The sequence below is a fragment of the Stegodyphus dumicola genome, chromosome 7, assembly GCF_044657685.1.
Source record: "Stegodyphus dumicola isolate Sdum_Otavi_A_Nest chromosome 7, ASM4465768v1".
NCBI lineage: Eukaryota > Metazoa > Arthropoda > Arachnida > Araneae > Eresidae > Stegodyphus > Stegodyphus dumicola.
In genome coordinates, this window is record NC_140774.1 from 85,043,474 (window position 1) to 85,187,652 (window position 144,179).

Below are 144,179 nucleotides of genomic sequence, written 5' to 3' on the forward strand. Positions count from 1 at the left end.
GTAAAGCTTATTTATTAAACAAAAGGTGAAAAGCAAAAAATGATACTATATGTTTGATATAATTAAAAAAATTAGCGATTTTTTCTTCCTGGAGCAAATTACAAAAAAAAAATCTATTTACAAAAAACCAATATTAAATGGTTGGTATGATTGTTAATACATTGTATGTCTCCCAGACGATGCAATATAGTCCGTACAACGCCTAGGCATGCTGAGAATTAAGTTATCGATCTGATCTTTCTGATCTTGGGGGATATTACACCACTCAAAAAGCAATGCTCTCCGAAGTTCTGGTATACGTGTAGGAGGAGATTGACGAGCTGCAACTCGTCGGCCAAGCATGTCACACTACTGGATTCTCTACTGAATTCAAGTCCGGGAGAATGCTGGCCAGTCCATACGAGTGATATCTTCCGATTGAAGGCATTCGCTTACGATGTTTGCACGGTGAGGACGGGCGTTGTCATCCATAAACACAAATTGTGCGTCCATGGCGCCCCGAAACAAACGTACATGTTGTTCCAGAATGACGTCCCGATAGATTTGGCTTGTCATGGTTCCAATTTGAACATGCTGGTCAGTTCTGGAACCCAGAATAATTCCACCCCAAACGAGCACTCCTGCACCACCGTAACGGTGTCGGTCAATTATGTTTTCTTGGTGGTAACGGGTACCTGGAGCTCTCCATATGAAAGTCCGGCGAGAATCAGACTGCAAGCTAAACCTGGACTCGTCGGAAAGCATTACACAAGCCCACTGTTGCGGTATCCACAATGCATGCTCTCTACTCCAGGCTAACCGCAGGCGACAGGGAGTTGCTGTAAGTGGAACGCATCTGACAGGTCTACGAGCATATAGACCAATCTGGCCTAAGCGTCTGTACACGGTCTGCCTTCAAATTGTCGTATCAGTGGCTGAAGAGAGCTGACGAGACAGGTCTGAGGCTGTGCTCCGCCTGTTTCTTTTGGCAGTAACTGAAAAATACCGGTCCTCATTCGGCGTTGTAACTCTGGGGCGAACTGTGCTGTAACGTCTACTCACATTACCATCATCTTGGAATCATTGCCAAAGCCTGGAGATGACACTCTGGGCAATTACAAGTTCGTCTGGTACTTCCAGTTGGGTACGCCCACATTCCAGACGGCCGATAATTCTACCACGTAAGAAATCATCCAAATGCGTCCTTTGTGTCATAACTATTCGGTTATTGCACTGAAATGCTTATAAAGCTCCTGCGAACAATTTTACTTCTTTGCCTGTATTCCTTATATATCACTCTCTTACACTCTCGTCATTGTGACGTACCATCGGTGTCATCTTTTTACTTCCTGAAATTTGCATATGATTTTTGAAGATGTGTGTAGTGATTTTACAGGTGATATATTTATTTTCGATTTCCGTGTGACTCCGAATTATCCTTAATTTATGGGCATGAGTGTATATGTATTTTATTATATACCTTTTAACGTATTAAATACAGGGAGAAAAAAGGATGACTAACTCCCCACCCAAAAATAAGTCTCTGAATCTGAAAGAAAATTCTTTTCTTTTAATTTAGTACAAGACTGCATTCAGTTTATTTAAATTTTTATTTAATTAGAGATCCTATCTCATTATCTATTAAAATCTTAAGGCCATTAACTATGCAAGAGAATCTTTTGAATCTGATGAAAAATTGAATCTTTTGATCTTCCATGGAACAGAATTTCTCATTATTAGCAGTTTCAGAAAAGCTAAAAAATATTCATTATGTTCAGTTGCTAACACTGAGAAATTTTTAAATCAAAAGATTTAATCCTTCATTACTAACATTTAAAATAATTAAATTTGAAAACCGCGAAAATTCGGCAGATTAAAGTAGGAATGAAAAAAGGGGGGTTATAAAACTTTTTATAACATTTCTCTAAAACACTCTATTACAACCGTAAACATGGAAATGGAAAAATTTGTTTAAAAAAATGAATTCTGAAAAATGAGGCCAAAATTAATTTCAAGTTTTGACACTTTAATTAAAGTAAAACAAAGGAGAAAGAAAGAAAACTGGCAAAGAAACTAAACAAATTCTTAGTATCCATTCAACCAATTCAACCAATCCCTTAAAAAATATTTAAAAAAAATCAGATAATAAAATTTTAAAAGCCAGATTTCTAGAATTTGACTTAAAAAAATTAATCAGTCGTGAACATCGGCTTAGATAGGGTATCATTGCTTAGCTTTATTAGCCTAGTGACATAAAACTCAGTCAATTCAGTCACAAAAGACATGATCCTGAAGCTTTTTAAAATCGAGTTTTGGTGTTTAAAATATTGGATTTTCGTTGCTCGCAAATGATAATACTAAATTTTGGGGAAACAGGACATATGTGTAAAACAATTTATATGTCGTTTCAAACTTATAATGAATTATAAAATATCTATAAAATAAAATTAATAAATAATATAACAAAAATCTGAAAGGTTCCAGATTTTAAATTACGTCCAACGGGGCGTTCTTTTAACGTTTTGTGCGTTACCTTTATTTATTAAATATCATGTTCTGTGCGCTTAAACCATAAAATTCAGTTCAATAGCAGCGCTACGGTTGTACCAGGAACGGTTTTCGAACAGGCTTATGCCGAAGTACATAATCTTCGAGATTTTGCATCGGTCTCTGTGTGAAAACGGGTCATTTGAAGCAACGTCTGACACTAGGGGTCGAAGAAGAAGTGCACGACAACCTCGCATTGAAGAATCCATCTTGAATGTGCATGAATAACCTCAGACAAGTACAAGAGCTATTGCACGTCATCTGCAGCTGAGTCATTCCACCGTTTGGAGTGTAATGCATGAAAATGGTTTGCACCCCTACCATTTGAAGAGAGTCCAAGCCTTGCAAGAGACAGATTACCCTCTTCGAGTTCATTTCTGTTATTGGTTCTTACAGCAGTGTGCGGCGCAGCCGGATTTTCCCATCGGATGTGTTATTCACGGACGAGGCAGCTTTCTCACAGAACGGCATCTTTAATAGCCACAACATGCACGTGTGGGCAACTCATAATCCACATGGCACACGTCCACATGCATTCCAAACCCGCTTTCTCCGTGAATGTGTGAGCAGGTATTGTTAACGACTACTGCACGTACAAATGGCTTACCTGCACGTACAAATGGCTTATGTTATCACATTTTTCTGCTACCGGAATTGCTGCAGGATGTTCCGGTTGTCGTTCGTGATCGCATGATGGTGCACTAGCCCATAACCACGTACGGGTCTGCAATTACTTGGATGGGACATTTCCGGGCCGATGAATTGGCCGTCGTGGACCCGTTCGATGGCCACCCCGTTCGCCAGATTTATCCAGCTTGGATTTTTTTATGGAGCCGTCTGAAGAGCATCATTTACGAGACTCCCGTTGAATCACTGGAGGACCTCTTTTCACGACTATCCATTGCGGTTGCAAGCGTGCGCGAAATGCCTGTCTTTTTTCAAAATGTTCGTCAAGTCCTTCTGCGACGTTACCAAGCATGTATTATTGCTGGTAGTCGCAATTTTTAACATTTATTGTGAACACTGTATTGCTACAAAGAACTTTGCGTTGATTTTGTACATAAACACATTTTCCTCTCGTGTCGTTTTTTTGCGTTCCTGCCTTAACCCGTCACTTTAGACCCTACATTCCTATACAAAAAATGCATGTTTTAGTACGCTCCACCACCCCTCCAAGTTTGTCCCATGATCTATGAAATACGCTGTATATTAATCAACCAGTTTCTTAATCAGGATCTGTGTGCTGAGCATTTAGATTATATCGTAAATTTAGGATATTTCGCGGTTCTCAATGGCACATTTAATTGTAAACATACTGGCTGGAATAGTAAAATAATCCTATGTAACAACAGAATAACAAAAAATTTGTTATTTACTATGTTATATCGAAACATTTTTGGTTTTTTGTCATTCCCATTCAAGAGAAATCTGTATTGTTATGGGTATGCTGCTTTAACATCACCTATGCACACTTGAAACAGTAAATTTGAGTGAGTATTTGATCTACAGTAAATTTTTCTAATCAAGTTCCGCTAATAACTCCGTTTCCCGCTACGTCAGACGTAGGAAGAGCAGTTAAAATTAAGATTATTGTGATTTCTTAAGCTATTGCTCAAGCTACCAATATAAAAAATACAGATTTTATCCTTTGTAATTGAATAATTCTTAGAATAAAAAACAGCAACAAACTTAGTCATTAGGTATATTTCAAAGCAGAAAACAAAAAATGAGCAGTGCAGTCTTCGAATTCAGGACCACACGACGCCAGCCAGATGTACTTCCAATAGCATCACGAAGGCACACAGAAAGCAAAGAAAAACTCCCTTGCATTCTTCCTCATTTAAAGGGAGCTCAAGAAGAGGGGGGACGGGTCACCACATTCTGGGGGAACAGAATTATCACCACAATTTACTTCGGGCGCCATTTGTTTTAATGACCAGGTTTCATAACCTTGCATAACTTGTTCTTGCGGAGCAGGAATTCCAATTTGAATTCCAATTGAGGAACTCTTACACTATCCGATGTGCCGGATGCGCTTCCAAGGCACACGGGAAGAAAGGAGAAAATTTCTTCCAAAATTTGGCAGTGTAACTGACAGAAGACGGTCTAATTAGGCTAGTAACAAGGATTGTCTCTCTGTTGAGACTGTCATAGCAATAAAGGCGAATCAATAGTAATATCTCTCGCTGACTTCAATAAGTTTAGGAGACTTACTGAACACCTAAAGAAAAATGCTAATAAATTCGACTCAATCAGAGAGGTTTCTCAAGCCTCCCACTCTCCAAAGGACACAGACTTTTTCTAAATATTTTGAAAGGCAATTCGGTGATGAACACTATCATTGTCTGAAGCCTAAAGATAGAGTTCAGACAATAAAGATTTAGAATGTAGAAGATGAGTTATGGTTCATAATTAATCGGCCTTGAAAACAAACAAAAAAGTGTGCAACATAGACAAGTGGAGTTAAATTAATTAAGTCTCTTTCCAAGGTTCAGTAGTGATTACACCTAAACACAGGAAAGACTATCTTTGATACAGAAAACTGTCATTCCATCAGGTTGTTATTCAGTTTGGGCAGATACTATAGATAATCATGTTATTCAAAAATTTCATCTTTTCTAAGCTGCCTCCCAGACGAGTCATTTGGTTTTAAGAAAAGGCTTTCGGCTACTGAAAGAAATCAAGATAGTAGAATTCTTTAATACTGCATTTCATAATCACCGGTAACTAAATTAAATGTAGTCAAATTACTACTACTGGACACTTCATGGTATTTCGCTAAAGTTCGTACCCTTGGTGGGAAATTACCAGAAACTATCTCCATCGCGGATTGTAGATACTCATCGGTCAATAGAGTTTATTTATTATTCATTTTCAATTTTGAAAAGGAGCTGTTCGCATATAAATGTATTCCCATACAAAGTGATTAATCTTAGTGCAAAAATTCGTACTTATTTTTTTGTCAAATACGAATAAAATTTAATAAAATACATAACTTCAAAGTACTTCAATTTCAATTGGTAGCATTCATGTTTTCTTGCTGATAAGTTGGAACACACATTACCTTTGAACTTCAAAGTACTTCAATAATATATATATTATTTTGTTAATTAATTAGCGCCATTTGTAGATTTCCTAGTGCATTATTCATGTTCATTTTAATGGTAATGAAAATAATGTAAATTTGGACTTCATATAACCAAAATCTCGAAAGCTTTGCTACAAATACATAATAGAAATCTGTTTGAGGGCCATATGAAACTGCTTCGGGACCTCTACTTTGAGATCACTGGTATAAAGCATAAATAAGCAGCTTTGATTTTCCTTATCCTAAAGCTTTAATTAATTTTTTCCCCTTTCAATACTGGATATAAATCTTTATTAACATGGCATTTCTTTAGGATCGGTTAAAGGCCTTTGCTGACCGAAAACATTTGCATTCTAAAAATAAACCGGACTTTCATACTAGTCATTTATCTAAATTTAGAAGTTAACACCGGACTCTCTATCATAGATCATCATCTTTTGCTGCGATTCGTAAAAAGATTTATTGATTAGACGGACTTCTCAAATTTTCAAGCTACCTGAAAATGAGTGCTTTAGAGGAAGAAAACAGATGGGTTTTATCGTGCATTATTTTACGATTCTTTCATATTATGCAAATTCACACATAATAATTTAAAGTTATCTAGAAAAATTAAATCTGCAAAATTTTCTCCCGCCTCTCATTCAAGAGTAAAATGCATGCACTTTCACGTTGTTTTACAAATTTAGCAATGAATATTAATTCTTCTTATGTTTCCCAAAATTTTATAATTTATTAGATAGGAGAGAATTAAGAAGTTTTCTTTCATATTTTTTATCTTGTATATACACTGGTGTGCAAAAATTAAGGACGAGATGGTTTTTTTCAATATAACTTTGTACAAAAGCTTTCCAAATCAACACATTTAATACCGTAAGATCCCCAATACGTAAGGACATGAGTAATGTAAGCAACACTTACTAAAAGAGAAATCAGAGGGGTAAAAAGAAGCTTTATTGAAAAAGTAGCATGGAGCGCAATGCGACTGAAAGCCGAAACATCCCTGTGATGGGTGTCCAGCAAGAAACATCCGGTCTTTAATAGGGGATATGATCTCCCCTGACTGCTAGGCAGGTTTCACAGCGTCTGCCCATGCTGAGAATGAGGGTGTCAATGAGTTGTTGAGGCATAGCTGCCCATTCGTCTTGCAGCGCCAATCGAAACTCCGGAATCGTTACTGGTGGTAAGGTACGAGCTGCCAAGCGTCTGTCTAGAAAATCCCATACATGCTCCATGGGATTGAGATCCGGAGATCGTGCCGGCCAATCCATACGTTCAATATCCTCACTCTCTTAGAGCTGTTCGGCAGCTACTGTGCGATGACATGGTGCATTGTCGTCCATGAAAAGGAACTGCGGACCCATAGCGCCTCTAAAAAGACGCACGTATGGAAGAAGAATCTCGTTACAATAACGGATCCCGTTGACTGAACCTGCGTCGAAGATGTGAAGGTCTGTACGACTACCAAGCATGATGCCTCCCCAAACGAGAACACCGCCACCTCCATACCTGTCCCTTTCAATGATGTTCGAGGGATGATTGCGGCTTCCCCGCTCTCTCCAGATGAGTATGCGATGAGAATCGCTACTCAGACTGAATCTGCTCTCATCTGTAAAGAGTACTCGTCCCCATTCATTGTCTCTCAAATTCCGATGTTCTAGGCACCACAGAGAACGCCTTCTCCGACGGGCAGGCGTTAGAGGTACACACCGTACAGGGCGTCGTGCAAACAGACCACCACCGTGCAGTCTTCTGGCCACGGTAAAACGCGATATCGGTCGTCCAGTCGCCTGTGTTGTGTGTCTAGAAGAAACAGGCCTGTCCCGCCCGTTTCTTCTGACCTGTAAGGCAATATACCGGTCATCTGCAGGTGTGGTTCCTCGCGGACGACCACTACTAACCCCCCGGATAGCTGTTCCTGTAGTTTGAAATTGTCTCCAAAGTCGTAAAACGATGCTGTGAGCAATTCGGAACTCTGCAGCCACACTTGTCACACTGCGGCCTTCTCCAACTTCCCAATGATTTGATCTCGGGTAAAAGCATCTAGGTGTCGTCTAACAGATTGATTATTCGCCATTTCTCGCTGAGGCAGCAATTCGGTGTGATTTTAACTGCTATACGGCGTGCAATCTCTTTGCCAGAAATACTGATCTTACACCGACAACATGCTTTATACTACTCAGACACTCCCCCATTACGTCTACCTGCATATCTGCGCATGTGCTACCGTACATCACCTTACTTAATCTCCTGACTGGTCTTTCTGTCCGCTCTGCCTCTTCGTTCAGCTGATATGCTAATTTTTCGACTTCGTCCTTAATTTTTGCACACCAGTTTATATCATGTTTTTGTGCTGTACAACGCATTCCAGTTTTACGTAAAGATTTAATGAAGTGCTCTTTTGCTTTAAACTGAAGTGGGATTAGTGGGACATATAATAGTTGTTGTTGGAGGATAGTGGGACATATAATAGTAAATGTTTGTTGGAAAATTTATGACCCATTGGTAGTGACAGGGTTGAAGAAACAATACTGAGATGACTGATTTCCGGAAACTCTAATTCAATGTAATTTTTTTCGACCGCTACGGCTTAACCGGATTTAGGATAGAGTGGGATTTCATCATATTACTCAGATTTAAAGGTATTGATGAAGGCTGTGGGTTTCATTCATTACCAGTTTCTTGTAAATGAAACGTGAATCTCAGCACAAAAAAATAATCTGTTACTCTGGGAATCCATATAATAACTTACCATCAGTTCGAAATTTGCCAAAGCATTTTCTTGATAATACGTACGGCTTCTAACTATTACGTCAAATAGCTTGTCCGCTAGAGTAGATCGCAGATGCTGGATGTAAGAGGGATTATGAATACAAAAGTTTGTTTACCAATACGAAAAGTAATACAGAAATATGGGCGAAGAGTTTAACATTCCTCTGAAGGAATATTTTATATAATGCGTTCTTTCAAAGACTAATTTATAGAGACATTAGGTGTTGTTTTGGAAGCAAACAAGATGAAAAATTAGCAAACGCCTTCTTCGGGAATCGAACCACGCACCTCTGGACTACCGGTCCAGCGTGCAGAGCCACTACACCACGAAGGTACGCCGAGAAGGTGGGAGAAATACCTTATAAATTTTCCTAATGGAATATCGGTAGTCTTTGAAACTTTGAAGTAGACTCGTCCCGGATCTTTCGCCATTGCACTTTACGGAAGATGCTTGCTTTGCTTTATTAGATGCAATATTATAAGTAATGGCTAGACATACCCTAATTTCAGTACTAGTTCCTAGACAATCAGTATAGTTAACGATCCTCATAAATTAAACAAGGTGATATTTCAAAATAAACTATACCTTTACTTAACTGTTGCTTTCTGAACAGTTTGGCTGGATCCCTACCGCATCTGCCTATGTTATCTGTGCTTGCAATTGACTTTGTGGTCAGCGCATAAATTTTGTTTACTTTCCTTATACCTATTTCCTTATCTAGTGAGATCTTTACTTACAAAGGTAGCCGGTTTCTAACTACTTCGTTCGAAGTAGCTGTAAAATTCAATAGAACTATTCAGATGCTGCGAAAAATGAATTCAGGGATCGAAAGTGAAAACATAAAAATAAGTCTTTCCGGGTGCGGAACATCGGATTTTGTTTGTCTGATAATGCTGTGCAAAATTTTTGAGAAAGAAAACTGTCACTGATACAGATAACTCGGCGAATAGGTTGGGAATAGACTGGCGTTTATCAATAAAAAAAAAAAAAAAAAAAAAAAGTAAACTTGGGTTCACGGGTAAAAGAGATGCGTCCCATAGATACAGAGATTTAATTCGAGGTTCCGTTTCAGATCATATTTTATTTTTAGGAAAATTCGGTTGAGCCGATTGCTAAATCCCAACTGTAATAAAAAAGCGACTCCATCCTTATACTGCACCATCAGTTTTGACAATTTAATAGGTTACCCTTAGGCTTAGCAAAGCTATGCTCTTTTAAGAGAACAATTACCATTTTCTTTACTCATTTAAAAAAGTTACGACGAAGGAGTACTTCTCCATGGTTATTTATTGCACGAGAAGATAGATAGTAAATCAGTATGCAACGAAGTTTCTTAACATGTAACCTAGGCGTCACGCGTTAGAATTGCGTTAATAGCGCGAATGGGTTTTTGCCCCGTCTCTTCTTCCGTTAAATATTTTATTCTGAGGCACATTTGCATCTGTTCTACTTGAGCTCATTCTAAATTTTACAGTCTTTGCCATACGCGCATTATATCCCGTTTAAATTATTCATTTGGCAGTTTTTGCATAACTGCTCTTCCCATTATCTCTCCGCCAGATTTCATTTAATTTTGCCAGCTATTGTCACACTTTGTGCCTTAGAAATAGAAATGTAAACCTTATAATATATATTACAACGTCAATATGGCAAGACTATTAATTTTATTATTATTAATGAAATTATTTACTTAGTAGAAGAGTGGATTGTTATGTGAATTTGATGATGCAGGGTTGAAAAAAGGAATATCATTTTCCTTGTTTTGAAATATACTGCAGTTATGCAGAGATTTCTAAAGGGTTTTTAAAATGTTAAGAGGATCCTAACATTGAAAATGAGAAGAAATTGGAAAATAACGAAAAATATATTAGCCGTTTCATGTAGTTCAAAGAAATGTATTTGAGGGAAATCGAGGTAATCAGATGATACATTTTAAAGAAATGCAGTCATACTATGTTTAAATTGTTCTATGAGTTTCGCAATATTTTGATTTTCTAACGTTTGTAACATTTAGAATAAATTATAGTAGGAAAATGCTAAATAAAAATTTTATTCTTTATGATTTTAAGTATCACTAATTGTTTCTAATTTTTTTATTCATTTAGAGTATATATATATATATATTTAAACAGAAGAGAAGCATTCGAACGTAAAATTTAAAACTTAAAACTGAGCAAAATAAGACGAAAAGACGTCATACTTATCATATTTTGAATAAAACTTTAGACAGCTATCTGACATAGATCCTCCTTCTTTAGAAGCAAAAGCAAACTTTATTTTTTTAAACATCAAGAAAATGGAAATATGTCAGAACGCCTTCAAAATCTACATCAGTCCAAGAATTTTGTACAGAATTGCACATTTCAGGTTTTAATAATGACAAGAAAATTAAGAAGTAACTATTTTTGTTAATGAAATATTCGTATGTCTTCTGTTCTGACACTTAAAACTTCATTTAGTTTTTAGAAAAATTCTCGCATTTTATATATATGACTTGAAATAGTTAATAAAGTGTAGATTTATCATTTTAGTATAGGTTTATAAATATGTATTCATTTTAGAACTGTTCAGTTTACTATTTAAGTTAGGTAATTATTTAAATTTTAGCAATTGATTTGTAGTTTCTGCATTTGATTCTAAACCTTGTGCATAAAAACCACTAACAAATTATTAGAATATTAACATAAGTTATTCAAACATATATAATATTTAAATAAAAGCACTTTAAACTATCTTTGGACATAAAAAATATGAAAATTAATTGAAAAATATTGAAAAAAAATGAATTAAATCAAATTTTCTGTTCAGAAAATAGATTTTTGCCTTTATGGTTTACGAAAAACCTAACCATGGTAAAAATACTATTTCGGAGTATCTAATTTTATCTGACTAGATATCTTGTTTGATTCATGGTACTTTAAAGTGATTTTGTTTGAAAAGTTTTGATTCATGGCAGCTCAAGAGAACGAACGTGTCTTTCTTTCATAATCATTGAACATAAATTAAAAGGCAAATATTTCGCAGATTTATTATTGTATCAGTTTGCACTCACGCATCGATGATTCTAGGAATTTGCTTTTGCATAAGAAGAAAGAACTCTGGGTCAATAACTTCCTTTAAATATAAACAGATGTAAAAAATTACAGAAGTTCAAAGGCTGCATGTAATGCAAGTTGTTTGCAATCCCAAAATTGGTGATTCCATTTTTTTAACTGCATAGAAAGAAATCACGCAAAGTTTATCATATTAAAAGTTCAGAATGTAAATTAAAGACGTTCAGAAAGTTTGATTACAGCGAGAGGGTGTACTCCAACTGCGCTAATGAAAATCCCCCCTGGGTCGAGCAATAGTCCAACTGCGCCAATCAAAATTTCTTCCCCCTGCTGCCTACAGGGTTGCAATTTAACTTTTCGAAGCCGACTGTAGCCAAGAGGAAAATAAAAATAAATAAATAGATTGTTTCAAAAGAATAAATTGAGTTTAATTAAAAAAATTAAATTTAAATACATATTTAATTAAATATTCTTTGCTCTTAAAGTTTTTTGTGTGTGGATATTGAGTGTACATTACTGCACACTTTTAGCTCAAAGATAAAAACATACATAATTATTAATTATAAGATTAATTGTTTTACAATTAGTTATTTATTAGTTATACTTTATCATAAAATTACGTAAATACTGCAAAATTAACTTTCAAAAACACTCATATTTTTATACTTCAAAAATAAATAAATAGAATTACATATCACAAGAACAAGTAAAAAATATCTAACAAGCAGGCTAATTACTTGAATAACAGTAATAAATGCGAGAGCTAACAAAGAAAATAAAAGGTATTGGTAAACATACATATTAGCATTACAAACATCTTTCATTTATTATAATAATATCATAAATTAAATAATTATAAAGCATTCCATATCAAAGTGTGCTAAAAATATTTTTTGTTAATTAAAGTAATCGTGTAGATGTTTGCAGAAATTAAATTTAGTTAAATTAAAAAAAAGCTTAGCGTGAAATCTATTATAACAACATTACTATGCGTTTGGATCACTGACGTATAAATTGTAAATAAATTTAAATTATTATGCTAAGAAGTTTTTCTAAAATTTATCTAGAGGAAAAGAATTAAATAAACAGTACTACAAATTAATATAATCAATCAGGCCTCTCAATAAATAAAAGCTTATTTTTTTAACCAAAAACTAAAACTTAGGATGCAAAAGTTTGTGTAATACACTTGGAAATATCTGAACATATAATTAGTTAGAAACAAATTAAATTAATAACAAGCTAATTAACAGTAACATTAAGCTTAATTTCATTCAATCTAAAACAAGCAATCGATCAGGAGCTCCGCATAACTGAAGTTTTAATGCTATTTTACGTAGATTTGCGTATAAAATAAAAGTTGCACTTCTGAAACAAGTGAATAATGTACTGATAGTCAACAGGAATTAAAATACAGTGGTTAAAAATATAACTACTTGTCAGAATGTAGTAGTATGCAAAGTATGTATACTTTGTATACTTTGTATGCAAAGTTGCCATGGCTAGAGAAATTGAATGATTATAGAAAACTCATAAAGTTAAGCACTACAGTGTGAAAAGAAAATTCTGGAATAAACATGTTAAGAAAATTAGATGGAGAAATAATCCTTAATTTATTGATATCCATATAAATTCTATGCTTTTGGAAAAATGTTACATATAATTTGCACCGAGGTATCAATCACCGAAACCGAGTTAATTTCTTTCCTTATTTTTTCTTATTAGAGGGATTTGTAAAAAGATATGCTAAGGTAAAGGTGAAAATTTTTGCAATATTTTTAAAGAATAAATTAAAAAAGTGTTTTTACTTCATTAAATTTCAAGTAATTAATTTTACAAATAATTCAGCCTGAAACTAGGTTGGAAAATAAACTACATGCTGAAGATTAAAGTTTGCCAAGGTGTTAGAAACATCTTCTGTTAACTAGAGTTGTGATGCAAGAATTTGTAAAAATTATCGCTTAAATATAAATTGGCATAAATACAATACAAAGTATATAAATTCTACATACATGAAAACTTGAGTACAGTGCAACAATATGTGAAAAAGGAATGGATTAAAAGGGAACTGAAAATCCCAGGATATGAATATAAGGGAGTTTGATTTTTTTTTTTTTTTTTTTTTTTTTTTTGTTAATTATGAAAATTCTGATGACGCTCATAATTATTAATTTATTAATTAAATATGTATTAGAAATTAAATGTATGCCAAAGTACATCAGGTGGAAAACAGAATAAATATTTAAACGTTACTAGTATTAAAATATGGAATTTGTAACAAAGTTAAATAACCTTAAAATAACTTCAATGATTAAAAATGGAAAGCTTAATACCGGAATATATTGCAATAATATTAGTGTGAATTTAGAACGACTTGAGAAGTCCAATTTTTAGATTTAATGAAGAGAATGTTCTTAATTAAATTAGAACTGTTTACCTAAAATGGTAAATTTAAGAGTTAAAACCATTCTGCTATGTAAGGAGATTTGTTAATATTTATCTAGACAAGAAACTTATTTAAGGTGACCTGCAAATCCGGTATTTGATACGTTGATTATGTATCAGTTTTGTGTATGTCATTAATCTATCAATTTTACTATTCAAAACTGATATATATATATATAAATCAGCGGTTAAAATCTACAACTTAGAAAGTTTTTAATTCTTACACAGAATAAAAAAGATCTGGCTCATCATTCCTTTAAGCATCATAAAACTTTAAAATGAGTGTAAAGGAAATTTATTTTTTCTTTAGCACACGCCAGACTTTAAATTAATATTTGTTTTGCATGCACAATTTTTACAATATTGATAAACGAAAATAAAGGCTTGCAGTGTCAATAGAATGTCCCATTAATGGCGATAAATAACTTTTTGTAGCACCCAATCTTCTTGGTAAAGAAATAGGAGACAGGAAACGTCGCGCAGTTCGTGGATTAGAAAAGTGGGGGACGAGGATTTTCGATTAAATTTGGCGCAGTTCGTACCCTACCCAGCGAGCAAGATCTTCCTATCATAATTTGTAAGATCTTTTCTTTTCTACTTCCGGCCAGAATTAAAAGCTTTAACTTATTTATGCAAATTTGTCTTGCGAACGCCAAGTACTTAAGTTGTGACTTTTTGCCAAGCAAGAGAGAGGAAGGAGTTATTAGAAGCAGGCCGCTTGCCATAGTAGTTTTACTCGGTTGCTGGTTGCCTTCAAGGCCAGAGGTTTAATCCTCTTGATAATTTTAAACGTATCGTAGTTTTAGCAGCTCTCTGTACTACATACGGATTTTGTTAAATAACGGCCAATCTTGAAGTTAGGCACTTGTATATTAATCCAAAGTTAGTTTAGTTTTAGTTACTAGTTTTTAATCCAAAGTTAGTTTTAGTTAGTATTTTTATATTCTTACGTTCAGACCACAAGTGGTTGGTCTCTGTATTCCGAAATTCCGGAAATCGCTGTAAAGATAGAAAAATAAAGGGTTTTGTATACCCTTCCTGTGTGTATTGTCTACTTCACAAATTATTGAACATAGCTTGAGTAAGCTCCCTGTTCCGAGTTAGGACATTTCATGTTTCCAAAGCAAGTAAAGAGGAATACAAGTCCTGATAAGGTCTATAGGGGATTGGACAGCAAAGTATAATTGTCAGTAGTTATAGAGTACAAAAACGGGCCAAAATGGAAATAGAAGAATTTGTTGAGGATACGGTAAAAACGTGTTTGAAAGTCAACATTCCGCTGCATAAATTAGATCATCCAGCTGCCCGTGATTATCTACTAAAAAAAGATACCTGGTTCAGATAATCTGGAGACATACTAAGTGACATACCACTTTGCGCATATTCCGAGAAAGAAGAAATAAAAGAGGAATTAAAAATTAAGTAGTTGTAGTGGCCGAAGAAACATAATATCAATTTTTTTTCACATTATTTTGCAGTAGTTTATTTGATTACAGAAACAGTGATTCGTATTTCTTTTCTTTCTTTTTTTTTTTTTTTCAAATTTTTATAGTTTATTGTTTAATTAATTTATTTATTTATTATGTGAACAAATGTGAAATTTTTATTTCCGACTTTTCACCTTTTTCAAAATTTTTCGCTTTTTAATGCGAAAATTACGGATCCCTAGTGATGAAGGAAAAACTGGACCTGAATATGGCAACTGCCAGTACAATGTATGAAGAAGAATCTAGAATCACATAGTTTTCAACACATACAAACATATATACGAGGGTTGGAGCAAAAGTCATGGCAACTATTTTTTCTTGTAGATATGCGAACGGATCCCAAAACGTATATGTGTTATGTGGAAGTTCTGCAGGCATAGTGTGTATGCAGAACAACAGATGGCTCTGTGATAGCTGGCTCTGTGGTAGCGAGGGCTCTGAAATCAGTCAGTTGGTGAGTGTCGTGCGAGATGGAAGTAACCCGTGTTGAGCAGTGCGCTTACATCAAAATAGCTGTTCTTTGAGGGAGAAATGCGATGGAATAATGCCCTAACATATCGTACAGTAGCACGGTGGGTAGGTAAGTTTCAGCAATGACATGTGTCAACCAGTGATAAGCAACGTTCGGGACGACCGGTGAGTGTGCGGACTGATTTGGCACGTGCCGTCATCGAGCACCTCATGGATGAAGACAGACGATGGACGTTATTGGAGTTAGAGAGGGCAAGTGACATCGAGAAACGCACCTTCCACAGGATATTGCGTAATGAGCTACAGCTACGCAAAATCGCTTTGGGGTGGGTACCGCATGCACAGACGGAAGTTCAAAGGTGGGTGCGCTATGCAATATGCTCCGACCACTTTGCACGCTGGCAACAGAACGGCGATCAATTCTTGTCACGAATAATCGCCATCGATGAATTTTGGGCCAGGGCATACGAACCAGAACTGAAACGTCAGTCCGCGGAGTGGCGATATCCTGCATCACCAAGGCAGCAGAATGTCCGTCAGAATCCTTCCCCAGTCAAATTGATGGTGATCGTCGCGTATGACGTCAGGGTTGTCATTGTTTGCCATTTTGTTCCTCATGGCAGAACAATGACCGCACAGTACTACAGGGACTTCCTGGTGCGACAGGTACAACGTGGCGTTCGGGATAAACGTCCGGAACTTGTGGACAGTGCAATATTCTGCACGACAATGCAAGCCGACATAAAGTAGAGTGTGTACGGCAGCTACTCCGACGTTGGGGATGGGAAGAATTGTAGTACCCACCGAACTCTCCTGACCTTTCGCCCTGTGACTTTGATCTCATTCCCAAGATTAAGGAACCAATACGTGGTAGGCGGTCTACAACACAAGAGGACATTGCTAATGTTGTGCGCCAACAGATGACCCGATTCACACATGGTGCGTCAAATGCTGAGGCTGATGGTATTCAGCGCCTCCCACATCGTTGGCAGCGTGTGGTGACAGTAGCAGGGGACTGTTAACCAGAGAACAGGGGCTCCATTACCTAGCTGACATGATGTCTGCCTCCAGAAGCTAGTTATTATCACTAAGCAAAATAAGTTTACAGTGGCATACAAGGCCTTCAAGAACACAAGGACATAAGTAACATAGTCATTAATAAACCCTAAAGAAAGCATGTTACAAGTATTACCTATAGCACTCAAACAATAAACGAAGTATACTTTCATAATTTGTACTGCAAATACGAAATACTTTCAAAACTGAGCCCAAATAATTTAAATAAAAACTATGGTACAAACAAAATATAATACATCCATTACTGTATTATACACAATTAATTTCAATTAGATTCACAATATCAAGAAGAACCATTCAATTTAGAAAAAATGCATAAAGGTAAACTAAGACAATAATAAACTGCCAAGTAAAATTTCTTCATATGAATTCAGAATTAAGAACCAATAACTTTGATAACTGAACAATATTATAAAATACACTGAACCTGAGATATTACTACAATACAAAGCATAAATTTGGTTTAAAAACAAAACCACTCCAAGTAATATGAAAACTCTACATCAGGTTTGCTGGCAACACGATAGAAATACAGTACAATAATAATGCCAACATAAAAGTAGCAGGGGACTACACGGAGGGTCTTTAGGCCCAGGTTTGTCATGTCAACTTTATGTGTATTGTGTTATCATTATTTTGCACGGTGAAAGCCATATTGCCCTGTATACTATCGTAATGAATTCGTGTGTTATGATATTTCAGTGCTATTCATTGTCCACACATGTAGTTAAGACCTTGTCTTTTCGTTTCTTATATGTCACATTTTCCAACCGGACTGGTATCTTCAAGGAAAGAAATAGTTGCCATGGCCCAACATACGTATATATTACATCACTATGTCATTATCGGAAAGAGCAGCATTAGAAGAAATGCGTTTGTGAGCTCATCCGCCTGCAGAGTAAGGTCGATGATTTCATGAATCTACAGATGTGAGTAAAAGACTAAATTTTTTTGAAATTTTCGGAACTCAGCAGTGTTGGTCGGTTGGGTGTTTTTAATCACATGTAAAAGCTGTAATCAAATATTCACTGATTCATATTCCGAATCATTAATTTCCGCACATAAAGGATTTCGCTAATGAAAAACGTTAACTGCTGTTAGACTGGCAGAAAAGAGTATTTGTGCAAGATTTTAATACTGCGAAATCCGAGAGGAAATGTTTATAAAAACGCTAGAACACATAAAAATAATAATTCTTAAAATGTTTCTGTAAGGTTTAATACCATGACTAAACATTAATATATATATACATATATATATATTAATTAAAAAAAATTCTGAAAGCTTTCAGATTTTACATTTATGCTCGAAGGGGCGTTTTTTTAACGTTTTGTCAGTTACGTTTATGTACTAAATATCATATTCTTAGCATTTAAACCATAAAATTCAGTTCAACAGCAATAACGCAAAATAATTTTAAAATGAGCATATCTTTATAATTTCCGATACACAATCTTGCGCGCTGGAGGAAGAAAAAAATTTTTTTTTTTTTTTTTTTTTTTTTTTTTTTCCCCTCGTACAGTCTAGCCATTGTTCGCTTTTAAATCGTTGAAGTTTGTTAATCAAGAATTCGTTAAAGTGTTACAAAATATGAAATAGATAATAAAACAAACTCCAAATTCCAAATTTGGCCTTCCAGATGCCCATATTCGAGTGGAAACGTACCTTATTCAAAATTTGATGGCTCAAAGTACCGCTGTTTTATCACAATGCGAGAAACATACATACATTTATGCAGATTCTTCATTATTTAATTTCTTTAAATATAATACAGGGCTCTAACATTTAGGGGCAACAATTTGAAAAGCGAACCGACATTTATAGTGAATCAACGCAAAGTTCCAAAGCGAAATTAATAGTTCTGGGCAAATTGCAACTTTGAACTAACAAGTAAAAAAGCAAAATTTGTTTAATCATGCTATCTCGAATGCTAACCATATTGCTATTTACCTTGATGAAATGCTAAGCATTTCAGTTTTAAAGCTAGACTGTTTTTTATACTTTATATTCTTTTTCGTTTTATAAAGTCCTTAACTTTGAGTATAAAAACTATAAATAGAGAAGTATCAGATTATTATTAAGAAATACATAACCACTTAAAAAAATTAAAATTATAAAGAAAGGCTTAACTAGTTGCAATGTGTATTGCTTCACATTTTTTACCATTAGTTTTTATTTGAAAATAATTCTGTGCAAATGGCAACGCAGGAATTCTGTATCGAAGATACTAAAATGTTAATTCAATTTTTTCCCTTATTATTATTTACACTAATGGTATAAAAATTTTGGCAAAATATTATAATAAATATACATCATCTTTTAAACTGCTCATGTTGTTTTCTGCTCATAAGTACTAAGTAATGCGCCGATATAATTTGAAAAATAAATAAAAGATCTTAACTTCGCGCGTTGGCATCAGTTTCATTTTTTGTTAAAATAACTTAACCATGATCTGAAAGACATGAAGAAGGTGTCATGTATAAAGAGTTTTTTTAACTTAATACTTATTATGCTTTTTCCTAGTATATCTGAGGTTAAAAAAATATATAACGCTGTGAATTTTATGACGTAATATATTTATTCCTATAACCTACATATCGAAAATTTAGAGCTTTAAAACGAATTTGCTTATAAAAAAGATTTAACTCGTTATTATGTAATGTTGAGGTAGTTAGCATCGTACAAACTTAATATATATATGTATTAAATTTGTTTAAATTAGTATTTATGTATACATATATATAAAAGCTGTATTAATTATATATATATTTGTATAATATATATAATTTAAAGTAAAGTAAAAAGAACAAACGATAAAAGACCTATGTGGTCAAAAACTTTGCGCTTTGTGCTGCAAGGGTATGGGTACCTAGGGTAGGGGTGAAATCCACTAATATGGCCAACAGGGTTCATAAATTTTAAGAATTAATGATCAAGAATTTAAAAAGAATAATAATAATAATAAAGGAATTTTATATTTACGCAAATCTGATGTTTGAAGAAACTGATTATTTTATTAATTATCATCGGAAAAGTCTATCTGACATAAATTTCAGATTTCAGCTTTTAATAACTTTTTTATTTACTTGGAGTAAAATGTAAAGCTATTGAACTAAATTAAATAGGAAATCTTGACTTTGTGATACAATAACAAAATTCTTACTTTATTGATCTTATTTAATTTAAAACTGGCATCATTCGCCCGCAGTTCCACTGACATTTTATATACTAACATATTTCAGAAATTGTATAAAATTCATTCTTTCATTTCGGTGAATGTCATATTATATAACTAGTGCTCCAGTATTTTAATGCATATAAACCTTGTATTTTGGTTAACTTACAAAATAAAAGTTATATTAGTAAATCATAGTAATAGTTAGACATTTTGTTTTATTGTGGAATTAAACTTCCTATAATTTTCTTAAAGTGTTATATAAAATAATTAAATTCCGCACTCCACCCGCACGCTAGAACAATTCTACTGAAAACAGCTAGAGTTCCGCAAATGCAACTGTGGTCACGTAAACCCCTCTCTTGCAAACGCTGGCGAAAGAGTTCAGAAAACAGTGGCAGGAAGAACGACGACGTAGAAATAAATAAAAAAGAAAGAAAGAAAGAAAATTTGAAAAGCCATTGCGAAACTGTTTTCAGAGCCCAGTGAAGTTCCTGCGAAGTAGAAAAGAACCTATCCGTTCGTCGCCATTGTGGAATTGGCGGCATAGATGCTGCGCATGCGTTGACTTTCATTGATCGCGATATTCTGGCGTTGATTTATGTTCGCTCTGGTCCTTTGAGCTTCGTGCGCTAATCATATCGTAATCGGAAAGCTCATCCGGCGATATGCTTAGAAGTCGCATGAGACAGCCGCACATTCATATGGGGAAAAAGAGCGAAATATTCTGTGAAGCGCAATTCATTATGAAGCATTCAGAGGACTTCTAAAAAGTTCTACTCAGCATCGCCATCTACCGTTAGAATTTAGCACTTATGTAAAAATAATAAGTTTGAAGAATATAATAAAAATTTCATAAAGCAAGCGCAAGAATTTAGGATCTCATCTTCAGTAAATGAATCAAGTTGGTGCAGATGCTGACTTCACTATTCTGCTATTCACTATTCTGCTAAGTTTCAAATGTAAACAAATATGCAGGGCTTAATTTCTAAAATTAGAAGTGCCGGAGCCATATGGTAGACTGTGAGGAAGGAAAGGGAAAAAAATAAATAAATAAAATAGCTAAAAATTAATATAAGTAAATAATAATTTAAAAATAAGATTACTATTAATTTATTTAATTATTAAATTAATTAATTAAATAATAAATTTAAATTAAGAAAAATATAAAGAGCGATTAACAGAAATCTTATAAATTATTAAATTAATTTTAAATAGGTAAATAAAAAAAAAGTAGCGGACCTCGTCTTATTTGGGGCATCGGCTGGAATCACAATTCCACTTAGATGCTAAGAAGCAGCTCAGACGATTTCCGTCTGAGTTTAAACCCTGATTATACGTGTAATGTACTATTCCAAGGAATGACAGGTACCATTCTTTTTTTTTTTTTGCAGCACACCAAGGAAAAAGATAAAACGAGTAAAGCTCCAATAAGGAGAATAGTGAGAATTCTAGAAACAGTTTGAAGATATGGAAAGAAATTTGACGGAAAAGTGTAGCTTTGAGAATAAAGAGGGAAGAGTTGAAGACTTTTTGGTCGCGATGCTCTGTCGATATAATTCTAGCCGTCAAGCAGAAATTTTCCCTGAATACTTTTCCTGAATAAATTTACCAGAATACACCGTGAGAATAAACACGAGAGTTCTCTGTACAAGTGACAACAGCGGTGACCCCGTTTGGTTACATCATGCAGAAAGTCTACAGGAGCTCTGCAGTAGAATGTTACTAGCATGGAACGTGCACGACCAGGGTATAACTTTTAGTTCTTTGAGGATATACAAAATTTGCCCGCTCTCAAATTCATTGCATATCCTGGAGAATAAGCCTTTGACATATGATTGGGGGAGGGGCTTTTCTTTCCTTAAAAGTCTCAACCTCTGTGCAAGGCTTAATTAAGTGCTTGCACGCGGATTTGGGTAACTCAGTGGGCGAACATAAAGTGGTATTTATAGTATATGCTCTGGTGTCCCACAGAAAGATGAAATTTCATTATAAAATTTTTCAAGTATTAAAGGAAGTCTCTGGGTTTAATCCGAAACACATTTTAACGCAGTGGTTTTCAACCTTTTTTGCACCATGCACACCTCTCATCTTCCTAGATGATCAGTCGCTCCTTCTCCTCTCTAAAACTCGAAATATGCATATAATGAAAAAAGACTTAGCACTGATATCGTAGAACGCAAAATGTTGAATCCGTAATGAACAGCAAATTTGGCAATCGAGGCATATTAAATATTCATCTTTATTTCAGTTGACGTTTACAGCCACAAATTACTTACCACTCTAATCGTGCTTATTCAAAACCATTGCATTTTTCATGCTACCGCGACAGGAAGAGAGCAGCATCTTAACGGAAACACAGGTAGAAGGAAAAGTGCGTAGTTATCCAATATGGCAGCTCACCAAGAGAAAGGATTCAGTTGTCGAAATTTTGAAGAAATTTTGAGTTCAAGTTCCGCATTAGTTACGTCAAAATTTCGTTTTAGGTTCTGAATTAATTATGCCACCAGCGCTATTAAGTGATATGCATGAATTGATCTAGGAATGACGCAGTGGAGAGAAATTTTTATGCATTGCCAGATAGTTGGAGTGGGAAATAAAAAAAATCTAAGGAAGAAATTTAAAGAGATATTGCTAATTATGTGAGTAATTTATTGGAGATTAATTTTCTTATTTTATATTTTACATATCAGATTAATTTTCCTATTTTATACTTCACATACATTTATTTAAATTTAGATTATCTTTTAATGCGCTTCATAAATTAAACAAGCAAAAGTATAGAAAATGTTAATAAATATCAAAGCTTGAATAAAAGTAGTTTTTATGTTCATAAACTATACCTAAATAAAAGGTATTTTACATATCAGATTAATTTTCCTATTTTATACTTCACATACATTTATTTAAATTTAGATTATCTTTTAATGCGCTTCATAAATTAAACAAGCAAAAGTATAGAAAATGTTAATAAATATCAAAGCTTGAATAAAAGTAGTTTTTATGTTCATAAACTATACCTAAATAAATGGTAAATAAAAGGTCCCCTGAAGCTATAAAATTTTCCCCGGGGATTTAGATCGGGGATTCCTGCCGATTTAGAATCCCTATTATAAAGGATTTCGATCGATCAGCAATTAGTGCCATTAGATGCTTATTTTCCACTATAACCATCAAAGGATGCAATTACCATTTTGCACAAACATTCTGGCAAAGCATCCAGTATACTGGGATGGGAAATCTGAACCGAGAGAATGAAAGAATTCGACTAAGTGTAAGGACGTGTGCAGGATTAGCGCATTTACCTTAGCAACTCGTCTACAAAAGCTGATTAATGATAGAATAAAACTGCCCACAAGAACCTAGATTAAGAGAATTCTTTGACTACTTTTTGAATCCATGGCTTGGCAAAGGCAATGCTCAAGTGGAAATGTGGAGTTGTCATAAGGAGACACACGTAACAAATAATACTGTAAATCTGTGGAATCATACACGGAACAAGCTTAATCATATATTTGTTTTTTAGTGTTGGGAGCAGTACGTATTATAATAATTAAGTACATGACTAGAAAGGTATTTAATTAAAATACTTTAATGTTTGGAATATATAAAATAAAAGCTGCAAATACGATTTTCGATTCGTGCACAAGTGTCGTGCGCGCAAATGCCACTAAACCTTTGAGACTGCCACTTTTTTAATATTCAAAACAACAGGGGAGCACCAATAATGGTATATCGCATAAATGGATGATTTTTAACTCTATGATAAAGAACGGCGAATTCCCATTTTTTTATGTACCACTGCATGATTCACCAACGAGTATTGAATACAAAAGATTAAATACAAGAGGAAAAATGAACACATCATACAAAATTATTATTCCAGTTGAAGAAATTCCCTTCAACGGCGTTGCTTACAGTTATAACTTGATGAAAGACCATTATTACACACCAATGTAAGGTGACTAATATAAATAAATTTCTGCAACGATCTCGTGATTTAACTGAGATAAAAAAAAAAAATTTCTCGAGGAGCAAGATCAAGAATATGCAAATTTAAATGATGAAACACTACTCAAAGATGTAGCTTTTTTTTTATAGATCTCACATAAAAATTTATTTAAATTTAGAACTAGAAAAAAAAAAAAAAAAAAAGACAATAATTAAAACGATCAGTGCCGTTAATGTGTATAAAAACAAAATTTATTATGCTAACAAGTATATCTTCAACAAAAAGTTTGAACCACTTTCCAGATACGTCCAATCCCCTACAAAGACATCAGAATTATTATTAACATTAAAAATTATGTTGCAGAAATTAAAGAGAACTTTCAGTTCGGTTTTCCTGATTTTGAAAAAGTTAATGTTAGTGTGAAGTATTTGTATTTTCCTTTTAAAAGGACTTGCATGTATACTGCCGCTGAAATTTATGACACATTTCACATTTTAAAAAAAAAGGTGTTCGAAAATTAAATTATAATTATGAAAATTAATCTAATCTTACAAGTCAGACAACTTGAGGAAAATTTTTGGAAATATATCAGTCGAGAAAAGTATTCTAATATCACAAAATCTAGCGAATATATCCACTCGCATTAAATCTATTCATTTATTTATGTGAATTGGCTTGTTCATATTTAAAGTTCACGAAAATTAAACTCTGTTCCCTACTTAATAATTCACCTTTCTCGATTATCACCTATTAACACACAAATCATAGTCTGAATGTGTTAAACGTCAACATTTTAGTATGTAGATGCTGACACATTTTTAAGAAAGAAAGTGAGTCATATTCGTACTGAAAATCGCCACTCTGGTTTAAAACATCGTCTCGATAGTGCTGCCTGACACTAAAGAACAAAGTGAGATCTGTGCAGCCACTGACAGCATCTCTAACCTCTCCACCCAAACCATCATTACCATATAGTTGTATCTTTCACATGGCAGACTTTCCTGAAATGAGGAATTCTCCAGCATCAACATCTGTCGGAAATAATATTGAGCAAATTCCTATTCGTGTACAAGGGACCATTCACGCGATTGCCTAGGCATCATTATTGTCATTAAGTCCATTCACCTGCAAAACACTGAGAGCCGTAACACTGAGAAACTAATTTTGCATATGCTTAATGTACAGCTGACTCAGCGAAACTGTCGACTGAATGTCAATTTGTGTTTGCTGCTGTGATTAGTTTGTTCTTATACTACGCTGGCATAAAGCCAGAATATTCAGTCAATATCCTTATACCAGTCTTTGTAGCAAGGTATGATTGCGTAGCAGCGAAGCTCAGTTTATTCCTATTATGACCGTAAAGTCCTAAAAGCCCATTTCCTGAATGTCGTGGACCCAGTTAAGACGACATTATGCTTAGTCTAATGATCTACTTAGATCCTAAAACTTTAAAAACCTTTTCTGTAAGAACAAAACGCGATTTAGCAAACGGGATGATCATCTAGTATATAGATGACATTCTCTGGAAACTTTGCAAACAAATTCTACCTGCTATCGCTTTGAATTCTTAGTGAACTGATATTCAAAGAACGTTACATTCAGTGATCTGTGTTGTGGGCATGTAAACAATGATAATGAATATCTCAAAGAGTTTGATCCTTGGATATCTACTTCATGGATTTTCGAGATTCTCTACGTTCGATATTAAAGCTGTTCTACAGAAGGTTTATAATGAAACGACATAATACTTTACCTCCGACTTGCCAAAAGAGCATTTCTCTAAATTAGCCGTAAAGTTCAATGTCTGTAAAGTACTGAGTACGGATCTTAAATGTTTAAGATGTTCTTCCCACGTTGACGAATAGACAATTATATCATGGATGAAACTTTCAGCATAATCACTATGTGGTCTAAGAGCTTGGTTCATAACTCTTTGGAAAGTTGCGGCAGCACCTGAAAAACCGAACGGCATCACTTTCCACTGATACTGACCCTGCCGACTGCGCCATTTGTCATGCCCGTGCTCGTTCAAACACGAGGTGGGTTCTTCTGTGTGAACTTATTTAGAGCTCAAGCTGCTACCGACTGTCCGCCTTAAAGAGTTCAGAAGTTCTGTTGCATTCCTGTGTACTTTATCTCTCAATCTCAGCTTACTTATCCTTCTATATCTGCCATTTTGATCTTTTTTACAAATGCGCAGTGAGGCCAATTAAATTAAAAAATATAGGAGTCCATTTAAAGGTAACCTTGAAGCTGTTTAAAGATGCACACTGGAAATTCTTTTCACTGAAAGGGAATGCAATCCAGCGGTCATCTGTTCATGTTTGGGTAAATATTTTTAGAAAGCCGCCTTCAATCCATTTAGATGTATAATTTGTTTCTTAATTATTTGAAATACGTAAAAATCCGTTTCAGAGAGAAAATCATGAAGTATTTAAAAAAATTCAGGTTATTTATTCTCAATACACAACTTCCAAACTTCTTCTTTTTTTAAAGAAAACTGTATTTTATCGGTTGCTTGAAATATAATTACTGCACTACTCTGAAGTGACAAATTTAGCCATTTTAATTTTGAAAAGATATAGGAAACATAAGCAAGGTTTTGAAACCATTCATGATCATCAAATTTAAATGTAAATCGAAAATAGTGGTTCTCAAAGTACATTTTGACTTCTAAACTGAAACAAATGTGGGAGAACTTTATTCAGAGTCAACCATCAATCTTCAATATGAAAAAGTTGAATTTCGTAAATACTCCCCATTTCTTGACACAATGATGAGAATGGACTTGGTGTGGAGGGATTTGATGAAATTGACCACTTCTGCAGAATCATGCAAAACGTCTTTTATAACAGTAGGAAAGCGCTCGACGTTAGATATATGCAACAATGTGTTCACTTTTCAAGGAGGCTGCTGCTTCGACACACCCAAGGAAACCAGAGTAACAACTTTGACTTGGCACCGTCAGTACTTAAACCGCAGCACTCTGACCATTTTATTCCCTTTTTAGTAAGGAATAAATGGCATAAATAATAACCGCACTTGTACGTTTAGAAAGAAAACGACAAAGCAAACCTCATTACCAAACATACAGAAACTGTGCCTTTAATGCTGGGAAAAATCAAATTTTCACCAATCGTATGATTTTTATCATTTCCTGTTGTTACGGTAACTTATGCCATAGGAGATTTTCAACAGCGTCCTCATTAGTATAACAAGAAGATGATTTTTGGCTTTCTGGAAATCTGAGTATTTAGTTTGCAAATTATGAGTAAGTAGTGAAGGCTTCGTATTACCGTTAGACAGTACTTCTCCATAAACACATTCGGGTTTACGGAAGTTGTCAATAATTACGAATGAAAATCCGCAAGAAAAATATTCTTCACAATATTTTCTGACTTTTCCCTGTTGCGAAGGAGAAACTGGAATCTTCATTTTACTATACTTTATAGTATGCGGCAGCTTCTCCTTAGATTGCCCCTCACGAGAGATGCCGCTCCATGATGAAATGGGATCATTTATTAAACAAAATTATGAAAACAAAATTATGATGATAAAGGTATGGAGACAAACAAACAGTTGTTTCCAGTCTTATTGAACCTCATTAAAGTACGGCAGCTAAATTAATTATAATACACTGTAAAAAAGTATAGTACAACTGGGTATTCTGTGGTTCAAATATTGAAAAACAAATCAATTTGCTTAATTTTTATTTTAGATGTATAATTTAAGAATTGTTTCATCATGTCCTGTCAAAGAAATTTTTTATGACACGTGAGCCTTTCTTCAACTGATTCTGGACTTATTTTCTAAGATTTTGCAATGATTTTTATCTGTAAATAGTACACATATCGTACTCCGTTTTGGTCGATCACTTTCTAAAGATATGTATTTGATTACAGAGTAAAATAATATAAGCTTCATGGGTATTAAACATTCGGTGAAGTTTACATTTACATGCAAAAATTTATGAAAAAATCTTTGAAAATAAGAATATTGAAGAATCAGTACTGAAGAATCAGAATTCCACAATCACAGTTAAATAATGAACAATCTGCAAGTATTTATGTATGTTCCTCGCATTGTGAAAAAATGACGGTACCTAAGGCCATCAAATTTTGAATAACGTTGTCCTTCACCCGATCATGTGCACCTAGAAGCCCGAATTTTGAATTTTATATTTCATATTTTGTAAACCTTTAATGAATTTTCGATTAACAAATTCAACGATATGAAAGCAGCAGTGGCAACACTGTACGGAATACAATGTTTTTATCTCCAGACCGCAAAACTGTCTATCAGAAATTCTAAGGAAATCTTGTTTTTAAATACTATTTTGTTATTTTACTGTTGTATTGAATTTTATGTAGCCTAATTGCGAAGAACGCAATATTCAATAAATAAAGTTAACACACAAGACGTTAATAATAAAAAGACAAAAAAAAAAAGTGTTTTGCAAGCCATCTTACTAAAAAAACTGAACATTGATATGATAAATTGAGAGAATACTAAAAAAACAGAAAAATGTATGGCAACATTTAACATTGTATCGGGAATTTTAAGCATATGCTGCTATTCTGCTTTTAAAATGTTTGTAATTTTGCTGTTGAACTGTATATGCCGTAAGAGCGAAGAAAATTATGCTTAATAATAAAAAGACGAAAAGAAATGTATTAGCAGGAGCAAGTACAACAGCAAACTGGTAGATTTCGAGCTTAGAGAGATCGCAAAAACCCTTAACAAATCCTTTTGTGTGATGGCTAAAATCGGAATCCTTTCAGATTTATTTTAATTATTTTTTATTTTCTAAATATTAAAATCTATTTTTGTGTTTGAAATGGTTGTATTGTTAAAAGTTTTCATAGAGAAAACCGGTCATTACCATCACTGTTGGTTCTAACATCAGGGACGCAGAAATCTTCTTCCTGTTGCCAAAAATTTCAGACCTATTTTTTAGGTCTCGCTATAGCCGGCAGAAATATATGTTGGGTTGTTTACCTTTGAGCTGATTTTGTTCATGCGTTATCAGTCACAAGTACGCTACAAAATTCCTTTAGAAGGGCAATTTTGGTGAATAAGACAGTTCATGTTTGGTACGTTTATATCTCAAAACTGTTATTTTGTTTTAAAATGGACTGTTTATATTATGGGAGTATTTTTCTAAGAACACTAGAAATTAGTCAATACGCTCGAGAATTCCATCTTGAAAAAATCTGGAGTTCCGATTATGGAAAATTTTTTCCTTCAAATTTCGAGATTCCTAATTCTTGAGAAAGATTCTTAAAAATTCAAGAATCTAAAAATGTGTATATATATTTATATATTGCTGCCTATCTGATAAATTATGACTTTTCAAATCTGAAAGTTGTTTTTTCTCACCAAGACTACCAAGACTCCCCAAGATATTTTTCCACTAAGCTTGAATTATGACTTCTTATATGGGAATAATTTAATTATTCAAAAGGACTTAACAGAAGAACACTGAAAAATTTGGAAATCAAATCTCATATTACGACATTTGTGTTCCTTGTTTTTGATGTGATAGATTTTGACAGAAATTTACAGAATAAAGCGGTGTCAAACAAATGAGTAATAATTAATTTAAAAACAAGGATTCTATTGGGATGTGAATCCAAATGTGATTTTATCATGTAAAATTATTAAGAAGGTGCAAATGAAGAGTGGTTCTGTACTATAACTGATGAGTGGTCTGCATCATTTTAAAAGCATGTAGCTATCGATGTTACAGCGTTTATATTGTCATAGGATTTTACATGACCGTAAGGTTTTAACTCCGATGTATATACTTGGAAGAGCAAGAGAGTCAAACGAAAATTTTTGTCTGAAATGCATTATATATAGCTATGCGATGGGAAATGCTGAAAATGTTTTTCATAAAATCAACAGCAAAACGAGAACTTTTCCATTTCAGAGTAAATACTATGTGCAAAAACCGGACCTATTCAATAGGTAAAACCAACTGATGTAAAAAATTTTCTTTTCTTTTTCGTGGTGCTTTCGCAGTGCAATTGGAAAGCATGTCCGCTTAGTAATCGTATGGGGTGGAGTTTGAGTTCCGCAGACAGCATGGATTATTCTCTCATGTTTCCTGCTTCGACAAATACAATGAGCCGACAAATACAATGAGTTCAGATTTAGTGAAAACTATTCAATAAAAGTATCGATTAATTTTTAAGCAAACACTATTATTAATTCAATATAAATCAAGTCTAAATTAAAAAAAGTAACCCAAATTATCTTTTTTTTTTTTTTCCCTGCATGATTTTTTTCTGTCTCGTTTTCCGCCCTTTGTTAAAGTATGCCAATATTCATTGTTTCAAAATTTTAGAAAATTTCCGACCGAATATCGAAAGCGGAATTGATTACTAATCCCTCATCTCAAGAAAGCAAAAAAATTTTGGAAAGCACTATCACTACATTATATAATTTTGCAATCCTTTTTGCCAAAAGGGAGAAACAAACTTTAGTATGAAAGTTGAGGGTGAAACGGAAATATTGTTTTTAAATTCAGTCTTTGCTCTTTACATTCTATAACTTATTTAGATGAACAGTTTTTAAATCTAAGATTTTTTTAAGCTTCCTTAAATTTTAAAATCAAATTTCAGGTAAGTAGGGAAATCACACAATGAAGGCCATCAAACGTATTGAATTAAATACAATACGACAGCATTGATAACGTATTATTAAAGATATCCCATAAATGAACCCATGGTTTACATTTATTACTCTCTATGTTGATTAATAAGTACGTGAATGACATTTTATAAAAGAATGTTTGAATATGACCCTTTGTCAAATGACAGCTCCGCTGCACTATACATTTTTCTGAATGGCTTTGAAAGCTATTCGTTAAAATCATAACACATAACTTGGGATATTGCTGATTGTAACTCAGATACGGTCTTCAATTCTAATGCAATTACATTGCATATTTGGCAACAAATATGCAATATTTGTTGCCAAATGTGCAGTGCCCATTTTTTTACAGTCTGAAGCATTCTTATAACAAACTGCGGACATTCCTGCACTTATAGAAGATAAAATTATGAAGATCGAATTGTAGAATCTTTATTCGCGAAATAACTTTCATTAATGAAAGAACGGTGCTCAGCAGCAGGCCATGTTCAGCACGCTCAGCAGTAGTAGTTCGCGACGTTGGAGCCCCCACCTCCTCCAAAAATGGCAACATTTTAGAATAAGAATGCTGCATCATCTGGGAATCGTGATTCTTGCACTGAGAGAAAATGAAACTGTGAAGGCGGAATTGTAGAATTCGTTATTCTTGAAATACTTTCAGTAGCAAAAGCAGAGTACGCAACAGCAGTCCAGTCCACTACAATAAAACCTCATTCAACCCCAAATGGCAACTTTTTAACATAAGAATACTGCGTCATGTGGGAATCGTTATTCATGTAATTATTGAAGATAGAATTGTAGGATCGTTATTCTCGGCATAACTCTCAATAACGAAAACAGGGTGTCCATCATCAAGCTAAATCATTATGTTGGAGCCCCCTCCCCCCCAAAAAAAAACTTGGCGCCTTTTTAGCATAAGAATGCTGCATTTTCTGGAAATCGTTATTCTTGCAATTACAGGATAAGAAACTGTGAAGATGGAATTGAGAATCTTTTTTCTTGAAATTTATTCCGATTACGAAAACAGGGTACTCCGCAGAAATCCAGCTCAGCACGTGCAGTCCCCATCCCCCAAAAGGGCAGCTTTTTAGCATAAGAATGCTGCATCATCTGGTTTTCACTGATGCATGACGTCTATCATACTACATGATTTAATGATTTAAAATGTGCTTTCAACGCTGCCGCACGTTGTACAAATAAAATTATCTTTAATTTTCTTCTTTTTTACTCGAATGCGTTAATTTCCTCCTTCCCACAAAGTTGAGAGTTAACTTTGCAGAGAGATTAAACGATCTTGAACAATCAAGGAATATATTCAGATTACAGTAGTCACCAATGGTATCTAGTAAATCGAAAGTCAGTTAAGAAGAGTGGTTGAACAAAGTACAGAGATCAAAAGATAGATAAGTTTGCTTCCACGATAAATTTCTTTTTAGTTGCCAGCTAAAAGCAAATCATTTAAATTAAAAATACAGATTAAAAAAGTACAAGGTCAAATGCAGTTACAAATTCAACATCAAATTCACTTGGACAATAAACTTTTGATAAAACAGAATCTGAATAGAATAGAATAAAATAGAAGCCAAATAGTTCATTTTTATTACCTTGTACGCTGATACGTAGGTGCAGGTTTTACAGTGATCCTTCATTCTCTATTTTCATCGAATATTTATGAAGATGAATAAGTTTTATAGCAATATTATGTGTTTAATTAGAAGTTAGTTGATAAAAGTATGGATATCTTCTCTTCTAAATAAGTTATTATTTCTTTTATCATCATGATTAAAGGGGAAGGGATGGCATTTTATGAGTTAAAATTGTCATTGGAGCTATTGGTTCGGATTTTTATAATCCGGATAACTAAAATTCTGGTGTATGACAGCTGTCCGGTTAATGAGGACTAGTAAGACACAAAAAAAACCAGGGTTCGAATCGTGGATAAAAAGTATGGAGGCTTAAGAACTTCCTAGGACACTAAAGACAATTACAGTCCTATGACTCTAATGTTTTGAGTGGGAAAAGGTGGAAGATAATGAGAAATTCCGCGGCTAAAGAATTGTCTTGATTAAAACTTCGAATAAAATGTAGGTTAAACCATTTATGTTTCCACGAGCAGATACATACTGCTCCGCCACTGATTATTTACAGGCCTGTCCACAACTAAGGCTTAAGCGATAATGGAAGGAAAATTATTAATTTTACTGTAGCTCAAGATTTTGATGAAGAAAACAGAGAGAGAAACTTCTAGTTATTCAGTGCAAAACTGTCCATTAATAGGAAATTTTTTAATAACGCGTTTTCTTTTTCAAGAAAATGGAGTCCTGCTAATTCTAAAGAACTGAAGAAAGAGAAATTGTTATCGATCTGAAAAATGAATGAAACAGCAATTGCCAATAAGATGACGAATTCTTTATGGGAAGAGTTTGGAATATTTTTAAATAAAATGGCGAGTATTTATTTAAATTATCCTTAAGTCAAAATATGCTCTATAGAATAGCCGTAGAAAAACGATCTGAGATATAAGATGATAGACTTTATTTTATTTCTTTTTAAAAAAAGTGTATTCTTATAGATAAAGAATTAAATTTTTGAAGCCGATACTTAAATGAAATTAGGCGATGCTTTTTGTAAAGCAAAGACGATCAGATATTAAGCTAAATAATTTTGTTTCGTCTAAACGTATCTCTCTCTTTTTTTTTTAAATAATTAGTTGTATCTTAATTGAGGAATGGGGTTAAACTACTTCACTCTAGAGTTATTAAACAATTCTACTGTCTGGTTGAAAAGAAGGTTAGGGGAAAAATTCCAGAATTCAGCAATTTTATAGCGTAGTTACTGATTTTTATTTGGCATTAATGGGTTTAGAAATCATATACGCATATTTTGTGATTAATTTTTTTATAAATTTTTTTTCGAAGTAATTTTAATCTTACATTTTTATTAGCTTTTAGAATAATTTTTCTCAGAAGGAGTAATGATGGATAGGTGAATAGAATTCTTCATCCCCCTCCAAATTTTAGCTTCGGTAGTATCAAATATAACTTCTTTGCATGTGTTTAAATTTAAATTTAAATTAGTTCAGTATTGTATTAATTCAAAACGAAGGAAGACATTTAACTACGAATAACTGAGTAAAATTATGTACAGAGCAAGTTATTTTAATTTAATATTTTAAGACTCTTACTCACTATTGCAGTAAATAAGAAATTACACTATTAAATAAAATACTTATGTTTCGCCATATTTAAGTGATGCAGAAATGAAAGTGACTGCGAATGAAGTTTAATGTAACTTTAAGTGAAGAAAATAAAGATGAGATTTTAAATAAATGCCTGTGTGAAATAAGATGATTTTAGGAACTGGAGAATAGAAGAAAACTGTTTTGTTTGAAATATAATATTATTATTTGAAACAAGGTTTATGTTTTCCTATTTGCTTGTTTGCTGTAGAGAATGAAGTCTTTCAAAGAGAACCACCAGCGTTTTCAAATGATGTTTGTCTTCTGTTAAAATATTCGCTTTAGGATATGACTTTCGGTAAAGTTTTCAAAATGCAGTCCACTTTGATAGGTTATCTCCATGAAATATTTCACTGAATTTTCATCGAAATACGCATTTATTCCCAGTTAGCAAAGAATAATTATTAAATTTACAGATCTGAAAAAAATATGATTGATTTGATTATCAAAAAAATCTTGCTCCGTCTTCTCAATTTCATGAATTCGGATGAACAATTACTTTTTCAAGTATCTGCTGTCATTGCAAAGGCTATCCATTTAAAATTATTCAAATCATTTAATTTCTGTATTCATTTTCCAACTATGACGTGCAGCTGGAATAAATATCCAAATATTGTTTCACAAATGAATTTTATTGTGGTAGTGTATTAAGAATACGGCAAAGCACACTAGGGCTATCTGCCTAAGAGGAAGGATGCCTTCGTGGAGGACTTTCTTTCTAAGGGAAAATGGATCGTATACACGTTATACATGGGAATTTTACTGTGGACCTCACGAATTCCTTAAGCCTTTGATTAAAAAATTTAGATTTTTTAAAATTAGTATTGTGTTTGATCTAGTTTTCGTGAACCAAAAGAAATATTAAAAAATATACCTAAAATTATTTTAATTTACTAATGACGTAAAGAAATACATATTGTAATTTTGTAGCATTTTATGATAAAAATTTAATCGAAAATTTGTTTCATGAAATTATTTCATTAAAAAAACTGATTTCGTACGAAAGAAGATGTTATTTACGAATGAGACATACTGTAACATGTGTTTAAAAACAATTATAATGAACGTTTACATGTATTAAATGCATTGAATTTTTTTACTTTGTTTGTAACTATAGAAAATGCAGAATGTTATTTAATAAATAAGGTAATTATACTTTCCTTCGTTCAACACTGTATGCAGATATATGTGTATGTCTGTGTGTGTGGAACAGATTTATGCTTTTTGTATCATTGAAATATTCTATGAAGTAGCTCCAAAATATTTCTTGGGTTGCTTCTCTTTGCAAAAATTGGCTGGCCTTCTTTTCTGAAATAGAGAGCTGAAATACTCTTTGAACCAGAGAATATAATGAATAAGAAAGGTTCCGCTATTAGCCAAAAAAAAAAAAAAAAAAAAAAATCCGCTTTTATATGTGAAATCAAGATGAAAGTTAACCGAGAAGAAACAAGGTAAGCTATTTTAGTCAATTTAATGGAAGAATTTATTAAAAAATGAATATTAGATAGAATATTTAAGATTTTATATAAGCTAGCTTTATGATCTACATTTATTCTAGATTCGAGAAAGGAAAAAATATAATATAAAAAATAAACAAATCAATCAAATAGAGAGAGTGGGAGAAACACAAAAAAGGAGTAAAAACTCCTCAATGAATAAAGTTCTACTCCCCCCCCCCCAGATTATATGGCAGTATGCATTTTTGGTGGAAAAAGGTTTTTAAAATGTAGATTTAGCTGGGAGGGAGGAGTGCAATTATTGCAAGAGAAGTGCTACTTCTCGAGAAGCATTGCGCCTTAGTGCGGTTCACTGCAACCAATGCAAAAGCTGTTACCAAATTCACCAGTTTCGTGTAAAGGTGCTCATCTTCACATTTTTCATATATGTACTGATATACAAAATATGCAAATTGCAAATTAACCGTTTTTAGTATAGCTTCTGCAAGTAAGCAAATGAATCAATTTTGCATAAAGGTGTTGCGGTTTTATTTCATTACCTGCTAATTAATCAGCAAATAAAAAACTTGACTAAGTAACAATGTCCCCGCATAATGATGGCAGCGAATATTGATGGTAGTTTTCTTCAGATTAAAAATTGATCTGCCTACAGATGCATCCAGGGCACTTTTGTGAAGACTTCTGTCTTTTTAAAAAGTGGTTGGCTTTTCTAAATGTATCAGCACCTTTAGGACGAGATACCATGGTAAAAATGCCTGCAAGCTCCTAGTGTTACTTGTAGCGTTCATCAGATAAACTGTCCGGATTATTTAACGAAAATTCTTGAAAATATTAGAAGGAATTCTAATAATCCGAGGACTGTGAGGTTCATTCTAGTGTAGCATTTATGCACAATTGGAAACAGAAAAGATTGCCAGTCAAAATTGTATATATTAACTTTGCGATTCAGGGCAACAAAGCAAAACAAAACAAAAAAGAAAAGAAAGACGGAAATTCACAAAATAAACAAAACTGGTTCTTTACCCGAGGAATCAAACATTCAGCAATAGCATGCATTTTTAGACGCTTCGGAAAGATTAGAATTGGATAGCAATGTTGCGTCTAATTTACACATAAATTATAATTTTTAAAATGGGAAGCTTTTTGGAAGAATAATATTTCAAAAGTGATTTGTTCTGTTTTTAAATTGATTCTCGTAACATTTTTTATTAATTTATGCACCAGAATAGTAATAAAAAATTTCAGTATTAGTAAATGATTTGAAAAACACAATCGTCTCATGTTAGGTACAATGCCAGTAATTCATATTTAATATCAGATGAAAACATGCTACCCAGACTTCAGATTACTTTCTAGCATATATTATCTTCTTTCTGAAAGTTTTCTCTTATGCGAGACCTGTTTATTTGCAGCTTAGATTCCACGTAACTGGACAACGTTTGCAGTCAATTTTCTTTTATCCGCCTTCTTGACATCACCGGAATCGCCGTCGCAGAAAGGGAAGCTGACAATTGTGCAGCTGGGGTCTACCGCAGCGTTGTTCTGAGACTCATTAACTTAATGGCCAACGGGGTTTGGATAAACACGTGATAACGCGAAACAAGAGGAAGCTCGAATTAGAGCCTTTTATCTGCAGAAATAATACAAAGGACACTTTGCAAATCGGCAGGAAGCAAGAGCGCAACTTAATGGAAAAATATTGACGGTTCCTTTTACTTTTCAAATAGGTTTATTTAAAAGATCGTTACAAACACATATATTTACAACATGTTTACAAAACATTTATCAAGATAAATAGGTTGAAGACTTCAGAGATTCTATGACAGAGATTCAGAAATTCTATATATCATAGACCTTTCTTAAATTGTTTCTAAATTGTTTTCTTCCTTAAATCTTATCATTGCCGGTGGAGCGGCTAATGATATGATTTTTCCCAGTGATAAAATATTCATATGGTAAAGTTTCCGCAAACCGATCATAAAAAAATTAATATCAATGTAAAATAATAATAATTAGGTAGCAATTTAATGATGATTTTAATATAATCTGGAGAGAGGAAGAAAGAACAAATGTTGGTGGAATAAACGTGTTTCAAATGTAACAAACTTTATAAAGATTGGATTATCCAGTTATGGAAAAGCACACAAAGCTGTACCTGAGACTAGTCAAAATTTTAAATAAATTTCCAATGGATGAAATCCGACAAACTTCTTGAGCATTGCTTAGAGGATTTTAAATGCTCATATTTAACAGAGACACCGGAATCGCCGTCGCAGAAAGGGAAGCTGACAATTGTGAAACTGGGGTCTACCGCAGCGTACGGTGTCCATCTTTTACAAAATTCGAGCTTCAGTCTGTCGATGTCACAGCAACCTCTTCTTGACCACTACACCAATCGAACAGCAAGCTATTAAAAATATAATACTTTTATCGCTCTGATGTTATTCCTCACTGAAAATAATTATGATTAGTAAACGAAATGAATAAAATATGTAAATGTATGTATGTAAAATATGTATGTTATTGTAAAAGTCTATGAAAATGTTTTCAAATCCGTTCCACGAATACTTTGGGGGGAAAAGAATTTAAATAAATAAACCTCTGTAATTTTCTAAGAAAAAAGTTTTATCTAATTCTAAAAATAAGAAATTATGAATCGTCGAAGTTCTTTTAGAGGGAAAAAATTAAGTTGAGAAGATTTGATATAAATATCTGATTTCCAATGTCCGATTTCAGAATCCTTTGTTGCTGAACGATGCACTGTGCATTAAAAGAAAAAAAAAAAAAGAAAAAAAAAAAAAAAAACGAGTGATAGATCCGTTATTGAGAAAAGTATTCCAAATGAGGTGGCAAGATCAACGATAAGAGAAAAACTTGTTTAATTTTTGTAAACTTTGTTCAAGAGGTTTTCTTGAAATTCGATTTATGGGTTTCATCACTGTAGAGTTCTAATATTTCTTCCTTTTATTTAAATATGGTAGTGTACACATGGTAGTACAATTTAAATATGGTAGTGGTATCATCTACTGCAGAAAAGTTCCTCGCATTCAGAATTCGTTCCCGAAATTTTCGGATTAATATACACCAATCTTCAGTGAATTCTTTTATGCTGTTGACAAAAGAATCATGAAGTTTACTAAATTTTTTAGGATAGAAAGAATCACAAAATTTATTGAGAATTTGTTTTGTTGAATATTACAGTATTTTTCTTTTGTTTTATCAGAGGACTGAAAAAACTCGCAAAGGGCATTGGGTATTCACTCTTCTGTAGAGTTTTATCCAACTCATTCCGCCATTGGAAAATGTCAGCTGAGAAATCTAACCTGTATAGAATTACTCATCGGTAAATCTATTGTCAAACTCCCATGTGCTTTCAAAAAGACAAACTTGAAATTGTGTCAATTCGTGCAAATGAGCAAATGAATTTCTTTTGTCTCAGTTTAGAATAAAAAATATCTATCCATTTCTAGTTACATACTTAGGGCGTTCCCAGAAGAGAATGGGATTATTCGCTATTAAGACATATTTTTCTTTACACGACTCTATTTATCTTGCCGTATTATATTAAGCTAATTTAAACTAATAGCTCTGTTTAGTTTAAAAATTTAATTTAATTTGATAAATATTTTATATAAAATGTTTTTGTGCACAGTTTTATGTAAATACACCATTACTCATGACATATTAACTGTAAGAGAGTAAATGCTGACAAGATTCCAAAGTAATTCCGTTTTCCATTCAGATTTCATAAAAATGTGAATTTTCTGCTTGTATCAGTGATTTCTCTGAACTAGCCGATTAAAATTTCAAGAAAGTTTGACGAATCATGTAAATATTATACCCGCATAATTTTAAAATCGATAATACAACTTCTTTTATATGAGAAGTTTAGTCCTAGTTATCTTTCATACTGACATAATTTTCCAACTATGTGTAATTTCTTTATATCTCATACTTATAAATAACTATATATATTAAAAGCAACCTTTATTAAGTATACAAAAGGTAAACAGAATTATTAAGCTAAATAAATTTAATACAAGTATAACACGACAAGATAAAATACAGTCGTCTACAGAAAAATATGTCTTGACGACGAAACGTCCCGATGGCGAAACGGCCACGGTGAAATGGCTACGGCGAAATGTCCTCCTTCCCAGAGTTTTAGGAATTTAACTCTGGTTCAGTTCCTAGAACTTGTACAGAACACTATCGGCCAGAGACAGGTCTTGAAACGTTTATGCAGCTTTCCCATGATGTATGTTTTAGTCAGATTTAGTTATCTGTCTGATGCAGCCACATTTTTCGTAACAATGTTATCGCAACAATGGGAGACACGGTGAGCAATCATTTTCTTTTTGTGGAAAAAGGGTGAGAAAACTTAAGAATGTCTCAGGATGATTAAAATGTTTAATGTCTCATCTCTGCGAACGTATTCTGTTAACACATTTGAAAAAAACCTTTACGCTTTGTTCAGTTTGAGAGTTTGAGACACCGGAAAAGTTTTTTAAGAATGGTTTTAAAAAAACTAGTTTTTCGTTGGGATAAGTGTATTGAATTAAATGGGAATTATATTGAAAACTGCGTTATAATATTGATAAAAATTGATGAAATTAAAAAAAAAAAAAAATAAATAAACTTAAATTTCTGGGGATTTGGAAACTTCCCTGGTGTATATATGATCTTGATTTGCCTCTTTTAAGTTGATGAAATTTGCATTAAACTGCACATGTTTGGCCCTTAGAAACAGCAACTTTATTAAATTAATGACCCCTGGCTCAGAAAGTTAGGATAACGCTCCTTTTACCGATAAAAGATCTCCAATAAACTTATACAGTCGTTTTATTCAGTAGTAGGTACGCTGATTAACGAATGTTATTTAGTTGATCGGTGGATCCAAGTTCAAATTTTGTATTAACTTTTAAGATTCGTTCTATATATGGCAATATGAGCATATCAAACCAGTGGATGTAGATAACTCTAACGGCCGATTAAATTTTAAATAATCTGTAGAACCTATAGATACTTACATTCCTTCACACGAAAGAGCATTCTTATCACAGATTTAAATTTTTAAAATGTTAACATTACAAAACTAAGTGCGCCGGTTTAGTGCCCCTTTCGCACATGACACTTGCGCACGAATCGAAAAGCAGGTACACTTGTCCACAAAAAACATTCATTGCAGGATGTCGTAGTTGTGCACAAAACTACGTCTGCTTGATTATCTTTCGATAACATAGCAGAGAAAGTTGGATTATTAATTTACTTTTCAAAATTTTAAGCTGTTGTATCTCTCAAATAGAATTCTAAAAAAGGTAAAAAGAAATCTCTTACCTTTTCTTTCGCCCAGTAGCCGAGCTGGTTCCATTCTGCTGTCGTATTAATGTCGTAAACACATTTTAAAGCTCGATATCTTTATAACTGGTTTATGAGCGTAAAATTTTGTATACTTATTTCGATATCCTTAATTATGTATTTGCTTAAATATGTCTTGTAAGCATTAGTAATTTCCTTTCACAGTTTTATTTAAGTTTCGAACTGTTAACAAAATACTGGCTTGTTAAAAAATTATTAAGGGATTTTGTTCTTCCTCATTCAAACAAAAATTAATTTTAATTATTAATTTTAAACCATGAACAGAGCCTGATTTCCAAAGGGAGAAACAAGCACATGCTCCTGGCCTCCACTTTTAAAGAAGCCTCTAAATCCTCCTCTAATAAAATTTTAAATATGTAAAATATTATGCATTTTGTTTAATTCCATGTTTTAAAAATACAAAATTAGAAGCAAGAAGGAAATGTTCAACGTCGAAATTTAATTCTCTAAGCTTTCCTTTAGAAATCAAACATTAGGTCTATGAAATTACTGAGGAAAACAGAATAAAAATATAACATTTTTTCATTTAAAATTAAAAAATTCAGTTGCATTGTTTTGCTTATATCTGTTCAATTCAAGTTTGTTATAAAATTAATAAGAACTTTTACATTTTCTGTCAGGGAAACAAACAAGATATTCTCATATATTCTTAGCTCTACTCCAGTTTTGAGATGAAGGCTACAGCTTTTAGGCACCTTTTGATATCACTCGTCTCTTCCAAATTAATTATGACACTTTCGACCTTCTTGTCAAGCTAAATACTTTTTTATTATTATTATTCTTTAAAGAAAAATTCAAACCTGCACAATCGATTTGATAGTTGCTGTACTTTGAATCTGCTGAATGTTTTTATGAGTTGCTTGAATAAAGGATGAGGCATCTTAATAAAACTTGTTCAATATGCAATTCCACCCTTTCACAATATTATTTGTTCTGTGTTTTTATAACAATTTCACATTTCCACAGGAACACTTTCATTATCCAGCCATTGATTGACAAAATAGTAAAAAAATTCTCTTCGCTTAGGTTCTTGTGAGTCGTTTTCTTCTATTATTAACCCGCCTTCGGGAAGATGCCGCTCATGCTGCAAACATTCTTACACCCAGTCGAATTTTCTTAATTCTCCCAATATAAATTTACCATGCCAATATCTTGGACGCATCGCCACAGTGCCTGTGTAAAATGGCAATTGCATCCTTTGTTTAGTCGTATTGGGAAATTAAGTATTTCATGGCATTAATTGCTACTTGGTCAGAATCCATTATAATGTGTTTCGGATTCCACCAAGCACCTTACTTTAAAACTTGAAAAATTTTGTAATAAAGTTCTTTCATCAGAGCATATGCTATAGTCATCAATTTATGTTTGCCCGCTGAGCTACCCAAATCTGCGGCAAGGGATAGAGCTAAGAAAACTGTTTGAAAATACTTTTGAATGTTCCATGCATGAAAATATTTGTGCTATGTTTCAAAGTCTGTCTTCTCGTTTCACGGCTAAAGAGGAGAACTCTGTTAATGTCTTTGCTGATATATATATTCTGTAACTGATATATATATATATATGTTCTGTAATTTTCAAAACTATTTCATTTGAGTCGTCATCCACCATTAGCATTTTTCAGCTTTGCTTTTAATAAATATTCACGCTGTCACTTTGGAATTTGAATAATTACGAAACTGCTGATATTGATAGTGGTTACAGATTGCGCATGGTTTGCTTTTAGAGGTTTTTAATAAGGATGAAATTAAATTTCACTCTTATTGGTACATCTAAAGACATCATTTTATCCAAATTCTTTTTTGAACATTTTACGTAAATGTTCTAAAACGAATTTGGAAAAACTTATAATACACAAGAAACGCTCAGAACAACCGTCAGAGCAGGAGTGGGTTCTACTAAAAGAATCATGTCAATAATCATTGGTTGACTGATTGTTGCTGACAGGCTATGCAGAAGTGTCACATGTTGTCCATGACACCTGGTAGAACATTTCGTGTTCCTCCGAGGGTAATGTGTGAGAGTGCCATCTGTGTGCTTCCAAGTGCACAAGTGCCACTTTGCTAGTCCGCAGTTCCAGTTTTCGTATTAATATTCTAATTATACAATAGCTATCACTGAAATACAGTCCCTTTTTTTTCAATTATTATTCTTTGCATTTCTCTAACTAAAGGGCTTTTTCATTAATTGAAGTTGTTCATCGTCATCTCTAAAAATCTCTGGGTTATGGATATGTTAAATATTCTATTATGAGATTCGCTTAAATTAGTATTTATTAGCAACTATTATTGATGTATATTTATTGTGATGGTAATTTTATGTGAATAAATTATTAAAAATCTAAACATTATTACTTACGCATAACGTGCTGTAACAGCAGGCTTAGTGTTCGTAATGCATAAAAGCGAGTTTATGAACTTACAATTTTAGAACTTAGTTTATCAAAATTTTATTATTTATTTATATATATTTTATATATATTATTATATTTATATATAAATATATTTATTTACATTATTTATTATTAGTTTATTAAATCAAAAAATTTCTTTGAAGTGCTTATTGTTTTCGTTTTCAGTTTAAAAAGTCCGAAAAGTTCTTTTTTTTTTAAATTAAATTAATTTTTTAAATACATCGTAGGAAATGTTTGTTGTTTATATTTCCTTTATTTGGCGCCCTCTCAAACAGTAAGCGAAATAGAAGAATATATAAAAATAGAAAGTAGTTCCACTTGAGGGAATACTTGTTGCAAACTTCATGCGCAAGCAATTCAAGGAAATTAATATACAGTCTGTCTGGAATAATTAAATCTTTTCTTTGTTAAATAAGGTGCATAAGCCTCCACCTAGTGCACAAGCAACAAACGCTAAAAGAAAAGATACAAATGCAAAAAGGGGAATTAAAACATACAATTTACATGTGAGGTAGAGAGTGCGTCGACAAATGCAAATAGGCAATCAAAATTAGCATAAAACGCTACCCCGCAGTTACACCACAGTACCTTAAAAAGGAGCATGCCACACATATGCGTCAGTTCGCTATCAGCGATAGTTCCGTATAATCCGAGATAACCATAGCGGAAAGCATGAGTTGAAGGCACCACTTGCACGATGAAATGCGTGAGCTGTCGGGATGTTGCAAGCTGGTGCAAGACAATCTGCTGTTGTGGGAGAGCTGAATGCGCATCGTAGTGTCATCAATAGGCTGTGGAATCGTTACCAAAGGGATCAAAACTCCTGTAGAAGAAGTGGGTCTGGAAGCCGGAGGATTACTACAGTGGCAGTATATTACTTCCTGTTCGTATGTGCAAGACGCCGTAGATCACTAATAGCCTGACAGCTGACGTCGCATCTCTCTGGTGCCGCAGGACGACCCATATGCATCCAAACTGCATCGTGTCGACTGCATGAAGGTGGACTGTACACCCGACAACCTGTGGTTTGTGTTTCTTTGTCCCGTCGCACATCAGAGAGCGTTTGAACCTGGTCCATCAACATCGCAGCTGGATACTAGAGCAGTGGGGTCACGTAGTCTTCACGGATGAATCGCGATTGAACATCCAGTTCAATGGTTCTCAAAGGCCAAGGATATGGCGAGAACCAGGGACACGCTATCGGTTGCCAAACATCGTCGAAAGAGACCATTGCAGATGAGAGGCGTTGTATGGACTGGGATAGTAACGAACGGCTTCACCAACCTCTACTTGGTTCCTGGTAGTTCCGTCATAGGCGTCCGATATCGCGACGAAATTCTACTTCTTTTGCGTCCTCTTATCACTGCAATGGGTATCGACGCGATATTTATGGATAATAACGTCTGCCCGCATAGACCTCAAGCGATGCGAAGTTACTTGGAGAGTGAAACCATTCCAATTTGCCGTGGACTGCTAGATCACCAAACCTGAATCCCATAGAGCATGTTAGCAATCCCATAGTGTGGGACATATTGGGACGACAGATAGAAGGTCGCAGTGTGCCATTAGGCATGCTTCACGAGTTTCAACATGCAATACTACAAGAATGGGTACTACTGTCACAGCAAGAGATTAACGACACTATTGCCAGCTTGCCTCGCCGTTGTCAAGCTTGCATTTCAGCTAGAGCGTATCACACCCGTTATTAGGGTAATGTTTCTATTGCACATTCTTCCAACCCATTCGGTCTTTCGCGATGTGATGGTCGTAATACATGTATTTATATATGCTGTTGCTTTATTGTTTGCTACATGTTCTAGTAATGCCATACCAACCTCTGAGATCAATTTCACGCAGATCCATTAAATAGCTTTTGTTTTATTCCGCGTTTTGCCTTATTTGTTTATTTTTTGAGCAGGAGTATATTAATGTGTGCAATATCAGTTTTACTCCTTACCACTCGATTTTGCCTTTTTGAACAGCTAGCTTAGGTTACAAGATTTCATGCTCTGTATCTGTATCTTTCATGTTCTGTGTTCCTGGGGGCAACTCCTTAAAACAGTAAGCACGGCCTGACGGTTTAGCTTAAAATTGTTTCAGGCGATAAATTGAGATCTGCACACTGAGGTTGGATTTTAATTTCTTTTTAACCGTAATGTTTTTTTATCTTTTTAAATTAAAAAAATATTTTTAACTTTCTGAAATTTTATTGTTGAACTCTTCGATTTGTAAGATTGTGATGTAGGTTTAATCCAGTGATTCTCAACCTTTTTGCCCCATGCAACCACTGCTAGACGATCATTCCCTCCCCTCCTTTCCAAAATTCGAAAAATGCATGTTTATTTATTTAAACTGATTAATTTTTTAGAAAATGTTGATAAATACCATAATTTCAATCAAAGTAACTTTATATATTTCTAAAATTAAACTAAGCCCTTAACAGGTAAATTAAACGTTGATTGCATCCCCCCTCCTGAAACTATGAAATTAAACCCTTGGTTGAGCCCAGGTTTAGCCATTTCTAAAGTTGCAGAGTATACGTAAAACACCTTAATCTACTCTCAGTTAATCAAAGCTGGTTTAATAGAAACAATGGTGGTGGAAAAAAACTGAATGAGTGACAATGAAAAGTAGACATTTCCAATTATTGACATTAGAAACATTCTTAGTACAGTCTTTTAAAAAAGTTTGGCTGTTAAAGTTCGTTTAAGCTGTCATATACATACCATCTATTCACCTTGGCAAATAAATGTTGTTACACCGCAAAACATACGGCGTTTAATTTATTTCCCACGCTCATCTCCCATAACCAGTTTCTCAGAGTGTTGCCATTCAGCAAAACGTAAGGTCTTTAATTTAGCTTTCGAGTTAGCTAATCTGTAATTGCTTCATAAGCTGAAGAATTTAAAGCAATAAGCTCATTTTTTAATAACTTAAAGCTTCATTTTATTTTTAATAATTCATCTAACTGATATAAATTAAAATAAATTATTGTAATTTATAAAAGACGTTTCCAAAACTTCATATATTAAGCACTTCTTGTAGAAACATTTGGTTTCACTTTAAGTAACCTCTTTTTTCAATATTTGATTATTGGAAGATAAATGCATATTTTATAGTATAAACAAATGACCTCAGTGTATTGCAACCTGAAATAGCTGTTCAGGAAATGAAATGCATCAGTTAAAGACTGCTTTGATCTAAAAAACTACCCTAAAGATGAATAAAGTACTGAAAACTGAAAGAAAAAGAGAAGGAGGGAGGATAAAAGAAAAAGAAAGAGGAGACAGAACCACAATAAATTATAAAATAAAAAGACGATATATTACATTTCAAGCAAATTTTTGCCATTCTGTGTGGAAATTTCTCTATTGACTACCATTACTTTGCACAGAGGCGCTTCTGACATTGAAAATTTATCGCTATTTATGGGATGTTACAATTCTCTTTTACTTTCTTACTCTCTTTATAAGTTGTACTTTTCCCTCCAAATACTCCTTTTCAGTTTCTAAAATACGCATACTCCAGTTACTATAAATCTGCATGTCAACTAATTTGTGTTGTAGAGACATTAGTGTTTTTTTTTGGGGGGGAAGCGGGTAAGATGAAAAATTAGCAATCGCCTTCCCCGGGAATCGAACCACGGACCTCTGGAATACAGATCCAGCGTGCAGAACCACTACACCCCGAAGGCACGCTAGGGAGGTGGGGAAAATACCTTATATATTCCCCCTTTTTAAAGGGCGACTGGGTTTTTAGGGGACCCAAGCGCCAAATCCTGGGTGTGGAAAGTCATCATCCACACCCTTTTTAGTTCGGGCGCCACTGTAGAGACATTAGGATTTTTGGAAGCAAGAGAGATTGAAAAATATGCAACGCCTCCGCCGGGAATCGAACCACGGACCTCTGGAACACCGGCCCAGCATACAGAACCACTACACCACGAAGTCACGCTAGGAAGGTGGGGGAAATACCTTATAGTGTATTTAATTATTTATTTTTATTAAACTCTTTTTCACTGCGCCCGTTATCATCATGAAATAAACTTTTATCATCATGTTGTTTTATTATATATGTAAGATATAAAATACGAAAGAAAACTAATAACTTTAATATGGTAATAATATTTTAATCGTAATAGTTCCTTTTATTTCTCATTTAAATTTGGCTGCGTCCCCTTCCTGTCCTAAAGGAACTAAAGTGCATCATCTCAAAATTAATCTATTATGCCATCTTATGTAAACGTAGCAATGCGAATAATGTTTTATACAATCACACATATAAATTTCAACAAAGAACCAACTCTATAGGTATCGCTGCTGCTAAATGCGCACTTACATTTCCGCTTTCCTCTTGCTATGACATCACGTGTCATTTGCTTCTCTGTCTTGTCCATTGACTAAAGATATGATAAGTTATATACATTTTTGGGCTACATATCACACCCATAATGATATGTGAATGAAAATACATATCTCAAGAATTCAGTTTCCAGAAATAAATTATGTCTTGTTGTCTCCAGAAACGTTTGTTTGTGAATGTCACCCTATGTATCTACGCAGCTAACTTCTAATCATCAAGATATTTACAGAATAAGGGGTTATAATTATTCTATATTAAAGATAATCAGTTCTATATTTAAGATATATGATATTAAAGATATAATTCTATATAAAAGATGTAAGTTCATCGCTTCCTAAAAATTAAAAGCTATATATTTTTTGTAAAAATTAGAAAGATAACATGAACTAGAGAGACCTTAGTGGTCAAAATTTATTAATTTTTTCTTCCCCTTTTTGATTTTGAAGTTATCTCGTTTTGCAATTTTTACATTTAGTTTTTACGCGATAGCTTTTACTTCTTTAGTACTGTTTGTTGTTCTTACATGATGTTACATTTTTGCTCAGGAACTACAGTGTCAAATGTATTTCTTAGCATTAGCTTTTAAACATTAAGTCTTCTTTTAAAAAAAAGTAAAAAAACATATGTAGGTAAATTTTTATCCATGTTTCTAAAAAACACATCATATTTTTGTCATGCTAATTCCTTTTACTCCCGTTAAGAAAAATAATATTAAACTGACAATACATTAAGCTGCCCATTTTTTTAAGAGCAGTTTGTTAATGAACGAAATATACCTGAATTTTCATTTTCGTCCACCTCTCCAATTCAGTCAGAGATTTTCATTAAATTCTCTTTTCCGAACTTTATCCATTTCTCGGGTGCACCTTAAATATGGAGTAAAAGCAAAAAGCGAAAACTTCTTTCAAGAGTATTTTCATAGCTCGAGAAGAATTTATCGAACTTCCTCTCAGAAAAGTTTTCAGCTCTTTGGATTAATCTTCGTGAAAGGAGAGCTATCAAATCTTCATTTACGAACCGTCATTAGCCCAATTTTTTTCGTCGGCATTTTAATTTTTCAAATTTAAGTTAAAGATACCTTTTGAATTAGATTAGCAACTGATAAAGACCAGTAAACTGAGTTATCCTTTTTCCAACTGTTACCATCTTTGATTCTGAGAATAATGCTGCAGGTATTTTAGAGTTTGGAATGTAACAAAATTCATATCATTTTGTGTACTGGTGTCTCAAATAGTTAATTAATTATTCACAAAAAATTAACTAAGTCCACTTATTTATATTATCAGAGCTATAGCCAGGTTTTATAGTCTACATCAGGTCCACGAATTCATCATGGCCTAGAGAGACAGTGAGGGAGGGAGGACGTGGACACCATCCCTTTACCATTATGGTTAATCGGCACTGCACCGCGTACACCTTTATCTAGAGCAAACTCAATGGATAGTAAACTGGAGCGACATGACCACCCCGCATCGAACGCCGAAACCCAGCGCCCAGTCTCTCCTTATGCTTCCAGTAGCATATATTTCCAGTTGTAGCAGACGGCATAAACATAATATATAATCTATATAAGGAAGAGTCTGCCTGTGTGTGCGTGTCTTTCGTTCGTGCAGCGCATAAGCTAATAGACCCAGGGCTACGAAATTTGGTACATAGGTGCCTCTAGACAAAAGCCAGTGCACCTCGAAGGGATTTTTTTCAAAGTTCGAATGGGATTTTTTTTAATGTTTTCTGATGAAATGGCATCAAATCGATGGCACGCAGCCATTGTTGCTGGTATATCACTGTTGCCATTGTTGCTAATATCAGCACTGTTGCCACTCGGAAAAATGATGGCGATAATGCTGTGCAGGTTTTAAATTTAATGTTTTTCTTGGATACTGGACGTTTTTCGAGAGGTACTTGAATACGACATTTGTCGAGAGAACGTTTGTTTTCCGGTACATTTAAAAGCCAGACGAAAGCTGGCCGTGTAGCGGCTAATATGTAAATGAAATATAAATAACTATAAAATTAAAAAAAACACACACACATGAAATATCCGATGCATTGGCAGTTTTTTTAGAAGTCACATAGTCATATACACTGGTCATCAAAATTAAAGAATAATGAGAAAAAATATACTCACTAAGTTAATGTTGCAACTAGTGCCCAAAGCTGTAATTATTTATGTTAATTAAAAAAATTGAACACAAAATTGCACCTTCGCACATGCATTAGTGCTAAAAATATGCAAATTCGGTGCAAATGCGTGTCGTAATTCCGGTCTGTAGCGTTATTTAAAGTGAATGTGGTTTTTGAGAGTGATCAGTATTGAGTAGTTATTACTCAAACGCGTAATTTAAGTGAAGTTCAAAAGCGGCGGATAATTGGTAGGATCGAGGAAAGTCAAACAAATGCAGATTACCCTCAAAGTGTCATGTCAAGAGTTTAGAACTGCTTTTTAAGCGTTAGGATGACTTTACGCGAGGTCGTATCGTTGGAAAGTTGGTGGAATGTCGAACTGTGACAAGTGTCGAGGAGTTGGGAATCGCTCACAGCGTTTCTTCACGAGCCTGGAGAACATTTCAAGTAGCAGAAACAGATGTTCGTGCATTCAGCAGTGGTCGTCCATGAGTAACAACGATGGTGAACGCCCGATATATTGTCCGAGAAGAGACAGTGACAAGCCGCCGGAGATATCGCAAGGAACATGCAATAGACTATTGAATTTCCATTATCACTTTTTAACATGGCCAGGAAGCTTCGCAATGGTGATCTATATGCACGATGACCAGTACGGTGTGTCATTAACGCCTGCTTATCGCTGATGTCGGTTTTTATGGTGTCGGGAACACAAAAGATGGACGCAACAAAAATGGAGTATAATATTCAGCTAACCAAGGTATATCAGACAGGCTTTGCGGGAAAGACCTCTAAGCGCGATCTTCATAAGACTTTCGAATGCTGCGGGTGCTTTACATAATCAAAACAGCATCACTCTGACATGCCAAATTCGTCTTTTCTCGGTCATCAAGATGTACCTCTATTTGCCAATATCCACTCTTTAGATCAAGAGTCGAAAACCTCTTGCTTCCAGAAAAGGGGGCTAGAATGTCGTCAATTCTAGGAAGAGTATAGCTGTCTTTCTTCGTAATCTCGTTCAACCGGCGATAGTTAAAGCAAAATCTAATTGAACCGTCTTTCTTTCTGATGAGGTAAATGGGAGATGCCCATGGACTTGCTGAAGGCTAGATGACATCGCTCGCTTTTTTGCATGTCCTTTAAAGGCGTTTTTACCTCTCCCTGTTTAGCAATCGATAGACGTCTTGGATGCTGCTTAATTGGTGGATGAATCCCGGTATCTATTCTATGCTGTGTCAAACTGTTTCGACCCACATCAGAAGACAAGCGGAACAAAACATCTTGAAATTCTTGAATGACACGTTCGGCAGCACTCGCATCTTCATCGCTTAGTTGTGAGTTTTGCTAAACTCTGATGTTAGGCTCTCCAAAGATACGTCTGGATGGTCACAGTTTTGTTTAACGTAGGTCATTTGAGTACATGCTGCAAGTATTTCACCTTTCCCAATGACTTTCGCCTTATCAGTTACATTTGAAACTCTCACCCGGATAACGGCTCTCGATATGTCAACGAGTGCCAAGGCTACTAGCACTCATTTCGGGCTGTTACAGCTCTTAGTATAGTCTCTGATGCCGTACCAGCAATTTCTATTTTCAGTTATGTATCCAAGTAGTAAAAATTCTCTTCTGGCTGGTGCTGGGATATCGTCTTGAGCTATGATTTGGTGGACAAATTTAAATAATTCATCTTTAATTTCGAATAGGGTTATGTCATCAGAGGCAGAATATATGTCGTTCTAACTTGAGCATGCAAGGGTCGGTATCATTTGCTACATATGCCATGTGATCGTAGGCGACACTCCCAGACGTCATTTTAACGTTTAACCATCCATCATTTTCAATTTTTGGCTCCGGACACAGTCTGGCAGGGTGGCGTCTAGATGAGTTTACCTTTGAACTGCTGAGTTAAATCTTTCCCGATGATGGTAACATTGGCTCCAGTACACATATGATCATATTGCAAGGAATTCTATTGATATGTCTCAGGATGAGAAGTCCATCACTACCTCCACTCATTGCAGAAACAGCATCAAGTGTTTTAAAATGGGACTCCTCAATATCTGGCAACGTCCGCTCCACGAGATGGCCACTAATTTGTTGTATGTGTCCTTGTTGGGAAGTAGTTTTATTTTCCGTGCTTTCGGGTGTTCTGCAGTCCCTTCGTATGTGGTGTTCACCACCGCAGTTCCAGCACTTTTGGGTCAGTCTGTTGCCACTGCTGTTCGGCGTCAAGCCATTGACTTGCTTGGTTAAATCGTCTAGGCGAGCAGTCAGTTGATCCACTAACTCCTAGATATGAACAGCTCTGATTGTGTGGTAGTCTCTACGAGTTGATTGCTGGGCTGCCTAGAATTTCATAGCGTATGCTAAAGGGCTTTTATCCTTCAAATCCCCTATTCGCAGGGTTTTCTGTACCTTGGGATCCCGGATGGCATCGATGAAATATTGCAGGGACAATATTTTCCTTGTTTTTCATGGGCAGTTCGAAAATCGAAGATAAGACAGTCTTTCAACATCTCATAGGTTGATATAAATTAAGAAGTTCGTCTCAAAGCGTATGTATTGTTAAGAAGGAAAATTTCTCCGCAACAGGAGCAGCTCCGTCGCAACGTAAAGCGAAATAGCTACGCATGCGCGAAATGTCTGTCGCCAAAACTCGAAGCCGGCGTCGAAGTTTGAAGATCACGTTTATCAAGAGTTCATTAAACGCATATCGTTTTAAATTTCTTTAAACTTCAAAGGAAAAGAAAATACTTTTCCGCGCAAGTAAATTAATTAATGGATTAGTCGTTTTGAGCAGAAAAAAAGTACGAAAATCCGAGTTTAAATTATCGCAAAAAGTCAAAGAAGAAATATTTTGTCATACAACGTTTCTGCTTAAACACCGTGTTCCTCAATTTCCTGTTAAAAGCCGTTGAACACTGGTAGATCGGTCCGAGGTTCGAATCCCACGAACGGGCTGGCTGCATGGGTGTTTTCGTGGTTTTCCCCATGTGTAACGAGTATACGAGTCAGTTTCCCTTAGAAAGTCCTCCACGAAGACGCCGTAATTAAATAACCTAAAATAACCTAACCTCAATTTCCTGCACACATCGCGGAGAGGGAAATTCTCGGCGCCAGGTTTTGTCGCCAAAACCCTTGGCGAATTTTTCTTTTCGCTTTCTCTAGCGGCGCAATAGCAAACTGCTTTCATTATGTCTATGGAACCTTTCATTCTTTACACTGATGTTCTGGGGAAAACTGGAAAAAAAAAAAAAAAAAAAGCCAATGTAAATTTTTTAAATTTCTCGGTAAGTTTGTCACCAAACTTTACAAAATTTAGTATTTAGGGGTATTTTAAGTTGTAGAATCGAAATGTGGAGAAAAATCGGTACATCATTTTAGAAAAAGTTCGATTTTATGTCAAAATGCCTTTGTTAGAACAATGCTATATATAAATCTAATAAATTGTTACGTTTTCACGGGGTTCGTAGATTTGGAGTGAATAATGACAACAGCACTTAATAAAGATTGGAAACACACTTTATTGGCGAGTATTATTCAAGCCAGCTCCAAAATAATGTTTTACAGTCTCGAAGAACTACTATAAACACGCTGACACAATCAGCGACACAGCCTCCAGGTGAGTACAGCTCCCGACTCTGGTCGGTTGTTCCCGAAACTTCACGTACTGTTAACCAGAGAACAGTAACTCCATTACCTAGCTGACATGATGTCTGCCTTACACGGATTAAAGCCCCTGCCTCGAGAAGCTATTTATTATGACTAAGCAGAATAAGTTTACAGTGGCATACAAGGCCTTCAAGAACACAAGAACATAAGTAACATAGTCATAATAGACCATAAAGAAAGCATGTTACAAGTAGTACCTATAGCATTCAAACAATAAACCGAGTATACTTTCATAATTTGTACTGAAAATACGAAATACTTTCAAAACTGAGTCCAACTAATTTAAATAAAAACTATGGTACAAACAAAATATAATACATCCATTACTGCATTATACACAATTAGTATCAATTAGATTCACAATTTCAAGAAGAACCATTCAATTTAGAAAAAAATGCATAAAGATAAACTAAGACAATAATAAACTGCCAAATAAAATTTTTTCATATGAATTCAGAATTAAGAACCAATAACTTTGATAACTGAACAATATCATAAAATACACTGAACCTGAGATATTATTACAATACAAAATATAAATTTGGTTTAAAAACAAAACCACTCCAAGTAATATGAAAACTCTACATCAGGTTTGCTGGCAACGCGAAAGAAATACAGTACAAGAATAATGCCAAGATAAATATATGAAAAATTTCCAATTCCAAAAACCACATACATTCAAAAATAAGTCAAAGAAAATTATTATAAAATACTGCCTTAAATGCACATTTTACAATAGAACTCAAGTAAAACCAATCAAATTCACAAAAACAGGTCAACTATTCAATTCAGAAAAGTGCAAAAAGGTATACAAAATAATTATTCTAGATTAGGTTTTCTGGCATCTCTAAGACAAATGCAATACTAGAAAAATGCCGACATAAAATTTTACAGAATTTCAAAATCAAATACAAAATGCATTCAAGATTAAAGTAAAGAAAATTAATATAAAATAACTATCATGAATGCAAATTTTTATAATACAATGCACAATTAATGCCTATCAAATTCACCAAAGTGAATCAATTCAATTACAAAAGAACGCATTAAAATATGCAAAATAATAAAATTATCACAAAAATTTTCTGTTAAATTTAATTAATAATTACAAAACTGAACAAAATAATCATGATATATATATGATTAAGAACGATTTCAGTACCATACAACAAATACTACTATGTGCATCACAAATAAAACCGACTATTTGTACAATATAAGAAAGTAATAGGCTACAAGTAACCGTTACAATTTATAAGAGCATAGATGCATTCAATGTCAGATACGACTGTTCTACGTAAAACCATTTCTAATTTAAATCAGTAACATAAGTAGTGGAAACAACAAAACTGAACAATAATAAGCATCAAACACACAAAGTTAAACAATTACCATTATACAGTAAAAATCTAACAGTCGCTGAAAGTCAATTACTCACTCCCAATAGAGATGATCTGAGAGAATTATTTACAGAAAAATTTAATTCCTGACAGAAAAGCATAATTTCCTTCAATTTCTTACTCTCACTAGAGTTTTTTAATATCATTTCAGCCCATTTTGGCCTGTTTTGATCTAAAGGTTTATTCAAGTGAAGGTTTTTAGTAAATGGACAGTGAAAGATAAAGTGTTCAGGGTCTCCCAACTCCCCGCAAGAACAAAGCTCAATCGTACGTAGTCCAAATCGAAAGAGATATGTATTAAGAGGTCCATGACCAGTGAAAAATTGAGTATAAAAATTTGATGTGCTTCTTTGACTGAGTGAAACTTTTGGAAAGAAAGCGAAGACTCGTCTTCCTGTGGAGTCATTAGTCCATCTTTCCTGCCATTTCACAAGCAGTGTATTTAAAGTCTCGCTCTTCAAGTGTGAAAAAGGCAATTTCGTTGGATTTTCAATTCCGTTGATATCATTAGCAACCCATTTAGCTAAAGTATCTGCTTCTTCGTTGCCCAGTATGCCAACATAAGCTGGCACCCAGGTAAGAAGTGGTCTTTCAGATGAATTAAATCTTAGCAATTTCTCTTGAATAACTTGTACAATAGGATTTCTATTCGTAATGTCTGAGATAGCCTGCAGACTAGATAATGAATCACTGAAGATCTTAGTCTTGCCCGATAGATTTCTTTTAACATAAGTGAGAGCAGCGTTTATCGCTAAAAGTTCTGCCTGAAAAACAGTATTTCTGTCATCAAGCCTTCGAGTCCATGTATATACCTTTTGAGTATTGTTAAATACACAAAATGCACAACCTGTTCCACGTTCAGTTTTAGAACCATCTGTAAATAGAGCAATGTCATTGGCTACTGGAGCCGTATAGTACTTCACGTACTCTCGAGACTCTCCACGCTACAACTCGCAATGCACTAAAGTACAGCTCTCGACCCCTCGATTCAGTAGTTCCCGGAGCTCAACACACTCTCTCGACGATGCATTAATCGCGATACACTAACAGACTCTTTCGGTGCAGTCGGCGACCAACTCGGCACTTACTGACTGTCAACTCGATCGACTCCGCAAGGACTAACCAACTCCTCACGGGTTTATATAGCTTTTGGCTTGTGTTCGAGAACATTCTGGGCTAAGCTGGTAAGAATTTGTTCCAGAAGGTTCCCCATCCGTCCATGGCATGTCTCCAGAAATGTGCGATTTCTCGCCTAATGTGGCAACCCTGCCTTCCTTTGCCATTTTATGGCAACCCTAAACCTGCTTTGCGGGGAAGCTATCTTACCACGCCTGGACATTTCGTAACAATATATTCTAAGTCGCGCTTTTGAGACATGAGAAACACAAGGTAAATTTCGTCATTCGGCCCAGTAGAATGGACGATATGGAGCTGTTTTTTTTTTCAGAGTTTACTTATTTTAATTAGATTACCAGATTATTATATTAAATTATACAATATTTGCGGAACAATGCACTGATGTAATCTTGAAGAGGACCCATAACATCTCTTGATGATCATCACTGTATTTTTTTAAACACATTAAAAAATGAATCTTGTTCTGCATCTGTCCGTTGAAGCAGTCCTGTTTCACATTTATCAATAGTCATAATTTTACTACTATAATCAGGCATAAAACAACACCAACATCCATCTCTATTTTTCCATCACACAAACACTGTCCTGATTGTCTCTCAGCTTGGCCAGAATTTTTTTCCCTTTATTGACAGATCGCCATCGCAATTCAGCAAAGTGATCGTGAGTGTTCTATCTATCATATTCCGTACAATTCTTTGTTTAAGATCAGTTCATTGACGTTCTATCACCTGAGCGTTCGCACCATAGCAGGATCAACAAAATTCTTCTGATGATTTACTGTCAGGTAGGTGTACCACAAGATTCATGGCCATAACCAAAAGGCAGGCAAACACAGAGCAGGTTACCTGTTACGAGAATACCAGAAAAAGCCTCAATAATTCTTCTGCAAAAGTCATCAGAAAGGTCTTTGAGAAAGTGCACTGCTTAAAATAAAACTGAGTGGCAAAAGCTGCACAATTAATTATGAATATAATTATTAATAGCAGTAGTAGTATAACTATTTGTATAATAAGAAATTTTATTAATAGTAATACAATTATTTGTAAAATCGATGTTATGTAATATTTCAGTGGTTCTCAACCTGTTTTGCCGCATGTATATCATTTACCACTGCAAGATCATTCCTGCTCTTCCCTTTCAAAACTTGAAAAATGCATAAAAATTTATTTAAATTGTAAGGATTATGTTAATTTTATTAACAGTTAAAGTTCCTTTCCTGTCAAATTCTTAACTTCATTTTACTACTTCCGGCCAGAACGTAGTTTTGGAATCATGTCTGAATACTTAATGAGGAGGAGAGGTATTTAAACCGCGACGTTCTACTTGCTGAGTTAGAGTGCTAAAGTCAACGGCCTTGTGAGGTTCGCCGGCTCATCCGTCTGCCAGAACACCTTCGTGTGGGTATGGTTCCGACGCCCCGGACTGCATCCGTTAACGCTTTGGATTTGCACAGGCTCTTTTGTTGAATTTGCTTATGGATGATGGAACCATTTTTGAAAGTTTTTAGGCTACCATTGAGGAACTGAGAATCAAGAAACAAAATGGAAATCTTTCTGTTAAAGAAGACAAAGAATTTGATCTACTTCAAAAACTGTATGATGCCTTAATTACTGCTCACAAAGAAATAAGAAATTGAAGAGTCATTAGAACATCAAGAAGAAACTCCTTTTACAGCTACAGAAAGTGAATGGAAAATTGTCAAAAGAAAACGTATGAAAGGCTCACCTAGTAAGCCAAATAAAGACAATTCAAATAAAATTCCTTTATTTGAAGTAGAAGAAATTTTAGGGAAAAGGCTCATTTTCGTCCCATTAATCCTTCTCAGCACAAACCAGTTGTTACTCCTTCCATTAATAGTCAAGAATCAATGGACACTAGTTCTGTTGTTTCAAATGAATCTCAGATAAATGAAGAAATACAAAACGATCAAAACAAAAAAGGCAAAGCGCCACCTACTATATATAAAAATGACAAAAAAATTAATTGGGAATAACTAAAAGCGTTATTTGCAGAACATAAATTATCAAAAAAATCTGATTACACCAGTTACATTCAAAAAGAAGGCTTTAAAATTACTCTCATGTCAACATTCATAGAGAAATGGCAAGTATTCTGAACAAAAAGGAAATTAAATATCATTCCTTTCTCTTGTCTGATGAGAAGAATCATAAAGTGGTCTTCCGTCATCTTACAATGGACACAGATTTGACTAGAAAGATGAAATCAAAGAAGAACTTTTAAGCAAAAATTACCCAGTTATAAGTGTCAATCAACTATCTCGTTGATTTAAAGGAGAAGTTAAAAAATTTCCACTTTTTCTTATCACTCTGCAGAAAAATGAAAAATCTAAAGAAAATTCTAAAGAAACCAAAATTTGTGGATTACATATCAAAGTCGAACCATATAAAGGACGCTTTGAACCAGTCCAATGCTTTAGATACCAAGGCTTTCATCATTCTCAAGCTGCCTCTCATAATGATTTTAAATGTGTCAAATGTGGAGACAATCACGATTCTAGAACATGTCTAAAAGATAACAACGCTCCAGCAAAATGGGCTAACTGCGGACTGGATCCTACCGCTTCCTTTAAATGTTTCCCAAACCAATCAAAAAAGAACCTGTTAAAACTTATGCCGACAGATTTATCATCAACAAGTCCTTTGCGGATGCCATCAAAACCACAAATGGATCCACGCCTAATTTCATCAGTGAAGCTAAAAAGATCTGTGAAGATCTTAATACCTTAGTTAATTTCCTGAAAAATTCAGGAATACAACTTTTAGCACAAAATATCAGAAAACAAGAAACTCTCACAGAATCAAATATCCCCAAATCAAATGAGAAAATTCAATAATTTCAAACATCCTCTCAAATTGTGCTATTGGAATGCCGCTGGCATATTGAACAAAACTGATGAATACACGAACTTTTTAGCCGAATATAACATCGACATCGGCATGATTTCGGAAACATTTCTTCTTCCTGCCGATAGACTTTATGTGCCAAATTACAGTATATACAGAGGTGATAGAACAACGCAACGTCGTGGTGGAGTTGCAATCCTTATAAAAACTCTATTCAATCTTGCCTCGTCTCCTCAGTTTGTACTGACGGATATGAAAGTGTGACAGCTGCTGTTGTGCTTCCAAATAAAGAAGTCATATATTTTACTGCTATTTACAATCCACCTAGACATAGAATCTCTGATAACATGCTTAAAAACTTATTTCCAGAAGATCAACAAGTAATCATTGCTGGAGATATTAACGCCAAATATATTGACTGGGAATGCCGCCGAACAAATGCCAATGGACGTATTCTACATAATTTCGTATGTAACCACCCAATTGCGCTGCATGTCCCGATTGAATCTACTTATAGACCAGCTAATCCATGCCACTCAGATATCTTGGACATTACTGTCTCTGATACTTCTATTTCCATCGCTCTTAAAGTCAAATCTGAGCTTACCTCCGATCACATAACAGTTATCGCTACTATTGGTGTTATGAAAGAAGACCCTCCAATTATTAAAAACTATACTGACTGGATCAGTTTCACAACATCCTGATTAAACAGCACTCTAATTTCCATGCTCTTTTTACCAAACAGAACATTGACCATGCCATTAAGGTCTTCACTGAAGACATTTTGAAAGCTTTTCGTTATGCGACTGTCACTAAGCAACTGACCAATAATAATGTTAAACTCCCTAGAAGCATAAGAGAAATTATTAAAGAACGCAACAGAAAACTTAAACTCTGGCATCGTAATTGGAATCCGGCTTTAAAACGAGAAATTAACATTTTAAACAGAAGAATTAGACAACTTATTTTTGATTTCAAAAGAGAATCCAAGGAAGAATTCATCTCCAAACTGAACATCAACGATGGCTCACTTTGGAAATATCTTCAAAATCTCAAGAAGAAGACCATTTACAATAGACCTCTCCATTCTGGTTCTACTATTGCATATTCGATTCATGATAAAGTTAACATTTTTCTTGATTACCTTGAAGAACTCCAAAAATGGACTCAAAACATGGACCCGATGAATCCTACCTTTAAAGATACTCTGGAAAGTTATGTACATTCATGGCTCTATTCTTCCACTGCTCACAATCTCCCCAAGTTTACAACTCCAATGGAGGTTACTAACATCATTCGTTATCTAAATATTAGAAAGGCTCCTGGAAAAGATCAAATCACCAATCAAATGCTTCGAAATCTCCCAAGAAAAGTGATTAGTAAACTTACTTGCATCTTTCATGGTTGCCTTAATCTTAATTATTTTCCTGACTCTTCGAAGCAAGCCAAAATTTTTCTTCTGCCTAAACCAAGCAAAGGTGTTTCTAAACCAGATGGATACAGACCAATCAGCTTATTATCGAACCTCGGAAAAATTTATGAACGTCTCATCCCCAAAAGATTAGAACCTTATTTGCATCTTCTGCCTAATGATCAATATGGTTTTCGTAAAAATCTCAGCCCCACTCGTCAACTGGTCAGGATTGTGGAATTCATCGGTTCTGCTTTTCATAACAAGCAAAGTGTAGCGCTCCTTATGCTGGACATGGCAAAAGCCTTTGACCGCGTCTGGCATGAGGGGGCTTGTTTTCAAGCTCATCAACCTTGGATTTCCTAGAGAATTAATTCTCCTGATTTATTCCTTTTTGCAACATGGCAAGTTTTTCGTCTCACTAGGCAATGAAACCTCTACTCTGAGACCTATAAGATCTATTGTCCCACATGGAAGCATCCTCGGACCGGTTCTTTACATGTTTTATATCTCAGACTTTCCTCATCCTGGACTTGACAACTACTCTCTTCTTGCATGCTACGCCGATGATACGGCGATAGCCATCAAGTCTATCAACGCTAATCATGCAATTGATAAAATGCAAGATTTTCTTTACACTGTAGAGGACTAGTGCACCAATTGGAGAGTTAAAATTAACACCAGTAAGTTTCAGCTTTTAATCCTTCGCAAAAACAAAAAACGCATTAAATTTAAGGAACTTTTCCTTTTTCAAGAGCCCGTTCCCTTAGTTACAAAAGCCAAATACCTAGGAGTGATTCTTAACCATAATCTCACTTGGACCAACCATATTAAGAATGTTAAAAATAAAGCAATTGGCATTATGTGCCAAATTAGTAGATTTGTGCAGATTTCTTCCAGTAATTGGAAAATTTTCTAACCTTAGCCTAAGAACCAAGAGACATATTTATACTACTTGTATCCGACCTATTCTTTGTTATGCATCTCCAGCTTGGGATACTGCCTCTCCTAATCAATTACATCAACTTCAAATAGTGCAGAATAAATTTCTTCGTATTATCACTGATGCTGACTTTCTCATCCGAAATGAACTTCTTCATAGAGATCTTAAGCTTGAAACCATCACAGAATTTATTAAAACAACAAATGAGAAATTCTTCTCTAAAGCTGTCCAATGCGACTATGTGAACTATTCCCAAGTCTTCAACTACGAAATACTCAATGAAGACCGCAACATAAGACCACTTGCTGCTCACACTTTCATGGGATGAGGCTTTCTGCTTCTTCTCTTGCTCCTCGATTGGAGGCTGTAATTTCTTTCATTTTATCCGATAAAGACAGTGCTGTACTCTAAGTTGTTTAGATTGCTAGTGTGATGTTGTAACAGTCGTTGTGTATTGATTTTCTGTTGTATGGGTTGAATTTGTGTAGTTTTATAGTAGTATTGAACTTTTGTTGTTGTTGTTGTATAGCATTTTGAACCATGTTTTGCATTTGTCGTTTCTCTGAATTGTCAAGGATCCGTTCAGATTTTCTTCATCTTGTCAAGTTCCGTTCACCTACTAGATGCCTTTGGCCTTTTTCCTTTTGGTACGTTTCTCACTTTTCCCTTCTCCGTTTTCACTTCCGAGATGTTTTTCATTTTCAGAATTCATTATGTCATGTGCCCTTGGGCATAATTTAAGGAACCGGCTACGTTGCACCTGCAATAGCTCAGTAATATAGAACTGTCTAAGTCTTGCTGAGTTAGAGAGATTCAGAGTTTCTGATTTGCGCGCGTGTCTTTTGGTTACTCTCTCTCAAAGCTGTTATTACGCTCGGCCGTACTCAGGCCCCTGATAAGCTTCGTAGTCAAATAGAGTTAAGGGGCCAACTCAATTAGAATCTTGATAGCTTCGGCTATAACTCTTTGCTTAATCTTAGTTTTAGTTTATTTCTTAGTCTCTTAGTTCAAGCTCAAGTGTTGGCTTTTATTGTACATTCGAAGACGGAGTTTTGTTAAATCTTATTGGAATAATGAAGGGTTAGTTACCCTTCCATCTTGTTGTTTCTTGTTACATGAACTTAAGCGATTATTCGCTAACTAGTTCTTAAGGTTACTCACTTTTGACTGCAATTATACAGTGGTAAACCTCACAAAATTTAGAAAACTTATTAATATGTTTTATAAATTAAACAGCAAAAGGTATAAAAAATGATGATAAATACAAAAACACTGACTAAAGATATTTTTTTAATATTCATAAACTGAAACCAAATATTTAACAGCAAAATAAAATGCTGACGGCATTCCACCAGCCCGAAACTATGAAATTTCCCGCAGGAGGAAATTCTTCCCCTAGTTGATTAATATGTGTTTGAATTAATCATGGAAAGATAACTTCATTTAATTCCTTTTGTTAACATCAAAAGGAAAAGTTTCTATTTTGCTTTCAAAAAGAATTACCTTCTTTTTGCTGTTTAGAAGGAAAAAAAAAAAAAAAGGGCAGACCATTATATATTCCTTTTGGTTAAATAAAAGGATAACTACTCACATGAGCCAAATAACTAAATATTTATTAAATGCTTCCAAATAAATGTGTTACCATTTACACTCGTGTCCATAAATTAAGGATAAAGCAAAATCAGGCAAAGGAAGTGTTATAACCAAAGCAAATTTGACTTATTTGTAAAGCTTATTTATTAAACAAAAGGTAAAGAACAAAAAAAGATGATAAATGATTGATATTATTAAAAAAATTAGTGATTTTTTATCCCTGGAGCAAATTAAAAAAAAAAAAAACCCTATTTATAAAAAACCAATATTACATGGTTGGGATGATTGTTAATACATTGTATGTCTCCCAGACAATGCAATACAGTCCGTACAACGCCTAGGCATGCTGAGTAGCTGAGTATCAAATTATTGATTTGATCTTGGGGGATATTACACCACTCAAAAAGCAATACTCTCCGAAGTTGCGGTAGACATGTAGGAAGAGGTTGACGGGCTGCAACTCGTCGGCCAAGTAAGTCCCACACGTGCTCTACTGAATTCAAGTCCGGTGAGAATGCTGGCCAGTCCATACGGGTGATATCCTCCGACTGAAGGCATTCGCTTACGATGTTTGCACGGTGAGGACGGGCGTTGTCATCCATAAACACAAATTGTGCGCCCATGGTGCCCCGAAACAAACGTACATGTTGTTCCAGAATGACGTCCCGATAGATTTGGCTTGCCATGGTTCCTATTTGAACATGCAGGTCAGTTCTGGAACCCAGAATAATTCCACCGCAAACGAGTACTCCTCCACCACCGTAACGGTGTCGTTTAATTATGTTTTCTTGGTGGTAACGGGTGCCTGGAGCTCTCCATATAAAAGTCCGGCGAGAATCAGACTGCGAGCTAAACCTGGACTCGTCGGAAAACATCACACAAGCCTACTGTTGCGGTGTCCACAATGCATGCTCTCTACTCCAGGCTAACCGCAGGCGACAATGAGTTGCAGTAAGTGGAACGCATCTGACAGGTCTACGAACATATAGAACAATCTCTCCTAAGCGTCTGTACACGGTCTGCCTTGAAATTGTCGTACCAGTGGCTGAAGAGAGCTGACGAGACAGGCCTGAGGCTGTGCTCCGCCTGTTTCTTTTGGCAGTAACTGCCAAATACCGGTCCTCATTCGGCGTTGTAACTCTGGGGCGACCTGTGCTGTAACGTCTACTCAGATTACCATCATTTTGGAATCGTTGCCAAAGCCTGTAGATGACACTCTGGGCAATTCCAAGTTCGTCTGATACTTCAAGTTGGCCCACATTCCAGACGGCCGATAATTCTACCACGTAAAAATCCTTGAAATGCGTCCTTTGTGTTATAACTATTCGGTTATTGCACTGAAATGCTTATAAAGCGCCTTCGAACTATTTTACTTCTTTGCCTGTATTCCTTATATATCATACTTTTACACTCTCGTGACGTACCATCGGTGTCATCTAGTTACTTCCTGAAATTTGCATATGATTCTTGAAGATGTGTGTAGTGATTTTACAGGTGATATATTTATTTTAGAGTTCGATTTCCGCGTGACTCCGAATTATCCTTAATTTATGGACATGAGTTTACATAAAAACTTTTTTTTAATAACTTATTTTTCCATTTTAATTTTAGTCACGCCACTAACACGTTATTCTCAATTTTTGTTATTTCAGCACTCGATGCCCTCAGTTTAAACAGAGAATCTCATCATAACAACAAATTCGCGAAAGATTTAAAAAAAGAAATCATTTTGAGACAGGATGCGGCTAACTAGATTTCAGATAATAAATCCTTCAAAATATGAAAATTTAATTGCCAAAAGCAACACGGAAACTTACTGAGAATTGAATTAAAAAGTACTGTTTTTTCTAAGTAAATAAGCGAAATGTTTACTTTCTTGAGCTGAAACACTTCATCATTAGGGATTACCAATAAGCAAAATTCTTTCTCGCATCCGGTTGGATTTTTCAAAGGCCGGATTGTTCGATGTTTGTTTCAACGACGACTTGTTTATTGATGATTCAAACCAAACGTCGAGGTTAACATTACTGAAAAAAGGCAAGCGAAAATCTCTTTATGAAACATCTCTGAAATAGCATAAGAATTCATAAATCTGTCTGCACGAGGGTGCCAAAATTTAACAAATTACGGAAGTGGAAGTTGTACAAAAAATATGTTTATATTTTTACACGGACGAATTCGGTGGTTATCATTAAGCGCAAAAGATAGGGCACAACCAGCTACAATAATAAACGAGTTGAAAGGAAACCGAAAAGGAAATTGGTGTATATAAATAAGCCGAAGAATTTCGCAGTTTGAGAATTGTAATATTTCATTTAACAGGAGAAGATTTTTCAGATATTTCAGAATTGGAATCAAAGGCTAATTCTAGAGTGTGTTTATTTCTGCAACGTACGTCTTTCAGTGAGAAATCATTCAAAACGCGTATGTTTTCATGCTTAAGAAGAGAAAATTTAAAAGTGATTATGCGTAAGCGTATGTTTTTTAGGATAATTTAACGTCGTGAATTTCGAATGCACTGGAAATTCCTGAGTCAATTTTTAGAAAATATATGTTTCATTGTATTCGTATAATCTCTAACATTGACCCATAAATCAACTTCTTACTTTAAATGAATTTTTCTACAACTTGCTAAAAATATCTGCAGATATTTAAAGTTTGTAAAAGTCAAATAAATTGGTCACATATAAGGAAGTTTGCGCAAGGTTTAATATGTTGTTTAAATTTTCATGTATAAATGGTACTAAACTGTACAGACAATAACAGATTGATCAGACTCAAAATAGTGTTGAAAAGGTTCTTCAGTTGCTTCTTCTGTCCACAGACATCCCGAAAAGAACAGTTACTTTCTTTAGATGCTTCTTGTGTAAGTTAGAGATGGTATGCATCTTAAATTTCCAACAGTCTGAATCTGAATTCTGAAAGTTTTTCAAATCTCTTGAATTCTTCCAAGCCTCAATTATCTTGAGTCTTTTACACTCGGAAAAACAATTGGAAGAGAAGAACTTTTACTTACCGTTTCTAATGCAAAATTTGAAACTGGCATTTCAGAAGAAAAAAAAATGAGCACGCATTTTTAGATACGTTTGTATTTATTAAAAAGTTACAAATAAATTTAATAAATGCAAAATAATATAAATTTCAATAATATGAATTGAATTCTGGAGTATAATACAATCTAAAAATAATTTAGAAAAAAGTGTTTGGGTAATGTGAGATACGAAAATGAAAATGAGATAGCTATAGCATTTGACCACCCATAACAAAACAAACAGAAGGCCTTATAATGTCTTCGCATACTGTTTATAAAGATGATAAATTTCTTGCTAGTTTCCAACCTATGAACAATCGAGGATACTTGAATTCTGCAAGAATTCTTGTTTTCCATTTTAGGAACTCCATCGATTGTTCTGTATCTTGCCAAATGCCCCGTTTAACAGACAAATAGTCTTTATGAACGGGAAGGTCTAATACTGTTGGTTGACAGGAACAGGAACCGACCATGAAGAGTAGAAGGCATTAAGCACTGAACAATCACAGAGCGTGTATGTAAAACGTACAATCTTAGAAAGTCTTTGGAATCAGAATCCAAGGCACCTAAGAGCTAAAAACGAATAGTCAAAGCATTGAATGAATGAAGTACAGTGCTTACAGCCACTCTGCCTTAAACAGTAAAACTTCATGATGTCGCCGCTAAATTTCCTCTAAAATTGATTAACTTCACAGAACCATGAATTATCGAACAACGAAGTGGGGTATTACAACGGAGGTATCCATTTTGACCTTTTTTAGTCTACAGGCGCTTTGTCCCTATTGTTTTCGTTTGCGATTTTGAGCTGGTTCACTATAAATGTCCGGTTTACTTTTCAAACTGTTGCCAACAAATGTTAGAGTCCTGCATTATATTTGAAGAAATTAAATAATGAAAAATCTGCATAATTGTATGTATATTTCTCGCATTGTGATAAAACAACGGTACATAGAGCTATCGAATTTTGAATTACGTAATCCTGCGAATATGGGCATGTAAAAGCTCAAATTTGAAATTTGGAAATTTTTTTTTATGATCGATTTCATATTTTGTAAAACGTTAACGAATTTTTTTTATTAACAAGGATTCCAAAGCGAGCAATGGCAACGTGGTACAGAAAAAACATTTTTATCTCCAGCGCGCGAGACTCTGTATCGGAAATTCTAAAAATATGCTCAATTTAAAACTATTTTGCGATATTGCTCTTAAACTGAATTTTGCTTTTTATTTGCGAAGAACGGGATATTTAATAAATAAAGGTAACAGACAAAATGTTAAAAAAAAAAGTCCCTTTGGACGTAATTTAAAATCTGAAAACTTTCAAATTTTCTTTTCTCCCCCCTCCGCGACGTCTGCGCTCGACAGACAGAATAAAGGATTCTTTTTTTCCAAAACAGATACTAAAATGAATTTAAAATGGATATTTTTGTGTTGTCTGTACGCATATATGTATGCATCTCTCATAATATATATCTTTCAAAAACGATTAGCTGTAGAACGCTGAAATTTTGTATATGGGACTGCTGTAACGTCTAGTTGTGCACCTCCTTTTTTATTGCAATACCAAAAGTATAGGTATAGATGAACTCACCCCCTTACCCGACTTAAAAGTCCTTACCCGGACTTCATTTTCGCAATAGTGGATTGTAGTTATACACTTCCAGTTACAGAAATGACGATAATATTCATGTTTTGATGATATCAAATTTTAAAAAATGTAATTTTGGCCAAATAACGAAATCTGGCTTTTAATGCTGTCTTCCGGTCCCTATACTTAAATCTGGGCACGTTTTATACTCGTTACGGACAAAAAAAAAAAAAAAAAAAAAAAAAAAAAAAAACCTTCTGTGCGACAAAAATTGACCTAGATGTTTAATTTAAAAATTTGAAGTTTTTATGTCATTTTCAACTTGTTTTGAGGAATCGCTTAAACTAGAATAATTCCAGGAAGTAAGTTTAAATTAAGAGCAGCAAAAAATAAGTATAATTTTATATGCTGTACAAGCAAGTAATATAGTGTCCAAATCAGATTTTTTTATTACTATAAGCTTTTATTCAGCTCACTCAAGGTGTTTGTCGCTACGGTCAAAATTTGGCCTTCATTTCCAGATTATTCCCTGATAAGCTATCGAGCTCTAATTTCGCATACAAACTCACTGCGGATGACAAAGCGATTTTTTCAAAAACAAAAATTGATTTAGATTTTTTTTAATGTAATGTTGAAACGCTTCTTTGTTTAATAAACAAACTAAAAATCTCGGAAATTTACTATTTTTACAAACTGATACAGGAAAAAAAGTATTTTTAATGAAGTTTATATGAGATTTTTAACGTGCTCTCTGATTTTCTTTTATGGATTTTTTAACCTATTTGATGTAACAGAATTGTTCGAAATAAAAGAGTGATTTTTCATTATAGAAAAATGGTTTTTCAGTTTAATAATTTGACTGATAACTTGTCATTGAGATTAAAGAGGTAAAAATAATAATAAAAAATAAATAAAATAAAGTTTTCGCAAAATGAATTTCTGTCTAAAATTCATAAAAGTTATGAACTAAGAGGAGGGAAATAATTTATCATATAGTTTAATGGGAACAAGGGCTTAAATAATTCTTTTCATAAATTTCATCTACGATTTTATATTACGAATACTAAAAACGTGGGTACCTAAATAATGAAAGCTAGTAATTGAATTTCATTGTCAAAAGTATGAGCCAGAGGATTTATCCAGAGAACCACACTTGTATTATTGTTGATATAAAAGTATAGATGAATTTTATAAATAGAATTATTTAATCTCTTGTTCCCATAACTAGGTAAAAAATTATTTTTCTGTTTTTAGGTCATTAGATATTTTATATACACTCATGTCTATAAATTAAGGGTAATTCGGAGTCACGCGGAAATCGAACTCTAAAATAAATATATCACCTGTAAAATCACTACACACATCTTCAAGAATCATATCCAAATTTCAGGAAGTAACTAGATGACACCGATGGTACGTCACAATGACGAGAGTGTAAGAGAGTGATATATAAGAAATACAGGCAAACAAATAAAATTGTTCGCAGGCGCTTTATAAGCATTTCAGTGCAATAACCGAATAGTTATGACACAAAGGACGCATTTGGATGATTTTTTAACGTGGTATAATTATCGGCCGTCTGGAATGTGGGCGTACCCTAATGGAAGTATCAGACGAACTTGGAATTGCCCAGAGTGTCATCTACAGGCTTTGGCAACGATTCCAAGATGATGGTAATCTGAGTAGACGTTACAGCACAGGTCGCCATAGAGTTACAACGCCGAATGAGAACCGGTATTTGGCAGTTACTGCCAAAAGAAACAGGCGGAGCACAGCCTCAGGCCTGTCTTGTCAGCTCTCTTCAGCCACTGGTACGACAATTTCAAGGCATTGTGACGTGTACAGACGCTTAGGAGAGATTGTTCTATATGTTCGTAGACCTGTCAGATGCGCTCCACTAACTGAAACTCACTGTCGCCTGCGGTTAGCCTGGAGTAGAGAGCATGCATTGTGGACACCGCAACAGTAGGCTTGTGTGATGTTTTCCGACGAGTCCAGGTTTAGCTTGTAGTCTGATTCTCGCCGGACTTTCATATGGAGAGCTCCAGGCACCCGTTACCACCAAGAAAACATCATTGAACGACACCGTTACGGTAGTGCAGGAGTGCTCGTTTGGGGGTAGAATTATTCTGGGTTCCAGAACTGACCTGCATGTTCAAATTGGAACCATGACAAGCCAAATCTATCGGGACGTCATTCTGGAACAACATGTACGTTTGTTTCGGGGCGCCATGGGCGCACAATTTGTCTTTATGGATGACAACGCCCGTCCTCACCGTGCAAACATCGTAAGCGAATGCCTTCAATCGGAGGATATCACCCGTATGGACTCACCAGCATTCAGTAGAACACGTGTGGGACAGGCTTGGCCTACGAGTTCCAGCCCGTCAACCTCCATGTCTACCGGAACTTCGGAGAGCATTGATTTTTGAGTGGTGTAATATCCTCCAAGATCAGATCGATAATTTGATACTCAGCATGCCTAGGCGTTGTACGGACTGTATTGCATCGTCCTGGAGACATACAATGTATTAACTATCATACCAACCATGTAATATTGGTTTTTTGTCAATAGGGTTTTTTTGTAATTTGCTCCAGGGAGAAAAAATCGCTAATTTTTTTAATAATATCAAACATATAGCGTCTTTTTTTGCTCTTTACCTTTTGTTTGATAAATAAGCTTTATAAATAAGTCAAATTTGTTTTGCTTCTAACTCTTCCTTTGCCTGATTTTGCATTATCCTTAATTTATAGACAGGAGTGTATTTTAAATAAAAGCTTATTTTACAGAAACTTTTATAATATTTTTTTTTATTATTATTGTAAATAAAGCTGTTTCTTCTTTCTTTTTTAGTTTATTCCTAGTAAAATCAGCTAATGACTGGAATCAGAAGCAGTGCCAAATATTGAAAATCAGAAATCAGAACAAAATACTTTTTCCCCCGAAACAAGGATGTTCTATAGAGTACCAATTAATTTGTTTTACTGCCGGAAGTAGAATATACGATAAAGTTGGCCTTGCTTTTGCTGTTTATGAAGATAAACGAGAAGACTTCAAATAATACAGAATTAATGATGAGTGCTCTATTTTTCAGGCCGAGCTGCTATGCTTAAACCTTGGCGCGAAATGGATTCAAAATTATTGTACTAGTTTGAGATCAATGCACGTTTTTAAAACGTAATGGTTATCTTTCCTCGCTACAATTACTATAAGTATTTCAGGGGAACTTATTGCTGGAATTCGGATTATTATTAAAGCTTTAGAAGATCTCTATACCGACATTCACTGTGTTAGTGGACAGACACTGTGGAAAATTTGGAAACGAGAGGATTGATGCTCTAGCAAAGCTTTTCTCGAAACTTTAAGTTAATTTAAATCTCTGTGTTTCGGTTTCCCATTGGAAGCGCTTTTATAGAAATGGTACTATCTATATTTGGAATAGAGAATATCTTGCGTCGCCAATAGCACAATGGGCAGAAAGGAATTCCCTACATTTTTTCATAGAATAAAAGTTGATCAGGTCGTGTCAGATTTTTAAATTAATTCAAATTTTGTCAATTTTAAAAGCTCTTTAAAGCGGTTTAAATCACTTCAAGTGCTCTGAACAGTTACTGTAGCGGCGATGAAGATGTTAATGGTATTCTTCTTGAGTGTATTCATCATATCCAGCAAAAGATACTTCAGGCCACTTTAAAGCACCAGTCTGTATTTTGGCCACGTATTTTTTTTTTTTTTTTTAACTTCTTTGGACTAAAGAGACAATTTCTTCTTTTAAGAATTCCATTGTCAATTTAGAATTTTGAGTTCTCTTTACTTTGTTATTTTATTTTTATCCAGCACCTTGAGATTTTCAGTGATCATATGAAATAATATTTTCTTATATGAAAAACTAAGTATCAAATTCAGAGGGTGTTTACACAATTTTAGAACGATTTCAGGCCTTTTAATTGATGTTTGAAATGTAAAGAGTACATTTTTAAATGTTCTATCTAAAAGTCTTTTTTTTTTTTTTTTTTTTTTTTATTATTATTATTATTATTATAAGTCTACATTGTAATAATTTCCGCGATAGAAGCGTTTTGTAAATTTTACAGGGATCTAAAGTAATCTAAAGCAAAGCTCTTTCTAAGTGATAGATCAGCTTTGCGTAAAATTTCTGGAGGAATTGATTTTCATTCCTCTTCCACTACTTTCCTGAGTACATCAACCAAGGTGGGTTTACTGTTAGAAAGAGCTCTTTTCAAGAAACCAAAGGCACAATAGTCCATAAAGTGAAGCGTCAGGGAACTTTGCAGTAATACGTTGAAAAGGTATATTTGCAATAGTTGTATCAGTCTTCATTTTTTCCAAATCATGCAGTGGTACTTTCCGAAGTATGACTTGTTGCTTTGTCTTGATTAAGTTTCACCCTTTGAAAGCCATTGGGATAAAAAATAGAATTTCTTCTGTAAACATCGAGCTTAAAACTTTCTCTTGATAGTACGTTTTATATCATAGATTTTAACATATTTCCCTCTGTTCTTTTTATTTATTTATTTATTTTTTAAATTTCTCATTATAAGAGAATCCTGCGACAATCATCAACCCTTCTCTGAAACTTTCTCTGCGTTGACGGAACGAGGTTTTCACATTTTTTCATCTTCGCTTCCGATATAAATAGACCTTTTACATTGCAGTCACCCATGCTTCATCAAGAGTCACAATGTATCTTCATTTATCTACTCCTTAATAGTTCTCAGGATAATATGAACTCTTGGTGCATTGCAATTCTTCCCGGATCGAATCGGAAACCTGTTGGCACATTATAATTTTTGACGAGGCATAAATTAAAAAATATGTGAAAAAAAAAAAAAAAAAAAAAAAAAAAAAAAAAAAAAAAACAGCGAGCAATTACAATACATAAAAGCGGTTTTCTCTTCTTCTACCTTACAGTACTTTCAAATGCAATGCCACTTCTGCACATGATTTGCTCCGTGTTGCATTATTATCATTTTGTCCTCCACACATTTTCTCCCACAATCTAATGCAATTTTGGAGTTGACTAGTTATTTTCCTCTTCGTTTTATGCACGTAAGTTTTAATGTACGCCATCTGCTTCTAAGCTATAATAAATTATGTGTTCGTTGTCGAAGATCCAGGGCCGTTCCTAGGCACTGGCTGCTCTCGTACTCTCCTAAGATTGCTGCTTCAAAATTTAAAAAAAAAAAAAAAAAAAATGCTCAATGATTAATAAAAATTGTATTTCATACTCACTAAGTATTTACATATGACAACTTGTATAAAAGTATTTACATATGACAAGTACTTACAATAAATTTAATGAATTTAAAATATTTAGGCGTGATATCGCGAGAGTCCGGCCGCCCCTGATTTTGGCCGACAGCGTACTTTTACGCCGCTGCACGCGCGTTAGGAACGGCCCTGCGAAGATCTGCTATTCAGTATTTCTAATTTAGAAAGCAAACAGATTATTTTATTTTAGAATATTACCGATTTATTGTTATAAAAGACAATCTGGTCACTATACCCAATAAAGTTTTCGAATGAGAGTTCTCAGCTCAAAATTTCTTCGTCACAGTAAAACAAATGGAAATTGAGATTAATTATCTCAGCATTTTTTATCAGAAAATGATGACTCCATCACAAAGAAAAGTCTTACAAAAACAAAAGAATTAATTTCTTAATGTGCTCTTTATTTGTCTACTTATTATTATTGCACTTAATTTAAAAGTTATAATAAAAGTGAGGAAACTGGGGTTTCTAGAAACAGGGTAACTCATTTTCAGCTTTTCCAGCAAACACTTTTCTTGAAAATTCGTTTTTGCATATAGAAAAGCCAGCTTTCTAATATTAATAGACTGAACTACTGCAATACTGCTCTTTTATCATCATCCTATACGATTTATTTTCCATTCGTTTATATTAAATTTAAGTATCGAACATTCTTATTTATAATGTAAATGACAGCTTAATCCATAACAGAAAGTCTTCTCTCATTTCCCTCATAGCCAGTTCTTCGTCAAACTGTAATTCTAATGACAACAATTCACAAGTCACATCTCTGCATTTTACATAACTCTATCATTACGTAACATAATTATGAAACATGCAACTTTCACGTGTTCTACCAAACACACTATTATTTCATTAAATTTCATTACAATTTAGAAATTTATTTGCTACTCAAAGTCAAACACTATACATTCTTTAGTTTTGCTTGTATTTCTTTTCCCAATTCGAACTTAAAAACGAGTTCTAAAGGAATAAAAAATGATCACATTTTTTAACTTTAATCCTTTGCGGCACAGTGTGTCCAGTCTGGACACACCTAAAAATTTCCTTCTATACGCACAGAAAAATTGAATGAAAAAGGATTTATAGGTTACTTATATGTTATTCTGAACCTTCTTCATTTATAGTAGATCGCAGCTCAACACAAACCAGTCTATATATTTTAGCCATATTTAGTTTTTTAAGACCCTCATTTTTCAAAGAAATCTTCCAGATTTTTTTTTAGAGTATAAAAGGAATTGTTTGAAAAGAATTTCTATGTTATTTTTTTGGATGTATGCTAATCTCCTTTTTCTATATTAGTTTTAAATTTTTACCTTGAAATTTTGTCTAAAATCAAACGGCGAACCCTAGGTGTGCCCAGAAGGGGCTCACCGATAATCTAGGACAGCTGAGATTCTGTATTCTTTGTTTCTCCGCATCTCATCGGTCAGTTCATTAACAACAATGCTCGTTTCGGCACTCTTTTCGAAGCTCTATTCAAGCACACACCCATAGAATTAAAACGATAAGTGCTATCTTCACAAAATTGTACTTGTGTACTCCTCTAGGCCTAATTAGACTGCCTACTTTTTTTTTTTTTTTTTTTTTTTTTTTTTTTTTTAAATTAAAACTCCGACTATAAAAAGTGGCGTGCCGGAAAGGGTTAATCGTAAAATTATCTTAGAAAATTTTTTAATTTATTTCAGAGCTTTAATTTAAAATTTAAATTCCGAAAATAAAAAACTTCACCTTTATATCTTTACACTGATAAAGCTTGTAATAATAATGTGATATACTTCTTCAGTTTTATTCTTTAAGAAAAAATACCTAACGATTAAAATAAGCATAAGATAACCTATAATGTTCAAAGTAAGAGCGCAAAAGTGTATGAGCAACACGTGAATGAAAAAAGGGCAAACTTCCGTAAAATATGTTCTCATATTCTTTGACAGAAAATTAATGGATATCAATTAAGAAACTCAATTCTCCCCCCTCCCACACACAACAAACGTAATATTTTTCACTAGTATATGAGGTAGTCAGGGGTGTAATCGTATACCCCTTTTTATACACCTCGTTTTTATACCCTCGTTTTTATACCCTTTTTATACCCATCAATAGACGTTGAATCAATATACCGTTAATGCCCACCAATGGTTAAAATCGCTGAACACTGCAACCTCGACCCGATTTAAGTGTTCAGTGCTGTTAAGTATCCGGCCAGTATTATTCCTATGAATGGCTATGGGTTCGCTGTACGTTTGTTTCTGTGTTTTTCCCATCACATGAATATGAAAAAGTTTCTCTCAGGTGGTCATCCATGAAGACATCCTTCCTTTTAGTCAAAATACCTGAGTCGTTTTGATTTAATCAATTAACGAAATCCCCCATATATACACGTCAGCATACAAGAATATAGTGAAATTTCGGTTCACGAATTTATTTCGTTTCTGAAGCCCGTTTGTCGTTCGATAAGTTCATGAACCAAAACTATTTTTATCGAATTAACGTAAAATGGACTAACTCTTTCTTGGAGCACAGGTGTTTACTTATTTAAACTTTGCAGCAGTACTTTGTGTACATGTTCATAACACAAAAACCAATGGAAATCATTAAATTTAAGACAAAAGAGATAAACATAATATTAAACCGATAAAATAAACGAAAACTTTATTTTATTTTATTACACCTATACTAAAAGTAATGAGCAGCATAATGGAAAAGTGATGAGAAAGAGGTGTTATAATTTGGATAACGAAACTCTCTCCATAAAAATATCAAGCAGTGGTCTTCCTGGATCATTTTCTTTTCTTTTTCTTTGTCTCTTAGCGGCATTCTCGACACTCACTGGGCCTCCGTTTCACTAGAAAATTGCCCCATGTGATTTGATTTTGTATATGTTTTAAAATGTTTGTAAAGAGACACATGGCATCGCTGTTGAATATGCTTATATTGTAGCTTATCACTACTTTATCACTGTGATATCGTTACGCAGACTCTGCCTCTTGCCTCATTTTGCAAAAATTCCGTGGGTCACACTACCAGGATCTCCCTTTTTTCCCTCTTCCTCTAAACACATTCGTTCCACAATAGTCATTTATTTGCTGCTTCTGAAATTGTTGTAATTCTTTGAGCTCATTTATATGGTCTTCTAGTGTTCACTGTTAATTTTCAAATCCAAATCTAGTGACACAATATCGTAGACAACAAACAACAACAACAAGAACAAATGTGTCAGAACTCTCAAAGTCTCTGCCTGTAACACAATCTGGCCAAAATTTCCTCCAAATCAAAGTCATGGCTCTGCAATTCACTTGCTACCAGGCTCAATTAATCAGAGGTAAGCAATAGAAACTGATGTTTTAGGAAGTGTTAATTTGGTGACATCTTAGTTACTTCAAAACAGCTCTGCAGATCATTTGCTGCCGACTTGAGTGTTAGTAACTCGAAATACCGTTTATCACAAGGAACTACATTGAGGGATGTCAGGTGGAGGTACTTTTAAGGAAAACTGGCTCGTATCCACGTTACACATGGCGTTTTTCTCATGTATAACGCGGGGAATGCAACCAGCCCGTTAACTCGAACTCCAGACCAAACTACCAACGTTCAGCAGCTTTTACCGCTCTCGGTCGCTGGTGAACCTTCGGAGTCGGTTTGTGAAGAGAAATCCTGCTCTCCGGCAACTTCTACTCTTCTCGATGCTGAAGGCCGAGGGCGGTCCGAGTTGTCATCTTGATGTTGTTATAAATAGCATCTCACAAGCATGTTCACAGTAGATTGTGTTGTCACACCCCATTTTTTTCATCATAGATTACTTTATAGCTAAATATATAGGAATGGATACGGGCTGCCGACGCTCTCGAACCGCTTGTGTTTGAATTCTAATTTTTCTAGCTCTAGCGCCGTCTCTATTAAATTAAAACCCTCAGCTTGCCTCTTTGTAGTACATTTACTTTACCGAATCCATTTTAAAGGTAAATAAATATCGAATACCAACACAGATAAACAAGTGACTTATTCCGCGAAGATTGTGTGAATGCCAGAAATACAGGCAAGAAAAAGAAGAACTTGCTTACAAATCTTCATCCTGAATTTGTAGCTTCATTTTGAATTTTACAGCTTTTGTGCACATACGTAACTGCGAATTTAAATAAGTCACTTGTTATGTAAGGCGAGGCATTGTAGTGTTATTTGTAATATTTAGTAATGTGACTAAATATAAAAATTACCACGGAGATACTATATACGAAAATCAACATTCACTTAACTAGGCCAATCCGAGCACCCAGGGTAGATACTACTCAGAAAACTTAATGAAGAATTCAGTTAACAGATTAGAAGGTTGTTTAAGTCCACAGCGGCAATTTGCCCTGAAGGACTATTAATTTCATTTTGGCGTTTTGCGTTAAAACTTTAAAAGGCTGTAACACTTTTGAAATCGTTGCCACTATATATTATCGCCCTGTCTTATATTTAAAGAAATTAAAAAATGAAGAATTTGCACAAATGTATGTATGTTTCTCGCATTGTAATAAAAGAACGCTACCTAGAGCCATTAAAATTTGAATAACGTAATCTTCCGTAGAATATGGAAATTTTTGTTTTTATTTTTATTTTTTTTTTCCCAATGGCAGATTGTGAACAATTACGAATGTAACCCAGTCCCAGTCCATTAATCTATATAAGGCCGCCTTTCCTATGAAGGGGGCGGACAGTTACAACCATGCCTTCTCCGGGATTCGAACCTAGACCCTTCGGTATCGCAATCAGCTTCCCTGATCATTATACCGACTGGGCGGCATAGAATATGGACATGTGGAAGCCCTAATTTGAATTTGAAATTTTTTTTTTATCGATTTCAGGTTTTGTAACACATAAATGAAATTTTGATTAAAAAACTAAACGATTTCAAAGCGAGCAATGGCAACACTGTACGAAAAGAAAAAAAAAAAAAAAAAAAATTTTTATCTCCAGCTTCGCGAGACTCTGCATCGGAAATTCTACAGATATGCTAATTTTAAAATTATTTTGCGACATTGCTATTGAACTCAATTTTACGGTTTAAGTGCAAAGAACATGACATTTAATAAATAAAGGTAACACTCAAAACGTAAAAAAAACGCCCCTCTGGACGCAATTTAAAATCTGACCATTCAGTTTTCTTTTTCTTCTTCTTTTTTTTTTTTTTTTTTTTTTTTTTTATGTGTGTGTGTGTGTGTACGCAAAACGGTACAAATCGAAAAATTTCAAAAAAAAAAAAAAAAAAAAAAAAAAAAAAAAAAAGTGAAAATCTTTTTTGCCTTTTGAAAAATAAGAATGACGTTCGAAACAAATGGTTTTAAAATATTAGTTGGGAGGAAGAAGAGGTGGATGTCTAATAAGCGATTACAATATACGTTTTTGTCTGTGTAAATTATATAGCCAAAACGTTTTATCATTAACATGAAGATTTATTTTTGAGGCAGTCGCGGAAATAAAATCGCATTGGAAATAAAATCGTCTAAGAAATGTTAGATTAGCAATTTCTTCAATTATTTCGTAATTTCCATAAACATTAAAATATATTGTTGCAAAATATTAAAAAAAGTTAAAAAATTCTCCCTAGATGTAATTCTTCTAGGTTAAACTTCACTAGATAAGTGATAAACATAGCAAAAATGAAAAAGTGAGATTAGACTCTTTTAGATGTCAGTAAACAAATGTGTAGTCATATAAAACTATTAAATTATTACCTGCACAAATTTTATTTCATTAGATTCAAAAAAGCAAATTCAAATAAACAATCTTAGTGGGAAAAAATATTATCAAATTAATTATGCACTCTGATAACAATAAATTTATTAACCGCAGCTATTTCTAAGAGCTTTCATTGAAAGTGCATGAATATTGCGCACATTGCTAGAATAACAACGAGCTGAGTCAAAAAGAACATTTCGTTTTACTATTTTCATTTCCGCTTCTTACCATTGGAGGAGAAAAAGAATGAACGGTAGGAGAAAGGCGGAAATAAACAAAATACAATATATAATTTGATAAATCATCTTAGCAGCACGTTTACTTCACAAAGGACGACAATTTAAAATTTTAACTATGCGCTCTGCTAATAACAGTACAGTTTAAACTTTTAAAACTTTCTTTTCGCCATTTTTTGAATCTGTAATAATACGCAATAGGTTCGTTTGTCCACCGTTCTAATGTCTTCCTGGTCTCCCCTTCTTAAAGCAATGGGTAAGGACCCTTTCCAAGGTCTGCTGTGTGGTTGCGGGAAAGACTGCAGCAACGAAATACTACAAAGATTTGGTTTGGCGTTTTATCGTGTTTTGGCGACATTTTGGAAAAGCATTACTTTTAAAAGCTAAAGCTAATTAAAGTTATCTTGATGTGATCTGGTCTTGAGTGATCTGAGCAATAATTTAAGATTAATTTAATATTTGCGTGAATAACTTAATTGAAAATTTTACTTTATTTTTATTTAATAGTTCATCTTCATAAGCTTTTTATTTCTGTACCAAATAGCATGAATTTAGTGCCATTGCTTGACGAGAAAATATGGTTAATTTGTAAAAATGATTCATTACACTCTTAATAATATGATGATACGGCATGACCCTAATAGGTTAAAGCATTACAAAGTTACAATATAAAAATTATTAACACTAAATTTTATATCAGATTTCGTTTTCAACATAAAAATGAATTTATCTTAAAAGTTCAACGCTTGTCAAAAATGAGGAGATTTGAGAGCGTGACGGAAAAGGAGCGCCAATTGCGCGCGCTATTTCTTTTTTTATTTACAGAATTTATGAAGTGATGCTCCATCACTATTATAATTTTGGGGCCCTTCTCGTCTTAAAACACAAAGTATGTTTACAAATTTTAAAAACTAATTAATGATTTAGAGGCCCTTTGGAACGCGTGCTCCTCACGATTACGATATTCGCGATTCCGTAAATTTATCAATGGATCGTAATATATATTAGCATTATTAAATTTATAAGCTGTGTATAGTATTTATTTCAAAATTCATTCGAAAATTCGTGAATATGTCTGACTAATAAGAATAATTCATGGATGAAACCATTACCCATCTAATAAACGGATTAACCTAGGTGAAACTGTTTTAGAAGATACATTTAAAATTGTTATAGGTAACTGAGTGTAATGATTGATGAATTCGAATAGTACACAATTTTGTTTTCAATAATTTTATTCAAGAAAATCCAGCAATACTAATAGGAGCAAAGAGATTATGTGTTCTGGCTACTGCTTTCTAATAGTAATAAGTAATAGATATAAGGTATTACTCGTAGTTTTCTGCTCGCAGAGAATGAAATTAAACAAACATGAAAATTTCAAATTCGTTATTTTATTAGGAATCTACCATTTTTCTATCTACTGATGGAATATTTGTTTGTTATTGACATCGATATGTAAATTTTGCCTCCAGATGGTAACTGAGTGCATCAAACTTCTAAACACTACCTTATGGTTTGGTTTACTTAATTATGGCAAACTCGAGGGCTATCTGCCTAAGGGTGGATGCCTTCGTGGAGGACTTTCTAAGTAAAACTGCCTCATATACGCGTTACACATAGAGAAAACCGCAAGAACCAGCCAGCCCGTACGCCGGCATTCGAGCCCTGGATCGAACTACAAGTGTTCAGCGATTTCATCGCTCGGCCGCTGGTAGCCACTGTCTTGCGGATTTTCAGCAAGTTGAACCTACCTGTGGCTGAGTGGATCAGATTGTAGCCTGTATAAATATACTGTGTCAGAATGGAAGAAACCAGGGGTCCCAAAGCGTGCCACTGGTGATACGCAAGAGAAAAATATGTGGTATGCAAAGAAGCAAAGTATTTTTAACTATTAAATTCAAAGCCCGAATTGGACCCCGACGAACGGGCGACTGCATGGTGTTTTGTGGGAGTTTTCCCATGTGTAACGTGAATAAGTGTCAGTTTCCCGCGGAAAGTGCTCCTCAAAGGCACCTCTGTCTTTAGGCAGAGAACACTTGTGTGTTTTGTCATTAAACTGGTATCACATCTACAAGTTACTCTCAGAGCGCGTCGCAAGAAGCAATTCCCAGAACTTCTATTTTTGAGATTCCTGATTGAAAAAAAAAAAAATTAAAATAAAAAAATTCTTCGGAGAAATTCTGCGAGGGACAAAGCTTTAAATGAAGCATTTGCAGTTCAATTTCAAAAAGCCCCGCATAATTAGACGGCAAAGAAAAACCAACAACGATGTTTCAAATGTTCTAATGCTTCGGCTTGAAATCGTCAATCGGCAGCAGAGAGACAAACTAGTTTCTCGAGTAAGTTTCTTCTGCTCTCAAGGCGTCATTTGATGTGATAACTCCATTAATCAATAAACAAACAACTCATAATAAATAACTCAACTCATAATGTCTAGTTGCATTAAAGTTTATTTCTTATATAAGTTGAATGTTTTTACGAACGTCATGCAGTCTAAAAGAGAAGGAGCGAACTTTTGGATATCTATTAGAACTGACTTTCTTTACATGAAAAATGTTGATTAATTATTTCAACATAGTAAAACAGACATGACCGCTAATTGCCTTGATGGAGGATTTTTCAAGCAAAAATGGCTCGCATTCATGTTATATAAAAAATAAACTTTAATGCAGCTAGACCTTTCGCGTCGAGAATTCCCAATATTCAGCGGCCACTTTTGGGGTAGATAACTGGACAACCCAATTCAGAAAGCTGTGGAATTTTAAATGGATCACTTTGAAAGATGCGGTGAAAAGGTGGGAAGAGAATCATAAATTTTGAAAGAAACTATTTACACCATAGTTTCTCAACCTTTTCTGGCTCACTATCCCGTCTTTTGAAATATTTTTTACTTAGCGGCCTCATTGACAAACTTCTTTATTACTAAAACTTAATGCAGTTATCAGTGTATTTTTTGTATCTTGAAAGTTATGTTAAAAAAAGCAAATAAAAAAACTAATAACTGAAATTTTTAAACTATCTATTAAAAGTAACATAGGTGAGGCCCCACCGGTGGCATATTTCACAAGTGCACATCTGTGTAGCTACTGAGGGAGTGGCTTCTAGGATGGACCAACGAGCATCCACAAATATTTCTGTCATGTCACATGACCTTTCGCACGCTTTAAGCAAGATGGTTGAAAATATTTTGCCACGCAATTTTTTGTGCAAATTTCTGTACATCGTCTATTTCTTCTGAAGATTTTCATTGCGAAGTTAAATCAAATATAAGCATTGGGAAGATTTCACTACCTGGTTGAAAGAATTTGAAATAAATACAAACACATATTGGATACTCCGCAAAAATATTCATGCGAAATATTACTTAATAAGTGATAAATAAGACGAAAGAAATATGTGATACACATCTGATCCCAAATGCTATCTTTACATAAAACTATGCATATGAGAAAAATATTTACACCAGTTATATATGTAAATAGAAGTCAGCACTTTTTATTGCAGTCTATATGAACAAGATGTTCTACAATAATAACAGAATTTTATTCAAAGTGAACTTCACTAATTTGCATTCGTAATTCACTAATTTGCATTTAGTGTGTTAAATTTCGCATTTATTAACTGCTGACTCTTAATTACACAAGAAATACTCATCAAACAGAATGAATTTATCTATTCACAACGAATATATTCAATTTATTCACATATAACTTTTAATGTTAATAATGGATATAATCAGATCATCCACAATATGAATTCTGAATCTAACATTTTCAAAATCAAAAGAATGCAAACGCTGAAATAAGAAAACACTAGATTCATTGTAACACTTCCAGTCCTTCTCAGTTTAATAAAAAATTATAGCAAAAAAACTATGCACATGAATTATCTTAATCCACATTTGTTAGTAAAGGCATATTATTCGAGGCTAATTGTAGCCTGAATAATTTTCTCGATGTAAAGAGCGATAATATGCCATGAATATCAATCCAAACACCAATGAGTGATAAAAATAGCTAAAGTGAAATGTCAACAATTAATTAAACTCATAAAACGAATGCACTATCAGATTTTCTCTTATTATGCAATACATTTATAACTGGGAAACAAATGAAAATTAAAACGTAAACAACATACGTTTACATGCACGAAGATTCAGCGTCACAAGAGCAATAGGAGCTCATTGGTCCATTTCCGAAACCCCTCCCTCAGTCGCTACGCTGATGTGCACTTGTGAAATATGCCCACCGGTGGGCAATTATTTAAAACGGCGGAATAGTGGTAGTTCGATCTCGCTTCGAACTCAGGTGTATGAGCTTTTAAGGTTTTCCTCCGCGTGCAACGTAAATGAGAACAATGTTTCTTTAGAAGTTCTTCCACTAAGGCATCCATTCTCCCGAGTAGATATACTTATGTGCTTTATCTTACCAAAATAATCTAAAAAAGATGAAATTGCGCAGAATCCAATAAAAATATTAAGATGTAATTAATAAAAAGAGTTTCCGTTCGTTGTGCGTTGTGAGCATTTTTTCTGCATTAGCCTACATTTTTCCGAGCAATATATTAATATGTCTACAGTCGATTATTCGCAGTCTTTGCTTCTCTAGCTTTCTCAGTTTTTTATAATCTATTTTTTATGGGTTTTGATGTAATTTCTCTATTTATTGATGTGTAGGGTTTATATTTATTTTTAACTAACATTTATTTTAAGTTTAAACTATCTTTCCTGTCAAGCCTTACTTTCCCCTGGAACTGCCAATGCCAGAATATGTAAATTTTAGTAGAACGCGCAAGCATTCAAATTATCAGCGGAAGTATTCTGATTTAAATCGAAGGAAACGAGTTCGGTGTGATATTCTTACTGCACGAGCGCGGAGGTAGTTAGCGAGAATTGAAGAACCCCGCGTTTCGGCCTATGTGCTTGGCGGGAAGTAGTGGTAATCGTTCCAGTGAGCTTCAAGTCTGCTGAATTAGCAGCGGTATTGTAAAACGCGGTGAGTTAGTTATTTTAGAGAGCCTCGTAGTTAGAATCTTGTCTTTACTTTCTTTTCAGGTTATTATTTTTATTTGACTGCCAAGTTGGCACAGTCTGTGAGCGTCAAGAGCACGCAATTGTAATTTTATTACGTTGAATAAAAAGGGACTTAAACCCTTCACAAGGCTCTATCTTTTATACAAGTTTTCACAGTCACCTCTTGGTTGCGTGCAAGTTGGAGGCGCGCAACGTTATATTGGCGCCCGAACACTTATCGAACTGAAATGGCCGAAAACTGGATGGAAGCCGCTGGACAACACCAAAAAATGACAAGTCAGTTAGAAGGATTTGGATACCTGGTCCAGACTTTGAGAGCGTCAATCAAGCCAAACGTCTATATCGACGGAAAAAATTCGGTGTCGGTATTTCTCGAAGGTCTAGAAAACCACTTTCAGCTCTACCCTGTACCTGAAAGACAAAAAGTTGCCATCGCCACATCAGCACTAAGAGGACAGGCCGCGCTATGGTGGAAAAATATAGGTAAATTTTTATTAGGGGAATTTGCAAGCCAGACATATACATTCGAAAATTTCAAAAAATCGTTAGTAAAGGCCTTCCCCATAGTGAAAGATCGCGCACGGCTGGAAGCCGAACTATATAGTTTCTATCAACGGGATACAGCACAATTGACGGACTTTATTTTACGAAAAATCAAGCTAACGGATATGCTGTATGGAAAGAAACCCGATGCGGAGATAATTGAAATAATATTACCAAGATTGTTACCCGCTGTCCAAGACTACTTTGAAATTAGAAACCCAAGCACATTGCAGGAACTTTTCGAATTGGCGGTGAAGTTTCAAAATCGCAGAATAGCGGAAAAAGCGAGAGGGGAAACATATTCTCAAAGTACCCGAGAGAAGGAGGAAACCAGAAATGGAAATCGCTCTTATGGGGGAAAGAACTATCAAGCTAACGCATCGAAACTCGAAGGTCAAGGCCCAAGAAGAAAATTTGAAAATAAACATCCGCGTACCCAGAAGACACAGATTGAAAGGAAAGCTTTAAACGAGTAGAGGGGCCTGTGAAAGGGAGGGTACAGACCCCGGAAGTTTTAAAAAAAACCCTCAAATGGACATTTAAACACGGTCATCGTAAAAAACTCACAGCTACCAATTATACAAGTCCTGGTTGGCGATGTACCAGTAGAAGCCCTCATCGATACAGGAGCAGAAGGAAATTTTATGAGTGAAAATTTCTTCAAAAAGAATTTTTATAGGATACGACTATTTAAAACCAAAAATACGGAAATTATAGCGGCGCAAGGAAAAACATGTCACTGCATCGGGAAATTATCATTAAACTTAACAGGTAAAAGAGGAAAGTCTCAAAGTATTAATTTTTGTGGTGAAAGACCTGCAACACTCTCTTATTTTAGGTATGGACTTTCTAAGGGCCGCGAGGGCCAAATTAAATTTTCAAGATAGTTCCGTGGTGTTGGAGATGGACCAGAGGGTGGTGGAACCTGTGGAGACACCTGAATTGGACCTTAGCCATCTGAATGACCATGAAAGTAAAGAAATACAGCAAGTGGTGAGTAATTTTTCTCATTTGTTTTCAGAAAAACCAGGAAACTGCCAAATCGTGACTCACAAGATTCAATTAAATGCCGAAAAACCTTGTAGGACTAAACCGTGTCGTTATGATAAACAAAAAGACCTAATCATCGAAGAACATATTCAGGAGATGTTAAAGAATAAAATAATAACGCCCATAAATAGTGAGTACGCGAGTCCAGTCGTACTATGTAGGAAAAAGAACGAGTTTCCTCCTTCGGATAAAAGGGCTTGGAGGTTTGCTATTGATTACAGAAAACTAAATAGTATTACCAAATTTCCAGTTTACCCTTTGCCGGTTATAGACGAGATCATTAGAGAGATCAAATCGACAAGATATATGTCTACTTTGGACTTAACGTCTGGCTACTATCAAATAGCTATGAGACCCGAAGATATACACAAAACCGCGTTTATAACAAAATCGGGCACTTATGCATTTTTACGCATGCCCTTTGGGTTGTGTGGGGCCCCATCAACATTCCAGAGAGCTATGGACATTGTTCTAAAGCCTGTCCTAGGAAAATCAACTTTAATTTATCTAGATGATATAATTATAACGAGCAGTACGTTGGAACAACACATTAATGACCTCGAACAAGTTTTTAAATTATTAAAAGAGGCCGGTCTTACAATTAACGCCTCAAAATGTAAGTTCGCAACTAAAGAACTTAAATATCTCGGTTATAAAATTTCGCAAAAGGGTATAGAAACGCAAGATTCAAAAATAAAAGCTATTAAGAATTTCCCACCGCCCAACACCGCCAAGAAACTTTCTTCTTTCCTTGGATTATGTTCTTACTATCGATCTTTCATAAAAGATTTCGCTAATATTGTTGAACCACTCTTAGTAATCAAAAGAAAAAGGGCTAAATTTACGTGGACAGCGGAAGCTAACACAGCTTTTGAAAGATTAAAAGCAGCGCTTATTAAGGCCCCTGTTTTAAAATTCCACGAGGGGGACGAAAACATGGAAATTGCAGCAGATGCGTCAGACTATGCGGTGGGTGCGGTTCTTATGCAAAATAACCATCCGCTGGCATTTTTTAGTAAAACATTGAATCAGACACAAAGGAATTATACAGCTACAGAAAGAGAAACATTAGCCGTATTAATGGCTGTACACAAATTTCGAGTTTATTTCAGCAAATCGCCAGTAACAGTCTTTTCGGATCATGCGGCTGTTGGTAGACTTTACTCGGGAAAACACCTAACGCCCAGGTTAATAAGATGGGTTTTAAAACTCCAAGAATATAATATCACAATAAAATATAAACCGGGTAAGGAAAACAATGTAGCTGACGCACTTTCTCGTATAAAACTGGACGATGAAGGAAATGAACTTAAATGCGCTGTGTTGACTTCAAAAATTTTAGATTCTAGAGATACGGTTATTACTGAACTGAAAGCTGATCCTGAATTTGGAAATATCTATGCTTATTTGAAAGACCCCGAAAGCTTTGAGCATACAGATATCGATGCGATAAGAAATAGAGCAAAAAACTATGAAATAATAGATAATTTATTATTCTATACGAAAACAACAAACGAAAATCTTGAGTATAAGCCAGTCATCCCAGCCTCGCTTCGATTAAGCATTTTGAAGGAGTTGCACGAAGAAAAAACAGCGGGCCACCTCGGGGTCAGAAAGACTATAAAAAGGGTACGCGAGGCGGTATATTTCCCGCAATTATACAAAATAGTAACGGCGATTGTCAGGTCCTGCAATCAATGTCAGTTAATAAATGATATTAATTACAGCCCGGCCGGGTACTTAAATAGCATTCGCGCTACATTTCCGAATGAAATTTTAGGCATAGATCTCCTTGGTCCCTTCCCCCAGAGCGAGTTAAATAAAAATCGTTTTCTTTTAGTAATAGTAGATCATTTTTCAAAATGGATAGAAATTGTTCCACTTAAACGCGCGTCAGCCAAAACAGTCGCAGATGCATTCTTACACAGATACATTTTAAAATACAGTCAAATATTTGAAAACATATGCAATGGACTTGGCATACGCCATATCAAAATGGTTCCGTATAGACCACAGGCTAACATAGCAGAAAGAGTTAATAAAAACATAGTAAAAATAATTCGCAGTTACGTGAGCACACATCACAAGCGCTGGGATGGCTACATAAATGAATTAGCTTATGCTTTAAGAACGGCACATCATGATACTACGGGAAAAATTCCAGCAGAATTATTTTTAGGCAGAAAGTTAATTACGCCTTTAGATAAATTATTCTTTGTGCAACAAAGAGAGCAGGAGTTTAAACAAAAAGATGTGCAAAAGTTGATTGATCAGGCGCTTAAAACCTCGGATACGGCAAGAAATAGGCAGAAACTATATTACGATAGAAAACGCCGTGAAGCAGATTTTAAAGTTGGGGATAAAGTATTGAAGCGGAAATTTTCTTTATCAAGTGCCCCAGACAATTTTATGGCAAAGCTAGCTCCAAAGTTTGAAGGCCCCTATGTAATTCAGGAAATCAAAGGAGTAGTCTTATATCTTAAGAACGAGAGAAGGGAAATCTGTAAAGCAAGTCCCGACCAGGTGAAAAAATACTATAATCCAAATGATTTTGAAATCCTTAAAAGTTTCTTGCAGGACTCAAGTCTAAACGAAATAGAAGGGCCAGAGACAACAACTATTCCACCACCCAAGAAACAGAGAACTGAAGAGAGACCTAGCACTTCTACAACCCGGACGTCGGTATCAAAAAAAAAAAATAATTTTCAAACTCCAGCGTTTAAGAAAAACAAAAATACAGATGAACCGGGTAAAGAAACCGTGGTAAAGAGAAAAACACCACCTACAAAGGATGGCAGGAGAAATTTCACATCAAGGAGAACGCGCACACGGCCACAGAGTCAGGTGCGAGCAAGGCCGCCGTTCCGGAAACTGAAACGACAACAGGAGGCACAAAAATACGACGAACAGAAGAAATTCAAGAAGGACTCCAGACCGGAGGACGTCAAGACCAGCCGTCCCAGGGATAAACGGAAATACCAACAACCAGACGATTACTCCGCCAAGAGGCCAGCATGTAGAGGACGCAAAAGAAAAAGTCAGGTGGACGACACTCGGAGGGCAGTAAGGAGAAGATTGACATCCATGAAACCTCTAACTTGGGATCAATTTTGCCAAAAACGGATGACGGAGTTTCAAGCATCGAAAACTCAAAGATAAGTTAAACCCTTCTATAAATTTTTTTCTCTTTTGTTCCGAAATGTTATGCATAAGTACGAAGTTCTATGTTTTGACGAAAGTCAATATGTCTCGGTTGAGACTTAGTTTTGTTTTACTTTATTTAGCTAAGGCAAAAGTATTATTTTCTTTAAGTGTGAAAGCTAAAAACAAGCATTTTCTGTTGGTCGAAAGACTAATTCTGTTATGTGAAAGCCAAAATTGGGCCGAAGATAAAAATAACTTCGTATTCTTGTATTAATAAGAATTTTACTTTCAGTGCCGCCAGCTTGGCGAAGAATGAGTAAAGTAAAAATTTATTTTCTCTTATTCATTTTATGGTAAATTGTAAAAAGCATATGTATTAAAATTTTGTAAATGTATGTAAATACTTGAATGTTATGTAAAAGTAGAAGTTAGTCTAGAAGCATAAAATTGTAGATGCTAAAAGTGAATGCTTAAAAGCAATGAAGTCAAAATTTAAGTAGTAAATTGTAGATAAAGTCATGCTTTAGAGCGAAAGCCTGCATGTTTAAAGATGAATGAGGGGGAAGTTAGAATGAATGTGTTTTGTAGGGTTCTCCACCTACATTTGAATTTTTAAGACTATTAAAGTAGCTCATTGAGTTGTAGAATGTCGAGTAAGGTGTGTCTATTTGGTCGTTGAATTCTAACAAATCATGGTGGTTAGGGGAAGTGTTGTAAGACTAAAACACGAATATTCCCGTTTGACACCACACACGGTGGAGAGCCAGGGTAAAGTTAAATTAATGCTTGAAAAATTGAATGAATGTGAAGTAAGCAATAACTAAGAAAAACGAATCGTTTAAAAACAAAAATTTATTGTGTCAAGAAAGTGTAAATTATAATGTATGTAGAAAGATACTGATACTTATTCCTTCCAGATGCTGGAAGGAAAGACCAAGATTGATTGATGAAGTCCAGGAAAAGTTGCTGTAAGAAGAGAGCTTTATAAGATCAACAGAATTGTAGTATACAAATTATTACATAAGATATTTTTGTGTAAACGAGGTTCTCGCCAATTAGTTCAGAATTAGAGAAACTTACAACAGGTCGTTTGTAGGACCTGCTTCCAAGTTTTCCAAATTCTGGCAGCGGCAAATGTAGGGTTTATATTTATTTTTAACTAACATTTATTTTAAGTTTAAACTATCTTTCCTGTCAAGCCTTACTTTCCCCTGGAACTGCCAATGCCAGAATATGTAAATTTTAGTAGAACGCGCAAGCATTCAAATTATCAGCGGAAGTAGTATGATTTAAATAGAAGGAAACGAGTTCGGTGAGAGAATTATTCTTACTTCGCGAGCGCGGAGGTAGAAATCGAGAATTAAAGAACCCCGCGTTGCGGCCTATGTGCTTGGCGGGAAGTAGTTGCAATTGTTCCAGTCAGCTTCAAGTCTGCTGAATTAGCGGCGGTATTTGTAAAACGCGGTGAGTTAGTTATTTTAGAGAGCCTCGTAGTTAGAATCTTGTCTTTACTTTCTTTTCAGGTTATTATTTTTATTTGACTGCCAAGTTGGCACAGTCTGTGAGCGTCAAGAGCACGCAATTGTAATTTTATTACGTTGAATAAAAAGGGACTTAAACCCTTCACAAGGCTCTATCTTTATACAAGTTTTCACAGTCACCTCTTGGTTGCGTGCAAGTTGGAGGCGCGCAACGTTATAGATGATAAATAACTTTGATTTTTCAGTACTTGAAAATAGGGTTTAAATCCCAATTAGGAAACTTCGTGTTAAGTACAGTACATCTTGCAATAGCTCCATATTAAATCATCATAATGTCTTTATTATGACTCTTTCTTTTCCTTTTCTATTTTCCCTCTTCCCCCCTTTTTTGTGTGTAAATATTGGAAACCTAACTAAATTATTCTCTAAAAGACTAGTTTATATTTGAACAAAATGTGAAAGGGATAAATTTCACTTCATCTCTCTGCAGCTGTAAATTTATTTCAAATAGCTGAAATGAATTCAGTAGCTATTTCAAACTGTAAATTGTTATATAAACCTGCTAAGTAAGCTATGTAAGTTTTTAAATTTGATTCTATCGTACTGAAAATTTAAAAATAAATAAATAAAATAAAATTTTAAAAATCTGAAAGCTTTTAGATTTTACAATTACGCCCAAGCAATATCGCAAAATAATTTTTAAATGAACATATCTTTAAAATTTGTAGTACACAGCTTCGCGCGCTGGAGATAATTTTTTTTTTCCTTGTGTAGTGTTGCCATTGCTTGCTCGCTTTGAAAGCGTTGCATCTGTTAATCAAAAATTCGTCAGTGTTTTACAAAATATGAAATCGATAATAAAACAAATTCCAAATTTCAAATTTGGGCTTCCAGATGCCCATATTCGCAGTAGGATTACGTCATTCAAAATTGGATGGCTTTAAGTACCATTGTTTTATCACAATGCGAGAAACATACACACATTTCTGCAGATTCTTCATTATTTAATTTTTTAAATATAATACAGGGATGTAATATTTGGTGGCAACAGTTTGAAAAGTGAACCGGCATTTATCGTGAACCAACGAAAAATGACAAAACGAAATTAGTAGCCCAAAGGGCTACTCAGAATTGTGAATGTGATTGCATTTTTAATTCATAACCAATAAATTTAATCTGTGCCCAGCACATGTTTAACATACATCATAAAAGTAAACTCTGTTAAAAGTCAAACAAAGAATAAAATGTGCATATTATTACTAAAAATATGATATGCTATTACATCAGGAATCAATAAAATTATATAACATAAAATAACTAAATTATTTACAACAAATATGATTCATTTTGATACTGAAACGATGTGTATGAAGCCTAAGATTGAAAACAGATGGTCCCACAGCGGCCGAGTAGTTAAGAGCACTGAACACTTATAGTCCAAACCCCAACGAACGAGCTAACCAAGTGGGTGTTTTCGTACTTTTTTTTTCTCATGTGTAATATGGAAACGAGTCGGTTTTCCTTAGAAAGCCTTCCGCAAAGACATCCCTTCTCTTAGGCAGATATATTTCATGTGCTTTTCCATATTCAAATAAACTAACTTAAAAGCACATGAATATGAAATATAGGCTCAAAAATGATGCTACTAAAAATCAAGTAAGAATTAATTATTGAGTAAAATTAAAATCAAATGAAATTTACTGTCCAAATAAAAATAATATAACATTAAAAACAAAGTTACCATGATTGAATTATACAAAGCTTATTGCAAAAACAGACACCTATATAAATAAAAAAATGCAGATATTTTTCCAATTGTCAATTAAGAATTGTACCATAAATAAGCAGACATTACAGTTTATACAGATCCCTGGTTACGCTCATTCTTTTCAGCAGATGCTGGCAGATGAAAATTTGTCGTCGTAGTCGCTATATCTGCATCTATGTTTATAGAAAATTTGCCTTGTATAGCTTCCCTGATATAAGTTTGATCGCAATAAAAAATATATCAAAAAGTTGTTTTCATACCTTGTAATTTAGAAATAACAAATCTTTTCTCTGTTTCTGAATTCAATTCACTATGCAAAGATTCTTTTAAACCGAAGTTCGTAAATCGAAAATATGTATACAAAACGATTGTGTTTGCTATAAAGCTAGGAGAAACTAAGAAGATGTAAAGATAAACAACGTAGGAGTAGGGTTTCATCACAAGAATCTGACATTAAAATAGTAATTAAAGAACAGACATTCACGTACATCTAAATTGATACTCCCAAAATCCAATTCGCATGACTCACTAGCGCACAGGATCGAGCGTCGATGACACAGGGAAGATTATGGATGTAGAGTCGATTTTAGATAGATCTAGCGCACTAGAGATACTCAACATTGAACAACAATTAATTGAAATTATTTTAAGTGGATTCAACTTCTTTAAACATGTCTCCTTCAAATACTGGGTCGCTGAAAATTTTTCTAGCCGTCTTTTCAGCATGCCATGAATGTACACTTTGTAAAAACCAAAAAGTGAGTATTGCGCAAAGTAAATACGATCATCTGGCCAATCTTCGAACAATTTTTGGACCCAGTTCTTTGGAACTTGTTTTAGCTTAAACTTGAATAATTCTAATCACTCATTCCCCAAGCTTCGTTAACGGAAACTTATATCTCGAAGGCACAGCTCACGATCGAAAAATGTGGCAATCTGTTAATGCGAAATCTTAACAGTATAGTAAGTAAGGCAAAATTTCCCAATCAAACCCTCAGTAATTTCTGTATGCTATGCTAAAAGTGTCATCCTTTGCGCAGGGTCCATGCTAATCTTCTCTGTATCGTTTCAATTTTAGTATATGTACTGCCAAAGCAAGTACATGCTAAAAGTGTGTACGACTTACACGCTTTATAAAGTGTGTACGACTTATATTTGTATTGAGGCGCTGTCTTGCTGTAATCTATTAATACTAGGGGGACCGCAGATCTTTATTAGCAAGGTCGTAAGATTTGTTAAAAGTGCGGCTTATCGCTGATGCTGATAATTAGTACCCGAACAGAGCAATTTTTGAAATATAACCGCCATGTGATTCAACTAAACGAACATTACCCTTGTGAATCTTTCCTTCCAGTGAGATAACTAAAGAGATAGTTCGTTCTTCTAAAAACAAGTTCACGTGGGCTTCACGTTGACGTAAAGTCATCATTCCTCATTCACTATAGCGATGAAATAATTCCATCGTCATAGAGGTTAAATGCAGAGGCTTTCTCACATCGACTGCCTTTTAGAAAGACAGAGCTGTTGTTGAAACTTGCTGTTGTGGTCGACTGTGTATCCTCGAGATCAATTACGATCTATAACCGAGCATTGTTCTGAATTGAAGCTATTCCTTCCTTGATTACCTTTCAAAGAAATTTGGAATACTGATTCCCATTTTCAATTTACTAAAGCAAAATTGTAGTTATTGGAAGGTATAAATATAGATTTGAACAACATATTTAAATTATGTACGTGATAACGAGTATTTGTGTATAGATTGATAACTATCTTAAAACTTATCTGTCTTGCAAACATTTGTAATTTCCTCTCGCCTTATATCCAGGTTTCGGGCTGGCAGTAAAATGTTAGATTTTACCGCCAATCCGAAGTTTGCCATAGAAACATTATTTTTTTAATCACGAGGTTTTTAATCTTTTGTGCTTAAAGTTTAAATCATTGATTATATTCTTCAATTCTTCACTTTTTGATTATATATTCTTAGTAATATTCTAGTCAGACATGAACAACAAAGTTTTTAGGCTTTTTTTATATGGCTCGTTACCACTAATTTACTTTCAATCTTTTTGTCCACCTGGATATAACATTTTATCCTGTTTACAGAAAAATTCAAATCTGTGTAATTGATTTGTTAATAGATATATTCCAAATAGTTTTTGAGTATTTTAATGAACTTCCTTAATTTCAGATGAAATCTTTACATACGTTTGTGAGTTTGAAATTTCACTTTTTTACAATATAATTTAGTCTATGCTTCTATTATTACAGTTTCACATTTCCTCGAGAACAGTTTCGTTATCTAACCATTGACCAACAAAGCATCAAGAAAATCTTCTTAATTTAGATTCTTTGTTGATGAACTGCTGAGGAGGGTACACTAATGCTACGCACATTTTGGCAGGGCATTCATTTTCCCCCCATTTTACCGATACATATTCATTAGACGAATCTCTTTGTTGCTTCTTCAAAGTGCTTCAGTAAAGTGGTAATTACATCCTAAATAGCTGCATTGGAAAATAAGCAATTTAAATGTCACTAAGTGATTCTTGTTTATTATGCATATTAATGCGTTCGGATTTCAGTTAGCTTTTGCGAAAGCTTGAAAGATTTTACTATAAATCTCTTTCTTTCTATACCGCACATCAAAGCATATGCTACAGTCATCACTTCATGTTTATCTACTCAGTTACTCAAATATGTATGCAAGATTTACAACTCAGAAAATCGCTTACAGGTTCATTTAAATATTCCATTCACGAAATAATTTGTGCTGTTTTTCAAAATATGTCCTTTCTTTCCGTGCTCAGGATGAGAACCCTGCGTATGTCTTACTTATGGTATAAATGAATGAAAGCTAGTAATTGGTAGGAAAAACTAAATCATCAGTGCTGTATGATTCTAGCTGGAATCTTAAGACATCTTCCGCATTCTCTGAAGCATTAAAATTTTTAATGATGATATATTAACTAAAATTTCATAATTTCGGTATAACAGACCACTGATCATTGCTTCACTAAAACTTCTTCACTAAGAAAGTATTTATATTGAGGCATCTTCTCAAACTCGTTCATATGCATTTGATCGGCTACGTTAGACTTCCAAATATGTTCTATAACTCTCAAAACTTTTTTACTGTGCTTTGTCATCCATCCTTCGCGTCTTTCGGTTTCGTTTTTATTACAACTCGAAATAGTACTTTAGAATTTGCATTAAAACGAAATTGTCAATATTAATAGGGGCTATGAACTGCACATGTTTCCTTTTAAATGCTGCAATAAGAGTGAAATTCGTTTTACATACATTTTTTTAAACATCAGAAAAAAAAATAAAACCATACAACCACTGCTAACAGCAGCTGGCAGGGCAGAATTGCACATTATTAAAAAAAAAAGTGTGGGATAGACTAATTCTTTCAGGACGGCTGCGCAGAAATGTCCCATATTATTTCCAATTAGTTACAACTTTTAGCAAATTCCTCGTGCTTACACCTGTGATATGCAGAAATGCCTCTTATGCGGAAATATTACATCATCCAAAGCTCCATCTATTTTGGAAAAGGGTCTTTTAAATTAGAATTTATTTTAGGTAAAAATGTGTAACACACAGATTCATTCTTTTTTTAAATGAAATTATCGTAAAGTGAAGACTTATTTTTGCTTTAAAAGTCTGAAATCTTGGTCTTCAATACGTTCTGTATAAAACTAGGAGCTTACCACGCATAATAACTTCAATACAGATGTCTAAATATTTTAAATCATCCTGATTAAATAGCATGCCTTTTCCATACGTATATCAAAGTACACTCATGTCCATAAATTAAGGATAATGCAAAATCAGGCAACGGAAGAGTTGGAAGCAAAACAAATTTAACTTACTTGTAAAGCTTATTTATTAAACAAAAGGTAAAGAGCAAAAAAATATGCTATATGTTTGATATTATTAAAAAAATTAGCGATTTTTTCTCCCTGGAGCAAGTTACAAAAAAAAAAAAAAAAAACCCTATTTACAAAAAACCAATATTACATGGTTGGTATGATTGTTAATACATTGTATGTCTCCAAGACGATGCAATACAGTCCGTACAACGCCTAGGCATGATTAGTATCAAATTATCGATCGGATCTTGGGGGATATTACACCACTCAAAAAGCAATGCTCTCCGAAGTTCCGGTAAACATGTAGGAGGAGGTTGACGCGCTGCACCTCGTCGGCCAAGTACGTCCCACACGTGCTCTACTGGATTCAAGTCCGGTGAGAATGCTGGCCAGTCCATACGGGTGATATCCTCCGATTGAAGGCATTCGCTTACAATGTTTGCACGGTGAGGACGGGCGTTGTCATCCATAAACACAAATTGTGCGCCCATGGCGCTCCGAAACAAACGTACATGTTGTTCCAGAATGACATCCCGATAGATTTGGCTTGTCATGGTTCCAATTTGAACATGCAGGTCAGTTCTGGAATCCAGAATAATTCCACCCCAAACGAGCACTCCTGCACCACCGTAACGGTGTCGTTCAATGATGTTTTCTTGGTGGTACCGGGTACCTGGAGCTCTCCATATGAAAGTCCGGCGAGAATCAGACTGCAAGCTAAACCTGGACTCGTCGGAAAACATCACACAAGCCTACTGTTGCGGTGTCCACAATGCATGCTCTCTACTCCGGGCTAACCGCAGGCGACAGTGAGTTGCAGTAAGTGGAACGCATCTGACAGGTCTACGAGCATATAGACCAATCTCTCCTAAGCCTCTGTACACGGTCTGCCTGGAAATTGTCGTACCAGTGGCTGAAGAGAGCTAACGAGACAGGTCTGAGGCTGTGCTCCGCCTGTTTCTTTTGGCAGTAACTGCCAAATACCGGTCCTCATTCAGCGTTGTAACTCTGTGGCGACCTGTGCTGTAACGTCTACTCAGATTACCATCATTTTGGAATCGTTGCCAAAGCCTGGAGATGACACTCTGGGCAATTCCAAGTTCGTCTGATACTTCCAGTTGGCCCACATTCCAGACGGCCGATAATTCTACCACGTAAAAATCCTTCAAATGCGTCCTTTGTGTCATTCGGTTATTGCACTGAAATGCTTATAAAGCGCCTGCGAACTATTTTACTTCTTTGCCTGTATTCCTTATATATCACACTCTTACACTCTCGTCATTGTGACGTACCATCGGTGTCATCTGGTTACTTCGTGAAATTTGCATATGATTCTTGAAGATTTGTGTAGTGATTTTACAGGTGATATAGTTATTTTAGAGTTCCATTTCCGCGTGACTCCGAATTATCCTTAATTTATGGACATGAGTGTAGATAGAAACCACGTAGTTTAGTTTCCATAAAAGTGTTCCAAATAGTCCTTTCCAGGGTCATGATTTGTAAATAATTAAGTACCTGTCTGGAAGCCACTTCGATACCGAAAAAAGAGAAAAATGTTAACCATATTTTCCAGAGATCTGCAAAGGCAACTCGCAAGTGTAATTGGGCCAGAGCTGGTAGGAGTATTTTCTTCCTTTCCTAGTTTTAATACAGGAATGTAAGATGTTTACTTTATGTATTTGATAATATATATTTAAAGCTATTGAGATCGTGACTAGTTTTATGATAGCGTTATTTCTCTGAAGTAGTGCAGCATTTCGAAGTCCAAGTTGGGAGTTGAAAGAAACTAGACATTTCAGATCTTAGTTTTTAAGGAGTGCTTGGAAGTGATTGCTCTCATTAGACACCAGAGTGGTAACATGAACAGTTTCCTCATTTAAAGTACCAATAAAACTGAGTAAACAGGTACATTTAATAACCAACGTACTTTGGTGTAAAACAGCAAAGTTCTTAAGTCGTCGTCGTTTTTAAGTATACATGGTCAATCGTTCTATAATTGCGAGCATTGCTTCCAATTTTAACTGCAATTATATACAGGGTGTTTAAAAATGACTGGTGACGCTTTTAAAAATTAATCAGAAATCGATGTATTACCTTACTCGCGATAAAACATACAACGTAAGTCCAAGTGGCAAATGTCTGAGTTTCTCATGCCCTACGTGCTTTTTGCTTGCCATGCTTACTGAGCAGCCGCAGCGTCGGTTTCTAAGGTGGCGTCGCAACTGGAAAAGGTTTTCTGTGTGCTCCGTTATGAGGTGCCCAGATCTATGGTTACAGTGCAGCGTGAGTTTTGTGCACAGTTTAAGAAAGACCCACCACACAAGAATAACACAAGTAATTGGTACCGACAGCTCGTGAAAACAGGAAACATTTGTAAAGGCAAGAGTTCTGGTCGACCTCGTGTGTCTGATGCAACTGTTGAAAGCATTTCAGCGAAGCCCTCGCAAGTCACTTAACAAAGCAAGTAGGGAATTGCATATGCCACAAGATACAGTGCGGAAGTTGTTGTGTAATTTGTAAACCATACAAATCTATTATTTTAAACCAAACTGTGTTTTAAGCCATACAAAATTGGGTTAGTACAAGCCCTTACACCGGCAGACAAAGTGAAAAGACGTGACTTTTGTGAAAGATGCCGTTAAAATGGAGGAAGATGGTTTTGTAGAAAGACTCATCTTCTTCAATGAAGCGACTTTCCACGTAAGTGAAACAAACACAATCTGGGGAAGCGAGAAACCACATACACAGATAGAGCATCAACATGATATTCCAAAAGTGAAAGTTTCTTGAACGGTGTCCCACGACAAAGTGGCGCGGCCCATTTTTTTTCGAACAAGAAACTGTGGGCCGCGCCGCTTGGACTCATTGACAGACATGTTGGAAACCTAGTTGTTGCCCCAACCAACGCTGGACTGGACATGCTGAAATAGCAGACAGCAACCTTTTCCCCTAGCCACCCCGAGAATGGGCGGACATAACACCATGCGATTTTTGTCTTTGGGGTTTGTGAAGATCGAGTTTCTGTACCGCCAATGACCGTGCCCCTTGAGGAAGTTTGTGATAGGATAAAGCATGTACTGCAGACCATCACGGCGTATATGTTACACCGAGAATGGGAAGAATTTAATTATCGTGTAGATGACTTTTGTGTGACCAATGGTGTATGTATTGAAGGATTGTGATTAATGCATAAAAAATTTGGACAGTTGCCGCTACTTATGCTGTAAGGTTTGCCCAAATAAAGTTATATTTCGATTTATTATTAATTTCTGAAACCGCGCCATTCATTTTAGACCAAACGTCGTCGATTGATTACACAACACGGAACAAACGCATTCAATACTGAATTTATGAACATAAAATGAACTGGAGATAGCCCCGTAATCTTCCGGAAGCAATATCAGTTGCAAATGGATATAATATTATTCAAACAAAATCTCTACCTTTTTTAGAAAAATAAAAATTGTCTGTAACGTTTTAGGAGACCCGCAGCACAAGCACTTGCGCCAGACCACGAGCTTAAGAAGGGCCTTCTCCATACGTAAATATTAATAAAACTAGGCCGAGCTTCTCACTGGAACAATACTTCTCTACTTTAAATTTTGAAATCTTACATGCACTGAAATTTCAGTTCAGCAAATCAAAAATAACACAGCAAAAATCTGAGCTGTAATTCTTTTCTCAGAATGTTTAGAATGTTATAATCGTATTGACATTGCGCCATTGTTTTCTTCGCCCAAACTTCACTTTCAAGTTCCTTGCTTCAGAAACAATCGTCCAACTGTGATGTCTTCATAAATGATTTTCTTTCTTTGCCGCTATGAAAGGGGAAGCCCCTCTCCTCAAATCAGATGGATATTGTTGCTTCAGTAGCAGAATAAAAAAGCTGAACAAGTTATTCATACGCATTGATTTTTGCCCCCTCCCGGTGCAGTCATTGAGATTCCTGCCGCCTAATGACTTCCTAAATTTTACAAATTCTGGCGCCCAGTGTGGCTGCATCTGTTGCGCATGCTCTGCCTCCAGGAGACTGTTCCTAGAGATCAATGCTCGCTACATTTAAAGTATCTTCAAATATAGACTATTGAAAGTATGTCGCTTGGAAGAAAACTGTGGTTGATTAGAATGCTAAATATCTCGCTTTTCCGAAGGCCTAGTGGACTAAGAGATTTTCCTCAAAGTGTTTTCCAACGACTTAAAAGTAGGCATAGGATTATAAACTTACCCAGATTTTCACCGGTCATGGGAATTTTGGAGTTGATTTACTTCGTTTCAATATTGTTACTAGTAGACTCTGTGCTTGCGGAGAGGCCGTGGAAGATATGGAACATACAGGGTGTCCATAATTAAACTGGAAATTTGCTAGCAGTCCGTAGCAAAAACTATGCAGGAAAATTGCATGAAAATTGGGTAATGGCAGAATGAAATGATGGGAATTTTATCGAGGAAAAAAACAATGAGTTTCAAAAACCACCACTAGATGGCGTTGGGCAATGTAAACTATTGGCATATGCAAATATCGTAACCACAGTAATTCTGTGCGCGCACAATAACCCTATAAAAATCGGAGAGGCAAACCGTAATCATACCCGTTTCCAAGTCAAGGAAGATGACGTTGACTCTACAGGAACGTGCTTTACTGGTAAAATTGTGTTACCAAAATGGAGACTGCTACCGAAGCTTTGCGAAAATTTCGGTCTTTGAAGCGGTTACGAAAAGGTCCACTCACTAATCAAGGACTAATAAACATGATTAGTAAATTTGAAGCAACGGGAACATTGGGGAATTCAGCCAGGAAGAGGACGAAAATGTGTTGCAGCACAGAAAGTAGATGATGTAGCGACGCAAGTGGAGGAAAGCAGATCGCAAACCGTCGGCAGCACTATTGTGCGGCGTATTGCAGAATCTGTTGAGCAACCTCGTTCCACGGTTCATAAGATTCTTTAAAAGGTCTTAACGCTACTATCCATATCGACTGTCGCTAGTGCAGCAGCTCTTACCAGCTGATCTGGATAGTCGACAAACTTTTGCGAGTTACTTGAAACTCGTTCTTTTTATTTTTATTTCTTTATTTTTTTTTTTTCCTCGATAAAACTTCCATCACTTCATTCTGCCATTACCCAATTTTCATGCAATTTCGCTGTATAGTTTTTGCTACAGACTGCTCGCAAATTTCAAGTTTAATTACGGACATCCTATATTTTATTGCATTGTAAGTTGCATGCGAACGCCAAAAGTGCATTTAAAGTGAATTTAGGGCGCTCTCTGTTTGCCGGCCTCCTGTTTATCTTGTTAGGAGCTCCGAAGCCTTTGCAGTCTTGTGCGAATTTATTTGTTCTTTGAACATTTAGTATTATTATTATTCGCATGATTGAATTCTTATCTTTTATGTGTCATTATATTAATTTACGTATTGTCTTTGTATGATTACGTTATGTATTGATGTATTGTATTGTACTTGTATAAATTTTCCTTTGTATCAGTATTATTTTTAAGTACTATTTCGTTTTTATTATTATTGTATTAGTATTAAGTTGATTTATGATTTATGCTCTATTATAGAAGTATATTGATTTATGCTCTATTATAGAAGTATTAACATACTTTAATTATTCATGGTGTATTTTAGTATTTTTATTATAAGAGTATTTGTATTTTACATATATATATATATAGTAGTTTGCCTTTCTTACATTATATATATATATACGTAGCGTATTCGGAAACTAATTACCGTTTCATTCTAGCGCCGTCGCAGCGCTGTGGTAGGCATCCCGCGCATGCGCATTAGTCTTTCTTGTTCACTGACTTTCAATTGTCGCCATTTTGGTTGCTCTATGTTGTGTTTTCAGTTTGCTGTGCACATTCAAAATGTTTAAGACAATTAGTTCTCCCGCTGACTGTGAGATTCGTGCCGTGATTAAATTTTTGAACGCGAGGAATGTTAAACCGGCCGAAATTTATCGTCAAGTGAGAGAAGTTTACGGTGAATACGCGATAAGTGATGGAATGGTGAGAAAGTGGGTAAGAATGTTTAATGCAGGTCGAACAAATGTCCACGCCGAAGTTCAGAGTGGTCGGCCTTCTGTTGTCACCGATGATTTGGTAAGGAAAGTTGATGAAGCAATTCATGAGAACAGACGCTTCACAATGACAACTCTTTCAGAGGCATTTCCACAAATTTCACGTACTGTTTTGTTCGAAATTGTGTCTGACCGCTTGAATTATCGCAAACTGTGTTCCCGATGGGTTCCCAAAATGCTCACTGATGTTCACAAAACAAAGCGACTTGGTAGTGCCCTGACATTTCTCACGCGGTACAGTGATGAGGGAGAAAACCTTTTAAACCAAATTGTGACAGGTTATGAAATTTGGGTATGTCATTTCACACCAGAATCGAAACAACAATCGATGGAGTGGAGACACACACATTCTCCTAAAAAACAAAAGTTCAAAGTGACAATGTCATCACAAAAAATCATGTGCACTGTCTTCTGGGATAGGAAAGGCGTTTTGCTTACTGAATTTCTTCCCAGAGGTGAAACCATTAATGCGGCACGATATTGTGAGACTTTAACAAAACGAAGGCTTGCCATTCAAAACAAACGAAGAGGAATGCTCAGTAAAGGAATTGTGTTGCTCCATGACAATGCTCGGCCCCATACTGCTGGTATCACTTAATCGTTAATTCGACAGTTTCATTGGGAGCAGTTCGATCACCCGCCGTACAGCCCGGACTTGGCGCCGTCCGACTATCACTTGTTCCTGCACATGAAGCGCGAGTTTGGTGGCAAGCGCTTTGGATCTGACGATGACACGAAAAGTGCTGTGGAGTCGTGATTATCGAAACTGGCGGGAAGTTTCTTTGACGATGGTATACAAAAACTGGTCACCCGCTATGACAAGCGTTTGATCATTGGCGGAAACTATGTTGAAAAATAGTTTAAGACATGTATTTTCATGTAAAAATAAAATTGGATTCGAAAAAAATTGTTTTACTTTTTTTTTTTCCAAAACGGTACCTAGTTTCCGAATACGCCTCGTATATATAATGTAAGAAAGGCAAACTAACTAAACTTTAAAAGGACCTGTGAGGTCAAGAATTTTGCTCATTGAGCTGCAAAATTTGAAATAAAATTAAAAAGTAAATTCTTCAAGCTATAGCCTATGAGCTAAAGTGATACTTCGTTCCTTTGCAAAATAGTATAAACGCAAAGTAAAGATCCAGTTGTAATTCAAAATGTAAAAACACAATATGTATGAAATACTAATTAAGAAAAATAGGAAAAGATGAAAGCTTAACTTGATTCAAACTTAAAAGTTAATATGTATGTAGAATAAAGTGTAAGCTATCTGAGAACATATTAGAAGAAAAAAAAAGTACGAAAACATCATATTAAAAAAACAATAACTACTACAAGCAGCGGTAAATGGAATAATTAGCCTAATTCGAATATCACCATGGACTTTTCAAGGGAAATGCATGGCGAGATTCGAACTCTGCTAAATTCCAGAACGTGTTTCGTCAAACAGGGCATTGAACCTGATAACCAACAAATTTTTTTATTAAAAAAGCCCAAATATTAATTGTATCCAAGTCTCAATTTCCCTGTTTCATTTCCCGGCGCGTCCGCTGTAAACAAGTATATGAGAAATACTTAATTTGTGCAGGAAAAACTATGAGAAAGAAACAGAAAATGAAATATTTATATCCTGCAATAAATCGATTTAAATTGCAATCCAATGTCATAACTATTTCATATTTTCCTTTTAAAAAAATTCTTTGATTCAGTAAGCTTTCAGTGAAGGCAACTGTATAATCTGCTGTTACTGTGTATGTTAACAAAGTTTAGATCGATAGATATGAGATGTTTCGCTACTATTAATATGTAAAATTTAATGGAATAATCTTTCTGCAGACTGAATTCCTATAATTATGTAAATTCATTCCGTGCGTATAATATATTCTTTAAAATTTGACGATGTCATGATTTGCATTTACAAAATAAGGGTGATTTGTTAAACAGATCGTACAGAAAAAATTCGTTTCTTCATCGACGATAGTAAATTGCAAAATGGAACAAATACTTTTCTGTGATATTTATTTTGTTTTAATACTTTGCAGCTGCATCTAGTAAAATCTATTGTACGCATAAATGATGATTTTAATATTTGGTAAAAGAACATACATGAAAAGTCTGCTATTACTTCTTACCTCTGCAATATAACCCTTATTCCTACAAAATTAACGATACACCCCAGATTAAGTTTCGTCACTCGGGAAAAGTAAAGTTATAGTAAGACAAACTTATTGGTATTTATCCTATACACATTCTTCTAAAGTATGAAATGAATTATTAGTAATCCACAGCTCTAAGCCTGGCTTAGGCCACGTCCCGCTAGAACCCAGCTTGACTGTTTAAGTGAAATAATAAACTCAGCTGGAGCCCTGAACAGGAAACAAAAAACTTTCATGTACTATTTAACTATTTATTTTCGATTTGACATGATCATTTATTTTTTTATTTTTAATTTATATTTCATTTTATTTATTTACTTATTTTTTTTTTTTTGGGGGGGGGTATTTCATTTGTTCACCTTTTTCTAATGGTCTTCCAGAGGGCTCTGGTACTTCTAATTTTAGAAGTTAAGTCCTGAGTCGATACACAGTCCCACTGGTTCCGACAATCTAATTCGCAAGCAACCATGTTTGCTTTTCTTCTCATTGATTAAAATTTCAGACTTAGCATAGAAAAAAAAACAGGTACATTTAATAATCGACGTACTTTGGTGTAAAACAGGTATGCAATGCACGCTTTCTAGTAAAGCTTTCTAATGACATTGCTGAGGTTCTTTATTTAACGAATTGCTGCATTCATCATAATGGAATGATGCACCGTCAGGACTGTGCAGTGGCGAGTTAATGCTTTGATACTGTCACGTCTTGAAACTTATCCACCATTGAATAAGAGCTATCAGGTGGGGAGAATGAAATTAGTCAACCTGTGCTGAGTAAACAATTTATGAATTCTCTGGAATGGATTCGAAGTCGACTAAACTGTCCACCAAACATTTAGTACCGCTTAATGGCCAAAACTCTTTTATTGTCTAGCAGGTGAAAAACACTAACTATATCTTTTAACTATGCTGAAATCGAGAAAATGCAACGGGCAGAAAGGATCACTTTTTATTTCTTACATTATCGCATAATGTAAAACATTTTTTAACAATTATCATTAAAAAAATCATAAAACTTTACATTATGCAAATTGGCCTTTCAAAAAAAAAAAAAAAAAAAATGTGGTCTAAAAACATCATATGCAAATCCGAAATTCAAAACAGTTAAAAATTGGGTGGTTCCCGATTATGCTAACCTAAACTTTTAATACCTAGAAAACGAAAAGCCTTTCATAGAGATTTCTATAAATAATAATAAAATCTGTGCCTTAAACAGCTAAAAACTCGTTTGAAACGAAAAGGGGGGGAACCGCAAATTTACTGAAATCTTAAGACGACCTAACTGTGTTCCTTGCAGAAGAAAGTTTACTCTGGAGGAGAAGCAAACATTTTGTAGTTCTTGGAAAATGTATGCGATATGGTTAAAAGTGTACAATAATAGAACTAAGTATTTTAAATAAATAGGAAGTAGGTGTAGGTAAAATATGAATAAATAAATAAGTAGAATAGGTATAAATAAGTAGGAAATAGGTAAGATAAAATACTAAATTTAATTTACAATATCCCCTTAATTCTACTTCTTAATTTGGTTATTTCCTTTTCTATCCTAAAAATAGTAATATGCTTATACTAAATGTATTTCATTTCAACATTAATCTCTGTCCCACGATTTTTAGGTAATGCTAAGGAGCCAAATACTTACATAACGTTTTATTTAAATAATAATGTTAAAATTTACTAACTAGAACATTTAGCATACAATTTAAAATGAAATCAAATCAAAACTCTTCCATTCTTAATCAAACCCTAACATTCTTGTATTTCTGTATATACTTCTTTCACTTACTGCTATGCCAGCATGTCTTTGCTTATTTTTATTCCTTCGAAATTAATTGTAACAAATATGTAAAAATTTTATATGCATATGTATAATTAATTCATACCTATTTTTGCAGATCAGAGGTTGCGCAACGCGTTATTGGGTAGGTAGTCATAATGTTTTAACTGCGTTATTTCTAGCTAAATCCATATTATATGACGCTTATATAATGCTGGTGACGAAAAGGGAACTAAAACAGCCAATAATGATTTTAGAGCCTTATTAATTATTCAATTTAAATGTACAAAATGCATTAAAACTTAAACTAACCCTCTCTGAATGAATACTTCTTCCTGAACACTTCACTTCGTTACGATAAATTTTTTTGTATTATCTGTATTTGTATGTCATCATTTGATTTGTAACTGTTTCGAACAAAAGCTTTGGAAAATGCTAAAGTTATTATTACGCATCGTTGACTGTGTGTATATTTTTGTTAGAAGTTGTTAGTTTTCTCGAGATTTGATTTTCGTAAGCGAATAAAGTTGCCTTGTTGCCATTGTATACATGCTAATTTTTCCTTCTCTATTAAAACTAAACCAATACTATAGTTAATAAACTAAAGGAAGCACCGTAAAGTTGATTAGCTTCATGAATTTTCCTCCAACTTTATCGATGTTACAATTATTTCTGATAAAATGCTATTCTGCATTTCGATTTCAATTTTCTTTTAAAAATCGAAATCATTGGAAAATGTTTTGATACACACAGTAAACAAAAATAGTTGTCATTCTACAAAAATGATTATATTTATCTTAATTAAAATTGCTACTCAGTATTCCTATGATAATAATTTCTGAAATTTCTGTGATAAATATTAGTTTTCATAAAATTAGCTTTTAATTAATAACTAAATAATCAAATCTAAAAACCGAAATTGAAATTACAAATATGAAAAAGTTCTAATGCCAAAGCAAAAATACATATTTTATTTAGAATTCGAAAACATTACATGTTGTGAAACCTTGATGTTTAGATCCTTTGATAAGCCGACATTCAAGTAACTTTTTTTAGGAATTTCTTGGGTTTTAGATATTGTGCTGTGGCAGGGCTGTGGTGTCGGAGTCGGAGTCATGGAGTGGGAATCGGAATTTTTGGGTAAAAGGAGTCGGAGTCACTAAAAACAACTCCGATTCCATTTTATGTTCAACAATTTGAATTTGAAATGAAATTAAAGTGAATTGAAAAAAAAATTAATGACAAACTGAGTTATTATTTTTATTGATGGACTATATACATTAATAAATAGTTATTTTGTATTTTATTGACATACTAAGCAAGAACTCCTAAAATTGATGCCATTCTTAAGAAGCAAAGGAAAAGGAGCAATTATTGATCAAGCAATCGCGATGGGGGAAGTACATATTTGATGATATAGAGGTTGTTAGAATTATGAACATTTTTAGAAGATGTAGATAACCCTAATGTTTCACTAATAGAAAGACTATGAAATGATCTTGCAGAATTGGAACTCTTCTCTCTATACTGTATGCAGCCACAGAAAGGCTACAACACTCTGAAGAATTAACAGGAAGCTAGAATGAAAGAATGTGATGTTTGTTCCTTTTGAAATGGAAGGTTTATAACAGAAGGAATCATTTCTTCAATGAAGAAAAGAGAAACTAGTTGCTAGACAATGAGATCTTGCTGGGTTCAATATACGTAGCGTATTCGGAAACTAATTACCGTTTCATTCTAGCGCCGTCGCAGCGCTGTGGTAGGCATCCCGCGCATGCGCATTAGTCTTTCTTGTTCACTGACTTTCAATTGTCGCCATTTTGGTTGCTCTATGTTGTGTTTTCAGTTTGCTGTGCACATTCAAAATGTTTAAGGCAATTAGTTCTCCCGCTGACTGTGAGATTCGTGCCATGATTAAATTTTTGAACGCGAGGAATGTTAAACCGGCCGAAATTTATCGTCAAGTGAGAGAAGTTTACGGTGAATACGCGATAAGTGATGGAATGGTGAGAAAGTGGGTAAGAATGTTTAATGCAGGTCGAACAAATGTCCACGCCGAAGTTCGGAGTGGTCGGCCTTCTGTTGTCACCGATGATTTGGTAAGGAAAGTTGATGAAGCAATTCATGAGAACAGACGCTTCACAATGACAACTCTTTCAGAGGCATTTCCACAAATTTCACGTACTGTTTTGTTCGAAATTGTGTCTGACCGCTTGAATTATCGCAAACTGTGTTCCCGATGGGTTCCCAAAATGCTCACTGATGTTCACAAAACAAAGCGACTTGGTAGTGCCCTGACATTTCTCACGCGGTACAGTGATGAGGGAGAAAACCTTTTAAACCAAATTGTGACAGGTGATGAAATTTGGGTATGTCATTTCACACCAGAATCGAAACAACAATCGATGGAGTGGAGACACACACATTCTCCTAAAAAACAAAAGTTCAAAGTGACAATGTCATCACAAAAAATCATGTGCACTGTCTTCTGGGATAGGAAAGGCGTTTTGCTTACTGAATTTCTTCCCAGAGGTGAAACCATTAATGCGGCACGATATTGTGAGTCTTTAACAAAACGAAGGCGTGCCATTCAAAACAAACGAAGAGGAATGCTCAGTAAAGGAATTGTGTTGCTTCATGACAATGCTCAGCCCCATACTGCTGGTGTCACTCAATCGTTAATTCGACAGTTTCATTGGGAGCAGTTCGATCACCCGCCGTACAGCCCGGACTTGGCGCCGTCCGACTATCACTTGTTCCTGCACATGAAGCGCGAGCTTGGTGGCAAGCGCTTTGGATCTGACGATGACACGAAAAATGCTGTGGAGTCGTGATTATCGAAACTGGCGGGAAGTTTCTTTGACGATGGTATACAAAAACTGGTCACCCGCTATGACAAGTGTTTGATCATTGGCGGAAACTATGTTGAAAAATAGTTTAAACATGGCTTAAACTATTTTTCAACATAGTTTTCAACATTTTCATGTAAAAATAAAATTGGATTGGAAAAAATTGTTTTACTTTTTTTTTTTTTTTTTTTTTTTTTTTTTTTTCAAAACGGTACTTAGTTTTCGAATACGCCTCGTTTGTAGATACAAAACACTGAATTTTGTTGAATGACGAACACTTTAAAGAAACAAAGAAAGCCTTCTATGAACTTTCATTACGAATGAAATTATTCTCAAAACAATTAGAGTATTCAAATCAGCACAGTCAAACTGCAGACATTGCAACTGAGTCTCTATCATCCTCTTCTAGTGATGAATTAGATTTTATATATAATATTAGAGAAATATATGTGTAATATTCAAAAGGCTAAGGCAAAGCGAATGAAAATGAAGAATCAAAAGTATTTAGATATAAAATGAAAAAACGCAAACAAGATTTCTACACGGCCTTTGAAGAAATAGAGAAATATGATTGCTCTTGCAAGACACTTCTTGTAGAACTTCTAGAAAAATGTCCTGTAAAGTTAAAAGAAGTAGTCCTAACAGTGACAGCTCTTCCTCCTACTCAAGTCAATGTGGAAAGATTCTTTTCAGCTCTTAAGTTTATCCAACCGGATTTATGGTCCTCTAACAAAGGAGATCTTGCTGAAGCTATACTGTTTCTTAGAAATTACTAATGCCAGTTTTTCCCTTTCATAATAAATGCTAAATAATATTAATAATTCGCTATACCATCAATTTTTTTCTGAAGCATCTATTACTTCTTTTATATTAAAAAATCACCCGCAACCCATGTGTATATGTTTACATATATATGAGGGAGTCGCAGTCTTTAAAATTCCAGGAGTCGGAGTCAGAGTCGGAATCGGTCATTTTCCCTACCGACTCCACAGCCCTGATGCTAGACACAAAAATTTCTTTAATTCGAATTCTTAAAATGGTTATTGATTTAAGTAAACACCGATTCATCTCCTATAAACAAAATTTCACTTTGTTGCATTACGAAAATTCCCCTGCCTTTCTCAACAAAAAGAAGATCTTAACATCATTTAGAAAAATGAAGATTCAGAATTTTGAAAAGTATTTGAGAAATGAAGAGCTAATAAGGATTTTTCTACGAGTGTTATAGGAATAATAAAGTATGGAAAATATTTTAATACACTGTATTCTAAAAATTAAGCATGCAATAGTAATTTTGACAAAGTTAAAAAATATTCTTTAATTGACAAAAAATTTTACACGATAGTAGGACTGTTCATAACGTTTTGTATGTTCCAAAAGAAGAAGCTGCAAGTAATGCAAAGAAAAGAAGCTTATTTTAATAAAGGACGTGACCACCTCTGTTCTTCATATGAGCTCTGCAGCGACTTTCCATATTTTCAGTTAGATGGTTGAGGGCACCAGACGATAATAATTGTCCGTAAAATAAGGCTGTTTGAAAGTAACTGGAGAGAGTATACGATCAGAGACAGCACGCTCAATGGCAGCCTAAAGATTTTGAATGGGGATGAGATTGGGAGAATATGGTGGCCCATTCCACATGCGAGTGGGCCCAGCAGTGGTAGTTCCACTGGAGTTCGAATCCCGGCGAACGGGTTGGCTGTGGTTTGTGTCACGTGAATACAACCCAGTTTCCCTTAGAAAGTCCTCCAAGAAGGTATTCTTCCCCTTACGCGCATAGTCCTCTTGTACTTTGTCATAATCAACTAAACCAAACCATTTACATGCCTTTATTCTCGAGGAATTGAGAGGGATATTTAGTGTACATGTGCCGCTCATAATCGCCCATAAGAATAGATACTAGACCAACCGCTACAATCTTACAATATGCGATAGGGTCATTCGGATACCTTTGAGATACCAGTGTACTTCTTGCAAAGCTGTGTAGTTCGGTGCGAAAATCCAGCTCAAGCTGAAGGCAATAGCCACTATGAGGTAGCTCATCGACTGCGCTTACCTAATAAAGCTATTTATTTAGCAACAGAAGGTTCGGCATTCCTTGAATAACCTAAAATAGCTGTCTGGTTTACTACTACTTTCTGGTTTTGAAGCTCTTTATAATGATTAAAAAATTATAGAATAGTCAATACCAAAGGAAAATGCCAATATCTTTAATAGATTAACTTGTTTCAAGTCTACCGATAGTTCAGAATCACCCAACTGGATAATTTGTCTTATCTTTTTAAGAAAATAGCTAGAATGTCTTCCCCCCCCAAAAAAAACACTTTTATTGGCAGTTAAACTCATATACTCAACGTCTTCAAAAAGGCATCATCGTATAACGAATGTTTAATCTGCGTATTTTGGAGAGTAAATCTTAATTGAGCGAACTGTGTAACATTTGCGTTTCCCATCTGCATCCACAATTAGTTTCACCCAATGAAGCCGAAGCTCAAGTTCGCATTGCATGTTTAAATTTTGGAAAGCAGTCTGTAATATAGCCTCTTGAATTAAAAAAAAAATTTAAAAAAAAAAACTGAATTTGATCTGATGGAGAAATTTAGATGACGAACCACAATTTATGAAGAAGGTTTTTAAGACACAGCCAGGTTTGCTAAAGAAGCAACTTCGAAGCGTGTATGCAGTGTTGGAACGGTGAGCTCATTTTCTCTTCTGCAGACCATTTTTCCACCAGAAGATACGGCGACGTTGACTGTAAGCAGTGAATAGCATGTTTTAATTACAGCATTTCATCATATTATTTACGTACAACTGGCTTCAATTAATAAAATAACGTTTGATTACAATAACTCTCTACGAACGCACATACTGATGTTAATTTTCGTATATATCGTCTTAACTAAATTACTTTTGTTCTTTTGTATTAACATCGCTTATTCTGATTCCTCGCTCCTTTAGTTTGTTTTGTTTGACTCCCTTTTCCCCAAAACATGATACTAAGTTTACTTTTATGTTCTGTTATGTATATCGAGTATATGTAGTTCAAATACTAGAAAAAATTGGATCAATCACAGAAAGCACTGAATTTACACTTGCGTAAAATAAGTTATTTGATCAAGCAAAAAATTTGAAAAACAAAAGAGTAGAACACTTAGTCGAGCTTATAGCCATGCAGCCATATCTGCAGGACAATTACAGTTGTTACGATTTTTTCCCGCTGACAGTTCAAATACGCAAGAATTCTGTTTAAACCATAATTTATATTTCCTAACAATATTGTGACCTTTTTAAAAGATGATCCGGTTTTATAGATGGAAAAGAAAGAGCTTTTTAATATTGCTGTAAATGTGAAATAACAACAGAGATTACATTTCCTATTCGAAAGAGCATTTTTACTTGCACTGCTGTGAATCATAAAAAGTAAACAAATAATTGTAATCTGATGTATCGGATTTTAAATTAAATACCTGAAGTTGCACTTTAAGATTGCATGCCAGACTGGAGGTGCTAAGGCAAAAAGAATCAGCTTAATTTTCATAAATTTGAAAAACAAGTTTTGAAAGTTTAAATATAGAACTTGCTTCTTCAGCTGCAGAAGTATAAATGATGAAAAAGAAGCCTGTGCTCAGGCGATAACAAAGATAGGAAAAAAGTAAAACTTCTATCTATCCATAGAAAATGAAAACAACTATTTTAACTAATTTCATTAAAAGCTGAGGATAAAGATGGATTGCAAGTTGAGAGCATTAACTAGAACTGAAAATTTTTTAGGAATTTGAAACGCCTCTCGATTCGCCAACGGAAGATGTTTTTGAATAACTTTAGCTGCATAAAAATGGGAAATATGAATTTTTGACCAACAGTAATGGGCAGTAGGTTATTTACGGATTCCGTTTTTCCTAACATGCCTCATGCTCTTTAGCTCAAAATTTTAAGACTCTCATAGTTTGATTAATGTGAATTAAACCACATTAGTAAGAAATTCTGGATGTATCCCAGTAGTTTATATCCTGATTGGGCTCTTTAACACGCTGAGCGCCACGTGTATTTCTTAGGCAATCCCGTTCAGGCCAACGCGCGCCGCTTAAAAGCGCTGCTATTGTAGGGCCAGTGATTCTTATCGCAGTAGAAGATAGTTTACGTTTGTAATGTGATTCCTATATCTTTCATTCAACACGTGCCAAGTCTGTTTTGTAAATAATTACATTCTATACAAAGATATTATGAAGCAGAAAATTAGCATTACTAAATTCCGGAAAGAATTAGCGCTATCCCTTACAAGTTGTGAAAAAGAAGACATTCCATCAAACAGAAATGCAAAAATATCTAAAAAACGACAACATAAACTCCAAAGAAAACCGGGAAAAGCTTCTGAAGTACGGAAATATTGTAAATTATGTTATGAGAAAAAAATGCAACAGAAGCTGGTAGAGTAACGGCCAGAAAAGAGACTAAGAAAGTTGTCACATTTTATAATAGCTGTAATGGAGAACCATTTTTATATTTACCGTGTTTCAGTGAAATCCATTAATCCTGTAATGAATCAATTATGGACTGGGTTGCATTTGTAATTCTTCACAATCTGCCATCGGAAAAAAAAAGTACATCAATATTACCCCTGGGTAAATCGGAAGAGGTTTTACAGGCTATATCACAAACAGTCCATGTCTTTACTTACTATAATAGGGTATTAATTCCATAAAACAGTGTAAATTTTATAGTTATATATCATGTTACACGCTGTCAGCCAGCGGCAGTCGACGCGGCCTAAACGGAAAATCTAGTATCAGCCACAGATGTCTGACGCGGCCTAAACGGAAAGTCTAGTATCAGCCACAGATGGCCGACGTGGCGCTCAACGTGCTAAGTATGGAAGTGCGAATTTTATTGATAGAAAAATAAGAAGACCTGAAAGTTGAATTTCTGTAAGATGGTCCAATAATGTAACTAATCAATGGAAAGAAAAGAAGATAACAGATTTCTCATCATCTCCTAAAACAAGAGAGTGCTTTTTGATGTGCTTTAGAAATTTGTAACCGCTTGGTCAATAACGTTAGGTGGAAAGTCTTTGTCAATCGCAACTGCTTCTAAGTAGTTTAGTTCTTCATCGAGGAGCAAGTACTCGCAAAACTAAAAAATAAACTGAAACTAACTTCTATTTAATCGAATGACACGATCTGAAGTGTGGCGGAAGGCAAACAGATGAAGGTTTACAGTAGTATTGAAGTTGGAAATGTTGCGTGTGACCAAGATATCGAGGAACGGAAGCTAACTAGATGTCTCAAGTTCAAAAGTGAACTAAACAGCAAGATTAATGGAATTCATCATTGAAAGAACATATTTATTACTGTCATACTTATATTCATATTTATTACAGTCAACCAGAGTAAAGATACTTCGACGTAGTGGAACCACACATGGAAGTTTAATATTTCAAATAATTTGGATTTATAATAATGCATATAGATAAGATATCAGCAAGGATAGGACTAACAGGTCTTCCGATGACTAATCCATCAGTCTAGTTGTAATACCTCAATCTGGTAAATTATAAATTTATTAATATTACGCTAATTCTTCTTGCCTTAGCACCTCCAATAATAGTTATTTGACCTGTTATTTTAACCTAAGCATGTCAGACTATCAAAAGATCCAAATAGAATTTTGCCGTGATGAGAAAGTTTTACTTTCACCTGTGGATAATACGCAAACATAAAGAAATAGAAACCCACAATTTCTTTAATGAGACATAGTATTTATTTGTATTATATACCAAGCGAATAAGAATTGCAAAAATCTTGGTTTTACGAACCAGACCTTGCTGAATTACATACTAGCAGAAAATTGTACGAATTTCTCCCTTTTCCTTTTAAATAAAAATAAATATTGTGATCTCATAAACCAAGTCTTTTAAAACATTTAAAATACGCTTTCACTTCTTTACCAAAACCATGAACCTAAACATTTCCGCCTGCTTTCATTTACATCCATTTTCTACATTATTTTCCGAAATTTTATATTATGTGGAAGAGAACAGAAGTATATCATATATAAATATGTAAGGATTGTAGCGTAGGAATCATAGTTAATTTTGTTTCGCAATCAAAGCTTGTAGTAGCATAGAGAATATCCTACTAATTTAATAAATAAATGAAATTTTAAAAAAGTAATTTAAAAAATCTTTTAAAAGTAAGAGTAATATAGATAACTGCAACACATATATGTTAGTAAAGAGGTTTATAATTATAAGGTTTTTTAGTTTATGCTTCACGATAGTCTGAAGAATTTCTGCGCATTTAATCCCGCAGAGATAGTAGAATTGGAAATGCAGATACTCAATGTGATGTTAAAATGCCTTTTATTAATTATATTAATAGTATATTATACTTCTTAATAAATATTCATGCATATATATATTAAGAGTATATTATGTTTTATGCTTTTCAATGGTAATAAATGTTAAGAAAGTTTATTGCGATTGAAAAATTTCAAAATATTATTAAAAATAGTATATTAAATATAATAAACTCATTTTATGACACTGTTAAAACGTACAGCATTATAATTTGGAAGAGATCTGCTGTGAGGGTAGGCAAAAGTTTTCTTATTTTATTATTATTATTATTATTATTATTATTATTATTAATTATTATTTTTATTTTTATTTTTATTTTATTTATTTATTTATTTATTTATTTATTTATTTATTTTTTTTTTTTGTCTCGGACCAAAAAAAAAAAAAAAAAAAAATGTTTAAATAATTTTCTCGTTCAACAAAATTGGTATAAATAAAGTGTTCAAAAACGTGCATATTTTTCAACTTTTTAAATGTAGTGGTACAGAAATCTTCAGTATATGTTTCTATGAATTATACCACCTTCGTCACCAATGTTTGAGAAAGCGGTTGCCGCTCTCTCAAAGCGAGAGAACCAAGGAGAGAAAGTAACGTGGAACATTATCTCGCAGATAGATACGTGTTATAGTGACTTTTACTTCCCTTGGGTTCACCCTCGTGTATATACAATTGCATTTCCACTTTCATTTTTAAATCTACTCTCCCATTTTCTTTTATAGTTTCATTTTCCTCTTTTAAATCAAGTTGAATGTTTTAATTGTAATTCTTCCAATATTTTTGAAAACATTCCTTCATGAAGATAACATTTGCTGAAACTATGGAACTTGTCTGTATTTTAATGACACTAATTTCATTAAATTAAATGTGTAAATTATAAATTGAATTTCAGTACTTTAAAAAATTATTTGCCTTACACATCCGTATCAATATGATAAATTTTATAAGTACACAATTTTAAGTTCTTACTCACGTGTCCAGCTTACAGAGCCACTTTTACTAAGTTCCTAGAAAGAGTCTTATAAAGTTGTTTGATTGTTTCTACATATTTATATCTCCTCTTATTTATTCCCATTTTAAAAAACCACGCATTCCTCTTTCTTAAAACAAATTAACGTTCCAAAAATATAAATTATCCAATTTTTTTCACTTAAAGCAAAACAATTTTTGGTAGCATATTTTTGACATGACAACCTTAGAAAAAAAACATGTCGAATTAATAATTATACCTTACTTAAGAACTCACCCTTAATGAATTAGTACAGGCGAGATATTACGGTGTGGTTGCGACGAACAGAAATTCACAGAGATAGTTGTAGAATATCATTTGGTTGTCGTATAGTCTTTGCTTAGTGGTAAAGAACATAGCAACTTAGTTTTACCCATTTTTTAGAGAGAGAGATTACGTGCACTTAATCTGTATATGCTAATAATAAAAAATACTTACCCAAAATTTCTAACCCATGCCAACTGATGTGTAATTACCACTGCTAAACCATCGTACCAAATGACCTACTGGTCAGACTCTTTTTTTTTTTTTTTTTTCGCATCAAGTACAAAGATAAGAAGGGGGATTATAAAGCTAAATGTATGTTACAATATTGTTATTAGTATAAGTTTTGCCAATATTATGGTGTGTCTATTAATACACTCGTGTGCAAAATTATGAGAATTAGCAAATTATGTTAATTTTTGCGAAAAGTATAGAACCAATGGCACTAATTATGTCGCCAAAGAATTATGCAAATATTCAAAATCGAGTGCCTAAGCGTACACGTGTGTGTCTCCGGATCCGTGATTCTGGAGGGAATATAAGCTCACGAGGGTTTCCCGCGATTTGTGTTCTTGTGCTCCTTCATGACATTGGCCGTGTTTCCCGCAATAAATAGGTAAATGTTATAAGGTGTCGCGTAAAATAAGATGCCACGAACGTATGAATGATGGAATGAGATGGAGAACTGCTGGTAGACTGGAGGCAAGGCAATCGCAAGCGCAGGTGGCTACATAGTTCAATGTAACACCCAGTGTCGTCTGCACTTTTTGGAAACAGTTTCAAGAAGATCGAGAAGATCTAGACAGGGTCGACCAAGATCCACAATGACGAATGAGGAGCATTATTTGGCACTTTCAGCGTGGCGGCACAGAGCGGCTACAGCTTCACAGATCTCACGTGAGTAGTATGCCTCCTCTGGAACTCGAGTTTTAGGTCCACTTTTGCTTCATGAGATAGGAAGGAGAGAGGAAATCTTAAATTCCTACTTTCGACATTTCACTTGGTTCCAGTCTTCCAGTACTTGGTTCTGGGTTCCTGTTAAAGGATGACAAGGCTCGTTCACATAGAGCTCAGCTGATCGACGATTATTTGGGAAGTAAGGATATTCGCCGCGTAGATATCCTGACCTTAATCCTGTACAGCATGTCTGGAAGAGCAGTTTCATCTCGCCATCCCCCTCCGAGAATCATCCCCGGTGTTGAAAACTGCCTTGCCGCAGGCGTGGGTTCGACTACCAAGGAATTCCTCAACTGCGTCCTGACAAGTAGTATATCGTCACGCTGCTCGATCTGTCTGGCTGTGAGAGGGACCATAACGCACATTAGACTCATTTTCAGTTCGATATCACAACGCGGATTTTGGACATCCCTGCACTATGAGCTTTAATAACAATCATGCATATATAAAAAGATTTTTGAACAGTACATCTCCTTCTGTGCTATAAAAGTACGTTTATATCAAATTTCGTTAAAATCTGTCCATTCATTTAATAATATGAAAATTATTTTGATTTTGCACACGAGCAGATATTGTTTACTTTTTTATGAAGGATATTATGAAAATTCAGTGTAGACAGATAATCTAGTTCCCTATCAGGCCTATTATGAAACCAAAGCGTTTCAAACTATGTCATAAATATAGCTTTTCAGCAAATTAATTCTGAAATATTTAGAAACTATTATTTCCTGGGCAAATAAGAAAAGCCATTGCAAGAGATAAAGTATACGTCTCACAGCACCCATTGCACCACAATATACGTCACTGTATTATGAGAAGTAATAATGTTTTACAAAAATCGCGAACTCGCTAGGAAATGAAAGGTGTCTAAAAGCTAAGAGTCTGTGTTAAATGTATGTCAATCAATAAACATTCTGGTTAAGCGAATTCTTACTGTGCATTATTTTCGTACAAAAATATACGTTGAAAATGAATAAATCTGTATATACAGAGTAGGTGTAATAGCAGAGTTTATGACAGCGGATGATTCACATCAAAGCAACTTTCAGTTACAGCATTATCACGAAGGCAGAATACAAAATTGCAGTTTCAACTGCTACTCTAGTTATTTACATATTTTTCACCTCCCTTTTCAGTCAGAATGTTGCAATATAAGAAAATTTCGAGTTTATAATATAGATTAGTTCATACAATGCAGACCAATGCTGTGTCCTAAAACTGAGATTTTTAGAAAAGACTTTCTTAAAATTTAAAGTTTTATCAGATTTACACCTAAATCCTGACCAGACTACTTTGAATAAGACGAAATAGTCATTTTGCATCAGGTAGGAAAAATGTGAATATTTTCTTTTTCCTTTTCTTTCTTTCTTTTTTCTTCTTCTTTTTCTTTGTAAGATATGGCTATAAATGAAAAATCAGCATTTTGATGCAAGAAGATAAATCAATATTAATCGGAAGAAGACCAGTAAACCCAGGATTCTCTAACGAATCGAATAATGCTTTAAATTGAGATGACCAAATCAATGTCCTGTACAACGTTCAGCCTTTTCAATCCGCAATAATCTGTCTCGAATAATTTTTTGATGTGTTAGTATTGATGTTAACTCGTCCAGCCCAAGGGGAAAATTAAAATTGTTTGGCTGCTCAATGATCTGTCTCAGATTATTTCTGATTATTCTCAGTTTCTAAAACAAGTAAACTTAAACTTCAGTCAGCTGACTGTATTCACGCACACTTATAGTTAGTCCAAAAGGGCTTTGTCCCTGAAGAACTATTGTTTTCATTTTGCGATTTTGCGTTGGTTCACTATAAATGTTCGTTTCACTTTTCAAACTGTTGCCACCAAATGTTAGAGTCCTGCATTATATACATAGTTACACAGTTCAATGAAGAAATTAAATAATGAAAAATCTGCATAAATGTATATATATTTCTCGCATTGTGATAAAACAACGGTACATATAAACATATAATACATGTGATAAAACAACGGCCATCGAATTTTGAAGGACGTAATCCTCCTGGGAACCTCCCTTTTTGATTGCAATCGGCCGCACCAAAAGTAAATAAATAGGCATGTGGAAGAGTAAATTTGAAATTTGGAATTTGTTTTATTATCGATTTCATATTTTGTAAAACTTTAACGAATTTTTGATTAACAAACTCAAGGATTTCAAAGCGAACAATGGCAATGTTGTACAGAAAAAACATTTCTATCTCCAGCCCGCGAGGCTCTGTATTGAAAATTCTAAAGATATGCTCAGTTTAAAACTATTTTGCGATATTGCTGTTGAACTGAATTTTATGGTTTAAGTGCAAAGAACATAATATTAAATAAATAAAGTAACACACAAGACATTAAAAAAACGCCCCTTTGGACGTAATTAGATCATAATAGTAAGCATTGTAATATCCTATTGACTATGAGTCTTAAATTTCACAGTTTTAAATACATAAAAATAACATTTTACGTATTTTCTAAAATAAAAATTTTGAAATTTAGAATTCTATTTATAATTGTTTTACAAATCCTTGCCATCCACAGCTTCAAAATAAAGAAAAATTAAATTAAACATTTTCATATTTTCCAGTGTTTTCAAATACTGAGTTAGTTGTTTTGTCTGTAAATAGTGTGAATACAACAATGCTAAATGTGTGAATAAATAGGCCAAAAGTACAAAAAGAATCAACCAAAAATTTGGAATCTTATTTTACAACTCCAAACAATAACAGTTCTTACAGGTGAAGATATCCGGAACAAGCCCAGACATTTTCATCACCCAGATACTTTCATCAATTTACATTCCAAATATAAATAGTATAGCGAATATAAAAAAAGGCACTCTGTAAACGTGAGCATTGATCAGCTGACTGTCCACGTCACACACATTTTGTTCTCTTCGCCTTTTCTAATATAAGACTGTGATGGCGATGATGCTAGAGAGTATGAAGTGAAGTTTGAATATTAAGATTTTATAACTGGAGAAGAGGCAAATTTATCACTGCAGTCATTTTTCCTGAAGAAGTTATCCAAGTTTTTTAAACCTTTCAATTATTTCTTTTAATCAATTAATCCTTCGGATATTGAAGCAATAGATTGATAACAAGATAATATGGCATATAAATTGCACATGTATGTCTTTTAGTTGCATATACTTGAAAAAAATTATAGATGATGCTTAAAAGATAAACAAAAGAAATCGAAGATTGTACGTTCAATTGAATAAAACAGCAGTGAATATGTAAATGTGGTAATTGATCACATTTCTTCATACTCAGTACAAAGAAATTCGTGAAAATGAGTAAATCGGTGTTCTAGCTTTCGTGGTTTCTCATATATAATGTAATGTATCGATTTAATCGTTTTATCAAACTGGGAAATTCATAAGGACAGGAACCTTATAAATTCCGTAATCGTTCGTAATATATATTCTTCCTTTTATACTCTGCTAGACTTTAGGATAGAAATTTTTCTTTAATCTTGCCATTTACTAAGACCTCAGATTACGAAACATGGCAGCGGAATAAAAATCTGTAAAAGATTTTACTGAAATTTTTGGCAATCCCGATTCTAGAAAGCTATCCAGCTCTTTCAATTAGAAAAAATGGAGAAAAATATGTTTTTTTTTTTTTTTTTTTTTTTGGTTTTGTTTTGTTTATATATATATATATATATATAAGCGTAAATGTTCAATGCTCTTAACTGTAACCTGACAAAATAGTAATGAGCAGATAGATAAGATACTCAATTAAGCATATCATATTTTAACTTTTTGAACATTACCAGGATTATTTTAAACTAAAATAAATTGTTTCAGCTTCTAAAAATCATTTGTTTGAAAACAAGATTATAATTAACATAGTATGCTAAACAGCATTTCCTTTCTCTTAATTTAAATTCTTTTTTTTAATACAGTGGACATGTTAATGATAAGTTTTAATATAAATAGGTATAAAATATAATCGATATTTTAAATATGTATTTGCTAAAAATTAATGTTTGATTACTAAACATTTTCATTAACAGATTGCATTCTAAAATTAATCTAAATATTGCATTCTAAAGTTGACAGTGAGGCAGAGGTTGCCAAAAGTAACGTGGAGATTTATATTTATTTTATCTATACATGACTCTTCTAAAAGGACTTAAAAAGGAAGGATTTGAACTCCCATATATTTTATTCCGTAATTACTTCTAATAATTTATGCCAAAAGAAAGAAGCATTAACTACTTAGGAATGAAGATTTATACCACTTTTAAAAATCCCCAGTGAGACTGAAGGAGGATGACATTCGAAATATACTAGTGAAACAGAAAAATAGATTTGATATTACAGAAATCTTTCCAAATTATTTGAGCCATTATGTTACGCTACCATGCATTTTATTAAGCAATCCCTAGCAAGTGTTACTATCGCACAAGGCATAAGATCTTTAATTCACATTTCAAGCGATCTGACAAACAGGCTGCTGACATTCCTCTTAATATAAGATTATTTCAGATTACGAGCACATTAAAACTTTTGATTGCGAGTAACTTCTCTGCGACTGTTTTGCAAGACGAGCAAAAGTTTTTTTTTATGAATTTTAAATTGATATACGAGAGATATCTCACAATACAAAAATTACGCATACGCTTTGTCTGCCGATCATAAATTGAGGCAGTATTTTCAGCACTGTATATAACTTGCCGAAAAGATCAGGAAACTGAAGCATTGTCTCTGAATCTCGCGTCTATAAATGAAGGACCTGATAATTATAATTTAGTCTTATCTGTATTGGAGAAGGAAAATCTTTCGTAGAGGATGTTCTAGGCAGACTGGTTTGTATTTACGTGACTAGCAGTAGAAGCCAGGATCCTTGCTGTTCTATGTTCGGAATCTGGGACAATTCCACAGAAAGTAGGTCATTACTGGCAAGAAGGGGAACCTGATCGAAGAAGCCCTGAAGGAAGAGGAATTGCGTGTCAGATATCATGAAGTATTAAAAGCAATGAGTAAGAAACTCTTGCTGGGATAAAAATTGGCAAATAAAATTGGCAAAGTATATTTACACTCGATAACATGCTACAAAAAGTTACGATAATCTAAACGTGATATACTGAGTTTGTAGCAAACACTGGTGCAGTAAGGGATGAACCTTATGTAAGGCAAAATTTCACTATTTGCAAGAATTGATCACGATCTCACGCTACAAATCTGATATAACTAAAAAACTTTTTTCAGCACAAACACAGAGGAGAAGTTTTTATTTTGTTGCAAAAGGAAAGGGAACAGATGTTAAAAATTTTTTGCTGAAACTACATACTTAAAAGGAAGAATTTAAATGAAAGTACAAAGCCTTGCAATTAAAACTCCCCCAAAAGAATTAATATAAAAATGTATATCTCTTGAAAAATACTGAATAATTTTGTATGTAGCAATTTAATTTTGAAGATTCAACACTGAAAACAAAGATATATATACGCCTTTAGAAGATCTGTGCTTTAACAGAGAAGATAATATTGGAACTCTAAGTTTATCTGTCTGGAATATCGACTTCTTCTTTTATAGGGATGGGAGAAAGAATCTATTCGTGGATAAAAATTTGAGGAAATCACATAGTCTATAAGCTTCCAGAGATTCTATTCTATTAATCTGTTGTCATTAATCTCGCTTGTCTGAAATCAGGGCAAGCCAACGAAATTAATCGTGGCAAGGAGTGAAGTTTGCGCCTATCATTGGCAAGAGCCTTGGGTACAATGCAGGTGACTTTGCTCAGTTCCGTCCCCAGTTCTGAAGGAGAATATCTCGGGGGGGGGGGAAGATCTGAGGATCTCCTACCCCGTTTTCCCTACCGCGAACCTAACGAGAGGACTTTCGGATCACCGCATATTTTCAGTGCCCTCATGCCACACAGACACTATTTACAAATGTCCATGCCTTCTCAAGGATTCGAGCCCGGGCCCTTCTGTACGGTAGTCAGAACCGCTATCCCGGTTGGGCGGTATACTATTAATTTAATGTCGTTAAGAAGTCTTTGTTCAGAACACAATAGAATCTTGCAATAAGAATAAATTTCTTCAGAACTTTTATCATAAAGCCTCCTTAGACAAATAGACCTAGATTATTTTTTTCTTAATAAGTAACCTAATCTAGCCTTAAGTTATTAGAAGATGGTTTAGTAATGATCAAAAGGAATAGGAATATGCTGAACCTTAATTATTAAGGAATTGTATACGATTTTTATTCTACATTTATGACATTTTAATGTATCTTTTCTTTATGGAATATCAAAAGTATTTTTTGCCAGTTTAGAATATGCTGCAAATTAACTCAAGAAACGCATTTTTAAAAAAGAAATTTTTAGGATTATCCTCTGGTGTTTATTGTCGCCTTCAAAATATTTACCCTCTACGTTTATGTGGTATTTAGACACCATTCTCATTTCTGGAAGCAGGCCTGAGTTCTTTTTCGGAATATTGTTCAATAATAATCTCGTTTATTCTGCTGGATATAGAAAATCCCTTTAAAAGCTTTTGATTTCAGAAATAGCTAGGTATCACAGAAATAAGCAGATGTTTTCACTGCGTAATCGTTATTTTGGCCACAGAATTTCTCACAAAGAAGTAGTTATGGGTGTGCGAAATGCAAACTCATAGAAATCTTTTTCATATCCAACCTCTTCATATCCAATAATTTTAAGTTCTTCCAATAATTTGAAGTTCTTCATAACAATTTGAAGTCCTTCAAATATCAATCTCAACTTAACTGTGTGCCGGACCATATCGCATCTCGCATTTTATCAATATTTGCACCAATTATTATTGCTTTTAGTTGCCCGCTTCTTGTGTCATTGTCACATTTTCTGGTTCACCTTCGAATGCTTGACTTTTACACATCACCTCCATCATGTACTTTCAATAGCGCTTTGCCGATTTTCACGCAAAATTTTGTATTACTACACTGTTCTCAATTTCGATCGTTCGTTTTTATGACGTTCGTATCAATCACAGCTTTATGACAACAAACGTCATAAAGCTTTTTGAAATGCCTGAATGAAGCCTTATTGATGAGAATTTCCGTGGAACTATTTTTCTACATTTCTTTGAGGACTCCTAAATAATAACAGATGTCAGGATGCGATTCTCATTTGGAATGTACATGTTTTTAAAATAATTAGACCATGATATTGGTAATAAGTGTTAATGAGCAATGAACTATTTCAGGGATTCGTAGCTTACGATACGCGTACTAATTGTGGCATGAAGAATGATTTTCAAAGGCACGATGAAAAAAATTTAAATACACTGCTTATATTCTCATAAAAAGCTGAAATTTTTTTTCCAATCTCACCCCTACTTCTTTTAGAGGTAATCCTGTTTTTACATACTTCTAAATAAAAGTTTGCATTGCATTGACGTTAATGAGCGGTTCGGAGTCAGTGGAATTTGAGGATTTATGAAAATAAAGATTCGATCACATCTCAGATTTTAATTTTATTGAAATCTGTTTTGATTCCACACAGAAGTTGACTTATATCAATAATAATCAAACTCGTATTAAAAATGTAATTATGTGTTTCATTTTTGATTTATTTAATTTCATTTTTCAAGTATTGATTTTTTAATAACATATTATTTTGTGCGGTCCCACCTTACAAGTGACAACTTCTAGAGCGGTAAAGACTGACAGACGCCTTATCAGTCCGTCTTACCTGCAGCCAGCATAGCAGCCAGAAACTCCAATGACGGTTTAAAGTCAACCTTTTCTTTCCCTCGTCAACCTGATAATTACACAATGTGTCCTAAAGAAAAAAGTAAAAGCCGATATTTGAGAGAAAAAGGTCGAATAAATATTCCAGTCACATTAAAGTATTAAATACAAAATAATACGCGCCTAAGCTTTGGTTCGACCCTCATTATTTAACTATACAATTGCGGCCAGCGAAGTTACAGCCGATAAGTCAATTCAGTAGCAGGGGTTATAAGAGAGTAACCGATCAATGTTAGCTGCCATTGCTGAATTTTTTATTTGCACCCTCAAAAACTCTGCTTCCCCAAACATAAGAACTCTGAGTTTATATACTAAATTCTCATCCTGATGGGAATAGACGAAATTGGAAGAAATAGTAAAGCAAAATAATAAGATAACTAGGTTATTAATATCAAAAACTACAGCCATTGCCATCAGAATTTAAGTAGTTAGAAAACCAAGATCTTAGTGACCTAAGTAGAGAATTATACACTAGGAGCCAAGGCTGTTAGAAAAGTTTAAAATCTTTGTAATACATTAACAAATTTGCTTCCTTTTGGGCCTCGAGGAAAGTATTACAGAAGCTAAAGCAACATAATTGTGCTAATTAACATAAACAGTACAATTCTATAGCACAATGTTCAAACAGTGTTTCTAGAATCTAAAAGTTTTTAAAAACAGATTTTGTGTTTCTTTTTATTTTATACTAAAATATTCAACAATCAGTAAAGAATATCATACTTATTTAAATTATTCGAAATAGGTAAATAATATATGATCAAGTCAATATAAGTAAAAATGTGGTGAGCCTAAACTTACATGCTGCATGATTTCATAACATTACTTTGGCTCAACATAAGCAAAAAGTTTCCGGCCTCTGAACTATTCTTTACGAAAACCCACACTGAGGCTTGCATTGTGAAGAATATGTTTTAAAAGTTAGATGCCGTTATTTGTCCAAAATTAATTTTAGAAATACATTAACTACTGCCAATGATTGCGAAAATAAAGGCCGGGTTTAAGCCAGGTAAGTGTGTTGTACTGCTGATTGCAATGAAAAAGGGTTGCCGTCTAGATAAAAATTTCAACACTCTACGGCTAAATTTTTTGAGTTATGCGAGATACACACATACATACGTACAGATGTCACAAAAAATTCCACTTTGAATCCATTTTATAATCTGTTTTGGGAAAAAATAGTCCTTTATTCTGTTTGTACGCATAGACGTGACGCAAAAAAATTGTAAAAATGAATATTTCTGTTGAAATAAGACACCCGAAATTTTTCAAGATCACAGTATTTTCTTTACTTCGTACAAGGAAGTAAAAATACTCCTCTACTCCCCCCCCAAAAAAAAAAATTACACATATATTTGTGCAGCCACTTGTATGTACTTGTCTACCCGTTTGACTAGTGTTTTTTAGACAGGGAATCGATATTTGACTTCATTATTTTGCTGCGGGTGTTGATTTTGGTCAAGAAGCTCTGACCTTTCTTTTGGATAACAGAAAAATATGAAAAACTTACCTAGAATGCAAATATTACTATGCGTCAGTTAGTTTTTTCTGCTGTGAGAAATCAACAATTTATTTCCTTTCGAAGCTCATCTGAAACTATTGGATAGACTTTATTCTTTCGATATTGCTTTTTCATCGTATCACTTCGGAAGTTCAGAGCACAATGCATCTCTCAGCATAAGCAATTCAGTTATATAATAATACTTACTAAGTACTTTAATTTCGATGTTTTCTTTTATGAGGCAAACAGCGTGTAATTTCTTTTAAGATGTAACAGAGCTACTTTCATAAGCTTATCGGCTTTAGAATAAAATCAAGTGCTACTTAACTATTGACTTTTTCGCAGTATAATGGAATATTGTTAGTATGTCACTTTGCGGTTTTGATTTAAAGTGATGTATTGAAAAGAATGACTTTTAAAAAGAAGATAATAATTTAAATTGATCTTCAAGACTTTCTCATTAAATTCAAAACATAATATGGAGGAAAAAAGAAATGTTTTATTTACTTGTATAGAATTTTTATTTTATCTTAAAACAACTGTCAATTAAACTTTGATTATTAGAAAACCTAATTTAAAACAGAATATTTTTTCGAGTTATCTAATACTTTGTAAAACCATTAGGTTATTTTGAAGCAGGAGACATGAAAAATGAGATACGCCTTCGCCGAGACTCGAACTCTGGATCTCTCGAATACGCTTCCAGTTACACAACGAAGACATGAGGAAAGAAGGGAGAAAATACCTTATAACGTTATAATAATTCTTAATTGTCATTTGATCTATGTACATAGGGCAAAGTTTTAATATATCTTTTTCATGTTTTGCTTACACTAACTGATTTAAAAAATTTAATTTAGCGGAGCTTAGAAACTCAACTTAGAATGCTATTTCGGGTACTGTACTATTTTTCTGCAAAAGCAGATTTAAATTTTTTAAATGATATTAAAATATATTTCATGCATAAAAAATTAGGTGAAATTAGATAAAACATGATGCTTAAAAATTTATATCAATTAAGTCTTCTTTGACAGATCCGCTATTAGAGAAAAGGGAATCACCAAAATTTTTCTTCGATGCCATTTTGCAATGCTATGCTCTTTTCAAAAATGAAATTTCATTATTCCAAACAATGAAAAATAGGACAATTTGGAATGGTAGAGGCTAATGATTTATTTCTAAAATTTAGCAGTCTCTAACGGTGTTTATTAAATTTAGGCGAAAGACATAAGATTACCTAAAGGAGGGATACCGTATTTTGTTTTATAAGTTGCAGCCTTCGCATTAGAGCTGAATAAAGTAATGAATAGGCCGCTTGATAACTAGATTTTAGAAATTAAATAGTTTTCCCACAAAAGAAAATAATTATATGAGAGCGTTTAGTCTCAAAATGCGTTGTAGATTATTCCTTGATGCTAACGGAAAAAAGATTAATTTTTATTGGTTAATAATTGTCCGAATGAATCAGTCTGGGCTCTAACGTCACCATCGAGATAGATATATCTCGATGGTGACGACCCTAGGCGAAAAGCTGTTTCAGGATTCCTGCCGAAAGGACATCTTGTTATATTTATGAGTGAAAATTATTGTTATGAGGAACTAAGATTGATCTTAAGCTTCTTAAAATTTGAAGCCCTGGGCCTTGCGGACCTAAGCGGTAGATAAGGCTGCTAATAATTGAAGAATTTTGTTTCTTTGGAAAAGTGATTATCATCCCTTAAAAATTATGACTATATTAAGATATTATGACTATATTAAGATATATATTAATATACTATAAGGAATTTGTAATGTTTATTATCGAATAATTATGCACATAATAATATAATTATTATAAAATAAGTAAAAATTCTTAACATATATAAAATATATATAAAGACATTTTGTTTTGCCGCATTGGAAAAAATTTAAAGAATACCAAAAATAGCATAAAAATGATTAAATTTCATATCAACTTAATTAGACATCGAATTACTACGATTACTAATATACTACGATTACTAAATTTAAGACTTTTATTCAAGTATTATTTTTCATAATAAATAATTTAACATAGTTTTAAAAATATCACTTATTTAGAATTAATAACCTACAAAGCACTCATCCGAGATTTTTATTGTCGCACAACAAGTTAAAAATAAATTTAACGTTTACTGCCTTGCTTAAAATTTTCGGAAATAGTTTAATAGCAATATGTTTTACAACATGTCAGTTTGTCGTACAGTTTCATTTGCACATACGAAAAAATTTCTGCGGAATGAATAATTTTGCTACTTGAATTAAAGAGACATTGTTTCAGCCTCCCTCAAAATCCATTGATATTTTCCATAAAACCAATTTCAAATTGGTTTAGTCTAATTTTAAACTGTCGTGCTGTTTTTGTGTATATCAACAAAGCAGGATGACTTGCTATAGAAGAATGTTACGGAAATAAATAAATGCTGCATATCTGATGTCCTGAATAAGTTTGAAATTTTACTTAAGCCTTTGTCGGTAGCTTTGATCCTCTAGGGACCACTCTGAAGCGTGTTAACAGCCTTGAGAAATTTGACTCAAAAAACTTTATTCACGAAGGGATCCTTCCCCTGATGCAGGAAAACTTAGCAGTTTTTACCGCTAATAACTGAAACAAAAACAACAGGAAAAAAGCATTATGTGGTACTAAGCAGTACCTCTGTGAAATGCGAGAAACGATAAAGTGAACTGAAGAACTGAATATAGAGAATCATTATATAAAGTCATTAGGTTTATCGAAGCAGGAAACATGAAAAATGTGCATTGTCCTCGTTGGAATTCGAATCTACTGACTGCCGGGCATGCTTTCAATTACACCGCGTGGACCCGTGGTAAAGAGGAAGAAAAAAAAAAAAAAATTTTTTTTTACCCCCACTTAAAAGGCGACTGAAGAGGAGGAGATCTAATCGTCAAAGCCTGCTGCTGACCAGTTATCGTAGACCACATTTTACTCCGGTAGCCACCATGCAATCTTCAAGTTTAACGAAGCAAAGAAAAAAAAAAAAAAAAAAAAATGTACAATTCTCTCACCGAGACTCGAACCCGATTACCTGATTGCCAGACTTGCAATTATATATCGAAGGGAGGGAGGAGGGAGGAAATGCCTGAAATTTAAGTCTATTTGAAGTTAATACAGAAAATCGCCATTGGTGTTCATCATAACAGATGATTTAGGAATTTCACAATATTCCGAATTTTTTAATGACTTTGATATTATCATTGTAATGAAATGTTGAATCTGTGGAGTTAATTTAATTAATTTAATTTAAACCTGTAATGAATTATCTTTCCCCCTCCCGCATGCTGTCATGGCATGTCTCATGGCAGTGCATGCCCCGAGCTGGCACTAGAAGTTCAGTTGCTCGAATACTAACAAGAACACATAGTTGATTTTTTATATTTCCTGGTCCAAAATGTTTAATGGTCTTTAAAAGCCTACACGCAGCAAAACGATGTACAATGTGAACATAGTAGACGGCACTAATGTTGGATCAATACATATGAACATCCATTCAGTGCTGTTCTAATATTTTTTCCTTGAAATGGAAATTAAACTCAACAACAACTGATCTCTTTTAGGGATTTTAAGTCTGAATATCCTCCGGCTTACGATGACGATATTATCATGAATTCAAAATTTCACGGATTATAATCTCAGTATTTAAAATTTAGTATATAACATATGATGAATAAACAGCATTTAAGTCCACATTTTCCATTAACAGTTACTACAATTTAAATGCAGACACATTTGTTTTATATCTTTAAAAAAAAAAAAAAAAAAAAAAAATTCAATAATCTAAAAATAAAAATGACAGTTAATAAATAAAATAATGAAAACCACAATAAAATTCTGAAAATAATTATATATCAGTTCTTAGAAGTTCCTGTTTGAAGACATTGTTTGTACTTTTACTGCATTTCAGACATTTACTTCTTACTTTTTGATCACGACCTCTATGAAGTTCCGTCACTTTTCCCAGCTTTCCCTGTCGATTTTCCTGTCGAGACAATTTTTTCGTCACCTGTCAAACATATCATTTACATAAAATTTAGTTACATTAATAGATTGATTTAATACAGTTTATATCTTTCATTTGAAGTTTACCATTTGATCTATGAATCAGCATTTATAAATGTAAATTATTTATGGAAATTTTGAACAGCTTTTGTCCAAGTACCGAACATTGTGTTAAGGTATTTATTAGTAGAATAACTATCGTAATATTTGACTTAAAACGTACTGTTGCTAATTAAATATTTGACTTCAAATATTCCATTGATTATAACGTTAACTAGATGAATGACAGTCGAGACATATGTTAATTTGAAGATTAGTGGTCCACGCCAGATGCGATCAAATGCTTTCTCGAAATCAAGAAAGCATGCCTAGACTGATACATCTATGCCAAATGCTCTTCAAAATTCCTTAACGTTAAATAGTATTTAATGTATGCTTGAGTGGCCTTGCCCGAAGCGAAATTTATTACCTTCGTTTCAATCAAATATTCAGTTCCCCTCTAAAAATATTAAATCTATTATTTAAGTGTAACAGCACACTCTCAACAACAATTTTTTTCAAACTTCCCAAATATTAGGCAAGAGGCTAAAAGGCCGATGACTTGCTGGTTGATTTGGATTTTATCCAGCTTGTAACTGAGACTAGCAAGAACAGAGTTGATTTTCGTGTGCTTCCAGGTTTGGAAGAATTGATTAATGCATAGGATCGGATTCCTTAATTATGGTAAAGCACATAGTGCTATCTGCCCAAAGGAAAGGATGCCTTCGAGAGTAGTTCTCGAAAAGGAAATGATGAAACCTTCTTGAATTGAAGATATTGTCATGTGAATATAAATGTTAAGGTTTTTATTTAAAAATCTCTCAAAAAAATTTTTTTTTAGCATAAAGTTGTGAATGATGTTCGAAACCAGTGCTGGTGAGCTTAGGAAAAGATAATTATTGTCTTGGTTGTTGATACAATTTAAGAGAAACATATCGATGCCATTTTCCTGATCTTTATCTGTATTGTTAACGACATGACGCTTTCAAAATAGTTACCTAATAAACAAAATTACCGGACTTCCCAATAAGAATGGCCACCAGGCCAGATCAAAGCATGTGAGTGAATTAACGGGTGGTAAAATATGATATTCCAACTATCTCTCGCCAGCAGCCCCAAGAAGAAGAAGTGTAAAGCAACGCGCGCGACTACAGTATTTTCAGCCATATATTAGCAAAGATGAGTCGTCTTTGAGTTACAATGCCATTATATGATAAGGCGCATTGCTGATAAGTACTATATCGTACCTCACTAAGAGTTGTTTTAGTAGTATGATACAAAGCACAGACATGTTCGATGTCTAACAAGTAGTGTTGTGGTATAATAATTATGTAGAACGATTAGTCAACGGCTTATAATCCTTACGTAATTGCATAAATATTTAGAGATGAAAGTGATGCAAAAGTACCCAAGAGATGACACGGCTTTAACATATTTTGATGCCCGCTTTGTGCCAAAGTTGTTTGCCGTGCAGGAGTAACAAATGTCCTCAGCAAAAAAGGCCCAAAATGAATGACAATACTGAATAAAATGCTACAAACTGTCAGTCTGTTAGATAGGTGACGGAATGAAACAAAAAGTAGCATGAATTAGCCAGCATGCGTACATTAAATTCCAGAAGGCGTGTAACATGGGACTCATCAATAATAGAATGTGTCAAACCTTTTAGATGTATTATATTTGTCAATCTATAGTACAAATAGTATAGCTGTAGGTGCTACCTTGAGTTATTTTCCATCTTTACATACCATTTCAATTAAGAAGATTTTTCATAATGACGATGTCCCAAACTGCACAGAATAGAGTCATAACAGTGACAACATATGCCGAGAAATTATCAAAGCTGTACTTTGTCACGTTCCTTGTATCGAGTTTCAATCATCTGATAGTATTAGTTTAGGCGATTATAATTCGAATTACAGAGATATAAATTAATGTCATCCTCATCACACTAAATAAGTTTCGCTGTATCTCGAATTAGGAGCAACTGGCATAGTAATAGTATTGAATACATAAAATAGGTACAGAACCCAAGATTGATTCAAAAGCCGCAGTCGGGCAACCTTATTCTGTGAGATGTTCTTGTATTTTTTTATGTATTTCTTTGTATTCAGTGATTAATTTATTCGCAGTCCCATTAATACCCAGATAGTAATCCACCAAATATTTACTAAAATAACGTTTGGCTTTCATGATCTATTTGACTCTGATGTCGTACCAAAACTAAGAACAACTACCTGGCACATTCAGCTTAAACTTATTATCACTAAGCAGAGTTTATATTCACTGATTTTCCCAGTTGATATGATCACAGGGCCACTGTAAAACAATAAATTTATATGCATGCAGCAAACATAAGAACTTTTTGTCGTTACAAATTTGATATATTTAATGTATTTTTGTAAATGACTAGCTGAATGTTTTTAATTAAGAAAAATCTAAAATTAATAAAATATGAAATACATTTTTAGTTTTCTGAACAGTGGTCATGCTTTTGTAGATCTATATTTCTAAGCCAAGCATTTCCCGTTTCCCTGATAAGGCTTACCTGAATTCTCTTCGAACTTCATTTTTGAGCTCATAGGTTCGATTATCTTTCGGCATTAAAGCCGGCATTGCTATGGGCTTTCTAATACCAAAAACTGTCACTGATTTACGGATGGAAATTTTCAGAAAGCAAATTTACTCCTCTCTTCCAATTTTCAAGTCTTTCCAGTTTCAAATCAAGTTTTGGTAGAGATATGGGTGACACTATCACTATAAAACTGAAAAAGTTAATTTTTTTTTCCTGACCATAATCTGATATTCACTTCAGAAACTGAAACTGATGGCAAAATTGCCCTCTTGAAACGTCCGATTGCACTTCTGTACAAAACATTGGTTCTCAACTTGCTTTGCCCTATGCATCTCTTTCACCATTGCTAGAAGATCATGCCACCTTTGATCAAAATTCGGAAAATATGTGCACATTTATTTGAAATCAGATTTTTAACAGCACAGCAGAAAGCAGAGTGACTCAAGCTGGCTGGCCCCACTCCTCTGTGAAACGCTGGAAACCCCCCCCCCCGAAGCATCCGCATGCATTCTGCTGTCTGTAATTATTTTGAGCCCAATAGGTCATCTCTTCTGAAACGTCTGTTGTTACTAGTAAGGCCTTGATAACTGTAAGTTATATTTCGCCTTTGTATCAAACGTACTTCTAGGTTTGAAAGATACCTTAATCGGTTTATTTCTTGTAATTCTGTGCCCGCTTTGCCCTCGTCGACTCTGCATTCAGAGGAATTTTACTTCTATCCTGGACATCTCTATTTTGAGCATCCATCAGTTAGTTTCATCCATACTTGCTGGAAACTTATACAGCAATTATCATTATAGTAGTTCAACCCAAAGTTCCAGCTGATTAGTTTCGCGGGCATAGCAACTAAGTTTAGATTTTGTTGTAGAAGATTTTACTCGCGTTTTTTCAGCATGCTGACATTGTTTACATAGCTCTTCCATAGCTTTATCTAAGTATAATTGCTTTTCTATTTAAAATAGTCTTTCGTGTTACTGTATTACTAGACAAAATTCAGAATTTTCTACAACGTAAGTTTCGTTTGATATTAAGGGATTTATATGCATAAAAAAAGGAATCATCTATCAAAGGGTTCAGCTCAGAACCTATCGGAGTAAGATTAATGAACATTGATTGTTAGTTTCGATTTTGTTTCACGATGACTATATGAGCTGGCTGTAAATAGTTTTCAGGTTTTCCTCTACAAAATAAAATATAAGCTTGTAGGGTTTATATTTATTTTAACTAACATTTATTTTAAGTTTAAACTATCTTTCCTGTCAAGCCTTACTTTCCCCTGGAATTGCCAATGCCAGAGTATGTAAATTTTAGTACAACGCGCAAAGTATTCAAAATAGTAAGCGGAAGTAATGAGTTAAATAGAAGGGAAACGAGTTCGAAAAGTGTGCTTTCTTGCTTCACGAGCGTGGAGGTGGCTAGTTAGAAATTGAAGAACCACGCGTTTCGGCCTGTGTGATTGCCTCAATAGATAGTTAAATCTTTCAACGTAAAATTCAGAAGTTTGCTGAATTATCAGCGGTATCTTAGAACGCGGTTAGGTTAGTTACGTTTAGAGAGCCTCGTAGGTAGTCACTTGTTATTATTCTTTTTTTAGTTTCTTATTTTTATTTTACCGCCGGGTCGGCGTAGTTTGTGAGCGTCAAGAGCACGCATCTGTAATTTCTAAAGTTGAATAAAAAGGGATTTAAACCCTTTTCAAGACTTTGTATACTTTCCGGTAATTAGCAGTCACCACTATTGTTGCGTGCAGTTTGGAAGCGCGCAACATTACATTGGCGCCCGAACACTTGTCGAACTGAAATGGCCGAAAATTGGATGGAAACTGCTGGACAACAACAAGAAATGGCAAGCCAATTGGAAGGATTTGGATACCTGTTCCAGACGATGAGAGCGTCAATCAAGCCAAATGTCAATTTCGACGGAAAAAATTCGGTGGCGATATTTCTAGAAAGCCTCGAAAATCACTTCCAGCTCTACCCTGTGCCTGAAAGACAAAAAGTTGCCATCGCCACATCTGCACTAAGAGGACAGGCCTCGCTATGGTGGAAGAATATAGGCAAATTTTTATTAGGGGAATTCGGAGGCCAGACATATACATTTGAAAATTTCAAAAAATCGTTATTAAAGGCCTTCCCCATAGTGAAAGACCGAGCAAGGCTAGAAGCCGCACTATATAGTTTTTATCAACGGAATATAGAAGAGTTGACAGACTTTATTCTGCGAAAAATTAAGCTGACGGATATGCTGTATGGAAAGAAACCTGTCACGGAAATAATTGAAATAATCTTACCAAGATTGCTACTTGCTGTCCAAAATTACTTCGAAATCCGAAACCCAAGCACCTTGCAGGAACTCTTCGAGTTGGCGGTCAAGTTCCAAAACCGCAGAATAGCGGAAAAAGCTAGAGGGGCATCGTATTCTCAAAGTATCCGAAGGCAATCTTCAAATGAGCAAACCAGAAACGCAAATCGCTCTTATGGGGAAAAGAGCTATCAAGCTAACTCATCGAAGCTCGAAGGTCAAGGCCCAAAAAGGAAATTTGAAAACAACCGTCCCCGTACCCAGAAGGCAGAAGTTGAAAGGAAAGCTTTAAACGAGCAGAGGGGCCTGTGAAAGCGAGGGTCCAGACCCCGGAAGTTTTGAAAAAAAAAAAAACCCCTCAAGGAGATACTTAAATACGGTCATCGTAAAAAACTCACAGTTACCAATTATACAAGTCCTGGTTAGCGATGTACCAGTAGAAGCCCTCATCGATACAGAAGCAGAAGGTAATTTTATGAGTGATATTTTTTTAAGAAGAATTTTAATAGGTTTCGATTATTTAAAAATAAACACACAGAAATCATAGCAGCGCAAGGACAAACTTGTCACTGTATTGGAAAATTATCTTTAAAAACTCAGGTTCAAAACGAAAGCCTTAAAGTATTAATTTTTGTAGTAAAAAACTTGCAAAGTCCACTTATTTTAGGTATGGAGTTTTTAAAAGCCGCGAAGGCCAAACTGAATTTTCAGGAAAGTTCGATCGTGCTGGAGATGGATCGGAGGGTGGTGGAAACAGTGGAACAACCGCAAGTCGACCTTAGCCATTTGAATGACTATGAAAGCCAAGCCATCCAGCAAGTGGTGAGTACTTTTTCAAACTTGTTTTCAGAACGGCCTGGGTAACTGTCAAATTGTTACGCATGATATACAGTTAACTGCCGACAAATCCTGTAGGACTAAACCTTACCGCTATGATAAACAGAAAGAGCAAATCATAGAAGAACGTATTCAGGAAATGTTAAAGAACCAAATAATAACGCCTATAAATAGTGAGTACGCGAGTCCAGTCGTACTATGTAGGAAAAAGAACGAGTTTCCTCCTTCGGATAAAAGGGCTTGGAGGTTTGCTATCGATTACAGAAAACTTAATAGTGTTACTAAATTCCCAGTTTACCCTTTGCCGGCTATAGAGGAAATTATTAGAAAGATTAAATCTACAAGATACATGACTACGTTGGACTTAACGTCTGGCTACTATCAAATAGCTATGAGACCCGAAGACATACATAAAACCGCGTTTATAACAAAATCGGGCACTTATGCATTTTTTACGCATGCCCTTTGCGTTGTGTGGAGCCCCGTCAACTTTCCAGAGAGCTATGGACATTGTTCTAAAGCCTGTCCTAGGAAAATCGACTTTAATCTATCTAGATGATATAATTATAACGAGTAGTACGTTGGAACAACATATTAAAGACTTAGAAGATATTTTTAAATTATTAAAAGAGGCCGGTCTTACAATTAACGCCTCAAAATGCAAGTTCGCAACTAAAGAACGTAAATATCTGGGTTGTAAAATTTCGCAAAAGGGTATAGAAACTCAAGATTCAAAAACAAAAGCCATCAAGAATTTCCCACCTCCCAAAACCGCCAAGAAACTTTCTTCTTTCATTGGGTTATGTTCTTATTATCGGTCATTCATGAAAGATTTTGCTAATATTGTTGAACCCTTGTTAGTAATTAAAAGAAAGAAAAGTAAATTCACGTAGACAGCAGAAGCAAATACTGCATTTGAAAGGTTAAAAGACGCGCTCATCAATGCCCCTGTTTTGAAATTCCCGGAGGGGGACGAAAACCTGGAAATTGCAGCAGATGCGTCGGACTGTAGGTGCTGTTCTTATGCAAAATGGCCATCCTTTGGCATTTTTTAGTAAAACGTTGAACCCTACACAAAGGAATTATACAGCTACAGAGAGAGAAACATTAGCCGTATTAATGGCTATACACAAATTTCGAGTTTATTTCCGCAAAGTGCCAGTAACAGTCTTTTCGGATCATGCGGCTGTTGGTACACTTTACTCGGGGAAAAACCTAATGCCCAGGTTAATAAGATGGGCTTTAAAACTTCAAGAATATAATCTTATAATTAAATATAAACCGGGTAAGGAAAACAACGTAGCTGACGCACTTTTTCGTATAAAACTGGACGATGAAGGAAATGAACTCACATGCGCTGTGTTGATTTGAAAAATTTTAGATTCTAGAGAAACAATTATTGCTGAATTGAAAGCTGATCCTGAATTGGGAAGTATCTATGCATATTTGAAAGACGCCGAAAGCTTTGAGCACACAGATATCGATGCGATAAGAAATAGAGCAGAAAACTATGAAATAATAGATAATTTATTATTTTATACGAAAACAACAAACGAAAATCTCGAGTACAAACCAGTCATCCCAGCCTCGCCTCGATTAAACATTTTGAAGGAATTACACGACGCGAAAACAGCGGGTCATTTAGGGGTCAGAAAGACTTTAAAAAGGGTACCCGAGGCGGTATATTTCCCGCAATTATACAAAATAGTAACTGCATATGTCAGGTCCTGCAATCAATGTCAGTTAATAAATGATATTAATTAAAGCCCGGCCGGGTACTTAAATAGCATTCGCGCTACATTTCCGAATGAAATTTTAGGCATAGATCTTCTTGGTCCTTTCCCCCAGAGTGAGTTAAATAAAAATCGTTTTGTTTTAGTAATTGTAGATCATTTTTCAAAATGGACAGAAATTGTTCCACTTAAACGCGCGTCAGCCAAAACAGTCGCAGATGCATTCTTACACAGATATATTTTAAAATACGGTGCAGCGATGAAAGTCATTAGCGATAACGGTAAACAATTCGTTAGCCAAATATTTGAAAATATTTGCACTGGACTTGGCATACGCCATATCAAAATGGTTCCGCATAGACCACAGGCAAACATCGCAGAAAGAGTTAGTAAAAATATTGTAAAAATAATTCGAAGTTATGTTAGCACACATCACAAGCGCTGGGATGGCTACATAAATGAGTTAGCTTATGCTTTAAGAACGGCAAATCACGATACTACGGGAAAAACTCCAGCAGAATTATTTTTAGGACGGAAGTTAATTACGCCATTAGATAAATTATTCTTTGTGCAACAAAGAGAGCAAGAATTTAAACAAAAAGATGTGCAAAAACTTATTGACCAGGCGGTTAAAAGCTCGGATACGGCAAGAAATAGACAAAAATTATTCTATGATAGAAAACGCCGTGAAGCAGATTTTAAAGTTGGGTATAAAGTGTTGAAGCGGAAATTTTCTTTATCAAATGCCCCAGACAATTTTACTGCAAAGTTAGCTCCAAAATTTGAAGGTCCCTATGTAATTCAGGAAATCAAGGGAGTCGTATTGTACCTTAAGAACGAGACAGGAGAAGTCTGTAAAGCAAGTCCCGACCAGGTGAACAAATATTATAATCAAAATGATTTTGAAATCCTTAAAAGTTTCTTGCAGGACTCAAGCGTAAAAGAAATGGAAGGTCCAGAAGTAACGTCACCCGCTCCACCACCCAAGAAGCAGAGAACTGAAGAGAAACCTAGCCCTTCTACAAGTCATGCGACGGTACCGAAAAGAAGAAATGAAAACATTCAGACTCCAGCATTTAAGAAATACAAGAAAGCAACGCCGCCGCTTAAAGAAGCTTTGGTAAAGAGGAAAACACCACTTACAACGTATCGCAGTAGAAATTCTGCATCGAGGAGAACGCTTCCAGGGCCAGAGTGTCAGGTGCAAACAAGGCCGCCGTTCCCGAGAACGAAAAGACAGCAGGAGGAACGAAAAGACCACCACCAACAGAAGAAATTCAAGCATGATTCCAGACCGGAGGACGCCAAGACCAGCCGTCCAGGGGCAAAACGGAAAAGACAGCCACCCGACGACTACCACTCCAAGAGGCCAGCATGCAGAGGGCGAAAAAGAAAAAGCAACATGGACGACACTCGAAGGACACTAAGGAGACGATTGACTTCGATGAAATCAATAACGTGGGAGCAGTTCTGCCAGAAGAGGATGTCGGAGTTCCAATCATCGAAAACTCAAAGATAAGTTAAAATCTATAAAATTTTTTTCTTTTGTTCCGAAATGTTATGCGTAAATACGAAATTCTATGTTTTGACGGAAGTCAATTTGTCTCGGTTGAGACTTAGCTTTGTTTTACTTTATTTAGCTAAGGCAAAAGTATTATTTTCTTTAAGTATAAAATCTAAGAACAAGCAGTTTCTGTTGGTCGAAAGACTAATTCTGTTATGTTAAAGCCAAAATTTGGCCGAACATAAAAATAACTTCGTATTCTTGTATTAATAAGAAATTTAGTTTCAGTGCCGCCAGCTTGGCGAAGAATGCGTAAAGTAAAAATTTATTTTTCTCTTATTCATTTTGTGGTAAATTGTAAAAATCATATGTATTAGAATTTTGTAAATATACGTAAATACTTGAAAGTTATGTAAAAGTAGAATTTAGTCTGGAAGCATAAAATTTTAGATGCTAAAAGTAAATGCTCAAAAGAAATGAATTCAAATTTAAGTATTAAACTGTAGATAAAATCATGCTTTAGAGCGAAAGCCTGCATGTCTAAAGATGAATGAGGGGGAATTTAGAATGAATGTGTTTTGTAGGGTTCTCCACCTACACTTGAATTTTAAGAATGTTAAAACAGCTCATCGAGTTTTAGAATGTCGAGTAAGGTGTGTCTATTTGGTCGTTGAATTCTAACAAATCATGGTGGTTAGGGGAAGTGTTGCAATACTAAAACACGAATATTTCCGTTTAACACCACGCATGGTGGAGAGCCAGGGTAAAGTTAAATTCATGTTTGAATACTTCAATGAATGTGAATTAAGCAGTAACTAAGGAAAATAAATCTATCAAAAACAAAAATTTATTCAGTGTCAAGAAAGTGTAAATTATAATGTATTTAGAAAGATATTGATATTTATTCCTTCCAGATGCTGGAAGGAAGAGAACAGATTGATTGCTGAAGTCCAGGAAAGGTTGCTGTAAGAAGAGAGGGTTAAATAAGTATTTACAGAAATTTATTCTACCTTTTGTGAAAAAACAGTTTCTTTATGTAAACGAGGCTCTTAAATTTTAGTTCAGAATTGTGGAAACTTTTCAACAGGTCGTTTCTAGGACCTGCTTCCAAGTTCACCAAATTTTGGCAGCGGCAAATGTAGGGTTTATATTTATTTTAACTAACATTTATTTTAAGTTTAAACTATCTTTCCTGTCAAGCCTTACTTTCCCCTGGAATTGCCAATGCCAGAGTATGTAAATTTTAGTACAACGCGCAAAGTATTCAAAATAGTAAGCGGAAGTAATCTGAGTTAAATAGAAGGGAAACGAGTTCGAAAAGTGTGCTTTCTTGCTTCACGAGCGTGGAGGTGGCTAGTCAGAAATTGAAGAACCACGCGTTTCGGCCTGTGTGATTGCCTCAATAGATAGTTAAATCTTTCAACGTAAAATTCAGAAGTTTGCTGAATTATCAGCGGTATCTTAGAACGCGGTTAGGTTAGTTACGTTTAGAGAGCCTCGTAGGTAGTCACTTGTTATTATTCATTTTTTAGTTTCTTATTTTTATTTTACCGCCGGGTCGGCGTAGTTTGTGAGCGTCAAGAGCACGCATCTGTAATTTCTAATGTTGAATAAAAAGGGATTTAAACCCTTCTCAAGACTTTGTATACTTTCCAGTAATTAGCAGTCACCACTATTGTTGCGAGCAGTTTGGAAGCGCGCAACATTACAAGCTTGTGTACCTTCTTTCACACACAAAGAAAATTTTCTCTTTTCACACACAAAGAAAATTTGATAGTCAACATTTCGGTGCAATTTTTTAGTTTTTTGTCATTGTGTGAAACAATTGATTAATATAGGCCACTCTTAATGATTTCCTGTACCCAGCAGTTTTCTTATACCGGTATATCTTATTCTATTTGGAAAAAAAGCCAGATAAAAAAAATAAAAAAAAAAAAAATATATATAAAAAAAAAAAAAAACCTCAATTATTGGTTGAAAAATGCAGATGCGCAGTTTTTCCCCGTTGGTGTAAAAAAGATACTCGTCTTCTGGTGAACCCACTAACAAATTTCTGTAAATAGTGAATAGTTTTCTGTTCCCAGTAGTTATGTGTGTCATAAGTCCTTTAGATATGTCATCACGAAGTCACCCCTCGTAAGGCAGATAGCCCTGCAATGCTGTACATAATAAATAATTTAGCCGAACTTAAACCATAAAAACACTGTGATTTCTGATTCGTTAGGTGGTTGGTTAAAGGGAGTGAATACTATCTGCAGGCTTTGCTAGAAGAAACTGGTTTGTACCGTGGGGAGCAAAAGTATACCTTCCCGATTTTAGTTTCAGTAATTCTTTCTGGAATTAATATTTATTGAGTTTCTCTTTTTTAGCTTAAAATAAATACTTGGGAGCATATTTGATATGCAGTGATATGCGGCTGCAGAAAGGATAAAGATCGTAACATTTTTATTCGAAAACGGAAGAAGCATTATTTCTAGTCAGAGAAACGTTCGACGATATTTTAATGTCACATATGCTTCTTCTAACCATAGGATATTCCAACTTGTAACCAGATTTGAAGAAACAGGATCAGTAGGAGATCCAAGGAGGAATTATTAACTTTTATCAAAGTTTATATCAGTATAGTGTGTTTATTAGTAAATCAATAAATCTCCAGCCGATATGGAATTATAAATGCAATGTATTAAGCCTCAGACGCCGTATTCACATGCAGACTAGATTTGGTTATTCGGAGATGGCAAAGCACGTAAGGGCTATTCTAATCTGTTACGTAGAGACTTTCTTTCTCATTTTCGTATCAGTGTCTTTATTTTGTGCAAAAAATTAAATCATATTAAAAATATTAAAACACTGCAGAAAACGTATTGACTACAATCATCTATTCAGAAACACCCCCCCCCAAAAAAAAAAAATTGCATTCCTTGCCCAGTTCCGAAGTATTTACAGCATTAAAGTTGGCAGCTCTTGATACACAAAGGACCATATCTTATTTTTCCAATTAAATTTGAGAGATAGAAGATTTGCTAAAAAGAGCTCATAATTTATTATCGCGAAAGGGGACATCATTTGTTGAAATCATTTTTGGTAAATAAAAACTTCAAGAAACACAGTTTGTATTATGAGTTTCAAAGAGAAATTTACTTAACTATTCATATACTTCTTTTAATTTAAAATCGTGGAGGTACTTTTGCACCACCCTGTATTTACATTACGTGGGGAAACCATGAACCATGAAGACCTTATGCAACTTACTCATTTGCCGGGATTTGAACCTAGATGGAATGGCCAGTGTATAATGGACGTATCTACACTGCCAATCGAGTGGCGTACCATTTAAAGCGAAGAAATACTAAACGCAAATTCTGCTGTGTTTCGGTAAACATTAAACACCAGCTTTCAAAATCAGGTAGTCCGGTTCACAAGCATAACATGTTTCTATCTTTGATTACTATTTATTTATTCTAAAAACATTTAAATTGAAAATTTTCATAAGCAAAGTTACTTTTGTCATTTATAATATTAATGTAGTAGCAAAAATATTTAATACCATTAAGTTGTTTAGCTGTTGATGGTGTGAAGCCCTAGATAATTTTAGAGTTACGTTTTCTTTCCCTAGACATGTTGCTTGGAGTACTACTATTTTCAAAAACTACTAAGTTCGTATTTTCTTTCTAGTATTATCGAGCGGTGAATATAAAATAACGCATCTCGTAATAAAGAACCGTCTAGAAAGGGACTTTTCCCACTCATAATAATGAAACGGCGGACTAAATCTACCGCCAATGGCGACCATGGTAACCCTTCGTGGGTATTTGAGAGAGACAGCGAACGAGTCTCGTTGCTAAGCGCTGCCATCTAGCTCGCACCGAAATCTACTTAGTTTACGATGGCAACATAGGAATGAAACCATCCTGTAGATTGCCGTTACAGCCCGACGAATTGTGGAAGACAGTGATTTCACTATGGGAGAGAAATATCGATTTCCTAATAACCAGAATTCTAACTAATCGCTGTGTCGCTTAATAAAAGAACGTACGTTATTCAACACTTATTTAATCGATTTTTCAGTTGTAGAAAATTTTTCAAATAAAATTCAAAAATGATATTTTTACTACAAATTTGATTATTGTATATTGTTTTATTTATTAACTGCCGCAAATCCTAAGTTATTGAAAGAATCGAATGATTAAACTAAAAGAAAAAAAAAAAAAAAAAAAGTCAATGTAAAATTTTAAATTAGACAATAAAGCAGAATTTATTTGACATAGCGTTTGAATTAAATTCTGTTCATTTTGAAGGCATTCAGACCTAATATTAGGTCCCTCTTCTTCAGAAGGGAAAAAAAAACTTACATAAAATTTTAGCAAAAACAACCCCTTCCTATGAACCACTGCGATTTAAAAAACTAGCTTTAAAGAAGGGGAAAAAACCCCTTCAACTGCAGGGAGGAGGCAACTTTAATGCTGTAAATACAATTCTGTTCGGAACTGGAAGAAGGAATGCTTTTTTTTTTTTTTTTTTTTTTTTTTTTTTTTTGTTGCTGAATAGATGATTGTAGTCAATAGCCTGCAGCGTTTTAATATTATTAATATTGCTTAATTTTTTGGGCAAAAGACACTGATACGAAAATGAGAAAGTAACTCTTTACATAACAGGTTAGGGAAATAGCCCTTACGTGCTTTGACATCTCCGAATAGCCAAAGCTAGTCTGTACATAAATATGGCATCTAAGGCTTAATAAAATTGCAATTATAATTCCATATCGGCTGGTGGGTTATTGATTTACTAATAAACACACTATACTGTATTTCATGAAAAAAGCAAAATTATCTTTAAAAATAGCTATTAAATCACTGCGTGAAAACATCGGTTCAGATAGCAAGTACTATAATTTAAAAATCTGGCAATTTTAAAGGCTCGCTCAGTCATTTTTAGAGGTTTATGTTCCTTATATTGATGAGCAATTCATTACGCAATGTGCCCACAAAAGTCCCTAT

At 34.5% G+C, this 144,179-nt stretch overlaps 1 non-coding gene across 1 annotated transcript; it reads right to left on the reverse strand.

Annotated features, from left to right (window-relative positions):
- Positions 1 to 92,580: 92,580 nt before the first annotated feature.
- On the reverse strand, positions 92,581 to 92,686 carry LOC118193895 (U6 spliceosomal RNA). The gene has a single exon (XR_004759016.1). It is a non-coding gene; the product is annotated as a U6 spliceosomal RNA (small nuclear RNA).
- Positions 92,687 to 144,179: the final 51,493 nt, after the last annotated feature.